General features: G+C 47.7%; 2 protein-coding genes and 1 pseudogene across 2 annotated transcripts in view; all 3 read right to left on the bottom strand.

The window, feature by feature from the left end:
* The window catches only part of PRPS1 (phosphoribosyl pyrophosphate synthetase 1), a 20127-nt gene extending 238 nt beyond the window's left edge, over nt 1-19889 (bottom strand). Inside the window, exons 1-6 of the mRNA XM_029930897.1 lie at nt 19604-19889; nt 10571-10754; nt 9419-9517; nt 7537-7661; nt 3985-4158; nt 1083-1242 (exon numbers count right to left, since the gene is read on the bottom strand). Coding sequence (XP_029786757.1) covers nt 1083-1242; nt 3985-4158; nt 7537-7661; nt 9419-9517; nt 10571-10754; nt 19604-19725 — 864 coding nt within the window. The 5' untranslated portion in view covers nt 19726-19889. The remainder of the gene's footprint in view (nt 1-1082; nt 1243-3984; nt 4159-7536; nt 7662-9418; nt 9518-10570; nt 10755-19603) is intronic.
* Nucleotides 19890-33303: 13414 nt separating this feature from the next.
* On the bottom strand, nt 33304-122861 carry FRMPD3 (FERM and PDZ domain containing 3). The gene is made up of 16 exons (XM_029929681.1): nt 122810-122861; nt 111485-111662; nt 93914-94068; nt 90735-90837; nt 87058-87103; nt 76113-76217; nt 71625-71732; nt 68190-68321; nt 66708-66827; nt 62317-62453; nt 61863-61989; nt 59729-59818; nt 57886-58065; nt 48182-48326; nt 38848-39669; nt 33304-37213 (listed from the first exon to the last, which is right to left on the bottom strand). Exons 1-16 carry the CDS (start codon nt 122859-122861, stop codon nt 34197-34199), a joined length of 5517 nt encoding a protein of 1838 aa, XP_029785541.1. The 3' UTR covers nt 33304-34196.
* LOC115284484 lies at nt 88442-88510 on the bottom strand (annotated as a pseudogene).
* Nucleotides 122862-144179: the final 21318 nt, after the last annotated feature.

Here is a 144179-nt window from a genome sequence, read left to right as displayed (position 1 = left end):
CCCCTAAAACGGCTGCATTGTGCTGTTTCCCCTCGGGAGCGGCACCCAGCCATTCTGCAGCACATTTTTCTTAATATTTATTCTGAGAGAGAGAGAGAGAGAGAGAGAGAGAGAGAGAGAGAGAGAGCGCGCGCGCGCGAGCGAGCACAAGAGAGCAAGAGGCAGGGAGGGGCAGAGAGAAAGGGAGACAGAGGATCCAAAGTGGACTCTACTGACATCAGAGAGCCCAACTCAGGGTTCGAACTCACAAACTGTGAGATCATGACTGGAGCCGAAATCAAGGGTCAGACACTTAACTGACAGTGACCTAGGTGCCCCTCTGTGTCGTATTTTAGAATCACCACTTAGGAAAGAGTCAAAGTGCTAATGGAGAAAAATCCCTGACTCAGACTCACCAAGATGGTGGTAGGTTGACATTTATAAATTCTTAGGAATAAAAACGAAAAAAACTCCACAAAACATTTAAGCTGAAAAAAAATCCTTTAGAAGGACATCGATGTTTCAATTCTATATATTAATTTCAGAAAGCTAATGGACTACTGGACACGTTTTTAATTAAGTAAGGCCTTGTTCTTTTGGTACAATAGCACATGAACTTTGGTGTCTTAATTCCTTGGGGAAGTAAAACAGTGGTCCCAGGACGTCTGGGCAGTGCAGGTGTCAGGCGGCGCAAAGGAATCCACATTTTAACGAGGATCCTAGGCCATGCCCGGAGAAACACTGCCTTCCTAAGGGGGGTAACCCCCAGTTCAAAGGTTTCACATTATGTCTGCAGGGGCCAATAGTTAAGAGGGAACACACACACACATACTGGAGAGCAAGGACTTGTAAATGTGAGCGGGTATTCCAATCACTGAGAGAGTCTTGAAATGTGGCAGCCCTGGCGCTCTGTCCTCCAGAGGTGTGTCTAGCAATTTGAACCATCTAACCATGTTGTTTTCTTACTTTTGAACCACAGACCCTGATGACAGACTGAGCCTTAAGAGCAAAGCGGGGAGTCTTCAGAACACACTCAATTCAATGTATGCAACCACCTCCTGAATACTTAGCAGAGTCTTGTTTTGCAAGAATCACATCCTTACCTGTATTTTGGAGCAATGCTTCATCTTATCCTCCTGAGGTATGGTATTGGTGACGACTACTGCTTCAAAGCATGCATTGTTAATGCGAGAAATGGCCGGGCCAGAAAAGATTCCATGAGTCAAGATAGCATAAACTCTGGTGGCTCCAGCTGAGAGAAGTCTAGAGGAAAAAGCAGACATGCTCTGGCTTAATCTCACTTGTCACCGCAGCACCTGAGCTCGGGGGGAGGCACGAATTAGTCAGCTTGGGCTGCCGTAACGAAATACCACAGACTGCGTGCCTTAAAAAGCAGAACTTTATGTCACAGTCCTGGAGGCCGGGAACCCTAAGATTAAGGTGGTGACAAGGTGACCTTCATCCTGAGGCCTCTCCCGGGGGCTTGTTGGCAGCCGCAGTCTCACTGTGCACTCACGCATGGGGGGATCCGCTCTCTGGTGTCTCTGCTCACAAGGGCACTATTCTCATCATGAGGGTCCCACCCTCGTGACCTCATCTAAACCTAGTGACCTCCTGAAGGCCCCCTCTCCAAGGGGGCCTTGCACTGGGGGATAGGGGCTAGGACCTCAACATATTGGGGGGGGGCATAACTTCGTTCATAGCAAAGAGAAATAACTGGACTAAGTATTGATCTGAATAGGTTTGGATCAATGTAGTGAGCCTGGCACAGACTTCTATGCTCAATGAAATCCATATCCTTTTTTTCCTGGGCACAAGGCTGGACTACCTTTCCCAGCCTCCTGTGCATCATTAGAAGCGGCCATGTGCCTTATTCTAGCTACCAGAATGTGGGCAGGTACAACGCATACCACTGGCTGGGCTTATACAGCCTTTCATGGGTGAGGCGTCTAGGTAGAATAGTTGGTCAGGCATCCGCTTTCAGCTGCAGTCATGATCTCATGGCTCGTGAGTTCAAGCCCCATGTTGGACTCTGTGCTGACAGCTAAGAGACTGGAGCTGCTTCAGATTCTGTGTCTCCCTCTCTCTCTTTGCCTCCCCTGTTTGCACTGTCTCTGTCTTTCTCAAAAATAAATAAATGCTAAAAAAAATTTTTTTAAGCTTCCATGGGTGATTCTCCATGCTCTCTTCTCTTTGTGGCCGGCCAAAATGGAAATGTCTTCCAATGTAATCTTGGAAGCCTTATGTTAAAGATGTGGCACCACAATACCAACAGAGGAATACTTGCACTGGAGTAAACCACAAACAAGAAACTATAGTGTTAGCCAACTGACATTTCAGGGAGTTGATCTGTTACAGCAATTGGCATTACCTTAATAATATAAGGACAGAATGAGTTTTATAAATGTATACTCCAGGATGCAAATCAGGAATCATTCAGCACACAAGTATTTTCTTAGCCCCTATTATATGCCAGGCCCTGTGCCTGGCACAGACATCCAGAGGTTAAGGAAAAACCATGAGAAACTATCCTGTCCACAGTGATGTGGATTATAAGCAATGGGGAGCCACTTAAGGTTTTAAAGGAGAGGAGCGATGTTATCTACCCTTAGTTTTAGAAAGATTAGCAAAAGGGGAGGCAGTGTGAGAGAAGACAGACTGGGGAGGTATGAGACTGGTGAGCAGCAGCCGAGAGAACAGAGTGAAGACAGTTTAGAACAGTGCAGGCAGGAGATGAGAAATAATATGAGCAAGGTGGTAGCTAAAATGGACAGTTGAGAGGTAGGACCCGGGTTTCTGGCTTAGGTAAAATATAAATAGGAAAATACAGTGTACCCTGGAACAGCATGGGGTCTAGGGGTGCCAACCACCCACCCCCGCAGCTGAAAATCTGAACACAACTTTTAACTCCTCCAAACCATAACTAATACCCTCCTGATGACCAGAAGCCTTATCAATAACATTAGTAGTCCATTAACACATATTGTGCATGTTACAGTGTATGCTGTATTTTTATTTCTTAAGTTTATTTATTTATTTTGAGAGAGAGAGCAAGCAGATGCACAAGTTGGGGAGAGGCAGAGAGAATCCCAAGCAGGCTCCATACTGTCAGCACAGAGCCCAATGCAGGGCTTGAAGTCATGAACCGTGAGATCATGACCCGAGCCAAAGTAGGGATGCTTACCCAACGGGTGCCCCAATGCTGTATTTTTACAATAAAATAAGCTGGAGAAAAGAAAAGGTTATTAAGAACATCAGGAAAATACATTTATAGTCCTCTACAGTATTTACTTTAAAATGCATATAAGTGTACTCACACAGTTCAAATCTGTGTTGTTCAAGGGCCAATTGTATAGTCCTATCTGTTCAGGCCTATAAATCTCTACCTTTATTTCTTAAAAAAGAACAAAAACAAAAAAATACCTATCAAGGGGGTGCCTGTGTGGCTCAGTTGGTTAGGCACCAGACTTGGGCTAAGGTCATGATCTTGCCTTTCACAAATCCGAGCCCCACGTTGGGCTCTGTGCTGACAGCTCAGAGCCTGGAGCCTGCTTTGGATTCTGTGTCTCCCTCTCTCTCTGCTCCTCCCTCACTCATACTCTGATTCTCTCAAAAATAAATAAAACATTAAAGAGAATTTAAATCAACTGTCAAAAGTAGAGTATTCAGAGTGCTAAGAACATTTTGGAAATACAGCAGGGATAGTTGCACAATGCTACAAATGTAACACCACCAAATTATACGCTTAATAGTCAAAGTGGAAAATTTTATGTTTTATATAGTTGAGCACAATACGAAAAAAGTAACTAAGTGAATCTGGGGGAAAAAGTAAAATATTCATCAATTGATGCATACTGCAATTCAAATCTAGGGTAATAAAAACTCCCAAAGCCAGTTCTCCTCCCTCTCGATTCACTGATGCAAAAACTTGGAGGCTTCTGTCATGCAGACGGCAAGCAGTTAGCTCCTCACTTCTAACCATCAGCCCCACCTCTCGGCACTCACTTGTCAGCCGCGTGGCAGATCGTGCCGCAGGTGTCGGCCATGTCATCCACCAGGATGGCCACCCGATCCTTCACATCTCCCACCAGCACCATGCGGTCTACTTCATTGGCCTTCTTCCGTTCTTTGTGAATCAGAGCAAAGTCCACATTCAACCGGTCTGCGATGGAGGTCACTCTGCAAAACAGGGGCGCATTCACAGTTCGACGTGTGTGTGTGTGTGTGTGTGTGTGTGTGTGTGTGTGTGTGTGTCTCCTAAAGATGCCAACATAGGAACTACACAGTGGGCTTCTTTTCCGGAGAGACCGCTCTTTGAAACCAAACTGTTCTCAGGGCTGGAAGAGAACAGCTTTACTTGACTGGCTTCTCAAAGGGAAAGTCACAAAGCAGGTTTTAGAGACTAATGCATCTGTATCCTGAGAGCAGTTCAGGAGCGAGTTAGTCAGACTTCGATTATAATTAATGCCAGTTTACGGCAGGGAATAGCCAGATGCCTTGCCGGTCCTGGGAAGCAGCAGGATGCTAAGACATGTTCATTTAATAGACTGGCAGCAGAAGGGAGAGAGAGAGAACTTCCATTAGCTAATGCCAGGGGTGCACACTGTCCCAGCTGGATGCGCGGGCGTGGTGATGAGAAGTGAACCTGAGCCTCTGGCAGGAGAGGCGTAAGTCCTCAGCCCACTCCAGTGCCTGTGCGCTCACCACGCTCCCCTCAGTGATCCACCAACTTTCAGTGTCAACTGTACCTGCGCGCCAAGCTGGGAAGTTCCTGTTAGGAGCGCTAGAAAGAAAGTTGTACCAATTAACCAGGAAAATAGGACATCTTGCTTGGACAGTGCAAAGGATCTCCAACAAATCAAAGCGTCTTATTTTTCTATTACAAAATAACATAAACCAAACTAGAAAGTGACACAGAAGACAAATCTTTGATGACAAAGTACCACGGAATTCACTCAGATAGAAATCCATCCCGTGTGGACAACAGCACGCTGCACCTGTGGTGTGTCGTTCCATGCTCCACTGTCATCGTGTGTGAAGAAGCCTGTGCTTTGGGTGTTGTTTTTTATTTATTTTGTTTTATTTTTTCATTTGAGAGAGAGAGAAGGAGGGAGGGAGGAGCGCCTAGGTAGCTCAGTTGGTGAAGTGTCTCACTTTGCTCAGGTCATGATCTCGTGGTTTGAGTTTGGGCTCCACATCAGGCTCTGTGCTGTCAGCTCAGAGCCTGGAGCCTGCTTTAAATTCTGTGTCTCCCTCTCTCTCTGCCCCATCCCCCAGTCACGCTGGGGGTCTCTCTCTCTCTCTCTCAAAAATAAATAAAAACATTTAAAAAATTAGAGAGAGAGCAAGAGCAAGCATGGGAAAGAGAATCTTAAGCAGGCACCATGCTCATCACAGAGCCCGATGCACGACTTGATCCTACAACTCTGGGATCATGACCTGAGCTGAAATCAAGAGTTGGATGCTCAAATGACTAAGCCACTCAGACGCCCTGGGTCTTGATTTTTAATGCAGCACTGATCCAACCAGAGCATTATGTCTGGTTTCCATCGTGCCTATGTTCACATAAGGGAGTTTGTGCTGGACAGGGGAGAGCCTAAGACCATATAATAGAGAACACACAAGTCTGAACCACAACCTGAGCAGCTTAGGTACCCTGATCTAAATGAACCCCAACCTGTGTTCCCCATTACTAGAACTGTGTGGGCATAGAACATCAAGAATAACCGTCTCCTCGGAATGTTTACTCATCTAAGACAAATACATACTCAGTTAGCTTAAGCATCCCAGCCCACCCATACTCCACAGCCAACAAAAGCAATGACTGACAAAGGCACCTGAATGGCTCAGTTGGTTAAGCTTCCGACTTTGACTCAGGTCATATCATGGTCCCACAGTTAGAGGTTCTAGCCCTGCGTTAGGCTCTGTGCTGTCAGTGCAGAGCCTGAAGCCTGGTTTGGATTTTGCATCTCCCTCTTTCTCTGCCCCTCCCCAGCTCACGATCTCTCAAAAATAAACATTAAAAAAAATCAATGACTGACAAAGGAGGAAGGGCTACAAAAAGTCACTCCCTAGATCCTTGAGGGGAGAACTCTGTGCAAGCCACAATCACACAGGAACCTCTATCTACTCCAAAAACCCTGCCAAGACCAAAGTGATAGCCACCGCTGTAAGAAAATTATAAACACACACACACACAAAGTGCTCAAGTGGCAATAAGTCACCTACTGAAAGCAGTTTTCCTGTATCCAACTTTGGAAAGAAAATCTTGGCTTGATTATTTATTTCAAACACAACTATTTTCTAAGTCCCATGGCAAGATGTGAAAATAATGCCCAACAAGTTAAGACAAGTTTGACAACTGCCATTAGGGAGATGCTTTTTCGGCTCTGTCGCTTTTACAGATGATAACTAGCGATTACATGAGACTCACAGAGCCACACATCTGGCTGGATAACGGAACTCAAGTGCATGGCTTATCAGTTCGGTTGGAGTTACTGAAATGAAGAGGTTGTGGAGAAACAGTCATTGAAGATTTGAATGGCCTTTAGAAAGATCAAAATTAGCTTTTCCTAATCATCTGTGTTTTTGTAGCCTCGTCATTCTATTTCCACAACAAGAAGAACATGTGCCAGACTTTAGAATGCATTACTAATGAGTGATCCACTAAGGAAATCAAGAGCTCTTAGTCGGCACCATGTGGCTGTGAAGCACTGAAACTGGCAATGCCTGGCAATGTCTGTTTAAAATATTAAGGTCTTGTTTTTAAATATAAAGCTACCGGACTTTATTTTCCCACCTGCCTAATGTCTCAATGCCAGGATTAACACGGTCAAGCCAACGGCATCATGAGGTGCGTAAAAGCCTATTTGTCCACTAATAATAGCATGTGGTTCGATAGCAGGTGCCATTCATTGGAAAACGCAATTTCCTAGCCTTCCAGGTTCACAGCATTGTTGCTAGTTCTGTGGTGCCAAGTTACTAATGGGTTTCAGTCAAGCCTACAATACTGCAACTACTTAAGGACCCCCTCTAGGCTGCCTTGTCTTTCAGGCAGTGACTCAGGCCAGTAAAAGAGGGTCAATAAAACTACGTCCAGCTACTGACTGATACACTCATTCTGAAGTATACTTGACCCTTGAAAAACATGGGTTTCGATTGTGCAGATCCATGTATAAGCAGATTTTTCCTGATGCGGTATGGTTCGGTAAATGTATTCTCTCAATAACATTTTCTTTTCTCTAGCTTGCTCAGTTGTAATACTGTCTCTAACGTTTATAAGATGCAAAGTATGCTAATCGACTGTTTATGTTATTGGTAACACTTCTGATCAACAGCTGGCTATCAATAGGTAAGTTCTAAGGCAGTCAAAAGTTGTATGTGGATTTTGGAGTGTGCAGAGGGGGGGTGAAAAGGTCGATGCCCCTAACCCCCATGCTGTTCAAGGGCCAACTGAACCTAAAAGTTGTCACTTGCTAGAAAAAAGGTCAACTTTCTGACATAGCTGTCTGAAAGATTTCCCCAGTACTTTGAGAACAATGCTCATTTCGGCCGTACCTCTTAGCTCCACCAGCATCGGGGGAGACAATAGTGCAGTTCCTCCACTCAGAGATATTTTCCCTGATCCATTTCAGGACTGCTGGCTCTGCATACAAATTGTCCACTGGGATATCAAAAAAGCCCTGTAGAAAGAAGCTGAGTTACTTTTGCTTTGTTTTTCTGCTCTTCAATTTATAAATGACTAACATAAGGAAAGTAATAACTGGCCCAAATAATACCTTCCTGTGACATTCAAACTGATTACAAGGCATGCTCAGGGTAGCAGATAAAAAATGGCTTCCTTAGGGGCACCTGGGTGGTTCAGTTGGCTAATTGTCCCAACTTCGTCTTGAGCCATGATCTCTCGCGGTTCATGAGTTCGAGTCCTGCTATCAGGCTCTGTGCTGACAGCTCAGAGTCTGGAGCCTGCTTCGGACTGTGTCTCCCTCCTTCTCTCTTCCCCCCACTCATACTCTGTGTCTCTCTCTCTATCAAAAATAAATAAACATTAAAAAGTTTTTAAAAATGGCTTCCTCAAACGTGGGCTGCCCAAGAGAGTCCCGAACAAGAGGGGCTAAGCCTGCCTTCAGCTAACCCACGACTGACCACAGGAAATGAGAGAGCCCTTGAGAAGGATGGCCAAGTTCAGTCAATACCGCAACTGCCCAGCCATGTGCAGACCCATAAGGTAATACTTATTTCCTTATGCCACCAAATGTTGGGCTGGTTTGTTAGGGAGCAAAAGCTAACTGCTAAACCAGTTAGAGGTGCTTTGATACGTAAACTTAGTGGAATGTATTTATAGTAAATGGTCACAGAGAGTAACCATTAAAAGATCCCCATTCTAATACCACAGTTGTGCTGTGTTTCTCAACAAATCTGTTCCTCTTCCATAAAATGGGTATAATCAGGGGCACCTGGGTGGCTCAGTCAGTTAAGGATCCGACTTCAGCTCAAGTCATGATCTCATGGTTCCTGAGTTCAAGCCCTGCACTGGGCCCTCTGCAGTCAGCACAGACAGAGCCTGCTTTGGGTCCTCTATTCCCTACTCACGTGCATGCATATATCGCTCTCTCTCAAAAATAAATAAAAACATGTTTGAAAAATGGGTATAATCAGCTACCCTTGTGGACCTCACTGGATTGCAATAAGCCTCCAATGTAGATTTGGAAATCCCTTTAAACAATACAAAATACAAAGAAATACTGTGTTCCCCTTATTCTGTTTATGCAAGAAAGTATATTCTTTTTAAAAAATTTTTAATGTTTATTTAATTTTGAGAGAGAGAGAGACATACAGAAAGAGAGTAAGTCAACAGGGGAGGGGCAGAGAGAGAAGGAGACACAGAATCCAAAGCAGGCTCTGAGCTCTGAGCTGTCAGCACAGAGCCTGATGCGGGGCTCGAACTCACAGACTAGGAGATCATGACCTGATCCGAAGTCGGTCGCTTAACCGACTAAGTCACCCAGGCACCCCTAGAAAGTATATTCTGATATCTGTGGCTCTAAATTTAACGATGATAATAACAGTTCCCAATTAGCAAGCACCTATCTTGGATCAGACATTTCTACCATAAATTTAACACTCATGATAACAATGCAGTGTGTTTTCACAGTAGTTAAATACTCTGTGCAACTATCAGAGCCCGTTTTCAAACCAGGTCTGAACCCAAAGCCCATGTTCTTCTTAGAGGACCAGACAGCCTCCCTTAACCAAGCACCCCCAATGACTGAGACCATAAGCAATGTTTAAGGTGAGGATGTTTAAAATGGTGCCAATTGCTAGTTTATTTTGAGCTGTCTTTGAGCAGGTTCTTACTTCTCTGCAGTCTTCAGCATAAGCGGCTCTCTCCTCCCCACACCTCCCACTCTCTAATGCTGAATATTTGGCATCCAGATACCTGAATCTGAGAGGCATGCAGGTCCATGGTGATAATATGATCCGCACCTGCTACAGAGAGCATGTTTGCAACAAGCTTCGCTGAGATTGGAGCCCGGCTCTAAATGGAGGGGATGAAAGAAGAAGGACAAAAAAACCAAGCCATTCTGAGAAACAACTCATCTGCTCAAGAAGCATTTGCTTACTGTGCACCTACTGTGTTTACGGCACCGCGCTACCAGGAAATTCACAGACAGTGCCATGGCCATTGACTTTATGAGGAAATCGCAATCTAGCACAAATATTAAGTGGAATATCACTTTTCCAAATCAGGGTACATATTTCAGAGAAGAAAAATACCTTCCGACCTTTTGTTTTCTTAACATACATATTTTCAGCCTATTCAAGGGTTCCAATGCTCAATTATTTAAACTAGGCAGACTTAAAAAAATCTTTTTCTCAAGAATTATTAAAATCTCTTTTGATACATACATACTCAAACCTGTGTAACATCTAATATGTCAAAACTTAAAAGATCACAGAAGGGAAATTCGAGTTTATTGTGTAAATGATACCACTTGCTTACTCATCTGGAGGTCAACATTCCAGCAACTTCAGCCTCTTTAAATGACAGGTAAAACACACCCGCTGCACTATAAACTAGCAAAGCCCATGCCCTTTATCCTCTGTAGAAGCACTGTAGTCCCCGAATAAAAATGTCTGGCCTCCCAGACACTGTATGTAAAACTTAGGCACTATTAGAACAGACCTGCAAAGTTTTATTATATATGTACCATAACCTCTAATATACCAGAAAAATAAGGGGAGATGTGCATGTGTATAATGAGACCAGACATTCATATAACCTACTTCAAGTTTTATGATGACAGTCCCAGAGGATCTACTAGTTTAAAAAATATTCTACTCCACGGTGGCTGGTGCTTAGTTCTACTGATACAATTAAAAAGTCACAGACAGGTAATTGTTGATTTATATAATCCAATCACATGTCAATTGTTTTGAACATTGGGTAATACCTAAGAGAATGTGATTAAAACAACCTAATACCTTCTAATATGTATCTGAGGATTAAGGAATTTTTTCTGCGACTCTGGGCAAGTGCTTCTTCTGATTAAAACAAAAAAAAATTTTTTACAGGTGATTCTGCTCCCACCTTATCCTTCTTATCCTGCCGGGCATATGGGAAGCACGGGATGACTGCAGTAACCCGGCTGGCGGAAGCGATCTTGCAGGCGTTAATCATGATCAAAAGTTCCATTAGATTGTCATTGATTTCGCCACAGCCGCTCTGCACAATGTAGACATCTTCTCCACGTACACTTTCACCAATCTCCACACTACAAGCAGAAAGCAAGGAAAACAAAAAACAATGGATTTTAAAGCACCATACTACACTATTACAGACAGTACAGCCTAAAAAGCATAGCTTCCCTACTAGTATCCTGTTAATGGGTTCTAGCTGCATGCGGGTGCTGATCCCCTCAAGATGCTGGGAGATCCCCAGGAGGAGCCCCTATTCCAGAAGCGGTTTACTGCCTCAGTTCACTCCAGTGTACTATACAAATATTACCTACTGTTACATGTGACATGGCATGAAAAAGATCGGCTAAAGAACTTACAGGCAACCGGACCATAATTTCAGTGAGCTGCCTGTGTCTCATTATGTACAGGAATAGGACATGTGCATGCGAAATGGATACAGAGCCCATGACTGTCACAATCCACATATAACAAAAGTAGAAAGATCATGAAGAATGAATCACACTACTGTTCTATAACGATGTCTTCTGTGGAAGCCAGAACCACATCTACCATACTGGCACTTTACTCAACAAACCATAAATGTTCACATGCCAGTCACTGTGCTGGGGACACATGGAGAGTAAAACAGATGTGGTCTTTGCCTCCATTTTGTGCTAACTGTATTCTTTCCAATTAGTAAGTCTTGTTTAAAAAATATTCCACGGGAAGTTAATTATGGAGTAGGGCTGTGCTTTACCATAAAATGAAAGTTTTAATATCCATGCGTGGATTCTTTCCAAGAATAACTTATGATTAAAAAATCATAACCTCCGTGACACCTCAAAGCAATGCCATTTCCCCAATTAATCATGTAGGTGAGGTGGGGGTATTTATGGATGTGTGTGTATCTGTGTATTACGCAGCATGTATCAACCAGGAGGAGGTCAGAATAGTGGATACCTCCTACTGATCAAGAGAAGAACTTCAACAGGAGAGAGTTCCATTGCCAGAAGCGGCTGACAAAGGAAGACAGTTATTTAATATTCATTCCTTTCCATTTCAAGCAACAATTTTAAAAATAATGGGGTTGGGTGTGTGGGTGGCTCGGTTGGTTAAGCATCTATCTGACTTTGGCTCAGGTCATGATCTCACGGTTCGTGGGTTCAAGCCCCACATCGGGCTCTGTGCTGATGTATTTTCCAAAGCCTGGAGCCTGCTTCAGAAAATACGTCTCCCTCTCTCTCTGCCCTGCCCCCACTCATGCTCTGTCTCTCTCTCTCAAAAATAAACATTAAAAAAATAAAAGACAATAAAAATAAAGAGAATGGGGTTAGTTTACATTGTAAAGCAAGACAAATTAAAGCAAATAGTAAAAATCAAATCAAGAAATCAATCAGAACAGGGAAGCTGAGACTCCTGGCAGCCAGACACAAAGACGAAAACCCATTAGTTTGGGATATCCAGAGACAAACCTTCTTCAGGCACTGAATTAAACAAGTATTTTGTCTTAGGAATCCTTATGTTAAAAGTGCATTATTTACTCAATAATCAATATTTAAAAAGTAGAAAATGGGCAAAATAAACCCGAAGTAAGAAGGAAGAAAATGACCATAAGAGCAGAAATCCAAAAACAATAGAGAAAAACCAATGAAACACAAAGCTGGTTCTTGGGGGAAGGGGAATGAAAAAAACTGGTAAGCCTAAGGGCACCTGGTTGGCCCAGTCAGAGGAGCATGCAGCTCTTGATCTCAGGGTCAGGAGTTCGAGCCCAACACTAGGAGCAGAGATTACTTAAATAAATAAACTTTAAAAAAATTTAAAAATGGATAAGCCTCTAAGACTCACCAAAAACGCCTTCACTGGAGAGTTCCACCACACATCTGAAGAATTAACACAAAATGTGCACCATCTTTTTTACAATGCAGATGAGGAGGATACTTTCCAATGCATTTTACAAGGCCAGTATTAGTAAGACAGGGAAACCAGACAAAGGCAACATAAGGAAACTACATAGAGGGAGAAGAGAGGTGGGTGTGGTTATGACCGGAAGGAGTCTTGTGGTGACAGGAGGGTTTTCTTATCCTGCTTCTTGTATCACACTACAGTTTTGGTTTTTTTAAATGTTTTCTAATTTTGACAGACAGAGACAGCGTGAGTAGGGGAAGGTCAGAGAGAGAGAGAGAGGGAAACACAGAATCTGAAGCAGGCTCCAGGCTCTGAGCTAGCTGTCAGCACAGAGCCCGATGTGGGGCTTGAACCCACGAACCGTGAGATCATGACCTGAGCCGAAGTCAGACGCTTAACCGACTGAGCCACCCAGGCACCCTTCACACCACAGTGTTGTGAGAAAACTCTAGTCTGGAATGACTATGGCTGGGGGCTTTCGGGAAACAGGGTAATGGGTGCACAGGACGTCTCAGCATCATTTCTTAGAATTACTTGTGGATCTACAACTATCTCAAAATCCACTTTGAACACAGAAGTGCATTATCATGCTTTGTGCATACTTGAGTAAAGTGTTAACTGCGGTCCTCCGTGAAAGCTGAGGTCACAGAAATGTAACTAAAAACAAAAGGATTTCTGCATTAAGTCAATGAACCTAGTCCAGTTGTATGATGTTCTGAGAAACTGTGCAATACTACTGTGAGAAAATTTGGAAAACTCGGGGTTTTTTTTTATTTGAGAGAGAGCTCATTTCGAAAGATTTTCTCCCTAGCTTGTTATGCATCAGTCACATGGCCTTCCTTTACATTCCTTGCTCACATCATTGCCTTGCACTTCTTCCCACTCACCTGAAATGTTCTTCCTACAACTAGTTTACTTCTCAAGGCTTCAACTGAAATATCTCCTCTGACCCTATCAAAAAAAGTGACTTAAAACTAATCAACCAATTACACTGTATATGGACCTTATCTGTAAACCAATTCAAGCAAACAGAAAAAAAAAGCACCTGCAATTATGAGGCAGGGAAACGTGAATACTGGCTATTTGATATTAAGAGATTGCTGTTAATTTTTTTAGGCAAGAAAATGGGATTGTGATTACTGAGATGTACATGGGAGATATACTATCTAGGTTCGTTTCAAAATGACTGTGGGTGTGTATGGAAGGGGGAATGATAGATGAAAACAAGATTAAGCCATGAATTCAGAACTGGACTGAGTGATGGGTACCTTGGGGGAGATCATTATACTCTTCTACTTCTGCATGTTTGAAATGTTCCATAATATAGTGACATAAAGTGACCCTCCCTCACCACCTCAGCTACTGCTTTCAAAAACACTTATCATGACTTGTTACCACGTTATTTTTGTTTACTGCCTGTCTCTTCCACTAGGATGCAAGCTCTGTGAAGGCAGGGACCAGATCTGCCATGCTCTTCTCCATCCCCAGCCAGCCAGGCCATAAATAGTGAATGAATATCCCTCAGGACTAGGCTGCCTCTTGGTATCCACTCAAGTCAGTCAGAACTGTGAAACTTCCACAGGTATACTACTGAGAAAAGCCAGACTTCTATCATTCCTTACAATGTAACTTACTTCACCCTGGAGGCAATGTAGACCCAATGTGTTTCTTTAAAAGACTGTGATACTGGGGCACCTGGGTGGCTCAGTCAGTTAAGCGTCCTGCTTCAGCTCAGGTCATGATCTCATGGTTTGTGGGTTCGAGCCCCATGTCGTACTCTGTGCTGACAGCTACCTCAAGCCTGGAGCCTGCTTCCGGTTCTGTGTCTCCTTCTCTCTCTGACCCTCCCCTGCTCGTGCTCTCAAAAGTAAAAAACACTTACAAAATTTAATAAAAGACTGATAAATCTGCTCATACCCTTTCCACAGATATGCAGCTGGAAGAGGTTTCTTTTTGGGTGAAACTACAACCCATTGGGCCCACCAAAATGTGACAGTGACAAAGAATTTTGCAGCAGGATCCTGAAATACTGATACTGAGGCAAAAAAAAGAATGATAAAGCAATTTTGTGGACCCTGGCTGAGCTGAAGTGACATCTGCTAATCACCAAGGTCAGCCTTAAAAAACAATGGATTCTGGGGGAGCCTGGGGGGCTTAATTGGTTAGGCATCCCATTTTGGCTCAGGTCACCAGCTCATCATCTCACCTTCGTTAAGATGGTAAGATAAGATAGTAAGATACAACCGGTGAGATCAAGCCCCTCACTGGGTGTGGAGCCAGCTTAAGATTCTCGGTCTCCCACTCCCTCTGCCCCTCCCCTGCTCATGCTGTTCTTTCTGAAAGGAAGGAAGGAAGGAAAGGAAGGAAGGAAGAATGGAAGAAAGGAAGGAAGAAAGGAAGAAAGGAAGAGAGAGAAATAAAAGAAAGGAAAAGAAAAAGAAAAAGAAAAACTACATAATCCACTGTAAATGCCTTTATCCTTTTGGCTACCAGGAAGCCAAGAGATATAGTTAAAGTAACACTAGACTGCAGTAACCACTTTGTGCCAAATTCTTGGCACAATTATGATAGGCCTTTGTTCTAGAAGCCTTCTGAAGCACCTATGTAACAAACCATGTGACCATCATGGTTTCAAATCCTTTCTTGAAAGCAGATAAAGTATTAATTATAAAATTAAGGGGAGCGTGGGTGGCTCAGTCAAGTGGCCGACTTTGGCACAGGTCATGATCTCACAGTTCGTGGGTTCGAGCCCTGCTTTGGACTCTGTGCTGACAGCTCAGAGCCTGGAGCCTATTTAGGATTCTGTGTCTCCCTGTCTCTCTGCCCTTCCCTCACTCGTGCTCTCTCTCACTCAAAAATAAATATTTAAAAAATTTAAAAAAGTATTAATTATAAAATTAAATTATCACTGCCAACGTAAACATCAGAGACTATTTGTTACATACATAGATTTAGCAGAGGTGATGCCTTTAGAAATTATACTCTAACATCATATAAGGTTCGAATAATAATTTTCACAAAAGCACCAGCTCAGCACCCAACACAATTGCTAGTAACACTTTTGTGTTATCATATCACCCAATGATAGTCAACCAAACGGTTCAGCCATGTCTCAAAACCAAATTTAGGACTAAATCCTTAAGCACAGAAAGGTGTTATAACCAGACATGTATCTAGTAACTTGAAAATTTTATTTAACTATATTCAAAATAAAGCAGTGTAAAGTAAACTAGGACGCAGCCTTGTTTTATTGTGCATAATTGTAATCTCACTAATCATGATCAATTTCACCCCTCCAGTAGTATTCATAAGGTACAGACTTTCAGAAAGCCTTCAAATGCCAGCAAACTACCGCTTAGTCAATAAAAAGTTCAATGAGTCCTCAAAACATCTTAATATTATTTTTATGGTTTCCTCTAAGAGATGATAAATTAGGCAGTGATCGATGGTAGAACAGCTGTGCCTAAAACCTGTTTGCTTTTAATGTAATCTATCAGGTGGAAAGAACTGGTTTAGCGATTTAGAGAGTAACACTCCATGTTCTCTCCCTCTAGCTGTGTTCTCCAAACATTCCCCCAATCTTCCAGCAACGCCAGGCTGGCTATGTCCATCCAATGAGAAAACCAGCTTCTCCTTTACCTTTCCTTTAGCATTAGTGCATCCAACCAGCACGGAATGCTAAGAAACACAAGTGGAAATAAAGTGAAATCTAGAAGGCAGATAGTATTCTTAAGAAAAATCTCAGGAATTTAGATGGAGACATCGGCATGTGCAAAACACAAGGGATTAACTAACCAAGGGATATAGTTCTTAGAAAAATCCTAGGCAACCAAAGTTAAAGTCCTCTAGCTCTGAGCCTATACAGAGTAACCAAATCAACCAAAGCTATTTACCGATATTGAAGAGAATTTTAAAAAATCAAAAATTTCAATTTATTCAAAAATTTTAAAAGCCAGATGAGATATTCTATCAACAAAAATAGTAAGCAATAGTACCCAGAGTTGGGCAAGTTACTTAACCCCTGAATCTTAGTTCCTTCATCCATTAAATGGGGATAAAGGGGATTAGAAATGTATAACTAGCACCTCTTAAGCACTCAGTATACATTAATTACTATTAATTTGGTTATTGCTGATGAGAACGGAAATTGGGTCAACTTTTCTAGAGGGAAATTTGGTAACATGGTATCAGATGCCTGAAAAATGGCGTCTTATCCCTTAACTTGGTAATTCCCCTTCTACGGATTTGTCCTAAGGAAATGGACAAAGATTTGTGTTCAAAGGTTTTATAAAATCATTAGCCAACAACGGGAAATATCTACTAGAAGAGACTCGGTTATCTAAAATTATGGTAAAAGCATTAAAAGACAAGACCAGAACAGCTACTTAAAACCATGTAGACTAACTATTAAGGGGAAAAATTATTCAAAATATATTGCTAAGTGATGAAAGCCATAGACATCTTACATTTTTGAAACAGCACATAAACACAAACGAATATCTGGAAGGTTATAAATCCAAATATGAACAGCAGATCCTGGGAGGTCCTTTTCCCCCTTTGTCCTCTTCTGTAGTTTCCACATTTTCTGCAATACCATCACCACCACCGCTTAGCAACATCTACTGTGCATTTATTGCGTTGGACCATGTTCTAATGTAGCTCATTTAATCTTCACAATGATTCTATGGGTAGCTATTACTTTACAGGTGAGGCCAAGAAAACCTAAGATTTCAAATGCTGGTTCTCTAATTCCAGAGCCTGGATGTATGTTTCCAGCATAACTGGACAGCTCTTGAGAAGTAATGCCACTCTGCTCAGGAGAGCACCAACCCTTGCAATTCTGCCAAATAGCAACTATACAAATAGCAGAACGGTCTCATTTGAGGATGGCTTCTGTGGTTCCCCAGCTGATGACCCAGAGTACCCCCTGAGCTGCTCTATCTATGCCCTTCAGAGCCCAAGAGTCACAGAGGGCAGTTGGTACCATTTCTACAGTGCAGAAGAGCCAAAGGTGGGGGCAGGGGGCAGAAGGGGAAGGCTCCATAGGCATCATATTCAATTATGTTCAGTGAAGATTTCGGAACACCTAGGGACCCAAAAAGCTAATGATTAAGCCTGAAACAAGGGAAACCACGCCAGTCAGCAATTTTCCATGTTGGGCTTAATCTTAACCAACGTTTCCAAGTGTGCCATTGTCCAGCTGTTTAAAAATGAAACCAGCCTGATTTCAGAAGTAGATGGGAATTGCTGATGAATTCAGATCGGTCAGAACACTAAATTGTTCTCGTCCTCCCCCTCTCCCAATATAGTTTCAGGTTCTAGGGTATTGCATTATGACAGAGGGTGAAGGGTTAACACAAAGAAAAATAAGGTCTTTGGATTTTTCCTATAAGTGTAGGCAGAGGATTTAATAACCATAGTTCTCTAACGAGGGGGGCAAAAAAACCCCTCTAAATGTCCCCCACCTATACTGCCGCATGCAAAGTCTGGTCCTGTATGGTTTCATCATAAGGGTGTCATAATGGTGTGGTCAAAGCTAAAGACAGCAGCTTGGCCAGTATCTTCTGACTAAGGTACTGCCTGGTAACAGATGGTGTCAGTGTTTGCACTATCATCTGCATCACAACCAGCGGCACAACAATCAAGTATCCAGAAGGAAGCTGTCCACTACAGATGATTGCTTTCATCAGCAGGTCTAGAAAGGATAGGGGAGTTACACTTCCATAGCAAGTTTAAAGAAAGAAAGAAAAAAGAAGGAAACAGAAGTATTTAGGAAAAAATGGTGAAAGTAACCTTAACTAATTTAACTGACCATTAGGTTTGGTGTAAACTTTCCCCTTAATAGAGGACCGCATCGGTAAGACTGTGGGCACTGCTCTGATTTGATCAACAGGATCACAAAACACAAAGTATACCTATCAGAACCAGAAGATTCTCTGCTTAGGTGGAAGGGTTGAAAGGATAAAATAACTAAGTTATCTCTTAAGATGGCCCCAGGTGCAGGAGGAGTTGGAAGTGGGAGGAGGGAGCAATTTAATTAGCAAGGCAATGAAAAAAAAAATTCCAGCTGCAACGTACTATGCAATTCCGGTCTTCCACCCTTATTATCTTTCTTCCATTATCTTAACACTCAGGGATGAAAACGGTTTCCTAAATTCCCCACAACAGCGCTAAGAGGAGTGGACCAGTTCAGGAGAGACTTTGCTACTGAAAAATAGGTTTCTGTATCATCTGTACCAGTATCCGCACTGGAAAAGGTCAAGGATTCCAGAACTAAGGTTCCCCCAAATTTTCTGGATAGGTCAAGCTGAGATGCTGGCAATCAGTATGCAGAGTTAATGCATCACTTTATCTGATAAACTAGATTTAACTTACATATGGCCCCGATTCTAAAGATGTGAAAAGCCAATGCTTGCCAATCCAAGGCAAGCCCTTAGTAATCATTTTGGCGCCCTCAGTCCATAATGTCAATTTCCCTCAAAACGAAACTCGATCGACACCATTTCGAATTGACTAGCTTCTTAGACTCTAAATGAAACACCAGGAGGGCTTATTACGCAGTAAGGCTCTCCCAAGCAAGCTGGTCCAAGAGTTAAAGTGAACCCAGTCCAGTCTGCATGGCTCAACAGAGAAGCGACAAAGCCACGTGTCCCCTTAGCCGAGGCTAAGCGTCTTTCCCGTCCCCTCGCTCTAGGCAGCCACTATCCCCGCCTTGGGTCCTCCAACCCTTGCCTTCAAACCCAACAGCTTCGCCTCATGCTCCATCTTGACTCCACCCCACCGCACGGTGAGAATGAACGTGACCCTCCCGCGAGAGGAAAAATAACGGAAACAGCCCTTGGGGCACGCTCTCCACAGAGCTGCCGCTGCCCCTTCCCCCCCCCCCCCCCCCCCCCCCCCCCCCCCCCCCCCCCCCCCCCCCCCCCCCCGTCCCTCAGAACTCACGCGACGGCCCCATCCCCCTACCCTCTGCAGCCCAAGCATGGTCCCCGCCAACCCCGGCAGGTGAGGCCGACTGGGGTCCCAACTTCGCCCTTACCAGGTCTCTTGGTTGCTGAATTTCTTAGTCACCACCTTGCCTAGCTCCAGGCCCAGGCGGTCAGCAATTTTCTGGGATAAGTCTTGGTGGGAACTGCCGCTGAAGATTTTAATATTCGGCATCTTGGCCAACCACCGTAGGCACTCTCCGCTCAGCGTTCACTGTTGCTGCCGATACCGAAAACCGAAGTCGGCACACAGACTCAAGGGCTTACCGCTTCACGTTGCTACTCCGCCATCTTACATTCCCGCCCGGCGTGCGGCTCTAAATTGCCCGGCGCCGGGAAGGCGGGGTCAGCACGGAAATCCACACCCCGCCCGCCCTGATTAGCTGAGCGGGAGTGAGGGGCGGGTCCTCACTGTGACCCTGCCTGCTTCCAGTTGTCTCAGGTATTGGCTGGAGGCCACGAAAGAGGCGAGGCTAAGATGTAGCCCCGCCCTCTGCACTGGGTAGTGGGCGAGAGCTGGCTCAGGAGCGCCAAGACGAACTGCGTTTGATTGGGGAGTGGAGTGATGCTGGTGACCCGCAGTGCCAGATCTTTCTCTTAAGCGGGAAATCAGACACACTTTTTTTTCCCTTCAGTACCAGAAAGTAAGTCTATCTCTGGTTTACAGTTCCTTTTAAGAAAATCTGTTTATCAGGGTGGCAGCCAGTTTGTCAGAATGAAGCGAGGTTTGTGAACAAGAATTTGCATATTTCTGAACGTGATTTTTATCTCCTTATAAGGACAGGGCTGAATTAAAGCACGTTTATATCACAGAGAGACATCTGTAGCACAGGTGCATTCAAAGGGCATATTTACCTTTTGCAACTGTACTGTGTTGCCTTTGTCTGAAGACAAGTCCCAAGGGGAAAGTGAATGAGGGCACATCACCTCAACCATCCAGAGACATGGCAAGAGAAAGTTGTGGTTTTTTTTCAGATGCTGGGACCAAATTTGTTCAAACAAGTAAAGGAGTGTGGATTTTCCAAAATATCTTGCCAAAAAAATATCTGATTTATCTAACCCTTGGAAAGGAGAGGAAATATAATATATGTATGGGACTTCAGATAAAGAACCCTGAAGGAATCAGAAAACCTAGTTTTTGCTCTTATCTGCTTCATGGGAGCCTTAGCATCATGTCTGCATGTTGCTAATGTGGCCTTTTACACCATGTTTTATTTTTATAATGATACTTGCTAAATGGACCAAAGAAGACCTTTATTCTGACACCACATTTTCAGTAAGCATATTCCAATCACAGGTTAGAAGAGAAATATCATACAATTTTAGAATCATACAATTTTAGTTATGAGCACCATAACTACAAGCCGTAAAAATAGAACGAACTTCAGAAATCATCTCGTCTCCTAGCTTCATCTTACATATGGTGAAACTAAGACCCAGAGATGGAAAGGGATTTGTCCAAGTGGCAAAGGCAGAAAATACTCAAAGCAGCATCCTAGCTTTCTGTTATTGCAATTTTCAGCAGTGTCCATGGAGGACCTCTCCTACTGACCCTTTGTCATACTTTTAACACTTTAGAAATTTAATGTAGTGTATAAAGGTACTTGGAGAAGGAAGCAAACTGCAAGGCTGAAATATTCGTTTTTACTAATACTAATTAATGAGTGCTTTACTGCAGGTAAAGCAGTATGCTAGGCTGTGAGGGGACTAAGAAGTATTAGAGCTCAAAGAATCCATTCAATACCTATTGAATACTTTAAAAATTTGTTAATGTTTATTTTTGAGAGTGCACGCACATGCATGCGAGTGGGAGAGGGGCAGAGAGAGTGGGAGACAGGACCCGATACAGGGCTGGAACTCACGAACCTCAAGATCATGTCTTGAGCCAAAGTTGGACGCTTAACTGACTGAGCCACCCAGGTGCCCCAATTGAAGACTTTTAATGTACAGGTCCTGTCCTGGGCACTGAGAATATGGCAGTAAGCAATCAAAAACCTCTGTTCTCGGGAATCCTGGGTGGCTTAGTCGGTTAGGCACCTGACTTTGGCTCAGGTCATGATCTCATGGTTTGGATTCTGTGTCTCCCTCTCTCTCTGACCCTTCCTGGCTCATGCTCTGTTTCTGTCTCAAAAATAAATAAACATTAAAAAAAAACCCTTACTCTTATAGAGCTTACATTCTCGAACAATAAATGTGTAATTAAAGACTATATAAAAGATGTCAAATGGTGATAAGTGCTGCAGAGGAAAATCAGGCAAGGAAGTGGGATAATGTGCCAGGATAGTCGTAGGGGAGAGGAGGAGTATAATTTTAAGTCGGGTAGTCAGAGAAAGCCTATCTGGGAAGGTAACATTTGAAGCAAAACCTGAAGGGGATAAAGGAATGAGCCATTTTGATATCTGGGACAAGTGGAGGCAACAGCAGGTGCAAAGACCCCAAGGCAGGAGAGTGTCTAACTTGTTTGCAGAATAGTAAAATGGTTGGTGTGTCTGATGCAGAGTGAGTGTTGGGGAGGTGGGGGTGGAGCACACCTATAAGAGAAAATATGGAAAATAAGGCCAGTGAGATAAAAGCAATTAGTGAGGAGCCGCCAATCATGGACCTTGTAGGCCATTTTAAAGATTTCTGCATTTACTGAGTAAGGTGTTTTTGTTTTTGTCTTTTGTTTTTGTAGGTTTTTTTGTGGGGTTTTTTTTTCTTTCTTTCTTTTTTTTTTTTTTTTTTAGCAAAGTATGACACGATCTGACTTCCCTTTTAAAAGGATCACCTCCGGGGCGCCTGGGTGGCTCAGTTGGTTAAGCATCCGACTCTTGGTTTCAGCTCAGGTCATGATCTCATGGTTTCATGAGTTTGAGCCCTGCGCTGGGCTCCGTGCTGGCAGCATGGAGCCTGCTTGGGATCTTTCTCTCTCCCTCTCTGTCTGTACCTCCTCTGCTCATGCTGCCTCTATCTTTTGAAAAATAAATGAATAAAAACTTAAATAAATAAATAAAAGGACCACCTCAGCTGAGAATAGAGTGTAGGGGTTAAGATAGGAAGCAAGGAGACCAACAAGGGGTTGGCTTCTTAGTACAGAAAATGAGACATTTATATAAATAACTATAAGCCATAGTATAATTTAATACACTAACCATAGAGAAGCCTCTGCTGTGGCAGAGATCCTAAAATGTAGTGGTTCAAATAAGACAGATGACTTCTCTCTTACATCACATGCTGTCCAGTCTAGGCCAGTGGGAAAGTTCTGCTCCATGCAAGGTCATAAGCCTATCCACATTCCAGCTCATGTAAAGGAAGAAAGGGGTCCAGGGAAGGGGTGTTCTTTGAAGCAAGTCAGGTGGAATTTGTCCATTTCACTTTCTGTCATATCCCTTTGACAAGAGCTTTGTCACATGGGTGCAAGTCACACCTAACTGCAAGAAAGACTAGGAAATATCTTATTAGGTGGCCTTTCACCCAGGCAGAAGAGGAAAATGGATTTTGGAGGTACAACTAGACATCATCCACAAGACCCAAACAAAGGCATCGGTGGACTCAGTGGTAAACAGTATCACCTCTGCATGGTTCACCCGGGAGGTGGAGGTACATGCATGAGGCTGAGGAGTGAGTAGGGTTTTGGGAGGAGGCTCTCCAGGTTTGAAGCACAAGTGAGGAAGTGGAGAAAGGTTTTAAGGAAAGGGAAGTAGGGGCACCTGGGTGGCTCAATCATTTAAGCACCAACTCTGGCTCAGGTCATGATCTCACTGACCCCACATTGGGCTGCGCTGACAGCTTCGGCCTGCGTGGGATTCCCTGTCACCCACCCTCTCTGCCCCTCCCCTCATGGTTCCCTCCCCACCCTAAAAATAAATAAATAAACATTTTTAAAAGTGCCAAAAAAGTAAGGAAAGGAAAGTAGTCCACTTTGGTTGGAGTATCAGGTACTATCTTGAGACTTTATTCTGCAAGTGATGGGGAGGCTATCCTTCAGGAGTAAGGGAATGACATGATCATAATTGTGCTTTAGGTAAATTTATCTGTATAGGACGAACAACAGGGAAGAGATTGGAAGCAGGCAAACCAGGTTGGGAGGGTAAGTTAGAAATGTCCTCAACTGGTTATAGGGTTTAACAAGAGGTTTGGGAGAAATGTTTGTGAATCTCAACCTTTTGGACATCACGGACCCCTTCAAGAATTTTGTGGGGGCACCTGGGTGGCTTAGTCGGTTAAACACGTGACTTCAACTCAGGTCATCATGTCATGGTTCGTGGGTTTGTGCCCCGCAGGGGGCTCTGTTCTGACAGTTTGGAACCTGGAGCCTGTTTCAGATTCTGTGTCTCCTCTCTCTCTGCCCTCTCTTGGTTACACTCTTTCTCTCTCTCTCAAAATTAAATAAACACTAGGAAATTAAAAAAAAAGAATTTTGTGAACGCTACAGATCCTCTCTCCAGATAAATGATCATAGAACTCTGGACTCATTAGATTAATGCTCAAACACCCTCCTCATCGGAAGGGCTCCCTCCCGCTCCCACCCTGTAGGGCAGGTCTGGTTTTGCCTCCCTCTGAGACCCCAGCCATTATAGGAAAGTTTAAATTCATCCATTTGTTCACTCAGTCATTTCTTCCGCAGGCATTTTTCTTGCGCAGCAACTATGGGCAAAGTACAGCACTCAGCCTTTGGAGTATAGAACTGAATAAAGCATAGCCCTTTTCCTCATAGAGTTTTCCAGAGTTACAAATGACTACCTGAGTAGCAACAGAGAAAGGATTCATTGCCTCCTCCCGAACCCCGCAGGACTACAAGAAAATAGCAGCAGCAAAACCCTCCTTTCCGGGGCCAACCACTTCAGTCTCAGCACATAGGTACTTTCCCAGCCTCAGTTTCGACAAACGTCCTCATCTTCAATCAACCTTTCCTGCTGTTGCTGGGTATTAGCAGTTCTGAGAGATTTTTCTCTTTTCTGTCTCCTGCCTATGTTCTGATTTTTCCCTCAGGAGGCCAGTGTGACCCGTCCTCATCGATCTTATCTCCGCCTTCACTTTTTCAGCCCACTCCTCATTCCCTGCCAAAGTGATGGCAGGTGGGGGGCTCGCTTATAAGCACAGCAGAGGGCTTTCAAAGGCCACCGCAAAGCGCATCACATCTGGAGACAATTCCCAGAGTGCTGTAGCCTCACTGAGCTTACCAGTTGTCAGCAGTGGCCCTTCCACTGAGTCCTGAACTCCTGGACTCATAGTCTCTGTGTCTTCAGTGAGCATGCAGCTCTTTGAGGGCAGAGTCCATGTATCTCCCAAAGCCCCTAGCATAGACCCTTGAAGTGGATGCATTTTATTTTTTATTTAATTTTTTAAGTGTTTATTTATTTTTGAGATATTTTTTAGTGTTTATTTTTGAGGCAGAGAGACACAGAGGGTAAGTGGGGGAGGGGCAGAGAGAGAAGGAGACAGAGAATCTGAAGCAGGTTCTGTCAGCACAGAGACCTATGTGGGGCTTGAACCCGCAAACCGGGAGATCATGACCGGAGCCGAGTCGGACATTTAACGGACTGAGCCACCCAGGTGCCCCGGAGTGAATGCATTTTAAACACTTAAGGACTTGAACTCTAGATTGGCACTGAAGATAAATTAGGAGGTGAGTACTCATGGCTTTTCAAAAGAATTTGATGTAGGAGTCTTTTGAAAGAAGAAAGGACATATATGTAAATCATGGTTTTATTACAAAAGTATGTCATTTTTTAAGATTTATTCATTACTTTATGTTTATTTATTTTTGAGAGAGAGAGGCAGAGCATAGGCAGGGGAGGAGCAGAGAGAGAGGGAGACACAGGATTCAAAGCAGGGTCCAGGCCCTGAGCTGTCAGCACAGAGCCCAACGCGGGGCTCGAACCCACGAACTGCAAGATCATGACCTGACTTCATGACCTGAGCTGAAGTCAGATGCTTAATCTACTGAGCCACCCCCCCTGTGCCCCTGAGATTTATTCATTTTTGAGAGAAAGAAAGTGCAAGTGGAGAAGGGGCAGAGACAGAGGGGGACAGAAGATCCAAAGTGGGCTCTGCGCTGACAGCAGCAAGCCTGATGCAGGGCTCGAACTCACGAACCATGAGATTATGACTGGAGCCAAGATCGAGTGGGCTGCTTAACCCACTGAGCCACCCAGGTGCCCCAACAAAACTCTATCTTAAAGGTTTTATCTCATAAAGCAAAGTTTGCTGTTTCACCTTAAGTAGGATTTGGCTGGACCCTTTAAATGTGTTCTCTCCTATGGTTCTTATAAATTGGTTTCCTGTGAATGCAGGCTTGATTGTTCAAAATCAGTATCCTCAGAAGCTAGAATCGTCTAGAGGTTTAAGAGATGGGAGACTTCAGTCTCCCCCTCATCCCTTGGCAGAATGACATGACAAAAAACGGCAGGGGCAAATGGTCTCTGTGGTTTGCTCTGGTGTTTAACTGCTATGAGCTTCGGCATCCTCCCGGTTTAATTACTGATTTGGGAAATGTTTGGGTGATGCTAGAAACACTTGCCTTTGTTTTAAAAAAAAAATGCTTAAATGAAAGACTAGAAAAAAATGTGCTTTTGAAAAGCTAATAGGCCCTCTAGTTCAACTCACTCATTTTACCTAGCAGGAAACTGATACTCAGAGGAAGTGAATGCCCAAGGTCATACAGCTAGTTCTTGGAAGAACTTCCAGTAGAACCAAAGTCTCCTGGCCTGGTGTACAGCTCTTGCTTGCAGCTCTGTGATAGAGCCAGATAGCATGGGCTGGGGGCTGCGGAGACCACAAGTCAAATCAAGTCTTAGTTTCTAGTGTTCGGTGGGGGGAGGGGGACATCAGTCCATTTTCTACTTGGTTCTTTGAATTTTTTTCAGGTCCCTGGGGTTATTGTATGAATATTCATTCCTGCCATGCCAGGTTCGGAAAGGGTCAAGAATGTTGGTCCTTGCTCTCACTTTCCTACTCATTCCTCTGTCCTTGGTGGCCAAGAGTCCTGCCATTGTCATAGAACATTTTTTTTTGCCTATAAATCATACTAGGAAGCAGGAATGAACAGCCACTCCCAAGAAACTGCAAACCAGCTCGCCCATATTGCAGATATATCCTTGGGGTGGGGCAGGGCAGATGGGCTCCTTTGTTTACAAGTGGGGCAGGCTAAGGGATTGAGTGATTTGGGTCCTAGAGAAGACAAAGAGAAAGGTGTTACTTCAGTGGCTTGGCCACTTCTCACTGTCATAATCCCATAATTGAGAGAAGGGATTTCCAACAGCCATGTTACCAAGGTCACACAGCATGCATACCAATTAAAAGATCAGATTCATTGCATCCCTATTGGATATGACTATATGTAGAATTGCAGGAAACCCTTAGGAATAAAACAAATTGCTTTATTTGTTAATCAGATGGCTTACAACCTAACATATGCTCATAATACTGGTTTTTGCTTGGGGAGAGGGGGTGGGGGAAGAGGTCATTTTGGAGGGAGGGCAGGCCTAGTGGGTCATCACCAAGTAGAGCATTGAGAAACCAGAGGAATGCATTAGGTCCCAGGATGTCCTGGTGAGAAAGGGGCAGAGGGGGCCACACGGGGGTGAGAAGCAAGACCAACTTTGCTCCAAAGGCATTTTTGCCATGATCTTGGTAGCTGAACGGCCCCCCTCCCCTGGAGGGGGGGGTCTTTGAAATTCATTTCTCTTGCTGCCCTCGGCATGATGCCATAGGTTGGCACACAGCTAGGGCAGCAGTGGGACACACAGGAACAAAAAACTGGGCATGGCAGCTAGAACTCCAAGATGCTCCTGGGTAGCTGGTTAAGAGTTTGGAGTCGAAAGCCCTTTCCTATGAGCTAAGCCTCAATACTGAAGAAAAATCAGAAATTCAAGTCTCCTTCAATTATAGTGACTTCTAGCAGGGAGGAGAACAAAGACAGGATAGGGGGATGTCAGAGAAATGAACCCGGGAATTGGCCAAAGGCCAAGAATAGCCTTGGGTCTGCCTGACCGTGTCCCTGTAGGATGGGGCTTCTCCACTGAGGTAGCAGGCTGGCTTCCCAATTTCAAAAGAAAGGCTGGAGGGAGATGGGGGTCCTGCATATCCCTTTTGAGGGGGACTGGCCGACAGATGGTTTTGGCCGAGAAAAACCAGGATTTGAAGGAAACAGGCAACTGGGTTTCTAGTTCCAGGCTCTTGGTGCATGCTTAATTAGTTTCCAGATCAGTTGCAAACGGGGCAGTTCCATTTGCTCTCGTTAAGCTCATACAGCTAGGATGCAGGATTTTTATAGTCGGTTTTTCAGCACCACCTCATTTGTCCTTTGAGCCGTAGAGAGAGGCTGAAGACTCAGTCATCTTCATTTTAGAGAAGAGGCACAAAGAGGTAAAATGACTTGTACCCCATCATATGGCAAGTCAGTAGCTGTGCTGAAAATAGCACCAAGCCCTTATTCTGGGGAAGCACTCCACTTAGCCCACATGGCCTCCCTGAATTGCTTGCTCATTGCAGGTGCCAAAATCTCCGGCTTGTAGGCAGTCTGGCTTCCCTGTCTATTCTTGGGGCTGACCCTCTGCTAACGGGTGTAACAGGCAACATTGGAGGCAGGGGCTGGGAGGGACGGAGGCTGACCCCACTTCATCCTGGCATCCCTTCCTGGCGCCATGTCATGCCAGGTTTCTTATTCCTGAGGAAATGCCTGATCCCTACCTGTGTGCCCAGATTCACAGAGGCCAGTCCTAGATGTCCTACCCTTGGGACCCATGCCAGCAGTTAGCGCACCTGATGGGCCTTGAGTGTGTCTAACGTTTCCACTGAAGCAAGTCTAGTGGAAGTGATAGTGAACACTGGATAGGTGGGCATGGGAATGTAGCCAGAAGTAACAGACATGAGTCTCAAGTGTCTTTGAAATATGTTTTCTTTACAAGGCATGCAACTTTTGCATTCCTGTCCATGATAATTTTTAAAGTATATTTATTTATTTTTGAAAGAGGGAGATAGAGCACTAACAGGGGAGGGGCAGAGGGAAAGAGAGAATCCCAAGCAGGATCCACGCTGTCAGAGTCTGGCATGGGACTTGATCTCTCCAACCATGACATCATGACCTGAGCCCAGATCAAGAGTTGGATGCTTTACTGACTGAGCCACCCAGGCACCTCAAATGATTATTTTCCTCTGAAATCTTTGAGAAAAATGCACATGCATATGGAATATGGGCCAAATCCCTGGGAGAATCAGATTGTAGTTTAAGGAGAATGGGGTGTGTGTGTGTGTGTGTGTTCCATAATTCTGATGGTGGTTTTTTGGACACACTGCTCGACCCACAAACTTCTATGCATAAATACCACGCCCCCCTCCAGGTTTAGAGGCCTGGGACACTAGGGCAAACTGGCAAAGAAAGGTGAGGGTAGCAGGTGGGCTTGCAGTGCCCCACACCACACACCCCAATGTCACCGATGACCTGTTTGTTACCCACATGCTGCCTGGACGCCAAGCCACATTTTTACAGGCCATCTTCTGATGAGTGTGGCTGCCTCTGTGCCTCTAGTTTCCAGGGGAACTGCCCCAAAGATGGGGCCGGGCTCAATTCTATAGGGTAGCTGTTGAAAGCCTGGGTAGGTTTGAACAGTACAGCTCACCACTTACCAGCTGTGTGACCTCGGGCTCATGATTTAACCTCTTTAGGCCTTGGTTTTCTCCTCTGAGAAATTAATATGATCATAGTCTCTGTCTTTTAAGCTTTTTAAAAATATATGTACATTTTTAAGTAAGCTCCACACTGTCCTTGGAGTGAACTCACAGCACTGAGATCGGGAATTACATGCTCCATCGGCTGAGCCAGCCAGCCACCCCTCATAGTCCCTCTCTCAAAGGATTGCTAGGAAAATGAAATGAGATTGTGCGTGTAAAGTACTTAGCACAGTGCCTGTCATCTGGCAAGTGATCACACAGTTGTTTTTGCATATTTAAGGGCAGGGGTCATCTTTTCTGTGTTGTAGAAGGCTCTCCATGTAATGAAGACTCATATTCCTTTTAGCCAAAGCCATGAAAATAGGAACGAGGAGTCAACACCCAGAGGGAAAAACAGACATCACAGATGTGAGGGCTGGGGGGCTAAAACTGAGCTCCTTCTTACATGGTGGGTCCAGAAGCTGCAGCTGGAAATGTCAGCGAGGGTGCTAGAGTGTGCCCCCATAATATTGGGAGTATGGGAAACACCCAAAGACTTGGTGACATGTGAAAGAAGGCAGGCCTCCATAATTCTCCTAACAGTGGCTTCCAGTAGGTCAGGTCGTTGGAAGAGACTTGCCTGGAATTCAGACCATTTTTCTAGGGCCCAGGACGGAACCCTCAAGGATTATTTCCTCTTCTGACTCCATGGAGGATCTCCTCCTTGCTCCAGATGCACACCCACAGTCTGGCTTCCAGTCTATAGGATGGGGATTGGGACGCAGTTCTTACTCTCATCCTAGCTGCTGTTTGGAGGAATTTGAGCCCAAGATACACATTGATGCCTTTTTCCACTGCTGGCGGTGGATCCCTCCCATGCCCCTTTGGCAGGAGGAGTTCTGGCTGAGGCAGGTCCTTCCAATTCATTTCTTTTGTTTTTAAGTTTATTTATTTTGAGAGAGACAGAGTTAGCAGGGGAGAGTCAGAGAAAGAGGGAGAGAGAGAATCCCAAGCAGGCTCTACACTGTCAGTGCAGACAGAGCCCATTGTGGGGCTCAATCTCATGAAATGTGAGATCATGACCTGAGTCAAAGTCAAGAGTCAGTTGCTCAACTTAGTGAGCCACCCAGGCATGCCCCCCATCTTTTTTTTTAAGTTTATTTATTTTGAGAGAGAGATACCTTTCAATTCATGTCTGATGAAATTGCCTATTATCCATAGTGCCTTGACAACATCTTGGGAAAAAAAATGTGTCTCTGCTAGGACCATGGGCATCCTGGGTCCATGTCAAAAGCATGAACCCATTTTCCTTTATATATATATAAAATATTTAGAGAGAGAGAGAGCACGTGCATGTGAGCATTAACTGGGGAGGGGCAGAGAAAGAGAGAGAATCCCAAGCAAGCTCCATGCTGTCGGCATGGAGCCCCATGCGGGACTTGATCCCACCAACTGTAAGATCATGCGTGACTTGAGCCAAAATCAAGAGTCAGACGCTTAACTGACTGAGCCACCCAGGCATCCCCTGTTTTCCTTTAACTGGCTGCAGTCAGAAAGCAGGAGTTGGGCTCTGGGGACTCAGGTCTGGTAGGGGGTGTCTGAAGAGCATCCACGTCAGGCTCTGACTCAGGCTGAAGATGGCAAGTAGATCCTGGTGGGAAGATGGCCTCCCCCAGTGCTTCTGGATACTGCACAGAGGTCCTGGGTCCACAGAAAAGGAGTCCACTGGTCACCTCAGGAGAGTTTCCAAAGTCTCTGGCATGTAGTTTGTGAAAGTCCACTGAGTTAATGGGACACTGGATGATTGACCTCACTTCTTCTTTGATAGGAGGAGGCCAGGCTGTCCAGCCTCGTCCAGTTGCACGGGATGTACAGAGGTCTGCGAGGGCTCTCTCGTGATGGTCATCTCATGCAACACTCATTCATTCTGCAAATCGTTATTGAAGACCTACGGGCAGGGTACTGTGTGGATGGGTGGGTACCAAGGGTATAGAACCAGAAGGAGCTACCAGTATAGTGCAGGGCAAGGGGGATCCCAAATTTCTGGACTGTCCAGTTACGTCATTTTAAGTGGTAGCAAGTCTCACTTTACATTGGCACTGCCTTCCACTGAGTCCCGGCCTTGGGGTTGTGGGATACTACCCCTGGCGGGGAACTCCCAGAAGAGTTCTGTCAGTGGGGCTAGGTCTATCCCTGCTAGGGCCTCCTGCATGCAGAGGGGGGCTCTCGCTGCATCTTTTCTGGCTCCTCCTCTGTGCTCTGCTCCCAAATCACTTGGCCCATGACCTGTGCAGACGTGAGAAGAGGGTCTGTGTCCAGTCTTTGGGAGGAAGTGATTAATCAGGACCACAGTATGCAGTTGTATCATTTGTGCACCCAGCCGACAAGGCCAGTTGGGGCTGGATGGAGCTGAGATGATGAAGCCATGTGTCCATAGGGCTAGCATCACCCAGAGGATGATTTTCTTTCTAATTCAATATGGGGGTGTGTGTGGCAGGGAGAGCACTTATCTAGTTGGCACGAATGTGCCTCATAGGCTAGTGGGGACCCATGATTACCAGCAGAAAGTAAGAGAACAGGAGAAGCAAAGTCATTTCTCTCCATCAGGTAACTCTCTCTGAAAAGCCAGAGAGGCCAGGCCTGCTTAGGGTCCTGCTGCTCCTATCCTTTTGAAACACCTCCCCCGCCCCCAGTAAATTGCCAGTGGGCATCACAAGAGATTCGCAACAATAACAATGCAGTCAAGCTACACTCTGAGGCGACTGGGAACATTTCAGAGGGAGAGGCGGCATTTCTCAGTTCCACCCTGAGAGCTGGCCGAGAACCCTTCTGTCTGTCCCCTAACTCTCAGGCCATCTGGTGTACTATGCAGAGTGCACTGTGTTTCTGTCCCCACCAACCCGGCCCGTGCCCCCTTCAGCTCTGACGTCACGCCCAGGGTCAAGAGAAAGGAGTACACAGTATTTCAACTCCAGTGACCACTGACAGGAGCCTTCTAAGCAAGGTCCTAAGCTCTCGTCTCTCACTGGGGCCCAGGTAGGTGGGAACAGAAGCTAGGGAGAGTGCTCGGCGAGTAGGGGTGCACCACCAACAAGAACTTGACGACACAAGGACACCCACAAGGAGGCACTGCAAAGACTTAGTGGGATAATAAGATGAATAGATTTAATCGTTCTTGTTTGAAAAACAAGACATAAGTTAGTATATATATATATATAATTTATATATTTTATGTAGTATATATACTATATACAGACATTAGAAAATGTGTCCTCTCCATGAGGCTGAGGGAGAGGTGAAGGATGACGGTGAGATGACACAGGCAGGGCCTGAGTGGCGAAGGTGCAGGATCAAGAAGTTGGGAGAAGAGGAAGACCACCACAGTGCTCAGGCTTGCAGTGGTCATGGGGGAAAAGGGGTTCCCCACTGGCTGCATCTCTGGCCCATTAAACAACTTGGTCCTGTGCGAGGAGAAACAAGGAAGGGGGGTGCTGGCTCCTGCAGAAGGAGCTCCCCTAATCCTTGCCAGGAGAAATCACCACTCGGCGTGGGTGGGGGGGACTTTATTGTGCTGGGCGGGGGTTAAGCACAGTGTACATCTTTATAAAACTCACGTAAGAATGAGAGATTTCACACCGACCTCTCACGAAACGATGAAAGAGAGGCAGACACAGGGCACGAGCGTGTGGCAAACAGGGAGATATGGAGAGGCGGACGAGAAGCAATCTATACAGAAGAAACATTGGCTTTCTTTGTTCCCTACAGGGGGACCTTTGGTAGGGACTCCGTGTCTTCACTCCCAGGAAGGTTGGGGAGGGGGCGGTGGGTGGCGGCAGCAGTAGATGTGTGTCAAAGAGGATGCTAAACAGTGTGAATTCCCTTCCAGAAGATTCTGGTGGGGGGGGAGGGAGAGAGAGAGAGAGAGAGAGAGGTGCAGGACTGCACCAGGTAAGGCGCTCAGCTTCTTTTCTTAGAGAGACAAATCCACAGGGTCAATACACAGCCAAAAGCATATACTCAGAATTAAGATATCACGCTAGCTTCCAGAAGTTTAAGATATAGTCAACGACGCCCCCCACCCCTCCCCCATCCCCCCTCCCCCCACCCCCCCCATCCCCAATCCGTAGCTAAGTCAAACTCCTAAGGACAGTCTGTCTGGTAGATGTTGAGAGGAACCGCATGCCTGTGGCGACAGCCCCAGCGCTGGGCTGGACTGGGCCAGGCGGGCTCCGAGGCCTGCGCTAGGTCTCCCCAGGGCAGACGTTTTCACCAGGTACCTTATCCAGAACAAGTGGGGTGACCCAGATGCTTGCTCCCTAGTGGACTGAGCCACCCTGCCCATTAGTGAGGGACAGGGCACTTTGGGGATGGCTGGTGTGGAGCTACTGGGCCTGGGGTGAGGGCTCCCAAGCCTCCCAGCCTCTTGGGCTGGCTGCAAACAGCCCCGAGTGGCTGTTTTCTGCAGACCTGTCACCTGGGTGCAGGGCCTCTAGGGTGGCGTCTGCCAAGTGAGTGTGAGCCCATGGTGGGCGGGCACATCTGGGCTGAGTGCCCTCTCCCCTCTGCTGGGCACTGTGCCCTGGTGCTACTGCCACTGCTCCCTGGAGGGGAGCATGTGCCAGGAGGAGCTCGAGGCCTGTGGGCTTGCCTGCCTCAGGCCCTGGCTCCCCGGGGCCCCAAAACGGAGCAGGAAGGTGAGCTTGATGTCACCTGTCAGCCCTAAAGAAGAGATAAATTACAGCTCTGCGGCAGGCAGGCGTAGTGACGAGGGGCCTTGGCCCTCACAGTGACGACCAGAGGCCAGGGAAGGGGTGAGGATACCCAGGGTGGCAGCTGTCCGGAGCCCTCTGGGACATCCTCAATCCGGGGAGTTTCCACTCCCTGAAGACTGAAGGCTCTCGGACCCTGACCGGCCCGGCGGACACATACACTCACCACAAGATGCAAAGACCACAAAGCTTAAACCTGGGGCTGTGGTTAGGGAAAGGGAGGGGGCAGGCCTGGGCGGATGCCTTACTTGATAAGGGTTTTTAAGGAGTGGGTGAATGTGCTCATAACAGTCGCTGACGTTGGGGAGCCTGGTGGGTGCCCTGTAGCTGCTGCTGCCTGCTGCTGCTGCTGCTGCTGCTGCTGCTGCTGCTGCTGCTGCTGGTTAAGGTTCCGGGTGGTGGACTCCTCAGCGGCACGCAGTAGGAAGGTGTAGTTCCTCACCACCTCTTCTACCTTGGCCAGCAGCTCTTGGCGCTGGGCCTCAGAGTGCACGATGAACACCAGCCGCACAAAGGTTTCAATGAGGCTGCTCAGCACCTGGAAGCTGCCCGTGATGGCTGCCAGCATGTGAGTCGGGCTCTTGTCCACGTTGGCCACGCGGCGGCAGGAGGCCCGGAGCTCCTTGAACTTGAGAGCCAGCTCGAGCTTGTACTCAGAGATCTGAGAGACGTAGGGCTTAGGGGCGCGAGCCTCGGGGCTGGCCACGCACTGCCGCAGGACTGTCAACAGCTCGTTGGTGTCCAGCCGGGCAGCCAGGAAACCGTCAGGCAGGCCGTAGGCATGGGCCCGCAGGGCATTGATCTTGGCCAGGCTCCCTTCAAAGGTGGACCCCCGTAGGTCAATCTCTTGGGTGCGGGAGACCTCGGGGCTGCTGCTGCTGCAGGTGGTGGCATCTAGCACCTGCAGGGTCCTGCTCACCACGGGCACCACCTGCTCATCCAGCTTCATGCCGGGCAGGATCTTCATGGGGATGGAGTAGGAGAGCTCGTCCTTGCCATCACTGGCATCATCTGCCATATCACACTTGCGGTAATAGAAGCAGTAGCGGATGGAGCAGCACTTGCTGCTCTCACTGTCCTCGTCCAGATCAGCAGGCTTCCGGTACACCTCTTCCGGCAGTGAGAACACGGCCATCTGTCTGGGGCCTTTGGTCTCAGGGGTGACCTGGACATATGAGGGGTCTCCCAGGGTCGGTGACTCCAGTGACTTGTTTTTGGGACACAAGCCTAGGGGGAGGCCTGCCTCTATCTCCTTGGGCTCCCTGGGCAGCATGCCCAGGGGTGGGTGTGGGTAGACGTCCGAGGTCAGAGAGGCCCTGTCACCCTGGTCCAGTTCGTTGATACTATAGCGGCGCATCAGTTTCCTATAGTTGGGGGCTCCCAGACACTCGCCCCCCGAGGCACACGTGGTCAGGCAGGACACACCGGTCTCGGGGTCCGATCGGCACTCTCGAGATTCCAGGCTGGTGGAGCGGATGCGCCCGATGGTGGTGGGGCTGCTGAGGCTCAGGCCTGGGCCAGCCTCTGGCTGCCTCTGGGTTGGGGTGACCCCCTCCCTCTCCCTTCCCCGGAGGCCAGGCACTGGCGTCTGGGGGGCCTGGGGCCGGCTACCCCGGCAGATGCGCTTGCAGTCACAGCTGCGCCTCTGCTCTCGGGACATGCCAGGCCCCTGCTGCACCGGGCTGCTGCGCAGCTGACAGCTGCAGCGGCCTGGGGCCGGGGGCTGCAGGTACTCAGTGCTTGGCAGCTCCCCCTGGCTTGGTGGCTTTAGAAGCTCCTCAAGGAACTCTAGCTCATACTGCTTCACCTTCTGCAGCTGGGCCTGCCGCTCATCGGTCTCCTTCTTCTGGCGGGTCGGGAAGGTGGCAGAGAATAAATTGCGCAGCCGGAAGGGCCCTCGGGACGATTTGGGCTTTGCAGGGCCCTTGGGGGCCGAGTGGGCTCCATCCAGGGTTGTTTCGAGCTTCCTGGAGGGCATGGTGCTCACCTGCCGGCTGGTAGCCTGGGGCCTCAGTGGGCTCTGGCCTCGAGGGTGGCAGCTGGGGCTCTGGCCTCGGGACTGGCTGTTGGGGCTGTGGCCTCGCGCCTGGCAGCTGGGGCTCTGTAGAGCCATGGCGTAGCCAGCTCGGGGCACCAGGCTTGTCTCCTCTATCTTGCTGCTTTGGGGCGTGCCCTCCAGCTGCCCCTTCTCCCCCTGGCTGGAGACGGTGCCCTGCTTGTGCAGGGCAGGCTTAGCACCCTCGGGCCCGGCCTTGCCCACCACCTCCCCTATGCATGGCTTGCTCAGTGACTCTCGACTCACTCGGGAAAGGTAGCTTTTAGGAGGGAAACTCTGAACAGGCAGTCTGTCCTCTTGTGGGGAGAGTTGCAGGCTGTCAGCCCGGCTGCCCGTGAGCACCCTGGAGCCAGAGGAGACCTCTGGGCTCAGCTGCTGCTGGGAATTCCGGGACGTCTCTGGAGCACTGGGGCTCATTTTGAACTTCAGATTATTACTGGCACTACCGCTCATCATGCTAACTTCTGGCCTTCCCATGTTGACCTCAGGCCTCCCCATGCTGGCCTCTAGCCTTCTCTCCCCACTGCTGGGAGGGTTGCCCAGGGCCCTGCCAGGGGCAGGGAGGCTCTTGGTGTGAACCACGTGCTGTAGGGCAGCTGAGATGATAGCTGGGGTCACGCTGCCCTTTGGGTCGAGGATAAGCTTGGGGCTCAACCTGACTTCTTTGGGCAGGTTCTCCCTTAGCTCAGAGACCTGCTCTTCACTGAGGGATGGCGTGGTGGCCCTCAGTGACATCTCCAGGCCTGCCCTACTGGGGCCAGGCCCTTTGTCCTCAGGAACGGGGGGCAGCAGGCTCAGATTCTTCTGCTCACTAAGCTGTGGGGACAATGCCGGGTGCACTGCCAGGGCGTATGCTCGCTCTCGCTGTGGTTGGGACTCTGCCTGGGGCAGCTTCCTCCGAGCGCCAGGGTGGCCGGGACTCTGGCCTGTGACCGCTGGCTGCAGGGATGGGTTGGGATCCGGGCGCCCAAGAGAGTAAGGGGCCGTGAGGACAGCCTGGGCTGCACAGCTCTGGATCCGGAAGGGCAGGTCCTTGCGAGCCAGGAGGGTATCCTTGTTGAGGTGCTGGGCCAGGAAGTAGGTGGTGTTCTGGTGCTGCTTCATGGCCGACATCATCTCTGACATGTCCGTGAGCTCTGAAGAGTTGGTTTCATGGCCTGAGTCCAGCGATGATTCAGGGGTGATTGTGGCCAGCACAATCAGACCTGGAGGGACAGGGAGAGGGCTTGCTGCACTTAGTCCAATCGCATCCTTTTTCCAGCCATATGTAAAATGTCTGTGGGGGCCAAGGGCAGCCAGCAGCATTTCAAACTGGGAAAGCCAATCAGACCTAGGGGAGGAGGTGGGGGTGGGTGGGTGGGAGGAGGCAGTGGGGTGGTACTGGGCTGAGGATGGGAGGCGTGGAGGGAAGGGGCAAAGGGAGGCAAGCTGGGAGAGCGCTTATGAAGGGTGGGAATCCGAAAGAGCAACAAAAAGGGCACATAGAATATCTGCTGGGCAGTCTGATGGCAAATTAACATGCACATCACATGCAGAACAACATGCTAATCACCACTATTTTTAGATTCAATAGCGAGGAAATGTTTGTTAATTGTCCTGAAGAGGGCTGGCAAAGCATCATCCCCCACTATCTGGCCCTTGTCATCTGGCCAGGCTTTGCAGTTGAGGCCCTTTGGCCTGCGCTTGTCCCCTCTCTGCGGACCACAGGGGCCTCTAGCCTGGGAGCAGCTAGGGCTTGGAGCTCCAGACTTGCAGCCAAGAGAAATGCCGGCCCCGGGGCGGGGGGAGGGGGCTAAACACATGGGGGCTGCCTAACACCAAGGATACCTTTTCATACAGAAAAAGTAGGGGTTGGTACTTTCCCTGGTCAGCCAGGCTGCCTCTGATCCCAGGCTCTTCGTCTTCTCTGTGCACACCTCCCTGCTCCTCACATGCCTTCTCGTGCACCTTACTCCTCCCTGGGCCTTTCATGTTGCAGTGGCATTTACCTGTTCTCTTGAAGGTGGGTGTGTACGGAGGTGTGTATTGTGAATATGGGTGTATGTCTGACACGTGTGCTGGTCTACAAGACGGATGTATGCGTGTCCGTAAGGAGGACTAGCATGCATGTTGTATGGCTCTCCCACCAAATAACTGCTAATAACAGCCACTACTCACAGATTGATAATAATAGTTCTACTCCTTACCGTGTGCTAGGCAGTGCTTTGCACGAATGATCTTATTCAATGCCCACAACATCCCTACGTGACATGGCTGTTGTCATCAAACCCATGTGAAATGAAAAAAGTGAGGCTCAGAGGGGATAAGTGCCTTGCCAAAGGTCACACTGAAAGTGAGTGAAGAAGCCAGGACGTGGGTGCATCTGACTGGGAGCTCATGCTCTTAGGCAAGATCAAGACCTCAGCCCTGAGCAGTGACAGCTGCTGGCTCCCCTGATCCTGGGTCACTAGGTGGTAAGTTGGTCGTTTTGTTTTTCTTCCAGTCATGTGCATGGTGGATGTTGTCTGCCTGTCTTCTAGATCTCTCACAATTTTGCTCTGATCCTCCATTTGGCCTGGCTCCATAGCTGTCACGGCCCCAATCCCTGGGGCCCATCTGCAAGACATTTCCAGAGACGGAATGGTGAGAGCCAGAGCTCTAGGTGGAGCTGAGCAGCCGGTCCCTGATGCAGCATTGTGGATCCCCTGACCCTATATCTGAGCTATACCTCTGGCCATCCACCACCCTGGCACACCACGGTGACTTCGAACACTGCTTGGGAAGAAGCAGTATCACCTGCTGGCCCTGCCTGGCCAGGAGAAAGAAGGGGAGGCAAGAGGGAGGAGGAATGGGCTGTTACCTGCGGTCTGTGGGGGTGGGGGGTGTGGTCCATCCTCTGAGGCTGCCAGGGCTTCCAGAGCCTGCAGAGTGGACACCAGGGCATCATCTAGCTCCTGGGCATGATCTCGAACTGTCCGGGTCTGCACGCTGTCAATCAATGTCACTGGAATCTCATCGTACAGGAGCCCACGCAGGTGACGTCCTTGCTCCTGGCTCTGGGCTGCCCGGCGCTTGGGGTCATCTTCATCAGAACTGTTGTCTCTGAAACCGGGAGGTGGGGCGGCAATGGCAGGCAACAGCGAAGTGCTCTCATTTTCCTCCTCCTCTTCCTCCTCGCTCCCAGGTGGTGGAAGGGACATCAAGTCTACCATATTGTCACGAGAGGAGCCAGGCCTCCCACCTTTGCGAGGGCCCAACTGCTCCTGGAGTTTGGCTTTGCAAGAGTCACAGTAGAAATTCAGGGCTTCAGCCCCAAGGGAATTATCCAAGGTGTAGGACCGGGCCCTGCTGGCACAAGGCTCATGGTCTAGGCTGGCGGCATCCAAGTCATTGGGGATCACTTCATAACCTTGGCCAGAGCTTTTGGATGTGGGATCAGACTTGGTCCGGGGCCTGGTCTCCTCAAAGAAGATTAAGTTCTCGTTGACATCTGTCCGGCTTTCCTGCTCCTTCCTTTGTTCCCGCATGTGGAGGTAGCAAAAGCTGACAAGCTCAGAGTCGGCTGGCGGGGGCGTGCAGCGGCTCGACTTCCTAGGGCTGGTGCCCACGCTGCCCACATAACTACTCTCCTTTTTCCCCAGGTGGCCCCCAGTGACAGGGCGGTGGGCGCTGTGCATGTAATCTAAACCCAGAAAGAGAATCAACGGATGAGCCGTGGTGAGGCTGAGCTCCCTTGGCATTTTTTGGTGTGCGACTGGATGGCAGGTAGTGACAGAGAGTGTCACCCAGCTGTTAGAGATTAGGGGAAGGGGCAGCCATGTCGCTGCCACCCCTGAGAGTAGAGTGAGTAGAATTGAATGGCCTGGGCTGCTAACAGCTCCATCGCCTCTGAAATGCCTCTGAAATGGAAACCGGCATGTGGTGACTGGGGAGGCGCTGGGCACCGTGGTATCTGGGTCCAGCTGGACTCTTACTTAACATGGGTATGTCTGGTCTGAAAGTCAGCCGTAAGCATACTTAAAGAAGTAAAATTTGTTTTACATTCCCTTTGCAAGTGTCCCTGCCCTTGTCCCCACCTTTCTCAGAGCCTTTCCAACCCCCCAAAAGTGCTCTATTCCTCCTATGTTATGTTGGATCTCTTCTAGCAGGAAGGAAATATTGGACAAGTTGCTCATGACAAGTTATTTGTGCCTTAGTGGGAAGATGCAGAACCAGCCACACACAATGCCCAGAAATTTGCATTTCAAAGAGGACTGTCAGGGAAGGACCCAAAAAGAATAAAGCTCTACTAGTAGTATTTGAGGCCTCTGAACCTGTGAAGTATTTGGGAAGTATGTGGGGATGTTCATCTGTGGGAGCAGGGTGGGGGGGTGCATTCTTACGATTCCTCCAATCTCGTTACTTCTCTGTATTCGCACAGGGCCAGCCTGCCTGCTACACATACGTGGGGTAAAGTGTTCTAGCCAACAGCTTTTAATGATGGTAGGTGTGCACATCTGAGAATTATCCATGGCAAATGCTTTTTCTCTAAATGGCTTCTCTCTCTCAGACTGTTTTGGGGGCCCTTCCCCATGTTATCTGTGAGAACATACTCAGACAATGCCAGTTCATTTTGCCATCAGCAGATAGAGAGGCAGATGGTGAGCAAGCACTAACTTCAGCTAAAGTCATCACACACGATTCCATTTAATCCTCACAGCAACCCAGCAAGGCAGGTGCTGTCACTCTCCCCAGTTTACAGAGCAAGATCCATTTGGTTATGCGACATACCCAAGGTCACCTGAATCCCAAATGGCGGCCTAGATTTGAGCCCAGGTCTGCAGGACTACAAAGCCCATGTTTTTAACCACTGCCCTATCCTTCATTGTGGTGTTCAAGATGCTAGAAAACAAGACTTAAAACTACCTTTCTGTTTCCAGTTTGACAGGGTCAGTGTGTCAGTATTGCTGTGAACTAGAGCTCGCAACCACCACAAAAGCACAGTGCTGGTATCTCACAACAAAGTCCCAAAACAGATGAAGCAAAACCTGACTGAATTGAAAGGAGACCGCAATAACTGGACACTTCAATAGTCCACTTTAAATAATGCATAGAACAACTAAACAGATGATCAACAGGAAGTAAAGGACCTGAACAACTATAAACTAAGTAGACATAATAAAAAAAATCTATAGAACATGCCACCTAACAACAGCAAAATATACATTCTTCCCCAGTGCACCTGGAATGTTCTCCAAGACAGACCATATGTTAGGTCACAAAATAAGCTTCAATAAATGTAAAAGAAAGGAAATCATGCAAAGTATGTGTTTGGGGGGGGAACACAATGAAGTTAGAAATCAATAACAGAAAGAAATTTGGAAGCCTCACATATATGTGGAAATTAAATAAAACATCCCTAAATAACCAAAGAAGAAATCATAAGGCAAATTGGAAAGTATTTTGAGATGAGTGAAAATGAAGATACAACATACCAAAACTTTTGGGATCTAGCTGAATTACTGTTTAGAGACACATTTATAGCTGTAAACACATACATTAAAAAGGAAGAGATTTCACATCCATAGCCTAACCTTCCACCTTAAGAGACTTGCAAAAGAGAAGCAAAGCAAACCCCAAGGCAAGCAGAAGGAAAGAAATAGTAAAGTATAGAAGACAGAAAAACAATTGTGGAAATCAATGAAACTAAAAGTTGGTTCTTTGAAAAGATCAATAAAATTGACAAACATTTAGCTGTAGAGACCAAGTAAAAAAAATAGGAGATTCAAATTACTAAAATCAGGAATAAAAGGACCATCACTACTGATTCTACAGATATGGACTTGATTATAAAAAAATTATAAGTAAGTTTATGACAAAAATGTTAGATAACCTAAATGAAATGGACAAATACCTAGAAATATACAATCAAAACTGACTCAGGAAGATAGAAAGCCCAAATAGGCCAATAACAAGAAAAGAAATTGAGTTAGTAATTAAAAGCATCCACCCTAGGGGCGCCTAGGTGGCTCAGTTGGTTAAGCATCTGACTCTTGATTTCAGCTCAGGTCACGATCTCACAGTTCTATGAGGTTGAGCTCCATATGGGCTCTGCACTGACAGTTCAGAGACTGCAGAGAAAGAGGGAGACTCTCTTTCTCTGCCCCTCCCCTACTCATACTCTCCTCAAAATAAATAAATAAACTTGAAAAAAAAAGTATCCACCCGACCCCTACTAAAAATCAAACTCAGGCCCAAATGTCTTCACTGGAAAATTTTCCCAAATGCTCAAAGAATTTCTATAAATTATTCATAACCCTTCAAAAAAAAAAGAAAAAAAAAGAAACAGAAAAGGCTGGAACACTTCACCACTCATTCTATAACATCATATTACCCTGGTATCAAAACCAGACAAAACATCACAAGAAAACTACAGAGCAATATTTCTTATAAATACAGATACAAAGTTCCTCAACAAAATACTAGCAATCTGAATCCAGCAACATATAAAAAGTATTATACACCATGACCAAATGGGATTTATTATGGGAATGCAAAGTTGGTTTAATACTCCAAAAATCACTTAATGTGATATACCATGTAAATAGAATAGAGGACAAAAACCACATGATCATCTCAATAGACTCAGAAAAATAACTTGGCAAAAGCCACCACCCTTTCATGAGAAAACTCAAAAAGTTAGCAATAAGAGGGAACTTCCTCAACATGATTGATTATCTATGAAAAACCCATGGCAAACATCATACCTGGTGGTAAAAGACTGAAAACTTTCCCCCTAATATCATAAAAAGTCCAGGATTTCTGTTTTAACCCTTCTATTCAACACTGCACTGGAAGGTCTAGCCAGGGTAATAGACAATGAAGTGAAATATGAGGCATCTAGATTAGAAAGGAAAAGTAAAACGATCTCTATGGGCAGATGACATGAACATGTGTAGAAAAAATCCCAAGGAATCCACAAATTATTAGAGCTAGTAAGCTCAGCAAGGTTGCATGGTAAAGGACAAAACAAAAATTCACTGTGTTGTTATATAGTAGCAATAAACAATCTGATAATGAAATTAGGAAACAATTATATTTACAACACCACCAAAAGGAATAAAATAGGTATACATTTAACAAAAGAAGTGCAAGACTTCTACAGTGGAAACTGCAAAAATTTGTGAAATTAATTAAAGATTTAAATAAATGGAAAGAGAGTCTATATTCATGGATTGGAAGACTCAATTTGTCAACATGGCAGTACTTCCAAAATTGATCTACAGATTCAACACAGACCCTTATCAGGATCCCAACACACTTTTTGTAATACTTGACAAGGTAATTCAAAAGTTCATATGGAATCACAAAGGATAGGGAGTAACTAAAACAATCTTACAAAAGAACAAGGTAGGCAGACCCACACTTCCTGATTTCAAAGCGATGGTAATTCCTGACTAATACAAAGCAATGGTAATCAAGACAGTGTGGTACTGACTTAAGAACAGACACATAGATCAATGGAAGAGAACTGAGACTCCAGAAATAAACCATGTTAATGGTCAAAAGCCCAATTTAAAAATGGGCAAAGGATTTGAATAGATAGCTCATGAGAGAAAATATACAAATGGTCAATAAACACATGAAAAGATGTTTAACACCATCAGCTATGATGATGCAAATCAAAACCATGAGATACCCTTTCACATCCACTATAATGGATATTAAAAAAAAGATGGACAATAACAAGTGTTGGTGAGGATATGGTGAGATTGTATCCTCCAACACTGCGGATGTAATACAAAATGGTGCAGTCCTTTTGGAAAACACTTTGGCAGTTTCTCAAAGTTAAACATAGAGTTACCATTTGACAAGCAATTCCACTCCTAGTTGTATGCCAAAGAGAAACAAGAACATATGCCTCCATAAAAACTTGTGCACGTAAGGTTTACAACATTATTATTCATAATAGCCACAACGCAGGAAACCCAAATGACCATCAACTGATGAATGGACACACAAAATGCAGTTTATCTGTACAATGGAATATTTGCCATAAAAAGAAACAAGTACTGATATATGCTACAACATGGATGAGCCTTGAAAACATTATGCTAAATGAAAAAATGCCTATCCTGGCTTGGAAATTATTTCTCAATAAAGCTGTTTATTCCTTTAAAAAAAAGCACAGTGTTGGCACAAAGTAACTCTCAATTGTTATAAAAAGAGCCAAAAATTTGCTCTGCACTTGAAAGAAACTTAGGGTGGTTATCTCACATAGTCCTGTCACATCTCTACTGAGGTAGGTACTGTTATCTTCAGGTTGCAGATGAAGAAACAGACTTTATGGAATTTGTTCATGGTCACACACTGAGGTATAGCAGAGCAGGGTCGAACGCAAGTCCCTCTACCTTCAGGTTCTAAGCCCTTCCTGTTTTCCATAGACCATGCTGCCCCTTTAAATACAGAGTCAATGTAATTACATTGAGTGGATTCAATTCAGGCTTTCATGGCTGTATCCAGGGAACTCAGCTGACTGGGGGAATAATATGTAATGACCCTCTGAGCCTTAGCAGAGAAGCGCTCTAGGGCAGTGCTAAGCCACTAGCATGAAGTGGCAGTTCAGATGGTTTCTACTGTCAGGCACTGTCCACAGGTCCTGGTCATGCACTCGGTGCTAACTTCCGATGAGCCAGCTGAACAGTCAGCATAGCCAGACTGGCAATAAGCTAAGAGGTGGCTCCCAGGGGTATGTCCAACAAGCAGGTGGTGGCTCCTCTCAGACAAAGGCTGCAGGTCTAACACATCTCCCAACACCAGGCTGACAAAGACTGTGATTTCCAGATCCAAGGAGCAGCACAGGGCCGTGAAGAGGAGAAAATATGTCTGGAAGAGCTTGGATCTCCTCCAGACATAAGGTTAGAAATGCAAGCAGAGCCAGGTGCACTTGGCTGATGGCTAGAACAGCATGCCTCTCAGATTGCAAATCTGCTGTAAATTGCTCATCAGCTTTCCCCAAGGGGGATATCCTAGTCTAGCTCTCTGCCTAGTCTCAGCCACTCAGATGATTGACTTTTTAAAAAATGCTTGTAAAGAACAGGATGGTGATCCAACTGGGGCAATGTTCAAAAATATATGCAGTGTGTATATATATATATACACACACACACACACACACACACACACACACACAAATAATATGCAGTGTGTGTATACACATGCATACATGCACAGAGTCAGTGCAACACTGAGTCAAGCAGCTTTCTATTAGTTGGCTTTGCTGTGTTCTACAGTCTGATGTTCAATACTGGTCACAGGGATGATCTCAGGGCCTTCCGAGGCCCTTATGTTCTTTCTGAGTCATTAAAAACATCTAAATATGTTCAGTTGATTTAGTTGATCTTTGGCACTCTGTGCATGTTGCTGCGTTCTAACTACATGAAAATGGGTGAGCTGTGACTTGGGATACACAGTACCATTAACTAGAGTGTTCACTATACCAGACCACACTGCTTTCTAACCGGTGGGGGGGGGGAATCTGCAACTGTGGCCCCACTTGGGGACCAGAAGCCTTATTTTCCTGGATTTCCCCATGACAGGGGTGAGCTCAAGGCTGGAGAGAGGTGGTTGCCTCTGGATCTCCCAATGGCCCAGTGTAGGTGAGAACTGGCATTTACCTGAGACTTTCTATAAGCTGTGTCCTTAAGCCCAGGCGCTGTGTGTTGTGCTGTGGAATCTTCCCTATGTAAATCCAAAGGCACTTACTGTATTGGCAATATCCGTTCAATCATCTGCCTGTAGTCCCTCAGTAGATTGTAAGCTCTGTGAGGGCCAGGACCTGCTATATAATGAGTACTTGAGAAATAGTCGTTGGGTGAATGAGTAAAATATGTACTTTGGGGAAACTACTGATGAAGCCCAAGAGTTGTAATCCCTTCCCTTCCGTGTCCTCAGTTTCCTTTTTTCTGGGCTTCCAAGCAAGAGGTGATGCTTTCTCTTTCAAGTTGCTGGTTAAACAGCATCTTTTAAGCCTAGCCAGCTCTGGGCCAAGAATATAGAGCCTGACAGAGAGATTAGGTCCTTAGTGGGCTGGGGCTTTGGCCTTGAGGAAGAAGCCCAGATGAGGATGGCTGGGTGTCTGTTCCCCATAGAACTTTGCTAAACAACGGCTGGGCACTGGGGCTTCTTTTCTGGGGTGAAAGTGGGGGTCCATGGAGGAGACGTATCTCAATGTTGTACCAAGAACTGATGGCCTGGCACTGTAACCTGGGTGGAGGGCTCCCCAGTGTGTCCCTCGCAGTCCTCCCTTTCCCTTTCTTGGGCCCATGGGGTCAGATGCACACACCAGCCCCCTACAGGCAGAGCCCTTGGTGGTTGCCATCAACCCAGCACATAACAGTTCAAAAGGCCAAGTACTGGGCCTAGGCATGGACCCATACCCCTGGGGAGGCAAAGCGGTATAAACAAGGGGGGACACCATGGTGGTCCATCTGGCTCTTGCATGGAGAGAAGCCTTGTGCTAGAGGTAGCTGAGTCGCCATCACTCTGTAGGCCAAAAGGGGCACACTCAGGAATCAGGGAGGGGCTCTAAAGCCATGCCCAGCATTTATAGAAGCCTTCTTTCCAGGTTGCAACACATTCCAGAGAATCCAATGAAACTGGCCTTTGGCGAAGCCACAGGGATGCATCCCAGGGTGTGCACAGTGAGCCTGAGGGGGAACGGGAAACCTGCACCCTCACTTGGAAAGAGAAATACTGAAGGATTGCACTGGCTGATGGGGTTACAGAACCCTCTGGAAGGCAGGTGGGACTACACAGCCATCTCTGGAACCTTCTGAAAGTGGATTCCTCCCAAAGGGCCCCTTCTTCTGCCTTCCCTTCTCCTTCTCTCTCTCCCTATCCGGTTTAGCCAAAGGTATAATTTACTTGGGAGTGATACCAGGTGACACGGACAATGCTAACACTGGCTTTGCCATCACTTGGCCATCTGCAGGCTTGGTGGTACATATGGCAGTCTGCTTCAGAGCTATTCGCCCTGGGGACATGCTGCAGTGTGGCCTCCTGGCTTCTTCCTATTCCTGGTCAATCCCTTTGCTTCTCCTTGTGGAACCTTCTTCCATGCCTTGGAGACACCTATCCTCTCCCCAGTATGTTTGGGGGATTGCCTTCTAAGTCCTGTAGACGATGTTATGAGATGTCAACATGGGGTGTCATGATGTTCATGAGGAAGAGATGATGAGGTGAGAGGGTGTGGAGGGTGGTTACACTGCTCTCTGGGAGCTGAGGCATCCATGGGGAGTGGGCTTCTAGCCCCTAAAACGCCTCCTTCTAGATCAGATATGAGAATGCTGCAGCTCTGGGGAGAGAGGAAATGGCCACCCTGCAAGGCAAGTGGATGGGGAGGCTTTGGCATGTGAGGAGGGTAATTGCCAGGTGGTCAGTCTCAACTTCCGTCTTGACATTTGGGTGCCTGGGTCGGCGGAGCGCCTACTGCGTGTACGTGAGCCTTAGGTGTTTGTGAAGCACCTGCTTCTCCTGCCACTTTGGTTCCAGGCAGCATTATTCAGACTGGGCTAATCTTTCCCAAGGCCACTGCTTGCACTATCCCCAGGACAGCTCCGAGGAGTGACTGGACCGTGTTGCCTAAGTGGGAAGCCTTGTTTGGAGGCTGCACTTGACCTTGTTCTTAGTGGTCATCCCCTCGTATCTCTAAGCCTTCTAATGAACTGTACTCTGCGCCTGCATGGAATTTCCTATCCCAGTCTTCCATGGCCTCTTAACTGCAGGCAGCTCTGTCAACCCCCGTTATGGTGAACAAAAGGAAAGATTTTATCTTAACTTTCCACCTGCATTTTCCCTAAGCCAGAACACCATGCATCTCTCGTAGATCACTGTACCTCTAAAGCTGTGCCTTAGATCCCGTGCGATTCTCTGACTGGTTCTCTTTATTCCTTATTTGCTATTTTTGTCTTACATTCATTCACTGACTCAATCGCAATGTGTCATCATGGGTATCCTTTGTGGGACAGTCCCGTCTGAAGGCCAGCTGTCTTTCCCACTGGCTTGCGCCAGGGGGGACTCAGTGGTATAGTGCTGGCTCCTGGGAAACTGGGTGCTGGTGGAGTGGGTGAGCCCTAAGGCAGCAAAGCTCCTCCCTCTAGGTCTCCAGGGTACAAAGAGCTTCTGGCATACTGAAAACTGAGGCTGAGCCCTACCTGCCTTGATCATTGGAGGTGGAAGAGGCTGGCTGGCAGGCTTGGAGAAGACCATCTTCCTGGAGTCCAGGAGGAGACGGCAGTACCCCGCAATCAGGCAGGCAAAGTTGGTGGCTTCAGGCCACTCCATCAGCAGCACCAGAGGCTGTGAGAGAGACAAGAAGTAACATGAGGACGCAGGAAGGAGGGGAGCCGGTGCAGGTCCAGGAGGAAAACAGTGAAGAAAAGGTGACTGGCAGAGGTATGGGAATCCTACCTTCAGAGCCCAAAACCAAGGCCTGTGGACTGACAGACCAGTTCTTCTGATTTGAGAATCTATTTACAGTAAATTCATATCCAGATATCAAAATTAAATCAACCTTTAATTATACATTTAATGAACTACCTTTACTGAAAGAGTAAAGTTATGTATATTGTGTGTCTGCTGCATGGCTGCATTTGTGTTTGTCGGGGCTCAGCAGATATGTGGGCTGTCTGGGAGAGGTGGGGTGAACTTGGGAGTCCTTGCTAGACTGGGGGACATCCCTGATGGAAAGTTCCTGAATGCACAAACTATCTGTAGCTCATCTCTGTAACCCTCTCCGCCCAGAATAAGTTCCCAGACATGACACTCTGTGCAGCAAAGTCCTCACTGTACCTATGGGGCCCTGGCCTTTCCGGTTTGCAGTCCTGATCAGATCTCCATTCTCTCCCCCTTTCTTTTTTTTTTTAATTTTAGAGAGAGAGCACATGCATGAGAGAGATCACACATGGGAGAGGGGCACAGAGGATCTCAGGCAGGCTCCACGCTCAGGGCAAAGCCCGATCTCATGACTATGAGATCCTAACCTGTGCCAAAATTGAGTCCGATGCTCAACCGACTAACCACCCAGGCACCCCTCTCCTCTCTGTCCTAAGGTGTCCTCAAGATGCTAGTTGGTGCCCCCTGAAACAGTTCCTTGGTTAACTATATGTGTGAAACACTGGGTCAAACAAATCTATGCAGAGAGTTGTACTTAACGGGAACATTCAGACCAGACCCTCTCAAATAGGAATGTGTGCTGCAAAACATCAAGAGGGGGTTTTTAGGATTCCAACATTTCCAAATTATTTGACCAAAAACATCTGTTTTCATAGAAGATCTCATGGTGGTAAGGTTGTAGTTTTTGTTGTTGTTTTTAACGTACTTTGGGAAATACTAGCATACTCTGTTGACTTTTGTTCTTGTGCCTAAATCAAATTATACCTGGGGTTAGCTGGTTGACGGTTTCAGAGACTGTGCTGCATATAAAACAAAAGACATAACCAAAAAACAATACCTCTTCAAGAAAGCCCAATATCTGAATTATGATTTTGAAAGTGTGGCTTGAAAATAAGTTTGGGTCAGAATGAAGTCAGTCATGGGGGCATTCCACTGGGATGGGGCAGAGACCAATGGGATTGGGCAAAAACTGGCTGGAGCGGGAGCCGTGGGGTCATGACTCACCTTGACTTTTGGGGGTCCCCAGACCAGGCATTAAGAGCTAAGAGAATTAGCATGGAGTGAAACCCTTCTCTGACCAGTAAGGTAGCTATTGCAACAGTTCAGATGAGAGGCGATTAGGTGGCAGTAAAAAGGAACATCATGGAAGACTTAGTCGAACTTGGTCACAACTGGACTAGCCTTCTTGGCCTTGATCATCATCTGGGGCACAATTCTGAATGCAAGCCAGCTCACCTTTTAAATAAAGTTGCACAAGTTTTTTTTTTCCTGTCTCCCAGGATCCTGACATAGAGCTTGAGTTGAATATTTTGTAGTTCGTACAGACCAGCAGTAGGCAATTTTTTCGGTAAAGGGATTGACAGCAAATACTTTAGGCCATGTGGGCCATATACTCTGTTGCAGTAACTCGGCCATCATAGTGGGTAAAGAGCCATAGCTCACCCATGAGCTAAACAGTGGGTGTGACGGGGTTCTAAGAAAACTTTATGTACAGAAATGAGCAGTGGGTCAGGTTTGGTTTGATGTAGGAGTAAAGCTTCTTTCCAGCTAAATACAGTTGTTCATTTTCATTCTCACACCTTCTATTTCATTTGCCAACAGTGATCCCCTTCTCCTTTGGGAATTATCTCCATTTCCAGCGTCCCCCAAGTCACCATCTCCAGTCGATTTCCCTCTCCAACTCTTTTCCTATCTCACTGCTCGTCCACTGCAGTGTCTATATCACACAGTCTTGTGCTGAGTCGAACCCTATCTTGCATTGTTTAGTTATTATACATCCAATTACACCGCATGCCACCATAAGGCATTTGGATTTTACCCCACAGGCAATGAGTTAGTGATTCTCCCCTAGAGCGCACTCAGTACCATCAGGAAGAAAGAAACCATCTGTACCCTGAGGAGCAACTGATTCCTTTCTCCAGTGAGAAAAGGACCCAGGATGAGATGTTACCTTTGGGTCATTTTTTTAAAGTTTTTATTTTAACTTCAGTCAGTTAACATACCCTTTGGGTCATTATTAATTTGTAAGGGTATTTCTTGGTCACAACAGAATGGTCAGCGTTGTGTACAATAAAGCAGGGACAGAAGAGGAATGGAGTGGGGGAGGGGGAAAGTGCCTAGTCCCCTGCCACTAATGACAGAAGGATACACAGAGGTCTGGGTGTGGACAACTGCTACCAACATCACTATGGCTTTTGCGTCAAGAGCATTCACACACATCATGCTGCTCCTGCTTTATTTCAGGCCTGCATCCTCTCCCACTAACACCAAAACTTCTGGAGGTTGTGAGAATGAGTGACTGTATCCTGGGCCACTCAGTCTCTGGGTCCTGCTGCCTCTGGCCACAAGCTGACTCATGGGTTGTTCCAGTGGGCCATACAAATGGTGGCACTTCTCATGATGTGGAAAAGGTGGGGATGCACTAACCTCAGGGCTTCCAGTAGCCCCCTAATTGGCCTTCCTGCCTCCAGTCTCTACCCACTTCGCTCCACTTCACCTCCATATTGCTGCCCAGGTTTCTAAAACATGACTCTCCTAGGGCACCTGGGTGGCTCAGTTGGTTAAGCATCTGACTCTTGGTTGCGGCTCAGGTCAAGATCTTACGGTTCCTGGGTTTGAGCCCTGCCTCGGGCTCCCTGCTGACAGCGTGCAGCCTGGTTCGGATCCTTCTTCCTTTCTCTCTGCCCCTCCCCTTCTTGTGTTTTCTTTCTCTCTCCCTCGAAATAAATAAATAAAATTAAAAAAAATTTAAATTAAAAAAAAATTCTCAAAACATGACTCTCCTTTAAAATTTTCAGTATCTCCTCACATAAAACCTACTGCCTTCTAGTGTCACACAAAACCCTTTAGGACCTGGACTCAATCTACAGCTCCAAGCACATCTCCCACTAGCTCTGCCTGTGCCTTCCTCCCATCCCTGTCCCGTTCCTTATGCTCCAGCAATGACACATCATTTACAGTTTTCAAGAGATGCCATGTTCTTTTACCACTTTCATATCTTAACCCTTGCTGTTCTCTCTGGCTGAAGCACCCCTGTGGCCCACTCTGCCCACCCAGAGAACTGCTGCCTGCTGCCTGGCATGGATGACATGACCCACAGATAGATGCTGCCATTCATGCCAGCACAGGGCCCACACAGGTCCTGCCCTCATGGAGCTTATCATCTAACAGGAAACAAGACACAAACCAAATAACCATACAGATGAATATGATTGGAAGGTGTGATGACTGCTTTGAAGAAAAAGTACAGACAGTTATCAGAACAGAGAATGTCCTGGATCGGTGGGTGGGTGGGTGGGTGTGAACGTGTGCTCGTGTGACTCATTTGGTTTCTGAAGCTAGAGAGAGCTTCTTTGAGGAGGAGATGACATTCCATTTGCCCAAAGTGCAGGCCAATCAGCTGAGTGACTGATGGACAGACAGACGGACTAGCTGACTGCAGAGCCGTCTGACTCACTGATGCCCTGGCTGACAAGCTGGCTGCAAGACAGGCAGGACGCCTGATATTCTGACTGGTTAGCTGCTTGGCTGCCTGGCTAATGGACAGATCAGAGGCAGAGTGAATAACTGGCTGATTGACTTACCTGTCTGGCTTCATTTCAGTTTCCCTCCCTATTTCTCACCCCAAATATAGCCTGATGTGGAAAATGAAACAGCACAAAGGCAAAACCCTATGCACAGGGAGGGCCAAGTGCACCCCCAGCTGGCTCAGCACTGCACATCAGGAGTCTGTCCTCTGCATGCCCACACAAGCCAACTGGACCCCAGCATGGGCCAAAGGCGGCTTGTCAAAAGGAGCACAGATGCACCTTTTGCCAGCAGGGGTAAAAATCAAATCAAAGGCAGGCAAGCAAAGAGATTGGATGTGTTTTCTTAGAAACCTTCAAAAACGTTTTATTTTAAATAGGATTTTAATGATCATGACGTCTAATGTAATGTTTGTCCCTACAGACAGAGCTAGAGCCATAAAGCTCAAACAGGAGAATGGGAGACACACTGGGCCATAAGAGATCCCTTGGGACATTCCTTTGCTGGTTCTTTTCCTCCTTATGTGCTTTTGTTGTAGTGGGGTATGGTAATGGCCCAGTGGGTGGCTCAGTCCCAGACTACTGTCTCCTAGAGAAACATACTTGCATACTGCCTCTTGTTCACCCCACTAAGAGCAAGTAAGCAGAGTGAAAGCTAACGAAATGTGCCCAGGCCATTTTCAAATGTTAGAGGAGAAAAGGGGGATGCAGTTGGAGGCACAGCCAGCAAGAAGGGAGAACAGGGATTAATTTGATACGCTCCAGCCCCATCTTCTTCCTCAGGTGCTCAGGGTACACTGGGAGTGTGAAAGCCACTTTAGGATGCCAGTGAGGGAGGGGAGTGGTTTTGGGGTGGCCTCAGCTCACTGCAGTATCTCTGAAAACAGGAAAAAGGTGGGAATCCAGGGACACAGAAGGGCAATGGGACGAGGTGATGGTCCTTGGCTCCCAGGGGACCAGTACCTTTGGGTTCTTGCCTCTGCGGCACTTGGGAAGGCTAATTGGGCATAAACAGCCAATTTGGAGGCAAGGCAGAATATCACTCTTTTTTTTAAAAGTTTATTTTTGAGAGAGAGAGAGAGAGTGAGAAAGGGACAGGCAGACAAAGAGAATCCCAAGGAGGTTCCATGTTATCAGCACAGAGCCCAATGCAGGGCTTGAACCCAGGAATCATGAGATCATGACCTGAGCTGAAACCAAGAGTCATGGACACTTAACCGACTGAGCTACCCAGGCATCCCTAGGGAGAATATCACTTAAAGGCAGTGGTCTTCAGGGCAGGCGCACACTACAATTACCTGGGAAGCTTGAAAAACCTATTTACCTCAGCCGCACCCCCAAAAATTCTGGTTTAAATGGTCTGAGAGGAAGGGCCCAGGCGCCAGCGATTTTTAAATCTCCATACATGATTCTAATGTGTAATCAGATCCGCTTTGAGTGAATAATCTTAGTTTCACCAGGCCCTTCCAGAATATTCCCAGAACAGAGTGGCATGTCTAGGAGGAAATGAGCCAAGTCTGGTTTCTAACTTCCATATTCTTCAGTATACCTTGTACAGTAGCGTGCTGGTAAATGTTAAACAACCAGTTCTGTGAAGTCCTGATTTGTGGTGTTGGCCTATTTCCCTAGTGTATATACTTGAGCCATGGCCACTTTCAAGTTATCAATGTGATGTTACTGAATGCAGAGTTGGGAGAGCTACACCTGTTTAAGCTGGCTCCATCATGACACTGACCCTAAGGGTAGACCCCTACTGAGCCCAGGGAAGCCATACTCCAGCAGAAAGCTTCCCAGACTGTCCCCCAAATCCTTCCCTTTGTTCACATACATGGAGAGAGGCATCACTCAGTAACCACAGGTATTGCCAACATAGAGTGCCTCCAGGAAGCTTCCTTATTCCCGGAGCCAGAATCTTGCCCTCCTCTGTACTCTGATATGCTCTTGGTACTTCTTCTAATGGCACCTTCTTTGGTATATCATGTATTAGCACATTTCTTTCTCTCCCACAGCACAGAACCTTCTTAAGGGCAAGGAGCCATGTTTTTCTCTTCATTTCATGTTTGTATCTCCTATTGGGATTTAGCATGCTTCCTAACAAAGGTAAGTTCATACTAAATGACCATCAGATGGAAGCCTGGATGTTTTTTCTCCCTCAGTCTTCCTCTTTTTCTCCCATCACCATATTGTGGATCCTGCCTTGGCTGATTTATCTGTGAAAAGTATAAATACCATCCTATTTCATAGGGCACTGAACTGTAGTGATACACATATCAGATATATCTGATGTCTGATGATGCATCTGACCTTATGTCACAAAACTTGGGTGTGGGCAGAACATTTATCAAATTGTATCTTTAACGTAGGTTATGAGGGTTCCCTACTTGAAGGAATCTCAGTTATGTTAGTTTCCTGTTGCTTCTGTAACAAATCAACCCAAACTCAGTGGCTTAAACAACACACATGTGTTCTCTTATAGTTCTGGAGGTCAGAAATTGAACTTGAGGGTCACTGGGTTAAAATCAAGAGTAGACAGGGCTGCATCTCTTCTGGAGGCTCTAGGAGGAAAGGATTTCCTTGTATTTTCTAGCTTCTGGAGGCCACCCACATTCCTTGGCTCCTGGCCCCCTCCTCCATCTTCAAGGCCAACAAGGTTGGGCTGAGCCCTTGTCACATCACATCATCACATCACATCACATCACATCACATCACGTCACGTCACATCACTCTGACCTTCTCTTCTACCTCCCTCTTCTACTTATAAGGACCCTTGTGATTATACTGGGCCCACCTGGATAATCCAGACTAATCTCTCTCCCTTGAGGTCAGCTGATTAATTCCATCTGCAGCCATAAAACACCCCCCCTCACCCCGCCCCCAGCCATAGAACATGTCATATTTACAGGTTCTGGGGATTAAAGCATTGGCATCTTTGGGAGGGGGCCATTATTCTGCCTAGCAGAAACATGGCAATGCAAAATGGATAATTTTCCTGTGGTTTTTCATATGCATTGTATTTTCCTGCTTAAAGGAGAGCATACCTGAACTATTCAACACCTGGTGGTTCCATCATCTACCTATCTATTTACTGTTTCCCAGTCAGCAAACTGTAGCCTTCTCCTAGCTCCCTTGCATTCACCAACATGATGCCCCATTTATCCCATAATGTGGTCTCTTCACCTCTCCACCCACCCATGATTTGGACCCTCTGTGTTGCGTGCCATACATAATAAGACAGGTGTGTTGCATGTGCAAGAGAGGAACATGTGTGGGCATACACATGCACATGCTTAGTGATTCTGTATGTTTCACATTCATTTTCGTTGCTGTCCCTCCAGCCCAGGCCCTGACCTTATCACTTCGCCCCAGCACTAGTGACACGATCCCCTCCTCACCTCACTGGCTTCACACTAGCCTTGCCTTCGAAGCTTTTAACCAGCTTGGTCTGCCCACCCCCCAATCTTGACCATCTTTTTTTTTCTCCTTATTCTGCTCTCCAGCCAAGCAACTATGCTTATCGACCTGCACATATGGCTTGCTTATTTCCATGCTTGCTCTCTGCCTGTGAACACATCCCACTTCTCTCTGCTAATCCATGCCTATCAGTTCAAGATCCAGTTTAAAACACTCTCTTGTGGGAAGCCAGTTCTCATTAACCCCTTCTTATTCTCTTGTTCCATGTTCCACACCATACTTACCTGCAAAATTGACTTCGTAGTAAGTTTTGTTCATTGCTGTTTTGCTTTTGAAAAAAATAACAGGTTGAGTACAGGGTTTTGAGTACTTACTATGTATCAGGCAGTGTGCTAAGACTTTTTATCTCGTTTACTCCTGAACGGCAGCTTTTTGAGATAGGCATTCCATTTTACAGTTGAGGAAATTAGTGTTCAGAGACGTTAAGACACTTTTTTCAGGCCACACAGCTAGGTACCAGTAGAGCTGGGATTTGAACCTGGCCCCATTCCAAAGCTGCATACATGTTCTGATATTGTGTTGTTAAGGCAGGTCATGTGTCTTTGTGAGTCTAGTGTCCCCAATAAGACTGTGGTCCCTCCTGGGCAGCATTCAGGCCCAGACCTGTGGCTGGATCACTCCTGGAAATGAGAATAGTGCTCCTCACTCAGGCAAGACCCACTGGGCCTGCTCGGCCTGGTGCCTCCCAGAGCTCTAGACCGAGAGGTCAGTGGTTCTCAAACCCAGCTATCCTACAGAAGCACTGGGGAACTGGAAAGTAAATAAACCCTGATGCCCAGGCTGCACCCTGATTAATTCAATCACAGTCTCTGGAAATAGGACTTGGGCATCTGCATTTTTAAAAAGCTCTCAAGGAAATTCTATTGAGCAGCCAATGTTGAGAACCACTTTTACAACATCAAAGACAACTCATTTGGAAAGCTGTTTCTCTTTTAGAGTCCTTTCATTTCTCAGGAAGCCACATCTACCCCGCATGTCTTCTGGTCCTTCCTGTCCCTTCCCTACTTGTCCATTTGGCTTTTTACCCAACAACATCTGAGGAGGGCAGAGATCATTGGTTGAGGAAGTGGCCACAAGCCAATTAGATATCAGCTCCAGGCAGGTTCCTAAACCAATGGGAATACTAGGAATCACAGGTGGAAAAATTAACATATTAAAGCTTTCTGGGTTTCACAAAGCCAAAAATAAATAATTTGCTCTTTTAGAAACAGCCAACACTCCATCTCTTAATCTGCTAACATCTCCCTCTGAGAAATCCTTTAAGAAAGGAAAATTGCACCTCCTCTAATAGCTTCCACCAGCTGGTAGGCAGGCCTGCCCCCCACCCACACTGGGTACTGGGTGTTCAACACGAGAGCCATGGAGGGGGTGGCTGACCACGGCTGCCAGACTCCGCACAGGTAACAGCTCCTTGCCAGTCTGAAGGAGCTGATCTATGGGAAAGGGTCTAAGAGCTGGACTTTGGGAGATAAGATGTGGGCTAGGCTCTGCCTGCTCCCCATCTCCCCAGGCTTCCTTGGGTCTGTCCACATATCCAGACACCTCCTCCTCCACGACTGCCTATGGCAGGGTGCCCCAGCTGGTATACGCATATCCCTTCAGCCTCTGGGGTGACCAGTCAGGGCCCGGGGAGGCCAGAGTCTCTGGGCTGGACTATGTATCCCGCTGTTCCACATGAATGTCATTTTCTTTTTCTTTTTTTTTTCTTTTTTTTTAAATGTTTTTTTATTTATTTTTAATACAGAGAGAGACAGAGCATGAAAGGGGGAGGGGCAGAGAGAGAAGGAGACACAGAACTGGAAGCAGGCTCCAGGCTCTGAGCTAGCTGTCAGCACAGAGCCTGACGCGGGGCTCGAACCCACAAACGTGAGATCTGACCTGAGCCGAAGTCGGAGGCTTAACCGACTGAGCCACCCAGGCGCCCCATGAATGTCATTTTCTATGTGTGCTGTGACACAAGAAAGATTGGGAAGCTACAGCCTGGGGGTAGCTCCGAGTTCAAGTCCCCTGCCCTCTGCTGAAGACATCTTGTGGGTGGATCTGACATTTCCCAGCCTTCTCCAGCACTGGCTGACCCTAATTTGTGGTTAAGACAGCATGTCCCACAGGGTTGAGAAAGAAAGATGAGCCCAAAGGGACCCTGGATGTGAACCACTCTTACTGAAAAGGCTCAAATGCTCTTCACTTCTTCCTGTGTTCCAAAGGCCTGTCCCTGGAGAGAAGTAGCTCCCCAAAGCTGGGCTTACCTTGGCATCCATGATGCTGGTCTCCACCCGGGCCACGCCCTGGTTCTCCCGGAACAGCTGGATCTTACTGATCTTGCTGAACTCGGACAGCACAGTGGTGAGGTTGGTTTTGAGGTCAATAACATGGCTGATGCCATGACGGGGTCCCACCAGGAGAGTGGTGGCTGACTGCTTCTCGTCCTAGTAGTACCCAATGTGGCGGGCAGCATTCACAGAAAGGAGGGCAGAGGAGGAGGCCGACGAGGCAGGAGGAAATAGAAAACAGGCATTGAACTGGTTCTGCTGGGAGGTCTAGAAACCTCTGAGGCTTAGTGCCAGGACAGGAGGACAACCTCGAGGGGAAAATGGTCTGGGATGCTCCTGTCCCCAGGGCAGGGCCCCATATCACTGGTCTAAATGGACACCTTAGTCTCAACAACAGACTGAGTGACGTGGGCAGTGGCAGGGCTGGCTCTAGCAAAACTGTGAGCTTTGTTTTTAAAGCTCTACAGCATCTTCTTCCTACCAAGCCCCAGGGACTTTCCATTTGGGCCACTCGGGGGCCCCTACCCAGTGCTCTGCCTGAACAGGTGGCATCCTGTCTTTGGTCTTTACCTCCCCACCCAAGAGCCATTTAAACTCGCACTTCCCACCCAGTGCCAAAAGCAAAACTGCCAGTCACTCTGCCTAAGGTGTTAAGGAGATGATTGGGTGCTTAATAGCAAGGGTGGGGTGGGGGAGGGGGACTTCTCCCTCCCTAAGAAGCTATCTGCCCTTGAACTGGCACTCCAGTGGTCTTAACTCAAAGGAATGGCAGAATGGCCTGCAGGGGCAGGGGCAGTGTACGGGGTGGTGTCCAGGGAGGGGGCAGCAGGCTTTCAGGGATCTGCAAATCCAACTATGTAAATGTCTTCCTCTGTACCTTGTGGGCTGGATTCCCTTAAGTGGTCCTGATAGGCTGCTCAGCGCCATCAAGCCTCGGCCCTCTGCTGGCCCATTCCCTGGAATTAGCATCAGCCCCGGAACCTCTGTATGTCTGCTCTAGACACTTTGATAAGCAGCTTTCCATCAGAGTGCCCCATGAGCATGACAGCGTGTTCCCTAGAGCACGACAAGCACCTGGATCCAGTCCACAAGATGATCTGAATTTCCTTTCACCACAGCTCACCAGGGTGAATTAGCCTGGGGCACAGGTTTGGGGGGAACCAGCTGTGCCCCATTAGACAGGGGTGTTACTGCAGTGAGTGCCCTGGGCAGGTAGGGGGAAGTACAAAGACTCAGAAAGCCTGGGGTGGGGGGCCACATCCGGTCCACCACCAGTGTTTGTATGGTCCACAAACTAAGAGTGTGTTTTACATTTGTAAATAGTTGGAAAAAATAAAAAAAAACATATTTTGTGCCATGTGAAAATCACATGAAAATCAAATTTCAGTACCCATATAAAGAGATATTGGAATATAGCCATGCTCATTTGTTTATGCATTATCTACAGCTCTATTCGCGCTACAGTGGTGGCTAAACAGTTGCAACCGAGACCTGGGTGGCCTATAAAGCCTAAAATAGGTACTATTTAGCTTTTTATGCAGGAAGTTTGCTGACCCCTGAAATCGAGGAAAGGGGACACAGAAGGCTCACGGGAGGATATTGAAAACAAATATGACCTCCTACTTTATCATTTTACCAGAGGCAGGACCAGAGCACCATGGGAAAGGAGAGGGAGAAAGAGGAGGAAGCAGAAGGAAGGTCTTTAGAAATATCTGCTGACAGAGAATGCCACCCTAAGGCTGTAGTAGAGTCTCTCCTGCCCCCCACCCAAGCACAAGTGCACACGAGGGGCTCCCTCCCGGCCACTACCCTCACTGACCAGGCCCACAGTGTTGAACAAAACGCCTGTGAAGGTTGGAAGTTCATTCAGAATTCGAAGATACTGGAGCTTTGCCTGAATTGCAGAGCCCTGTGGAAACAACCCATCCAGAAATGTAAGAAGCCTGAACTGCACAGGAAAAGTGAACCTGCGTTCTCAGGAAGGAGAGTCAACATCTTAGGACAGACACTAGTCAGACTAGTCAGCAAGTCACACTGGGAGTGTGAGGACACCGTTGGGAAAACTGCTGGAAGGTTCCAGTTTGGACAACTCTAGCACCCTGTCTCCCTTTCTAAACCTTTCTCCTACCTCCTGATCCTCGGTCCTTCAAAACCCAGGTGATTCCTTTTGGTCTTGGGATAATCCGAACACCTCTCCCTAACTCTTGACACCCTGCCTCATCTACATCTCTGTTCTGAGATCCCCTATTGCCACCTTGGTACTGGCCATCTCTAGCCAGGGGTCCCACTCACTGCCTTTAATCCTCAGCACCTGCAGCCCCGAGTGCTTCTGCTGCCATTCCCTCATAGCAAAGTCTATCTATCAGTGGTACCAGCTTCCTCCGGGCATCAGAACCAGAAACCTGTGTCACACTAGGCTCCCTCCCTCGTCCTCTCACCTGAGGGCCACCAGCCACCAAATCACCTTGATTGTACCTGCTAAGTTCCTTTCTAGCCTATCCATGCTCCTATCACTTGACCCCTCCACACTGTTGTTAAGGGCAGAAGCCTAAAACGTAAGTATAATCAGATCAGCTAACTGCTTAAATCCTTCAATGGCTCCCTGATGACCCCAGGATGAAGCATAACCCTTCTACATGGCACACAAGGTGCTCCAGCACACAACTGGCTCCTGCCAGCTTCTCCGGCCTTCTCTCTTGTCCCCCTCCCCAGGCATGTTTCTTACACTCTCTGTACTTGCTTATGCTGAACTATTTGCATTTCTCTCCATGCACAATGTTCTCTTATATCCCCAGGGCTTTGTACAGATGGATCAGCCTGCCTGGGAAAGTCTTCCTCCCGCCTACCTTCCCCTCATCTAGACGACTCCTATCTGTTAAGACCCAGCTCTGGCATCCGATGCACCCATTTCTGGCCTTTTCTACCTCCCTAAGGCTGGGCTGGGTGTTCCTCCTCCTCCGTGTTTCCAGGGCCCCCACGCCTGTTGCGTCGTGTTGTGACTGACTGTCGCACTGTGCTGTGACTATCACGTTTCCCCACTAGCCTGTGCCTGACTTGAGGGCGGAGAGCAGGCAGGCCTTCTTCATCTTTGTGTCTCCAGCCCATGTAGTGGGGGTCCTCAAAAAAAAATGTTTGCTGAGGAGATGGCTGGGAGCATTGATGTTCTCCCTCTGGGAAGAAAAAATGATTTGATTAAATATGCACAGTAAGGTAGGAATGGCTTAACTCTCTGGGGAAATCTGCATCTTAAAAGAGAAGTTAGTTGGTGATATAAGGAATCTGGAATGGGTTGAATATATGGGGGTGACTGTGTCCTGTGTCTACATCTATGTGCTGATTCTAGTGCCTTCCACCACCCTCTAGCCTCCCGGACAGGAAGCACCAGCAGACTGGGAAGGGCCTGGGACCTTCGGGCCTGGAAGGGCAGGGGGGTGGGAGTCCCTCAGAGGGCATCTGAGCATGTAGAGAAGAGTAGGGCAGTGACATGAGCCTTCCACAGGCTGCCCAGTGACCCATTCTCCAGGTCAGGCCTTGTCGCACCAGGCTGCGCTTCTATCTCCCAGAATTCCCTATGGCAGGACTGATGAATTAGAAAGCTAACAAGGAACGGAGCAGTCATTTCCGTGGAAAACGTGCGTCCCCAGTGTCCAGTGCTGTCCACACAGCAGGTGCTCAATCAGCACCAACTAAATGTGTGGAATGATCTAAGAATTGCCTCCTCCTGCATCCTGCCCCCTTTGCTTTGAGGATCCTGGGCTTTCTCAGTGACTTGCCCCTTAGCTGTCTCTGGAGGTGGCTCAGGTTCGGGGAAAATCCCTCTCCAAAATCCTCCCCCATATCCAGCCAAGCTGTGGGTATACCCAAGTCAAAAACAGTGGGGAGGGTCCCCAGAAGAGCAGATCTGCTGGGAAACTACACAGGAGAATCCCACAGCCACGAGGGCCCGAGGGTACCTTGGTGCCGCTGGAAGGATGCATTTGGTGGGCCTTCAGTTGCTGAGAGAGAGATTTCCGGAGGTTCTTCTCTTTGATTCCCTGTAGGAGGGATGGGGGAAGAAAGGGTTCCAGGCCCCATTCCTTCCTAAAAGCAGAAGAAAAGCAAGAAATGAGTGAGAGAGAAAAAGTGGAACAGAGAAAGCAAGATGGCAAGGCAGGAAGTGGATCTGAGAGCCAGAGGGAGGGAAGGAGCCTGCAAGAAAAAGAGAGATGGGGCCAGGAGAATCACATTGGCCACAGTTCTCTAGCAGAAGCTCTAGCTCAAAGGCATCACAGTCTAGGTGTGAGGAACTCCAACTCTCACTCCCACCCCAGGCCCTCCATTCCAGAAAAGCATAGCACAGCTCAACCATTGCACCTTCTCCCTCTACAGCTATTTGCCCCTTTCCTGAAGGACCCTGACAGAACTCACTCCACATTCTTGAGCGAGATCTTCTGACTAGGTCGAGTGGCTGAGACGGTGATGTAGATGTGGAGAGCAGCAAGACCCAAAAGCATCTCCGGCTTGGGCTCCATTCCAAAGCGTTCTCGAATAACATCATTCCGACTCTGCAGGAGAGGGTGGTCCAAACCTGTCAGTTTAAAAAGATGTTCCCTTCCCTCCCGCTACACCCCGCATCTACTCCCTTGTATCCCAGTAAAGAATCATGGTGTCAAGTAAAGGGAAGGAGGAAGTTTCTGCCCTTGGGGAAGAAGCAACAGAGAGACCTTGAGTCCCAGGGACAGTATTTGCCTCATCCAGCAGATAGTGGACAGGCTTCTCAGTGGTAGATACACAGAATGGCGAGGCACAAATGGGCAGAACATCTAGGTCACTGCAAAAGCAACACATGGCACCACTCTCTTTCTCTCCTCCTGTTACAAAAGGACTTCCTGCCTTTTCTTGGAGGCCTAAACTCACTCCACAACCATACAGGGGTCCTCTACTAGCTCAGATGGGAATAGAGAGAGGCCCTGGGAAGAGTCTCCATAGGGCTCTAACTCAAAGCTCAGGATGAGACATGGATTGCAGGGATGGGACAGATATTCCGTTCCTTGGGGTCTGAATGTCAAAAGCAGCAACGAGTTGCTCTTCCCTATGTTATCCTAAACGGGGGCCCCTGGAGCTACTAGCCAAGGGTACGGCAGCCCCCAAACCCTGAGGGTCAGAGTCCCAGCTATTGATGATTCAGCCATGGTTAGAGCAGTTGCCCATTTTGTTGAGGTTGAACCAGGATGAGCTAAGGCAATAGGAAGCCACAGTGGTATCACTACAGCATAGGAGAGAGTAGAAAAGGAATGCTTCATCCATGATCGTTTATGTAGAAAATCCAATGGAATCTATAAAATACCTATGAAAGCTAATGAGTTGGCAAGGTTGCAGGATATAAGAGCAACATACAAAAACCAATTGGGTTTCTATATGCTTACGACAAACAACTGGAAATTCAAAAGTCAAAACCATTTGCAGTAGCATCAAAAATATGACATAATTAGCAATAAATCTGTGAAAATAAGTGAAAGACCTGTACACTGAAAACCAGAAATACTGATGAGAAAAATTAAAGAAGACCTGAATAAATATAGAAATATAATGTGTTCATAGGTCAGAAAACTCAGTATTAGTATGATGTCAGTTCTCCCCAAATGGATCTATCGATTCAACACAATCTCAGTTAAAATCACAGCAGATTTTTGGTAGAAATTGGTGAGCTAATTCTAAAATTCAATGCAAAGAACCTGGAATGACCAACAAATGGTGCAGGCACAGCTGGATATATCCATAATACAAAAAAAAAAAAAAAAGAAATGTGATCGTTACCTTGTACTGCATAAAAAAGTCATGTCAACATGGATCACAGACCAAAATGTAAAAACTAAAATGATAACACTTTTAGAAAAAAAATAGGAGAAAATCTCTGTGACCTTGACTTAGGCAAGAATTTCATAGATATGACATCATGCACATGATCCATAAAAGCATTATCTGTCAAAGAACAGATTGGGGAATTGGACTTCATCAAAATACAAATGCTTGCTCCGTGAAAGACACTGTTTAGAGACTGAAAAGAGAAGTCACAGACTGGGAGAAATAACATACCCAACAAGCAACTTGTATTCAGGATATATAAGGAAGTCTCATAACTCATTAATAAGAACTTAAACAACCCCACTAAAAAAGAAGGCAAAAGATTTGAAAAGACAGTTCACGGAGAAAGATGCATGTTGGCAAACAAGCACACAAAAAAATATTTAACATTAGTAGTCACTGGGAAATGCAAGTGAGATGTCACTGCATCTATTAAAATGACTAAAAAGAGTACTAACAACACCAAGTGTTGGTTAGGATGTGGAGAAACTAGAACTCTCATACATGGCTGGTGGGAATGTAGAAAATGGTACTACCACTTTGTAAAACAGTATTGGAGTTTCTTTAAAAAAAATTAAAGAGAGATAGATCTGCTGTATGATCAAACCATTCCATTCTTAGGTATTTGCCCAAGAGAAAAGGGAGCATGTGTCACACAAAGAGTTGTGTGTGAATGTTTGTGGAAGCTTTGTGGTAGCCAAAACCTGGAAACAACCCTAATGTCCATCAGCAGGTGAACTGATAAAAACATTTTGGTACATGCATACCGTGGAATACTACTCAACAACAAACAGGAATGGGGTAATGGTACATACAACAACAAGGATAGGTTTCAAAATCATGCTGGTGAAAGAAGCTAGACCAAAATAAGTGTAATAGACTGTATGATCTCATTTTTATAAAACTCTAGAAAATGCGAGCCAATCTATAGTGACAGAAAGCAGGTCAGTGGTTGTCTGGGAAGGGAGGGGTGGCGAATTACACAAAAGGCTGAGCAAACTTTTGGGGGCAATGGATATGTTCAATATCTTGATTGTGGTCATGGCTTCACTGGTATAAACATATGTCAAAACCTATCAAGTTGTTGTTTTAAATATGTGCAGTTTGTGTGTCAATGAGACCTCCATAAAGTTGTTCAATATAAAAAAGCAGGAATTACAGGTGAAGTCCATATCATCACGAAGGGAAGAGAAAGGGTGGACATGGTCTTGACACCAGATTCCAAAATCATTGGAATTAAAAATGATGCCCAGGAGAAGAAATTTAGGACCAATAAAATGAGAACTGACCTTATAAAATTCACAGAGGAACCACAACTCATTGCCCTCTAGAGCACTGGTATGGGAGCCCAAGGCTGTTTGAGAAATGTTCTTAATATTTTAGATTGTTAGAAGGGCAACTATGATGTTTCACAGCACAACTGCAGGGGGCGCTATCATAGACATCATCAGTGATGAGGTTTGAGGTTATTTTCTCCTCTCATCAAGCACTGTATGTTCCATGGGCACCTAAAACTCAACACATCCCCCAAATGATCTCATGTTTTTCCCAAACCCACTCCACTACCTGTATTCCTCAACATGGAGAATGATACCACCTCCACCAAACACTCACTGCATCTAAACCCATTGATTCTTCCTTTTAATTATCTCCTGAATCCCACCCCACTGCACCCATCACTGTTCTGGTTCTGGTCCCCATCACCTCTCCTCTGGAGATAATAGCTCCCTAGCTGGTGTACTTCATCAGCACTATGTAACCTTTCAAAGTTGCTCATCTGACCAGGCCACTCTCCCTTCAACATTTCTGTACCCCCAGCCTACAGCAGAATTTCCTTACCCTGGCTACACATTTGAATCACTGGGAGGATTGATTTAGAAAATATTAATGTTTGAAACTCATTCCCACAGATTTTGCTTTGGTCTTGGGTGGAGCAGAACTTTTTTTTTTCCCAAACCTTTCCAGATAATTCTAATGTGCAGCTAGGGTGAAGAACCACTGCCCTAAAACAGTGGTTCCCAAACTCCATTGGGCATCAGAATCCCTTGGAGGGCCTGTTGAAACACAGGTCTAAATTATTTTGAAGCCTGTGCCTGTCATGACATGTCAAGCCTTTCACCACCTGCTTCCCATCTCTCCCGTTTCATTTCTTATTGCACCTTACCTCACATTTTGAACTCCAGGTAAATAAGTTACTCACAGTTGTCTCATCAGAGCATGCTTATTCATGCCACCAAGGCTTTGTAGCTGCAAGTCCCTTTGCCTAGAATGTGCCCCCTCCACTCCATGTCTGTGCACAGAAAACTTTTACTTGTCCTTGAAGGCTAAGAGCATGCATGTTTCCCTTCCTCTGTGAAGCCTCCACTATCCTTCATGTAAGATGAGTTGACAGACTGCCTCCTCCTGGCTGCTCTGACTGACACTGCACCCTGCTATCATCACAGGACTGTCCCACTGTTTTAGATTTACTTGTGCGGATGTCTGTCTATGAGATCTAGTGAGCTAGGGCAATTCATTGTTTACCTTGATGGGCAGCATCTAGCACAGGGCCTGCTCCAGAGTCTGTGCTCAGCAAATATTTCTCGATGAACTGAATTGGGAATCATCTCCTTAAGGGAGCTAGGCATTGGGGGTTGTGCCTCCACCCCCACCATTACCCACATGGGCTCGGTAAATCTTGGGATCCGTGATGGAGACAGAACTCCTTGGGTTGCTCATTCCTGAAAAACTGATGAGATCTGTCTAGACAAAGAGATGGGACTTGAGCCACAGTCGGCTTTGGTCACCAGGCTAAACAATTTGGCCATGGCCTTCGATGGCAGCAGAAAAGGAAAGGGCCTTTAGAGCTACCTGGAGGTTGGAATAACTTACATCACAACTTTACAGTGATGGCAGAACAGCCTGACTGCTTGTTTGTCCGCTGGTCTGTCTGTTTATCCCCAATCAGACTCTACCTGGATGTACAGGTACTCGAAAGCGGCAGGATCCCGACGCAACAGCTCCACGGGGTCTTTGGGAAAGAAGCTTATTCGGAAGAGGCATTTCATTCCTTGATAGTGTGTCCGTTGTACCACCTGAATGCCAGGGATGAGAGGTAGGAGGAAAAGAGATCTGAGAATCAGTGGCTGTAGTGAAGAGAGCCAGTGTGGTGACCCCTCAAGGTGGGACTTGGAGTGGAGGTAGAGTGCTGCTTACCACCATCTCCTACGAGGCCCTTTCCAATTATCCTCAGAGGAAAAGTCTTCCCCACCCCTCTGGTCCAAGGAGACTAGAAATTTTGAATCACTTAACCAGGACATGACCTTCGTCAACCATTGGGTCTAAGGCCCAAGACAGGAGGTGGGAAGAGAGGGCTCCTGGGAACTTCTCTGACTCTTTTCTTGCTGTGGGGCCAATGCCTTTACCTCACAGAGCAGCTTAGCTGCAAGTTGGTGATTAAAAGCCAAACCAAAGATTTAAAAGCCCATTTGGAGGTACAGGTGAAACAAGTTGACAATATATTGGTAATTGCTGAAGCTGCCTTGGGTAATGAGGATTCATTATACAATTCCTTCTACTTCGTGTATGTTTGAGATTTTTTTTGTAATAAAAAAAAGTTTAAAATCCCATTTGGCAAAAGAGACCATTTGGATTCAAAAGGCCTCTTGAGGGGCTGGAGATGCTTAGGCCCCCCTTCCAAGCTACCAATCTTCCCTTTACAGGTGGGAACGCAGGAGTGTTTGGACTGCATTTGGCTGAGAGCTAAACTTGAAGAATTTCTCTTTATAAAATCCCACCATTTTTTGAGTGTGTGATTTTGGTTTTTGCTTTGCTTCCATGTAAGCATTTCCTCCCAAGCCGTCCCTCTCCAATTCTTTCCCTTCCTCTCTGGGAACACTGGTTGGTCTCTCTGACTCTTCTTGGTGATTCACCGTTGATGAAATACTAGTCAGCATTCCTGGGCTTCTCTGGCCTCTCTCTCTCCTACTCTGCCTTGGAAGTTGATGTGGGTGACATGCTGCCCATTCTGGGTCCCACTCAGCCCATTCTCAATCCACACTTGTCCTAGCCTCAGTGGTCTCAGTGCGCTCCACTTGTTGACCTTTTCATATTAAAGCCATCGTCTGAAGGCCAAGTTTCCTTTAAGAGGTAGGGAGACACAGGAGGGTTGACACCACTGTTCATGTTAGCATTCCAGGAGCCATGCAGTGATTCACCACCCCACACCTTCCCCACTAGAGACCAGGACTAACAATCTTCATGCCCTTCTTAGGTCATGAGGAACACCATCAAGAGCCCGCTGAATGTGGTTAGTATAGACCTCACTGAGAACTGTAATTTCTGGGATCCGACTAAGCAAATTGTTATCAATTTTCTAAGAAGAGAATGCCTGGAGTCCTCTTCTCTAGTAGAGGCCACATGCAAAGTTCTCAAGCCAGGCCAAAGGAGTTACTTACGTAAGCCAGGGGTTGCTTGTCCTGGAGAAGCAGGAACTTGTGGTTCTGTTCCGGCCCGGCATACTCAAGGACAAGAGCAAAGTGCTCAATGTACCTCAGTGAAAGACGGTCCTGTAATGTCACAATCACATCCTGTGGAAGAGAAAAGAAGACCCTTGAGAGGAAGATACATTCCAGTTCTAAGCCACTCTCAGCACCAAACATGGGAGAGGGAGACGGAGCACCAAGAAAGATGGTCCTGGGGAGGAGGCTGAGGCTGGGGAAGTGGTCAGAGACACAGGCCTTTATGGTGGCTCAGGCATTCTCCAGGATGAGGAGAATGACCCATGAGTACTTGGGTCCTGGGGAACACCAAAGGGTGCAGGGGGTGGAGGGAGGTGTTTCTGAACTTGGTCCGGCCAGGCATATGACCAAAGAAGGTCATGGCCCTCCTTCCCTCCCTCCTTCTCTCCTTCCATTCAACAACACATTTTCTGAGTACTTACTAAGTGAGCCATTGAATGAGAAAGGCACGTCGCTGGTTCCTCCCTCACCTTACATAAGTCAGAATGTTCACTGTAGTTTGTTTATCAACTCTACTTAGGAATTAACGGGAGCGAGAGCCACAATTACATGATTAAAAAGTAGACTATTTCTGGATTCATAATCTAAATTGAATGACTTGAGTTACTGGCAGGATGTTCATTTTTGATCATCGCTGGCTTTTAGAGACGATCAATTTAGCAACTTGAAAAATGTGTCCACGGTGAGGAACTATGTCACGTGTCTTGTATACAGTCATAAATCTGACTCCTTCTGGGCTCTGTCTGCTCTGCTGCCCTACTTTTAATATTAGGATGTCTGGAAACATATCCTTGGGGGCTGCCCAAATGTCAGTTTTGAGACTTCTGCCATCTATTTGCTGGGACTTGGGCACACACGGGGCTCCAGTGTGCATGCTCGTGAAGTCAGCTAGGCTTAGACCCCCCACCCCCGCAAAGGCCAAAAAGAAGCAGGCTTGGGAACACGAAGCTCCCTTACAGCTGGAGTTGCCAAACAAGCCCCTCGGTGAATAGGAAACGATGCTTAGCCATTCACTGTTAGGCTGGAGACTGGTGGGTACTTGAGAGTATCTCTTTGTATTATCCAAGCAATCACAGAAGCGCCAGTGTTGCTGGAGCTCTGGCAGGGACAAATGGGGTTTTCTTTGCAGTTCGGCTGCATTTGGGATTGTGGATGGCCAAGCTGGCGACTGCCAACTGGTGTTACAAGTGTAACAGTCCCCGTGCCAGACTGTCAATTCACCCAGGTACCTCTCAGGGACAAGTGGCTTGGCAGCCTGTCCAAGTTCCAATAAATAGCCAGTGCACCTTCCCTGAGGTCAGGGTGAGATCATAAGCCAGGGGACACTGCTGGTCTGGAAGTCTGGGGCTACCTGGAAGCAACAACAGCGGTGTCATTGTGAGGTAGGAGAATGCTCAGAGAAACCTCCAAGGGGTGAAGAGAGGAATAAATGTCCTGGTGCGGAGGCATACCTCCAAAGGGCAGACCAACTCACGAATGACCAGCAAGAAGGATTCGGACACAGAGCGACTTCGACATCTAGAGGAGGGGCATCTGGACACCCCGTGTGGCCTAGTTGTATTTCAATGTCCCTCCCATAGACTGAGACCTTCAACCGGCAAAAGACCATCCCAGCAGACCCTAAGGAGTATGTTTCGGTGCTATGCCCCCGGGGAACTCCCCAGGAAGACTTCCACAGAGACTGCAGTTGAATCAACATGGGTTAGGTCCAGTGCTGCTGGCACTTTGGGCAGGACCATTTTTCATCATTTAGGGACTGTCTCACTCCTTGCAGGGCACTTAGCATCCTGACCCGGAGACACTCAATGCCAGTAGCACTCCAAACCGTGGGATGACCCCACATCTTCTCAGATATTCCCAAAAGCTGTCTAGGAGGGGAGTGCCAATTCTGACCACCTGATAATTCCTCTTAGGGAAGTTTCCTGGCCCTGGGATTTCTTTGTTTATAGAACTGTCTTGACATCAGCTTGGGGACCTCAGGATGCCTGTGAGCCAAGGTGGGTTTTCTGGGCAGATGGTATCCCATTGGTTGTATGGAAATTCATTCTGGGGATGGCATTCTCCTTCTGGAAGGAGTCCAGACAAAGCAGGAGGCTGGTATTTTTGTCCCAGATCAGAGTTGGACCTGGGGGTTAATCATTTCATTGCCTTCCATCCTCAGGACTAAGGGAATCACTACAACTTTCAGATGGCTGGCTGAGCTCTTAAGAATCACAGCTCAGTAGATCTCCGACAGTGCTATTGCTGGGTCATAGGGGAGTTCTATCTACCCAAGGGATACAGAAGTGCTGATGCATAGGAGCACATGTACTCCAATGTTCATAGCGGCACTTTCTACAATAGCCAAATCATGCAAAGAGCCTAAATGTCCATCATCTGATAAATGGATCAAGAAGATGTGGTATATGTATACAATGGAGTATTACATGGCAATGAGAAAGAATGAAATCTGGCCATTTGTAGCAAAGTGGATGGTCCTCGAGGGTGTCATGCTAAGTGAAATAAGTCAGGCAGAGAAGGACAGATACCATATGTTTATACTCATAGGTCTAACAGGAGAAATGTAACAGGAGACCATGGGGAAGGGAAGAGGGGAAAAGAGTTACAGAGAGGGAGAGAGGCAAATCATGAGAGACTCTTGAATACTGAAAATAAACTGAGGGCTGAAGGGGAGGGGGAAAGGGAAGGGGGGTGATGGCCATGGAGAGGGGCACTTGTGGGGAAGAGCACTGGGTGTTATATGGAAACAAACTTGACAGTAAACAATAAAAAAAAGAATCACAGCTCAGTAATTGCTCTTCCTATGAAAGCAATAGCCAACGAAACTGTGCCTGGATGTTTCAAATCTTGGTTCAGTGCTTATGATCTGGTTCTTATTTAAAAAGCAAAGCATGGCTAAGCTAATCTCCCAAGAGATTGTGTTTGTTGATTTCTATGTGTAAACGTGTATAGATGTTATTGTAGCAATATAAATCATTTTTGCTTTATAAACAGTTTAATGATCTTCATACCTCTTAGCTCTAAGAGTATTGAAGGACCCTGTGTAACATGGACACAAAGCAATCCATGAGTAGGGGTGTACACACGTGCATTCACGTTTGTGTGCACAGGTGCATGCATGCGCGTGTACACACACAGACACACACAGACACACACACATACAAACACAGAGCTGGGCACTCAAATTCTCCCCACCCCCAAACATACTCATCTGACGGCTGTGTGTTCCTGTAGCCTGGTGCTCCCAGAGGCTGAAGCTCAGAGGCCACCTCGCTCCAGCTGCAACAATGTGCAGACTCCGAGAAACCCAGGAGCCAGCGGCACCCTGTGCTCCAGAGAGGGCAAATGCTCACCCAAGAAAGGACACTGTACCTTAACAGTGGTCCGGCCGTCAAACGTGAATGATTTGATCTGTCCATTTTCTAAGAAAACCTTCAGGACGTTGGGGATGAGGAGAAGAGCTTCTTTCTTCATCATTTTCTGTGAACAGGCAGGAAAAGGCCAAGGAGAGGGGCTCATTTAGAAGGCAGAGGGAAGCCAGATCAGGGGTTAAGGGAGGACGAGAAGGGAGTGAGTGAAGGAGACGGGGAGCCAAAGATATGGAAGGACAGAGGGACAGAGGAGAGAACACATTGATGATCATGTCACATGCAGAACCAAATGCTCCAAGAAGACACTGGGCCATATCAAAAGTTTACCCTTCGTTTGTCACCGCACACCCCATTCTACTGTGGCTCCCCGTTCCACAGCTTAGAGTGGTGCTTGGCCCATAGAGACTACCACTAATGAGCAGACGGAAGGCCTCCTTAGGAGCCCCCCTCACTGGCCTGGTCTTATATCCTGACACCTCCCTTTCCGCCAGGCTCTTCACACACTGAGGTCACTTCAACACCTGTGCCTTTGCTCTGTCCTTCCCCCTCTCCCATGGTCTCCTACATCCTTTCTGACCTGGCCTTGCCTGTTTCTCCAGTCATTTCTTGACTGCTCTTTCATGCCTCCATACCTCTGACAATTAATCATTCAGGGACTGTGTCACTCCTTGCAGGGCACTTAGCATCTCTGACCCCGAGACGCTAAATGCCCATACCACGCAAATTGTCAGGATAACCCAGAACATCCTTAGATGTTTCTAAAAGGTCTCTGAGTCTGAGCAGTATTGACCTTGATTGAGAACCACTGGCAAAAATGTTTTTTTTTAATATTTATTTATTTTGGGGAGAGTGCAAGTGGAGATGGGCAGAGAGAAGGGGACACAGGATCTGAAGCAGGCTCTGTGCTGAAAGACTGACAGCAGCCAGCCAGCTCTGGGGCTCAAACTCATGAACCACAAGATCATGACCTGAGCCAAAGTCAGACACTCAAGCAACTAAGCCACCTGGGTGCCCCAAAGCACATTTTTGAACACCTGATATCTTCTTAGCAAAAGTTTTCTTGGCCCAGGTGTTTACTTACAGAGTGCTAAAAGGTAAATAAATATTTGTGGTGGGGTTGCTTATTTTTAAAGTTTATTAAAAACGTTATTTAAAACTTGAGATGAGGGGAGTGGAAGGGCAGAGAGAGAAAGAATCCCAAGCAGGCTCTAAGCTGCCAGCTAAGAGGCTGATGCAGGGCTTGAACTCTTGAACTGTGAGATCATGACCTGAGCCTAAGTCAGAAGTTTAACCGACTGAGCCACCCAGGTGCCCCTCAATAAATATTTGTTAAATAAAGACTGTTCTCTCTGCCTTCCTCTTTCCCTCCTTGGTAAACTCCTACTCAGCCTTCAAAACCCAGCTTAAATACAAATTCTATAAAGGCATGTCCAAACTCTTCAGGTGCTTGGACCTGGTATTCCCATGTGCTCCTACAGCAATGTATACATACCTCTCTCAGTGTTCTTAGTAATTTTTTGAAAAATGTTGGTCTCTCACAAATGGTGAAATTAGAGCGCATCCATGTCCTATTCAATCTTTATAGTTCAGCCATTGAGCAGAGTTCCTGGCATACAGCTGGTGCTCAACGAATGGCTGCTGAATATATAAGTAATAGGTGCTTAATATGTGCTTCCTTGAATGATTAGAATCATCAGGAGAACCAACCATTTCCCAGGGCCATCACCAGTTCTACAGAACTGAAAAGTTGCATAAGATGCCCAGATTCCTTAATTGCGCCTCTAGTATATGCCCAGCACTATGCTAAGGCCCATGAGGCCCAAGCAGAAATAGAGGGCTGGGTCTGGTCTTACACTCTTGTTACAGTGACCTGGTACACCCACACAAATCCGCTAGAGAACAACTGTAAAACCGAAAGCAAACCAACAGGAATAAGACAGTTAAGGTTTCCTAGGTGAGGCGACTTAAAATTTTGATTTTGAAGGAAATGGTAGGTGTAGACTATTAAGAGAGGTGAGAAGAGGGACTGTCTAGACCTAGGGACCATCAAGGACAACATGGGAAAATGAACAAGCATGTCCTCCTGGGTCGGGGTATGATGGGCAGTGGTGGGGAGCCGGGAGTCAAATGGTGGCAGGAAGTGATGGGGTATAAAGTTGGAAAAGTGTGCTTCCCAGTTCTCTTCCTGATGCAGAGATGCTTTGCTCCCACCAAGTCCCGAGGCCCTGGATCCCCCCGCTGATGACACTCGGCAGTGGCAGGTTTTATTTAGCACACTGGGGTTGGACTCAGATAATTACTTAATTGATTTTGCTTAAAAATAGAGTTGGCAAGGAACGCCCACGGGATTTATTTTTGCTCAGGCTGCTTACTAAAGCCTTGGAGCACCAAGGCAAAGGGATGATAGGACAGCCCAGAGTAACCTGGGCCTGGACGTCCCCAGGTCCCAACCAATGGTGAGGCTGCTAGGATCCATACTGGTGGCATGGGAGGTGGGGGTTGTTGTGACATCGGTAATTTCCCAAGCACAGTAGAGTGGAAAGATTTATGTCTGTCTGTCTCTCTCTCAGATAAGAGCCTCACACTGTGCCTGGTGGCTGGTCCAGGAGTGACAGAAATAACCCTGCTACTCTGGGGTCTTTGCTTTCAGGTTGGTCTGGAGTGGGGGCTTGATCCTACCTGGAGTTGGTATGGAGAGGGGGGTCATGGTGGACCAAAGGGAGAATGGGGAGCAAAGAGTGGAAGGGAGAGGAAGAGATGGGAGGAAAAGGGAAGGGGAGGTGGTGGGGAGGTTTTCATTTGGTGGCCTGGTCTTGATTGATTATTCTGTAATGCTGACATGGGATAGTCTGTGGTTTCCAAATCCAGTTTGCATTTCCTCTGGGTTTTCAAGGGTCCAGGGCACAAATGTCCCCTTTGTGGCTCAGACCTAAGGGTGGATTTCATTGTGATCTGTAGGGACTCGATACTGTTCCCTCGTCTCTCTGCTCACCAACCCCCACTTCTCTCTCTTCAACCTCTTCTGCTAGGACTGATATGGAGCCAGGCCTCCAATTACTTGATGGCTTACCCAGTGGGACCCTGTAGTCCTTCAGGCTTCTCAGCCTTCCTCAGACAGGGATGGAAGAGGGCCTGGGCTGAGTTTAGGGATGAGTGTCAGGGAAATGGAGATGGAAGACACCTGTGTCCTCTATCCCATCTTCTGAGTGGCTCTGCTTCAAAGAACTACAGAAGTGCCTGGCACCCCACTGATTTCCCCGCCCAGGCTGGGCCTGCAGGCTTTTCTCAAGTGCAGCTGTGCCTCTGTACATGAATGCCACAGGCCTCCCGAGAGCCCAGCCCGTGAAAGCCTGCAAAGGCACACAGATGCCTCTTAGCTTCGGCTCTCTTCACCCGCACCTGGATATCACTGACTTCTGCAGACTCCTAGGTGGCTCTGGCCATAATCCATGACTGCTTAACACATATCTCTCTGCTCTCCATCCACCTCTTCTCATTTGCTTATCTGGAACAGACAGCTTGGCTCATGTAAACCCCATACAGCAGTGAGAAAGACTGCAGGCTGGCCATGACGCCCCTCCCTGCCCTCCCCCCGCCAGCCTAGCAGCTACATAGCATGGGCTGTCAAGCGTTACCTGTTCTTGAAACCACACCACCCAGTGGGGGATTCTATGTTGTCTCATTCTGAACTAGTTGCCTTCCTGCCCCGTCCCAACATCACCCAGTGGTATCCAATGGCAGGAGACAGGTGTTCATTTTGCATCCCATGTGGTTCTGGCAACGAAGCAGGTGCCTAATAAAAGTTTTGTGACCAGGTGCACGTGGGTGGCTCAGTCAGTTGAGCATCTGACTTCGGCTCAGGGCATGGTCTTGAGGTTGGGGAGTTCAAGCTCCCCATCGGCCAGCTGCTGTCAACGCAGAGCCTGCATCAGTTCTTCGGTCCCCTCAACTCTGCCCTTCCCCACTTGTGTGCTCTCTCTCTCTCTCTCAAAAATAAATAAATCTTTAAAAAGAAGAAAAAAAGCTTTGTGACGATGAGAGTCTGTATCATTTCCCCTAGGCTGCTTCACTAGTCAAGATGTGCCATTGTGGGATTACTTTAACGTGAAGACAGCTCAATTCCACCAGCCACTCTTGCTCTGGATCTTCAGAAAACCACCACCTCTTTCCTGCTTCTATCAAATAGCCCGAAGATGTTTGTGGAGCACTTGTTCTAAGTGGAAGCTATACTGCCCGGGACGGCATTTCTCTAAGCACCATGAGGATCTTGAGTGAAGTGATACAGATTCCTCCGCCCCACAGAGCCCAAGGCTCTTCTGGAAGCCACGTTCTCCTATCTCACGACCAGCTCGAGCCCCGTGGTCCTCCCTCTTCCCTCCAGCCATTGGTAATGCCACCCACCCTCCAGTGCTTGCTCCAGAGTGAGATCCCTGCAGCCCGGCTGATTCTAGCCAAGGCCAAGGACAAAGAGCTGAAAAGCTGCACTTACTGCGTCTGTTTCTCCAACTGCCACCTGCTCCGAAAATCGGACCTTCACAGGATTCAATCTCAGCCTGGCCTTCTTCGCAGCACTGATGAAGGCAGATTTGGGGGACTGGAAAAAGAACAGAGGGCTGGTGAGTTCTCTATCCCTGGGAAAAACCTGACCTTTGCCATGGTGGAGTTAAGATGTCTCAGTATGGGTGCACTTTGCCTTACTGATCAATAAGCCAATAAATAAGTATTGATTCCCTACTAGTGCAAGGCAATGTGCTAAGTGCTTCCTTCTATGATTGGTGTTTTCTGGAAAAGCCAGGCATGAATTGAATTTGGGTTGACTGAATCCCATTATTAACACTCTGGGCCCAGAATTTGCCAAAATCCTTTAGCAATAACATACACTGAATCATTATATGTTTGGTTTGCTTAACGTGAGATATACCTAAATGGTGGTTTTTATTACATCTGAATATGAGCATCTTGAAAGATTTATAGAAATGATCTTATTCATCTCCCAGATATGCCCTGCCCTTAGGAAAGAGATTATAGAAAATGATTCAAGGAAATGCAAGAGTCTAGGTGAGGGGCACCTTCATGTCCTCGGGGGCATTTATTCATTCATGTGACAAATTTAGGAAGGACCGACCAAGTGTCAAGCACTATTCCAGGTGACAATGGGTTCAGCAGTGAACAACACAAAGCTTCTTGGCCTCAAAGAACATCCTTCTAGCAGGAACAGATGGACAATAAACAAATAAATATCTTTTAGGTAGCAAATAAGGACTCTGAGGACAAATCAAGCAGGGTGAAGGACTATAAAAGAGACTGACTGAGTGAGTGTTATTTTAGTCAGGATATTTAGGGAAGACCTCACAGAGGAGGTGATGTTGAAGCAGAGACCAGAAGCAAGTGAAGGAGAGCCAGCCATGAGGATATATGGAGAAAAAGCCTCCTGGGCATAAAAAGAATATTACAGGCTCAAAGGTGGAAGTAGGATTGGGGTGCATGAAAAACAGCAAGGGAGTTCAGTGTGGCCAGAGCAGAATGAGGGAGGGGGAGGCAGAGGGTTTGTGCTCAGAGAGGCAGCTGAGCGCTGGGTCATGTAGGACCTGGTCAGCCATGGTGAGAACTTTGGATTTCACTCCACTGGAGGATTACACCCAAAGTAGGGAGACTAGTTCAGAGTCTCCTGTAATAATACAGCTAAAATGGGATGGGGGCTGGGGCTAGGATAGTAATAATGGAGCTTATGAAAACGGAGTGAATTTTGGATATATTCTGAAGATAGAACCAAGACAATGTGTTGGCAGATTGGATGTGGGAGATGAGAAAAAGCAAGGAGTCAACTGGAAGAACGGAGTTGCCACTTACTAAGATGAGGAAGACCATGGCAGGAATCAGGTTTGGGGCTCCTTCAAACCACCTCCCCTACCAGTGCTATCATGGACCCTTCGCATCCCACAGTCAAGAATCCTTTGATTTAAGGCCCTGAAAGCCCCTGCCAGCTGGGAAGGCAGCACATGAAGCTATTTTCTGCCACTAATGCTGCATTTGAAATTCATTTACCAGAGCAGCCATGGGAGGGTGGGACCCTAAGATAAAGACACAACAGAACCAAACATCCTCATCAGGTCTTGGGCCCTGGTCCCAGTTGTGTTCTTATCTGGAGCCAGCAATCTCATCCCCCACCAAGGGCAGATTGCAGAAAGCCACCTGTTCAACCCAAGTCCACTATGACCTCAGGCAGTGGGGCTCGGTCCTGGCTGCATGGCAGAAACAGTGGAATGGGTTTAAAAACCCCTGATGCCTGGGCCCCACCCCAGACCAATGACATCAAATTCCTGGGCATAAGGTCCAGGTATTGCTAATTTTTTTTTTTTTTTACTTTCCAATGATTTCAAAACGCAGCTAAGGTTGCAGGAACCACTGAGCTAAAAGAACCTTAGGCTTCCCATCCTGAGCCATAGAGACAGTTTGTTGGCAGCAGACAATATAGTACAACAAAATCTAGGGCTAGAGATCGTTGCAGAAAGTGATTACAGTATTTATTGTTCGTGGGAGTCAAGAAATGCCTTTGTGTGTTCCACAGCTTGGTGCTTAAATCCTGGGCCAGGGCTGCAGGCTGCATCAGGAGCAAAAGAGAAGGGGCAAGACAGAAAGGTCTGTGGCTTTGTTCAGGCAGACTCCACAGCAGTCCAAATTTCCACCTGAGGTGCCACAGATGCGAGGCAGGTGGAATCTTTGTTTCTACCCCATAGTCACATCTTCCCTCCTCTATAATCACCTGTGATAGGATGCTTTTGTGCATAGTGTAGAACAAGGCATCTCTAGAGGCCTGAATGGGCCATGTGGCCCACCCTTCATTTTCACATGAGAAATGAAGGCCTGGGAAAAAGATATAGTTAACTCCAAGTACCAAAGTAATTTGGGAGTGGAGCTGAAACTAGAACCCAGATTTCCTGAGTCTTGGGTTGGCAATTATCCCCCATAGCTAGCGGAAGCTGGGGGTCCATTCCTTTTTTATTTTTCATTTATCATTTATTGTCAAGTTTGTTTCCATATAACACCCAGTGCTCTTCCCCACAAGTGCCCTCCTCCAAGACCACCACCCCTCTTCCCCTTTCCCTCTCCCCCTTCAGCCCTCAGTTTGTTTTCAGTATTCAAGAGTCTCTCATGATTTGCCTCCCTCTCCCTCCCAAACTCTCTTCCCCCCTTCCCCTCCCCCTGGTCCTCCATTAGGTTTCTCCTGTTCTCCTGTTAGACCTATGAGTGCAAACATATGGTATCTGTCCTTCTCCACCTGACTTATTTCGCTTAGCATGACACCCTCGAGGTCCATCCACTTTCCTACAAATGGCCAGATTTCATTCTTTCTCATTGCCATGTAGTACTCCATTGTGTATATATACCACATGTTCTTGATCCACTCATCAGGTGATGGACATTTAGGTTCTTTGCATGATTTGGCTATTGTTGAAAGCGCTGCCATAAACATTGGGGTGCATGTGCCTCTATGCATCAGCACTTCTGTATCCCTTGGGTAAATTCCTAGTAGTGCTATTGCTGGATCATAAGGGAGTTCTATTTTTAATTTTTTGAGGAACATCCATACTGTTTTCCAGAGCTGCTGCAGGATCTTTCATCCAGGGACTCTGGTTTGACCTTGGTCCGACTGAATGGACCTTTGAGCATATGAAGAGCTGCAACTGGTACCCCTCCATGTCTTCACCTACGGTGAGGGAACGACTCCTTGGGGTCCCTACCAAAAGTCCCAGATTGGCTCCTGTCCTACAGATACCACTATAAACAAAAGACTCATATATTTATAGGGGCAAAATCATGAAGGAGAAAGAGGAATGGCTCATTATTTCTGGTGTCTGTGGTAGAGCTATTTTCAGCTTGTTCGTGCCTCATTCCTCATTGACCCTTGACTCTAAGACTCCATCCTATTCTCAGTCTTCAGCCTTGATCATTGATGGTGACTCACTCATTGCCAGCTGGGCTCTGCTACATGTCACGGAGTCACATCTAGCCTTATGCTTTGTCACAGGTGACGTCTGCCTTGCAGTGTGATACGAGGTGCTCTCAAAGGTTGCCCTATTCCAAAGCATCTTTGAAGCTCAGCTATGGGGGCTGAAGCTCTTAATGCTAGGGTCACTCCTTTGAATTAAAATATTAAGAATTAGGGGGCACATGGGTGGCTCAGTTCATTGGGCATCCAACTCTTGGTTTCAGCTCAGGTTATGATCTCATGGTTTGTGAGTTCAAGCCCTGCACTGGGCTCTGCACTGATAGTGTGAAGCCTGCTTGGGATTTCTCTCTCTCCCTCTCTCTCTCTGTCCCTCTTCTGCTGGCGCTCTCTCTCTCTCTCTCTCTCTCTCTCTCTCTCTCTCTCTCTCTCTCTCTCTCTCAAAACCAATACATAAAAACTTAAAAAAAATACTGAGAATTGGAAGGCCCTAATCAAAATGAGAATGTGGTACCAGGGAGGAGTAATGAACATAATTCAGAAGTCAGCAGACTATGGGCCTACATGGGCCAAATCCTGCCCACCACTTGTTTTTGTACATAAAACTTTATTGGAATACAGCTGTGATCTTCGCTTATATATTATTGCCTGTGGTTGCTTTTGCAACTATCATGTATAGTCTACAAAGCTTACAATATTTACTATACAGCTCTTTACAGGAAAAGTTTGCTGATTCCTGCTCTAACTCATTAGCATGCACTTACCCACTGTTTCAAAAACTTTCCTGATGATAAGAATCACTGGGTAATGCTTGCTAAACCACAGATTTCTAGGTCCACACCAGACTTAAAAAGTCAGAATCTCGGGGCACCTGGGTGGCTCAGTCAGTTAAGCATCCGACTTTGGCTCAGGTCATTATCTCACAGTTTGTGAGTTCAAGCCCTGCATTGGACTCTGTGCTTACAGCTCAGAGCCTGAAGCCTGCTTCGGATTCTTTGTCCCCCTCTCTCTCTCTGGCCCTCCCCTACTTGTGCTCTGTCTCTCTCTGTAAAAAAAAAAAAAAAAGTCAGAATCTCTAGGAACATAAGGCACAGAATTTATATTGTTGAAAATGTCCTAACCCATTAAGCATAGATTAATCAAGTACCTTAAAGCTGGGACATCTGAGCTCTTCACTGACCCCATTTTTTCCTTCAAGCAGTTGGGAGTCTCATTTTGCAACAGGCACCCTTGCTGGCTAAAATGAATTTTGGGTTGAAACACAGGACTGAATTACTAAGCACCTCCGGGGCCACCGCAAAGCCCCTCGAAGCAAATATGAAGCCAGCAGTTTGGTGGAATAAGCAATAGAGGAGAGCGTCTGCCTCTCCCTTAGGACTACATTCAGCAGCTGGTGATGCTTTAGCCACTTTTTTTTTTTTTAATTTGGTGGTTCTATTAGTAGAGCTTTCAGGGTTGTGTCAAAGTCAGGTATATGGCCCAACATCTTGGTGCACGATAGGGCCCTACTTTGATTTTGAGAGGTTCCTGAAGGTCTGTCAGGCTCCCCATTCTCCTTTCTGCTGGCTCATTGGCTCCTTTCACCTGAAACTACTTAGAAGCAATTCGCATACCAACCACTGTGGGAGTCTGGGACAATGGAGGGCCATCCAGGTTTCACCCAACTAGTGATAAAGGACCCAGGGTCTTCCTTCCCGCACTTGGTGCGTGGAGGTGAACATAGCCTCTCTCCAGCTTCCAAAGCCCCCTGCAAGCCACACATGACCCTCATTCCCCATCTATGACCTTGTCAGGTGGTTCTGCACCCAGTTCCCTGGGCACACTGGGCTGTATCCCACTTCTGCCTACCCTTTAGCATCCCCTCTACTTAGCTAAATGCCATCTCTAAAGCCCAGCTCAAATTCTGCCTTGGTCCTGAATCCCTACCCAATTCCTTTAGTCTCCTCCCTGGATTTCCTATAGTACTCTTTGGTAATCTGCACTGCCACCGTTCAGCTCCCCAACCAGGTTGTAAAAGAAGAGATGGCATTTTATATTACTATGTCTACGCCTAGCACCAAGCACAGAGTAGGCACAGAATAAGAGACAGTAGTTGACTACTAAGGTTTATAATGAATTAGTTCATCAATTATGGCAAATATAGTTTGGGGACCTACCATCTGCTAAGCATTATACTCAAGAAGCTCTGTGGAAAACCAGTTCTTGTGTAGCAGGTTCCCATTATTTTGGCCTTTTTTTCTGAGCAGATGGCTCCAAGCAAATGGGATCCTGGCTCACTGGGTACAGGAAAGTCTTCAGTACCAGAAAACTAGAGTTTCACTTGAAGGGACTGTCTACTTTCTTTATCTAGGTCACAACAAAGTACTTTTAAAATATTTATTGAAGACACACCATGTGCCAAGGTCTAAGAGTACCAAAATTAATACATATTTAGTCAATCATGGGGGATAGATGGTCACCTGAAGATTAAGGAGCACCTTAAATACAAATAGGCTTAATAAGTGGCTATCTAATGCAGTATGGTTTGAGGGACCCTGGGAATGGACCGCTGTGACTACCCTCCTAAAATACCCCCCATGGTCTGCCATTATAAAAGTCACTTCATCACAAGAAAAATGTCATCTGAAAGACAGTTCATATTACATCGGGTGGTTCTTGATATGTACCTTGGCTACATAAGAGTCATTTAGGAAGCCTTTTCAAAAGACCAAAAGCTGGGTTCCATCCCCAAAGCTTCTCATTCAATTGGTCAGAGCTAAAGGCTGAGCATCAATAGTTTTAAGAGCTTCTCAGATGGTTCTCATGTATAGCCAGGGTCAAGAGCCACCCTCATCAGCCAAGGAATGTAGATGGAAAGAGCCTTAGAGGTATAAAGATTCCTGGGCCACATGCTGGACCTGCTGGGAAACTGTCTTCTGAAAGAAGTGGTAATCAAGCTTAAACACAATGAGAGTTTGGTAAGAGGCGGCAGTCTCCACCCAACCATAAGATGTCCAGTGCTTGCTGTGGACTCAGTTCTATGTTCTGATGCAGGGGCTATTACGCTGAACATACGCTGGGGGTTGTCAATAAGCTTCCATTATAACTTAAGAGAGAAGATTCTCTTTCTCAGTCCATTTTTGTGACTCACAGTAGTTACGTGTTATAAACTCACCTCAAACACTGAACTAATGAATACTGAACAGTTGCTCCTAGGGGAAATAGACATCTGTGTGTGTGTGTGTGTGTGTGTGTGTGTGTGTGTGTGTGACATAGATTATGATTTTAAATTCTAAAAACAACTGATCCTGGTAGCTCCTATTTCCCTTATTTCACTAGGAGAAAATGAGGTTCTGAATTGTTAAGTGAGTTGCCTGAGGCAGGCCCATTAACAGGTGCTAGAGATGGGATTCAAATCCCATCCAACTGTTCTACAGCCTAAGCTTCTTGCACTACACCGCACTGCCTCCTGCCGTCTCTATCTTCTGGACACCTCTGTGTGACAGCTGAAACAAGATGACAGTGCGCTGCCTTATTTGACCTCAGTTGGAAACGTGTGCATTAAGAGACTCAAATTTTTTCATGCCCTGCCCATGTCCACAAATGACCAGGAAAGCATCGTGGGTATTGATTCTGGGGTTACAAACACATTAGAAGGAGTAAGTGAATTTGCAAGTACCGAGTATGCAAATAATGAGGGTTGATTGTACACATATGTACAGCTGACCCTCAGTTGGAATGCACTGGTATGGCCATACCTGTTGTAAAATAGTTAGGGTTTCTTTCATGCTGATTGGTAAGTAACCACTGCCCTAAGATTCCTGGGTACCACCTAAATCTCCCCTGGGACCACTTTACAAATGGTCAACTGAAGGGTTAATGCCTGGTGTGGTTAGGAGGCCTCCAAGACTGCTCCAGGACCCATGGCTGGCTTACATTCTGATCGAATGGCTCCTACCATGACGGTTAATTGTTCTGAGTATCAGCCTTGTGTGTATGTGCTCATGTCTCTCCTCTGGGGTTTAGAAAGTATGAGGTCAAGTACTAGAGTATAAGCTCTGTGAAGGTAGGAACCATGTCTGTCCCATGTACTGCTCTGTTCCCAGCTTAGAAGAGCACCTGGAATAGTAGGTATTCAATAAACGCTTGCTGAATGGATGAACAAATGAGAAACTCTCTTTGAGTTTCATCACGCAAAGGTGTTTGGAAAAGTCTCAAGCCAGATTTTAAAGGAAACAGGCATGTATTAAAAGAGGTGTGGACTAGTATGAGGTCAGAAGCCTGAAGGGCAGTAAGAACTAAGATATGTACCAGGAGGGGAAAGAAAGCAGCCTGGTGGTAGGAAAGAGGCCATGGGGTGGGACCATGGGGACATAGAACCATAGGGAAAAGGGGTATACAGAGCACTGGGATGAGAGATGGAACAGAGGTGGAGGGAGTGTTAGTCTCTTCATTCTGCACCGAAGTTTGGACACTTGAGCTTAGTTTAGGCTGCTGTGATGGCTGGAAGCTGGGTTTCCTTTATTCCTTCTGTGGCAGGTGCTGTTCAGGTGCTGGGGGATATGGCAGTGAACAAAACACAGTCCCTATCCTGTGGAGCTGACATTCTAACAAGATAGATAGAAAAAAATATACATGATATATATCATATAACATATGATATTTAATGGGAATGTAAAATGGTACAGCCACTCCAAAAAATAGTCTGGCAGCTTACTAGTAAACATACTCTTAATGTATCAACCTAGTGGTCACACTTTTGGGCATCTGTCCCAGAGAAATAAAACCTTATGCTCACAAAAACACCTGTACACAATTGTTTATAGCAGTTTTATTAGTATTAGCTGCAAACTGGAAACAGCCCAGGTGTCCTTCGTTGAGTGGATGGACTCAGTGATAAAAAGAAACGCACTACTGATAGTGGCAACAACTTGGATGAATCTCAAAGGCATTGTGCTGAGTAAAAAAAGCCAATCCCTAAGATTACATATAATATTATTCCACTTGTATAATATTTTTTAATTTTAATTTTATTTTAGAGAATAGAGTTTGAGTGGGAGAGAGGGGCACAGGGGGAGAGAGAGGAAAAAAAATTAAGCAGAGTTAAGAGTTAAGTTAAGAGATCTCACAGTTGTGAGATCATGGTCTGAGCCAAAATCAAGAGCCATACACTAAACCAACCGAGGCACCCAGGCACCCCTGTATAGTATTTCTGAAATGATAAAATTACAGACATGGAGAACAGATTAGTGGTTGACAGGGATTGGGGCTGGGTGGGGAGTGGGTTTGGTCATAAAAGGGCAAAGTGAGGGGTCCTTTTAGAGATAGGACTGTCCAGTATTTTGACTGTGCTAGTGGATACATGAACCAACACATGTGACAGGCTGACACTGAACCATACACACACACACATTGTATTGCTGTCAATGTCCTGGTTTTGATATGGTACTTTAGTTTTATGTAAGATGCAACCCTTGGGAGAAACAGGGTCAAAGATACGCAGGGATGTCTGTACTACTTTGTAACTTCCTGTGAATCTATAATTATTCCCAAATAAAAAGTTAAAAATATAATATTGTAGTACTGATGAAAAAAATATGCAGTATCAGCAGATAGTCACAGGTGGATGCTACCTTAGAAAGGGTAGTCAAGGATGGCATTTGAGGAGATTGGACTAACAACGTAACCCACAATGGGTCTCTGACCAGAGACATAAAACACAACAAGCATGGTTTTTGGGGAGAACTGGTAGCCATTTCACAACAGGAGCCTGGAGAGTGAGGAATGACTGCCCACTGCCCACAAGGCAACTGTACTTGTGCAGTAAGGGAGGAAGGATGGGGTCTATGGGTACCATCCACTGAGGGGTGGAAGTTGCCTGCCCAGAGAAACAGGAGAACTGCAACTGAGAAAGGCCTATTTGCCAGGGAGCATGTATGGCAGGGAGAGAGATATATATCATATATACATAATTTTTTGGGGGGGCAGTGCGAGGATTTTACTAAACTGCACGACACACAACTTCCCCAGGCCCCGGAGAGCATCAGCATCCATGTCAGCCATCGGGCCCCAGCAGCGCCCCTCGCTCCTACACCCACTCAGGACTCTTGCCAGGAAGGAGGGCTGGGCTGACGGTGTCATGGGTGGGAGAGCAGGGATCGGGCTGGGACTCGGGGTTGGACTCGGGGCTGGGCACGGGATCTGTGTCAGGGCTGGGACCAGATCCGTGGTCAGGGCTGGCCACAAGGTCGGGATCAGCGTCATGACCAGCCTTAGGGTCAGAAGCTTTGATAAGCTTTTGATAAGAGAGAGAGAATATGAACACGTGCATAAGTAAATGTGAGTGTGTGTGTGAGGTTCACACTGACACAGAAGATGGCTGGGGGCCATGGGGAGAGGCAGTTAGAGCCAGAGCCTAACTTTGAACCCTGCCCTCAACTCATGAGCCCAAGCTCTGCGCCTGTGCACCATCCCTGGCTTTGCACACAAATGTTGTCTCTCTGGAAACTCTTTCCCTTTGTCTCTGCCTAGGGAATCCTGCCCCATCTCTAGAGGTCCAGATCAGATGCAGCCTCCTCTGTGAAGGATCTCCTGACTTCATGCCCCTCACCTCCAACAGGTGTAGCCATGGGGGTGGGACATCAGTGCAGGAGGGCAGGCGAGTGTTGGGGGACTGAGAAGGGACAACTAGAGCTGGAGGTGGAAGGAGGGCTCTGAGTTTTGCACCTGGGTCTGTGCGTTTAAGATTACTATAAGACTGTAACCTAGAAATGGACACTGTGTCTTCTACATCTAACTCTTGAGGAGAGGGGCCTGGAGACTTACTTTTAATAAGCATTCCTGTGACTATTATGATCAGTCGAGTTTGGAAAACATTGTTATAGTCTAAATCCCTCAATGTGTAGATGGGGAAACAGGTTCTGAAAAGGGAAATGACCCACCCAAGGTCACACAGCCAGTTCGTGACTGTGCCAGGACAAAGATGAACCTTTTTGTCCAACTGTACTTTCCCATCAACTTCATATTAAATTCCCCACATACAGTGCTGGGCCTCATACATTGTAGGCCATTTAGTAAATACTGGTGTGATGAATGTAAATACTTGATGGATGAATGGATAAATGGATGAAACTAGATAGCACCTACCATCGGCAAAGACTTCATGAGGGATGGACACCAGACAGGTAAATTTTGATGGGACACAGCCAAAAAAGCAGGAGAAAAATCTGTCTGGGATTGGGGGGCTAGTGAGCAGCCTAACTGAGGTAAAGCACAAGGCACAGGGCAGAACATAGCACCATGTAGCCTTTCAGAATTCAAGCCTTGAATGTGAAAGTAGATAAGATGTTTTAGAAGGTATGCTTTCAGGTAATTCCTAAATCTCCAGCTCACAACATACTGATTCTGGGATCTCCCTCCACCCACCCTCCCATCACTGTCACTTTCTAATACGGGATTCTGTCATCTCGGCCGGGAAGAAGGGCAGATGGCAAAGAGGCTCACTCACCTGATGAGTGTGCAGAACTGTAAGAACGATGAATTCCTTAGCGCTCCTACAGAGAGAAGAAGGAACAGGAGAGGAGTGTATCATGTACCAGGTATTCATCTGGCACAAGAAGCAACACCAGAATTTCCACCTGGGCTGCATTCAGAGATATGGATTAGGCCAGAGGGTGCTCTGAGTGTCTGCCTGGCTGCCTCGCCTCCCATCATTTGTGGCAGCTGACGTAAACCATCCATATAGGTTCACACAGGCATCTGAAGATGGCATTACCATTATCTCTGGGGCTGTCATTTTTCAGGTCTTCTTTTTCCATTCCTTATCACATTCTCTCTGTAGAAATCCCCAAACCTTAGGAGTAATTTTAGCTGTAGAAGAGAAAATTCTCAAGGAAAACTAAAGGCCTGAATTATGGAACTCAAAGGGCACACAGTCAGAGTCCCAGGAACCATGTACCATGATTATTGGCAATTTGGTATTTAAGCAAGAGGAGAAATTCAAAGGAAAAACCCAAAGGGGGTCATTTGGTTATCATGACTCATACTCAGCAGATTTGTTTTAATGGAAGAACCAAAAAATGAGAGCCAGGGACCAACAGATGGAACCAAGACTCTCCAGATAGCAAATATTCAAAAGGATGAAAAATTTGAAACTCTTCCAACAAGAATTATGCCAATGATCAGACAGGCCATGAGTTATGAAAATTCTCTCCTGGGAATACATAGTCCTTCAAAATAACTGAAAGAAATGGAAAGAGTTTGCCTTGAAGGAGCTTCCCTTCTCCTTGCTGGGCTTTTTCTTATGTTTCTGGGAACAAAGGTATTCAAGAAAAAGTCAAGACCACTTGGTTCTAGGTATTCAAGAAAAGCCAAGGCCCCCTTCGCAAGAACTTGGAACATGGAGAGGCAGAATCCAGGGATGAATCAACTCCCAGGTCTGAGGAGCTCCTGGAGAAAGAAGGAGTTGTGTTCCAGAAAATATCCCAGAAATATTGGTTTCTTGCACAGAGTAGGGCAGAGTGTAAGTCGGATTATGTGACGGGTCTACCCCAACCCCTGTCACATTTCCCCACTTCATGGGGGAACAAAGCCAAAGGCCTTACAGTGGCTACAACTCTACCCTCTTTACCTCATTCCCCATGCTGGCTTCTCCCCTGTTCCCCAAACATGCCAGACACACTCCTGCCTTAGGGCCTTTGCACTGGCTCTTCTCTCTCTGACACCCTAACTTTTTCACATCTTTCTTCAATTGTTACCTTCTCAATGAGGCTAACACTGGCTGGGCTATTTGTTTTTTTAAATTCTTTTAAATGTTTATTTATTTTTGAGAAAGGGAGAAATAGAGTGCAAGTGGGGGAGGGGCAGAGAGACAGAGAGGAAGACACAGAATCTGCGCAGGGGCCACGCTAATCTTCTCTGTATCGTTCCAATTTTAGTATATGTGCTGCCGAAGCGAGCACTGGAAGACACAGAATCTGAATCAGGCCCCAGGCTCTGAGCTGACAGCAGAGAGCCCATTGTGGGGCTCAAACCCATGAACTGTGAGATCATGACCTGAACCGAGGTTGGATGCTTAACTGACTGGGGCACCCAGGAGCCCGCCTCGCCAGGCTATTTAAAACTGCATACGCATCCCTGTGACCAGCACTCCCAGATCCTGTTTGCCCTGATCCACTTTCTATTTGTCAATAACCTTCATCAACTTCCAGCATACTGTACAATGATATATTTATCATGTTTATCTCCTGGGATTTTTGTCTTATTCATTGCTGTATATTCAGTACCTAGAACAGTGCCTGGTGCAGAACAGACACGCATTAACAAATATTCACTGAAGGAATAAAATAATAAAAATCTGCTAGCCCCCAAGATCACCAAATGAGTGAGCTCTGTCTTGATCCTGAGGGAGCTCTGGACTCCCTCACAAAATGGGTCTACCTGTTCTAAGGTGCAATGACATGCACTAGAAGCAAAGCAAAGACTTCTGGAGGGCCAGGCTGAATGAACTTCAACATACCCTCATGGGGTTGAAAGGACTTATCCCATTTTGGTGTGGTGGTGGTGGAGGTTGAAGGGTGGAATGAGGGAGATGCAATGGACAACTGAACTTGGAGAAAAGACAGACTAAATGTCATTAGAGACTAGATGTATTCCAAGATATGAGCTGGAGGGGAGCATGTCAAGAAAGGGCTGCTCTGGACGTTAGGAGGGGGCATTCCAAATGCCTCCAGAGCTAGCGAGAGGGTGCTGTCCGGTATACAAAGTGTTAAGTTTGCCTTTGAAGTGGAGGGAGGGGATCTGGTGAACAAAAAAGAGGAGTGGGATGAAAAACATTCTAAACCAAGAAGGCTTGAAGGAGATGGAGGCAGAGATAGAGCAGACTATACAAGGCACAGAGAGAGAGAAAGAGAGAGAGAGAGGGAACATGGCTCCATTTGGGAGGAGACAGTCAAGGTCACCAAAGCTGAAGATAACCCAGTGGAATTTGGAGCCTTCATTTCTATCCTTTTATTCCTTATTAACAGATCTCTGCAAGGGGGCATGTGGGTGGTATGTGTGTGTGCATGTGGTGGGAGTGTGAGGTAGGGGAGTGTGTATAGTATGTGTGTGTGTGTGTGTGTGTGTGTGTGTGTGTGTGTGTTTGGGATGTGGTATATGGTGTGTGTGTGGTATATAGAGTCCATGGTTTGTATAGGGTCTGTGTGTGATATGTGGTGTGCATGGCTTGTGTAGGCTGTGTATGTATGGTATGTGTTATGCGTGGTGTGTGTGCATGGTATGTGGCGTGCATGGTTTGTGTGTGGGGGGTATGTGTGGTATGTGGTGTGCATGGTATGTGAGGCACATATGGTATACATGCTATGTATGTGTGTGGTAGGTGGTATGTAAGGTGTGTGTGGTATGGAGTGTCCATGGTTTGTGTGGGGTGTGTGTGGCATGTGGTATGTATGGTTTGTGTAGGGTATGTGTATATGGTATGTAGTATGCATGGTGTGTGTGTGTGTGTGTCTGTGTGGTGTGGTGTGATGTGCACGGTATGCATGTACAGTATGTGTAGGAGTGAGAAACGGGAAAAGTCAACATGCTTAATCTCACGTACAGATGCTGGTAGCCTCCCTGGCACTCCTTTCTCTCTCTCACTTGCCCCCCTCTGGGGCAGGCACTAACAGGTCACACACACAGTGAGCAAAACACACAATGGCAGATTCCCTTCCCCAGCCCATTGGCCAGAGATTCAGATTTTCTTCTCCTTCGGTGGGGAGGGGGGGTGGTATGGAGAGGTGAGAAACAATGTCCTGCTCACACTGTGCTTATCTCAGAACGTTCTTTTAATGGCTTGTTGGTTCTCATTGCCCAACTGGTCTGTCCCACTGCACAGTAAATCAAACACCAAGGGGCTTGGGTGAGGGGAGCGGTAAAGTAGGAGGAGGTGAGCTCTTACAGGAGACTGTTCTTTGTTCACTTCGCTGGAGAAGGCCACGCCAGAGGGCGTGAAGGACCCTGGGGCCCTGGAAGGGCTGGCCCTTGAAGTCCTGGGTAGCCAGGAGCCCTGGCTAGGGCTTCTCTGCCTGAAGGGCTTCCCTCTCGGGGCCAGGGAGGACTGCGGGAGCCCTGATTCCACTGGTAGGACAGGGGAGAGGTCAGTGGTTGGCTACCTGCCAAGGCCCAAGAGGCCCCTGTTACCTGATGAGTTCTATGAACCTCTCCCTGGGGGCTTCACTCACGTCCTCCTCATTAATAGCCACAATCTGGTCACCAACCAGGAGCTTGTCCTCAGAGGGGCCTCCTGCAGAGGAGAGGAGAGAGGTGTGAGGGCTTGGGGCCACTGCTGGGAAAGCGCAGGTCTGGGTGGGAGTCGCCAGTGCCTGAGGGAGCTGAAGCGGGTTCTTAAGCGTGTAGAAAACAGCGCTCGCTGCGTGGACTGGTGGTAGGGGTACTGTCTGTGCCACTGCTGCCTGTGCCAGACAGAGGGCAGAAGACTGAAGAACGAATACAGCATGGACCTGCTATGGCTGGGAGTGGTGTGCTAGCAGAAGGTCCCAAGCCCAGGTCTGGCCCTCAAAGAAGGTTAATAAATGTGCTTTCCTGACTTGGTTCTGAAGAGGGACACAGATTTCCCTTTCATCAGGAGGGATGAGCTGAGGCCCACGGAATGACCTCCAGGCGACCAACAGCAGTACAGGTGAAGGGAGGTGGGAGGAGGAATCTTCTCACCTGAGCAACATTCATACTCACTGGTCTGGAACGATTGAGCCATTCACCTGCCTGAAGACAGAGGGATGGACTAAAAGGCCCCGAAGGGTTTATTTTTTTTCAAATCTGAGAGATGCTGCCTTTCAGTAAATGAGGGGAACGAGCATAGACCCTAAATCAAGAGTAGTCAAAAATTTTCTTTCTCTCCTTCCCATCTCTACCATCGAGGTTAAGAAGGCAGACCTGTCTGAGGGCCATACCTCCTTGGTTGGAGTAAAGGGTGGGCGTAGAGGGGTGCTGCAGGATCCACTGCCTCTGGTGTTTAGCCAATATCAAGGAGAAAAGCTTCTCAGAGATTCAGGTGGAATGAGAAGTCAGGCCCAGCCTCACTCAAACCCAAAAGAAATATTTACTGACATGTCCCACTCTCAAAACTGCCTTGACTCTTGTTTGTGTCTGCTGCAAAGGGCAGGACCCCAACTGTTCCCTCTCTCTACAAAGTATGCTGTGCAAATTCCAGAAGCATGAACATACACAACAACCCTGTCGCTTGAGCATGGCCCAAAGGCTCAGGAGCATGGGGCCTGTGTGCTGAGGGTGTTGATGCGGCTCAACTGGCAAATGCACGACTCCAGCTGCACTGGCCCTCAACCCACCAGGCCAAGTCTCCTGATGGCATAGTGGCTTCAGGAGCGGAGAGTGGGGTGGTGCAGCCAGCTCAACCTGAACTCCAGTTCCAAATCTGCAACTCACTGGCTGTGTGACCTTGCACGGGACGTTTAATTTCTGTGAGTCCCTCTTTCCTCATTTGTAAAATGGGAAAATAACAGTGCCTACACATCACAAGAACGTTGGGAAGATGAAGGAGATGATGAATGTACAGCGCTTAAAAAAACAGTTGGTTTGGCTGATGTTGGTAAGAATTTGATAAATGGGAGTTATTATCCTCCAAAGGGGTGATTCCTTCAACTCATTTCATTCCTTCTACCTATTTATGCCAAAATGCCAGTCCTCCCTCCTTCCCTACCTTCCTTTTAATGGAAGAGGTCCTCATGGAACTCAATTCTACTGCTCTCATGAAATGGTTTGTTGGCTTGCTCAGTCATGATTGTTTCTCTATAGGATGCTCCTTGTTTTCTATCCTATCATCTCAAATACAGAACTGAAAAGTCATCTGTGTGTGAGAGCCACCGGGGCCAGAAGCAGCTCTCTAAATCAGCCCATGTCTTTAAAGAACTGTACCTGCCAACCCCATGACTCTCCGTGGCTCCTGCCTTTGGCTTTCCTTCCCTCCACTCCTCCAACTCTGCCTTTTCATTTTCATACAGCTTGAAGCCAACTGCCTTTTCTAGGCTTAGGGGCTTCCTTCCTCCCTGTAAATCCTGTCTCCTTAGAAGTTAAAAGCAGGGGCTCCTGTTGGTACGTTATACAGTTTGTTTGTTTGTTTGTTTCTCATTCCTCCTACCCAGGATGGATTTGATTTCTTATCAGAGACTCAAAAGCCTTTTCACCACACTGCATGACTGACTTGGGAGCTTTAGGTCAGCCACAGACTCCTGTACTGAATTGTTTATTTTTTTTCTCTATGCCCTCTAGTTGAAAAGAGAGCTTACAAAAATCTTTTTCTTTTCCTCTGAGGATTGGAAAATTCATCAAATTTCTGCTGGACCAGTTTGTACTCTGGCTGCTCCTCTTGACTGAGCGAGAAACTGTTGTAAACATTTAAAGCCTCAGGCCCAGCAAGCCAGGAATAAAGCTTCTTTCTGTCTGTCTTTGCTGTCAATGCCTAGCAGATGTGAAACAAAACAGTGCTTGGGCCATTTCCCATTTCATTCAGGATGGCAGGACTCCACAGTTCAGGTGCGGCTTTCCCTTGTTCTGCCCCACATGGTCCCATTCAAGACCCACTTCTCCTGTGTGGCATCAGACAGGCCCAGGTTCAAGTCTTGATTCAACTGTTTCCTCTGCGGGTACTCCTGGACAGGTCATTTCCCTTCCTCTATGCCTCAGTTTCCTTGTTTGCAAAATGGGAATGGCTACTTTCCTTGTGTGCCTGGCTGTGAGGATTAAGCAAGAGGATGAAGGCACAAAATAGGTGCTTGCTTAATCAATGGTGGGTATTGTTACTGCCACTGTGGCATTTGGAGATTTCACTCTACTCTCCCCTTCTCTCCCACCTATGGTCTCTATCCTGATTCCAGTCTTCAAAGGCTGACCTTTTTCATGACTGTGTACTAGTCTCCACAGCCTGATGTCTAGGTTCCTGGGCACACAAACTGTGTCCTGTACTTACCTGTAGTCTTGCTGTGCTTAGAGTAGGCAATCTATAAATACTTGTTGAATTCACTTGAATAGGTATTTTTCATCCAAGGCAGTCTGGCTCTTTTACGAAGGTTCTATGCACAGGGAGGCTTTATTAAGACTGAGATTGTACCCTACTAAACCGTCAACAGTGGCCTCTGTATAGGCCCAGGCAGCCTCGATGGCCTGCACCCATCACTCTTAAAGCCCAGCTCCCTCACATGGTTATTAATTGGCAAGTCTTTGCCCACTCTTTTTGAATTCCTGGGGAACACAGCAGTGAGCTGGGGAGCTCTGCCTTTTGAGAAGATGAGTGGGTGCTGGGGGCTAGGATCCAGGGCCAGGGGGAGACTCTGAAGAACACCTACCTGGCCTCACAGACCGCACCACCACAGGCCGCTCACTGCCAGCCACGAAGCCAAAGCCATATATAGGGTCTCGGTGAACGATCACTTGTCGCAGCGTCTCTGCTGGCACCTGCTCACATTCCATATCATTTGTGCTCTCTTCCTGCATCACATGACTGAGGGAAGGGGAAGATAGGAGCAAAACAAGACGCAAAGGCGACTAAGCCTCAGAGCCAGCTGAGAGGGACATTGGTTAGGGCACTGGCCACACACCCGAGAGTTCCCATGCCTAGCTTCCTCTGTCCTCTGGAACCAGCAGGGGCAATGACAGCCGCATACCTCAGACCGGAGGAAGATGAGTCTAGAAAGGAAAAGCCACTATCTATCTACAGGGCCAGAGCAACAAAAAAGCTGTTGCCACAGAACTTGACATTACAGTCAGTGTTTTCCTCCAAGGTATGGGGACTCTCTAGAAGAAGCATAAATGCAACTATGTTATTATGAAAGTTAACTGGTATCACCCACTAAATTGGCTAGTAACTCCTTAAGGGAAACCAAAACCTTGAGAAAGGGACCACCCAACAGACAAGTTAGCGGGTAAGGGAGGCGAAGTAATTTCAGAACATACCTTCATGAAGTCCTTTAATATCCCTTAGATCATATATAAGAATTAACTATTTAGATGGCACATATAAACAAATGCACTAATGCTGAGGACCATTACTGTACACAACTGTACATAATGCCAACTTATTTCAGTTAATGGACAACTGGAAAATGGTTCCTCTGGGCAAGCAGGGGAGCTGTGTATTGTGGCTACCAAAGGACTGGAACCCCAATGAGCTGGGAGAAGAAAAATCATCGCCCCAATACCTGCGAGAGACTGCAGATGGCTCTCCCGATGCCCATAAATGAGGATGCTGACGCTTAGGAAAATTTCACAAGGACTTCAGGAAGGTTCTACAGCAAGGGCCAGGGTAAGGCAGACTGCAGGCAAGGATGGGCCTGAGACAGTCTTTGAGCGAAGAACCCTGAGGAGTGAGGGCATGGGGGCCATGGGCTTGTAAGAGGGCACTAGGTGCCAGGGACAGGGAAGGAGGTAAAGAGGGGAGTGAATGGCCAATGGGCAGGGCAGGTGGGGGTAGAAGAGAGGACAAGAGAGCCAAGAGCCTCAAAACCTTACCTCCCTGCCTCAGCACCACTCAGCCCCCAGCTTTCTGGTCTAACAAATGGGGTTAAGTTCCCTAGTCCCAGTGTGTGTATGCTTGAAATTTCAGATTCCAGGCAGGGCCCTTCTGACCAAGATACAGAGGAGCAAAAGATACTTAATCAAACTAGTATAAGGTTTGTAAAAGGAGTGGGAGGTTCTGACACCATGAGGGGGGATTGTTAGCAGGCTAACGATACCAAATTCCTCAGTTGCAAATGGTTTCAAGTGAGTTGGTTTTTTATCAGGACACAAAGTCGATAATTAGACTTGAGGACTATTTATCAGGGGGTAGGAGATGTAGAGTAATTGCACAAAAGGAGAATTCATAGTCTTGGGCTTGTTTCTCTCAGAGAAGAGCCCAGGAAGGAACACAGATCATGGCTGACTTAAATCCAGTCACATCAATGCTGGCTGCATCCAAGCTGGCTCGGGGTGTGTCTGTCGACCCTTACAGAGGCAGAAGGGGCTGGTCAGGAGGAGGTCAGGACTCCTGAAGGCAAATTCAGAAACTGGGTCCTTCTCTCTTGTGCTGGTAAGACAGTGGTCATTTTTCAATGGAAAGTCACTCAGAAGCTGGAACATGGCTGGCTGGTGTCCTAGAAAGACACCTCCAAAGGACAGGGCCTGGATGAGTGTGGCCTCAGGCTGGCACTTCTCTCATTTCTGCTCCTGGTGGCAGGCAAGAGCTCGGCCTTGAAGGGAGCCAGAGAACATCTTCCTGTGGCTGCCATCTTGCCTCACCCCTGGGGCTGCTTCTGAAATGAGTCTTTTGCTTCCTGTCTCTGATCTCATTGGCACTGAAAGAGCCTCTCCTTGGGGGTGACACCAACTCGTTTCTGACATGGGCAATAGCCAGGGCAGGCCAGAGGATGAGAGCCTGTTGGGCTGTGCAGCCTGTGGCGTGGGGGGCAGGGACACTTGCCTGAAAGATCCAGGCACATGTGGAAGTGCTCAGGACACTGTCCTCAGCTCAGGGCTCCCTAGACACTGCAGCCTCAGTTTTGCTGCCTTTTTCTTTTTTCTGAAGCTGGGCACACTTTAGTCTCCACTGGGCCTAAGGCACGGCCGATAATGACGCAGATAAACACTCCTGGAGCCAGAGGAACCGATAAGCTAAGAGCCTTTTGTGATACTAGTGTTTTTGTTTACTGTTTTGATTCATGTGAATCCATCAACAAGTATTTATTGAGTGCCTACTCAGAGCTTCGAGGGACATAGGAGTTACAGATCTCTGTCCTCAAAGAGCTTCCAATTTAGCCTGAGGAGAGAGATACTCTAAACAGTTAGAGTGGTAACTAAGAATAGCATATAAATTCCGTAATTAAGGTCTAACTTATGTGTTCAGAGAAGGGGGTGAAGCCACAGAGGCCCCATGGAGGAGGCAGGAAGTGTGCTGGATGGCCAGAAAAGGGCAATGATGGGAAGAGAGACAGGAAGCTGAGCTCTGTCCATGGGCGCCTCCATGTTTCCCCAGGGATCCCAACGGCTTCTCCTGACAGCCGCAGCCGTGTCTCTGGGTATGCCTGAAGCACATTCATCTCCGGGTTGTCCCTAACTGAGCTGGGCTAATTGTCCCTAACTAGATCCTCCTGGGAATCTGGAAGCAGCCCTTTCCTCATACTGGCTGAACCTTCCCAAGGGTCTCTGGTCAGGGAAGACACACCTCCCTTAGCAGCCCAGAAAGCCATTTTACAATGCAAATGGCAGTTGTCCCTTCCCTCCTGGGGTTCGCATCTTTCAGTGACTGCAGCTTATTCTCTCTGAAATTTGCTAAGTGCCTGGAGACTTAGGAGTGACAATGAAGGCAAGCAGTGACAGATGACAGGAGCACAGCTGTCCACGGGGTACGTGACTTCCCTCCTGGGGGGAAAAAGGCAATTTAACTTTGAAAGATGTTTGGTTTCTGGTCCCTTCGAACAGGGCAACCCTGAGCAAAATGATGAAGCAGCCACAGCTTGTGGCCCTCCCCTGCCCCAGCTTTGTTTCTGGGACCTGCTATGTTCTGCAAGTTTGCCCCTGCACCCGCAATGCCTTCATTCTGATCCCTTCCCGACCAAGGCCTCCAAAGGTGCCCCCACACCCTACTCCAATGACCTGGGTAAAAGCCTCGCCTTTCACTTCTGCCTAACAATAATGACACTTTATAGCCAAGTGGTTCTTTTCATTTTTACACCCATTACCTCATCTGAGAGAAGGTGCTTTCACATCCATTATCTCCTCACAGTCTCTAACTATCCTGCCAAATAGGCCCAGTGACTGCTTCTCCTCCATCTCAGTTTCCAAGATAAGAGATGAAGAAGTGACCCATGGAGGCTAAGCATATTAGCAGCCCAGCTGGAGCCAAATCTCTCGGAGGGGTCCCACAATCCTGGCACCTCCCCTATAGCCACTCAGGGTCCTGAGCCCTCTGGCTGTTTAGTCTTCACCACAAGGCTGGCCCAAGCCATGGCCAGCAGCACCCCATGTCCTGGCTGAGTCTGGAAGGCCGGCCCATGTCCTAATTAACCTGTCTCTGATCCTGCTCACTCAGTGTTGCTGGGAGAATGAAATGAGATCATGGCTACAGAAGCACTTTGGAAGGTTAAACACATCACACAGATGGAGAGGTGGTGATATTACTGGTAGCCTCTTTTGGGGTGGCTGGAGGAGCAGGGGAAGGGAGGTGAAGATGAACTTCACCTGCTTCACACAAACCCAGGCCCTTTCTCCATTAACTTCTTGCTGGCAAGAGGCCGCCCCAGGATGGACTCTGTCCCTTCATTTCCCAGGCAGCTCTCTTCCTGATCCAACTATCAGATTACCCTGCTTTCTGTGGAGGTCCTGACACCAGTTCCTCCGTGGGCAAAACTAATTCCCTCCTGCTGTCCAGAGAGTCTGCTAGCTGGAGCTCCTACTGACAACTGTTGCTAGGCAGGACGTGGCCAAAGGACAAGCGAACTGAGAAGAAGATGGATTGATTCTAAGCTAATGATCTCTCCCTGACACTTCCGGGCAGGAAGATAGAAATGTAACAGCTAGATTCCCAGGCATCAGCTTTTAGTTCTCCATCCCTCCTTGCGTTTGGCTCCCTTTTTTTTTTTTTTTTTTTTTTTTTTACGTTTGGCTGGTGCCTTGGGGAGTCTTGTCTCTCCCCTCACAACTGGCAGGATTTGGAGCCTTGTGGGGCCAATTAGCTGTCTGATTCCAATCACAGGAGCCTGACTCTTCCAGAAGCTCCAGAGATCCGGCATGGCAGCTGGGCCCCCAGGAGAGCCATCTATTCCTGGTGTCAGGGATGGGAGCCCCATCTCTGGGGCTCTGAAGCAGCTGCTCTGGGGTCCTCTTGTAAGGACCCTGGACACAAACTCTTCTTGTAAAGGAGCCCTTGCTTTGGCTAGCTGCTTCTTACTCTACCCGTGCTGCTCAAACTCGAATGTGCATATGAATCACCCAGGGGCATTGCTAGAATGATTCTGATGCAGTAGGTGTGGAGTGGGGTCCGAGATTCTAGCAAATTCCAGGGTGGTGCCCACACTGCCAGTCTGCAGACCACACGTGGAGAAAGAAGGAGGGAAGACTGAGGGGCTTTTATTATTACACTGGGTTATGGCATTGAAGGCCCCAGTTAGAACACAAATGCTTTCTTGGAAAAAAAAAACACATAAACTCATGCCAACAAAGGACTCACCGGCTGAATCCGATTTATCCCAGGAGAGAATAGGGAAGGCTCTAAATGGATATGAAGTAAGACAAGTAAGGCTGCATTAGGGAAAAGGAGAAAAAGATCTGGATATATTTGGCACTACTTAGCCCTATTGAAGAGTCTGGTCAGCAGAAGGACAGCCTGAGGACACGAAACATCTGGGACTAAGGCAAGGAATATGAAGAAAGGGAGGACAGTGCAGAAAACAACACCTGCCATTTACTGAGGACTCACTATGCACCTGCCACTGTCCAACAACCTCTAAGTAGGCAGTATTACTGCCATTTTTTACAGACGAGGAAACTGAGATTTGGGAGGAGACACTAAGCAACTTGTTCCAAGATCTGTACACACCTGTACACACTGTGGTGGGACCACAATGTTAACCCAGGTCTGTGGGACTCCAGAGCTAATTCTCCTACATCATTTCTTCTCTTGTCTTTTTTTTAAAGTTTATATATTTATTTTGAGAGAGAGATCCTGCATGTGCATCCGGGTAAGGGTCAGACAGACAGGGAGAGAGAGAATCCCAAATAGGAATGTGGGATTTAACGTGGGGGCTTAAACCTATGAACTGTGCGATCATGACCTAAGCTGAAATAGAGTCTGATGCTCAACCGACTGACCCACCCAGGGGCCCCTCCTACACCATTTCTGCCAAGAATCTGCACACTGAGAAGATGCACAGCAGGCGATGAAACTGGGTGAGGGGCTAGCAGACTGCTTCTATGCAAGTGAACGGAGACATGTTCCCATGTTGTCTTGTCAAAGTACCCTCCCTTGAGCCACCTCACCAGAGGGGACATGTCAGAGACCCAAACCTCAGAACGGACTTCCCACACGCCTCTGAGTCTACCCTCCCAACAGGAGACTCAGCTCATAAGGCCCCATTTGCCTGTTAATTTCAGTCATCACTGGAAAGAAGTCCACTCATCTCCAGTAACCCCTCAGAATCCACACTCTCCTCCCCACAGTGGTCTGTTTGTACCCTAATGTCACTCTTCTCCCTTCCAACCCTTCCACTGTACCCTCTGGAGCTCTGAGTTCACAGCAAATTCTCCTAGGCTGTCAATTTCTTCCCTGAAAGTGCCCTTTACCTCCTCTCCCAATGAAGGTCTGATTTGTTCCTCGGGGACATCACTTGCCCACCAGTGCTCTCAAATGGAAGCTTGTTTTTTTTGTTTTTTATTTTTCTCAAATATCAAGACCTTCAAGACCTGCATGTGGGGTAGGTGTCCTCCGTGCTTGCCAATGCCACCTCCGGGCCACTATTCCTCTTTCCTTTTGCAAAAAAAAATCTTGCTCCTTTGAGGAACACATCTGCCACCCACCCCCACCACGCTTTCTCCATCGCCATTGATATCTACAACCTCCTGGGTAGTCCCCCCACATTCACTGAGGACTTCGGACCCTGGTCACGTGTGATCTTCACATCTACTCCAATACTTCTTATTTTATTATGGTAAGATATATATATGTAACATGAAATTGACCATTTTAATCATTTCTAAGCATACATTTCAGTGGCACCAGGTTTATCACATTGTTGTGCAACCATCCATACCATCCGTCTCCAGAACTTTCTCATCATGCCAGAGTGAAACTCTGGACCCAGTAAACACCAACTCCCCATTTCCTTCTCCCCGCCAGCCCCTAACAACTACCATTTCACTTTCTGTATCTATGGATTTGCCTGTTCTAGGAACCTCATGTAAGTGGACTTTTACAACATTTGGCCCTTTTTAATTGGCTTATCTCACCTAGCATAATATCTTCAAGGTTCATCTGTGTGGAAGCATGGGTTGGAATTCTCTTCCTTTTAAAGTTTAAATAGTACTCCATTTGTATGTGTGTGGTACATCTTACTTATGTATCAATGGACATGGGTTGTTTCCACCTTCTTGCTATTGTGAATAAAGCTGCCAGTGAGCATGAGTGCAGTTATCTGTTTGAGTCTCTGCCTTCTTGTCTTTTGGGTATGTACCCACAGGTGGAATTGCTGGATCATATGGTAATTCTATGTTGAATTTTTTAAAGGAATTGTTCTATCATTTTTGACAGTGGCTGCACTATTTTATGTTATTTTTAAAAGATTTTTGATGTTTGTTTTTGAGAGAGAATGCAAGCGGGGGAGGAGAGAGAGAATCCTAAGCAGGCTCTGAGCTGCGGGTGTAGAGCACAACGTGGGGCTCGAACTCACAAACCATGAAATCATGACCTGAGCCAAGATTAAGAGTCAGACACCTAACGGACTGAGCCACCCAGGTGGCTCCACACCATTTTACCTTCTTAACTACAGTGCAAAACCTGATATCCCCACATCCTTCTCAACACTTGATAGTATTTTCTTTTTTCTTTTCTTTCTTTCTTTTTTTTTATTGATAACCACCATCCCAATGGCTGTGCCCACTGCAAACTCTTGATGTTATTGTTGGTGAATTCAACATGCATATGGTGATGGGGAAGCTTCCAGCAACTGCTTCCCCCACTTCACTAGGTTACTCACTGTATCATCACACCTAGAGTTTGGGTGGTCATCAGATACTGCGCCACCTCCAAGTCGCCTTTGCCAACCTGCCATTTGTTCCTATCCTATTTATCCTGGCAGTTTACCTCCCATGGGCCTCCCACTGCAGGAATAACCAGAAGCGTCATGATCACTTCCCATTTGGGATTCCCTTTTCCTGGAAATCTCTTTCTTCCATTCTTTGTGTTCCATTCAGGTCTCAGCTTAAATGTCACCTCCTCAGAGACACCTTCCCCAAATCTTTCTCTTATTTACTTTCTTTTTTTTAAAGTTTATTTATTTTGAGAGAGACAGAGACAGCGTGAGAGGGAGAGAGGCAGAGAGAGAGGGAGACAGACAATCCAAAGCAGGCTCCGTACTGTCAGCACAGAGCCCAACACATGGCCTGAACCCACAGAACCGTGAGGTCATGACCTGAGCTTAACTGACTGACCACCTAGGGGCTCTTCCCCTATTTACTTTCTTAGTGTCCCTGAAGCTCCTTCTTATCTTTGTTTCCCTTCATGTCCAAATTAGAGCTCCTGGTCTACCATTATGACCATTCTCTTGCACCTGCATTTAACCCCCTTACTTCCTCACCCTTTGCTATTCTTGCCTTGCAAAACCTCAGTCCTCGATGACCTCAACCATATTCATTCTCCGTGCCTGCATCCAAGTAGCTGAAGGCATGTGGAGAAAAACCACATGATGGAGTCCAAGGCTTTCACTTTATATTCACGTTCTCAAACCTGGTGTGGGCTCACAATGCTGTCTGGCCACCACTTTCTCACTCTCTAAGATGATTATGTCATAGCCCCTCCTTTTTGGTTGATCTTCTGCACGTCCCCATTGGCCCCAATGAGCCTTATCAGATGACCTTGTCCCGTACGTGATTGAGAAAACACAAACCATCAAGTGAGAGCACCCTCCCTCATCTTACCGTCACCAAATCTATACTCCACCCTGCCTACACCTGCACCCCAATTCCTTTTCCCCTCCAATTAAAATGGAGGATGTTTCTTTTCTTCTACCAATGGCAGATGTCTTCATTTGTGCTCTGGTACTATTCCCTTTCTTCTTCTCAAGGATTTTGCTCCTTTGGGCATTCACTCTCTTCCCTAAGTCATCAATCTCTCCACCTCTCTAGAATCATGCTAGCATGCTGATGGAAATAGCCCATCCTTAAGAAAAGAAGCCGAAACCACTTACCTCTGTGCCACAGTCCTCTTACACTGTCCCTTTATCCTCCCCCACTTCACAGAAAAACTGCTCGAGAGTTTTCCAAGTGTACTGTCTCCACTTTGTCATCTCCCCCTTGTGCCTCAATCCATTATAATCTGGCTTCTACATCCATTGCTCCACAGAGCTGCTCTGTTAAGGTTATCGATGGCCTTGAAGGTCAACTCTCAGTTTTCATCTTACTCACCCTCTCCTTGGCTTTGGACAGAGTTGGCCATTCCCTTGATGTGTTCTCTCTTGACTTCTGTGATGGTCTTCTGAGTCTCCAATGAGCTCTCTGCCCCTTTTTTCTTCATCTCTTTGGTGGGCTTCTCCTCTGCTACTGAATCACCAGATATTGTCATTCTTCCCGACTCAGGCCTAGGCCTTCTCTTCTCTGCTCTCTTTCTAGGTGGTTTCCTCAGTCCCGTAGCTTTTTTTTTTTTTTAATTTTTATTTATTTATTTATTTATTTATTTTGAGAGAGAGAAAGAGAGTGGTAGAGGGTGGAGAGAGAGGGAAACACAGAATCCAAAGCAGGGTCCAGGCTCTGAGTTGTTAGCACGGAGCCTGACGCGGGGCTTGAACTCACTAATTGCAAGCTCATGACCTGAGCTGAAGTCGGTGCCACCCAGGTGCCCCTCCTCAGTCCATTGGCTTTAAATACAACCTGTATGTACACAATCCCAAACTGGTATTCTACCCACACCATTTCGGTGAGCTCCCAAACTCTTATATTCCAAAACTCTGTTCTGACATCTCTGCTTTTATGCCTAATAGGGATCTCAAACTAAATATGTCCAAAACTGAGCTCTTGATTCTCCTCCCCCCGCAGTCTAGGCCTCTCTCAATTTTCTTCATCTCAGTACATGATACCATCATCACTTTAATAACTCAAGCCAGAAAAGCCAGAAACCTTAGAGTCATTCTTGAGTCCTATCTCTCGCTTTCCAACACGGCTCCCCACTGCCACCCCTGCCAACAGTGAATCCCTTGGTAAGTCTTGGCCACTGTTCCTTCCCAATCTAATCAACCATTTCCATCTCCGCAGCTATCACCCTGTTCGAGTGACTATCATCTGTCCCCTGGATTGTTGCAGAAGCTTCTGTCCTGGTGTCCCTGAGGCTGCGGCTGCCCCCTCCTCAGTCTGGTCTCTATAGATAAGGCAAAGTCCAAATCAGATCCTGCTGTTGTTTCGCTGCTTCAAACCCTGCACACGTCTCCCACTACAAGTCAGTGACATCCAAACTCTTCTTTCATGGCCTATGAGAGGCCCTGTGTGAGCTCCTGTCTTCCTTGCCAAACCCCTCTTATGCTATTCTTGCTGGTTCCTGGTGCAATCTGGCCCCGCTGGCGTTTTTTCCATTTCTGAACACATCAAGTTCTTTGCTACCTCAAGGCCTTCCCACTTGGCATTCCTTTTTTGTCTGGAAAATTCTTTCCCCACTCTCCACATGGCTGATCTTTCACCCTTCAGGCCCCCACTTAAGTATCACCTCCTCACAGAGGCCAGAGGCCTTCCCTGAGAACTCTGCCCTGGTTATCCCCATCACTACAGCCTGTTCATTTCCCTCGGGAGAGTCATCACAATATATATTCATTTCTGTGATTATTTGTCTATAAACTCCATAAGAGTACTGACTGTGTCTCTTTTGTTCAACATGGCATCTCCACCACCTAGTATGGTACCTGGCACACTGCAGGTGACTTAATGGTTTTCTTAATGAATTGATGGATGCCTGGGTAGGAGTGATTCTGAGGCATACAGATCATGATCCCTATGCCACTCCATGCAATTCACTATCAAATGCCTTCTGGTTCTGTCTCAGCCTGTGAAAGACGGGCTTCTGGATGTGGAGTCTGGCCCCTTCAACATCTCTGGCCAAATACAAAGGTGGGGAGTGAAAGGAGTGAAAGGAAAAGTATAGGAGGGCTATGATATAAGAAGAAATGGAAGCTGGCATGACTCCAGTTGTTTTAGGGGTATGAGAGTGAGGAATCTAAGTTATTCCTTCTCAGGGGAGGAATATTTCTTTAAAGGACAAATAATTCTTCTTTCAGAATTGCTGGAGGTCTGGAGGGTGGGCAGGATGCCTTTGGATAGCCCTTCCCACTCCTGGCAGTCTCTGGGTAGAAGATTTGCTTATTTTTTTAAGTTTATTTATTTTGAGAGAAAGCAGAAGTGGGGGAGGTGCAGAGAGAGAGAATCCCAACCAGGCTCTGTGCTGCCAGTAAGGAGCCCAACCTGGGCCCCGAACTCACTAGCTGTGAGATCATGACCTAAGCAGAAGTCAGATGTTTAACCAACTGAGCCACCCAGGTGCTCCCGATCTGGTTATCTTCTGAGGGCTGCCTCCCTCTTTCCATCCAGTTCCTCATGGCCCTGCAACTTCCTCCTTACCTGAGCCTGGAGAGGCATCTTCTGGAAAGCCTGCTGGTGTCTGGATTCATTTTCTGGTTGTCCAAACAGCTGCTGTTCCCCAGTGGGCTGGGATGGAGAACACCTGTCACCTGTTCTAGCAGGTCACGAGGGGGCAGGTAGAGAGCCAGAGGCTGTCTGTCCTTCCACAAACACCTGGAAGCCTGGAGTCACCTCACAAAAGACCGATGTCATGAAGCTCCTGAGTGGACGCTGCAGAAGACCCTCTGGGAAGCTGCACCCCTGCTCCTCCTCACTTCTCCCCTCAGGGACTACACATCCAATAGACTCAGGCATGTTGCCTAATAGGCCCAGACATGCTCCTAAACCCTCCCTGCTGGAGCTGCCAGCCCAGTGACAGATATGAGGACTGTGCCAGATGTGAGGCTGATGCCATATGGCACTGTGGGTCACAAGGTCTGAAGCTGCTGTGACTGAGCTGTGGCAGAGTTGGCAGAGAGAGCCTCATGTTTCACCCATTCCTGGCAGAGGCAGGGAGGGTGAACAGGGGCAAGGAAATATTCATGGGAGCTTAAAGGAGGTGTCATGTCACTCCAGAGAGCCCTGGGCAACCTAGCATCCACCTTCCATGTACCACACCAAGCACTTCTTGAAGGAGGCGGAGATAGACGCAGAGATGGAGCCAGAGGGGAAGAGAGAGAGGGATGGAGGGGAATCCAGCTGTGTGGGAAAGGGGGCCAGACAGAGCTGGAGTGGGAGGTGACAAGAGGCAGAGAAAAACATAGAAGTGGAGACGTGAGACACGAGGAGGGCCTCAGAGACAGTGAAGGACAAAGGACAGGCTTGAGGAAGGCAAGGCCGACACAGAACCCTTGGCCACCAACTCCACCAACTTGTATTGGCTCTTTGAGGGCCGCTACAGTGCCTCACTCGCTCTCTAAATGCCCGTGGGCTACCCCCAGCTCCACGCCCAGTCTCTTGCACCTGTGAAAGGGCCACATGGCAATGGGAACTTTCTGGTATGGGACTTGGGGTGCTCAAGCTCTCTGGGGGGTCACTGTGGTTATGCCTTACTGGCACCACAACAGCCCTCCCCATTTCACAGATGGGGACATGGTGAGCAAGGGGTGCATCTGAAACAGCCTGGGGAAGACACCTGGGGCGCCATCCTGACCTGGGCTGATCCCCCAGCCACCAGAGGCTATATTTTTTTTTGAGAAAGAGAATAAGATCAAGAGGAGAAAATAGGGAAGAGAGAATTCCAAAAGCTGGGAGGCAACGGCCATGATGGGAAAAGTGGAGCTGGCACAGAGGGAGCAGCAGACCTGAATTCTTCCCCTCAGTGAACACATCTCTCTGAGGCCAGGCTGGGTTGCAGTGCTCTGGCACAGAATGCCAGGCCAGGAGAGGGTCGCTGGCCACCCAGATCTGTCCTCTTGGATACTAGCCTCTAGTCTGCCACGGGCTGAACTGTAAACAAGGCTTGGAGGCCGGATGGGGGAGCAGGTGTGGGCAGGAGCTGCTGGGAACATCCCAACAAGTAGCTGCCTCCAGCAGCCAAAGATCCAGGGCTCAAATAGCACCCCTCTGGGGGCTGCCTGGCAGGCTCTGGCTATACAGGGCTCCCAGAGAAGCCTCCTGATGCCGAACAAGGGCCTACTCGGCTGGCAGGCTGTGCAGCCTCCCTCCTTTCGGTGAGGCTGTCACGCAGTGACAGCCTGGGCCACCAGCCTAGGATGCCCCCAGCTCCTAACTCTGGTCAAACAGCCAAACCTCAGAGTTGGCAGGGACCTTGGAAGTTATTTACCTCACCCTACCCACCCTCTGCTGACTTCCGGAAGCAGCAGGGTAAGGTTTCCTAGAGGAGGGGCCATATTTGGGCCAGTCCAGACAGAAGGCACTGCGAGGAGGCCTGGAGACAGAACGGAGCAGGGGGTCTATGGCAGGGACGTGAAGATGACAGCCTGAGTAGGGAAGGGGGTGCTGGAAGAGGTTAGCTGGGAAGTGGGAAGCTGAGAGTTTTATTCTCCCTCTCCTTCATGTCTGGTTCTGCTGGGGCAGAAGGTCTTCTCCCCAGTGTCCCCTTGTGGGATCTTATGAGGACATGGGTAGGCCAGTCTAGTCATACCTGGGCAGAGAGAGGCATATCTATCCCACGACTTTGCCTAGATGCCCATCTGCCCCCTCCCTGCCTGACATGATGCAGGTGGAATCTGAGGCCCAGGCACCATGCCCAGCAGGCACCAGGCTGACCTCCTGTGAGGGAAAAGACAGGAGCAACCCCTGGCTTCCTCCCTGTGCTCCATCTTCAAGCTGTCCATCCAGGAGTACCCAGGTGGGGCAGTGCCAAAATCAGGCCAAGAGCAACTCCACAGAAGAGGTTCTGTGAGCAGAAGCTTGGTAAACTCTTATCACCCCGTCTGGAGGTGTCCAGAGATGCCAAATACAGCTTCAGGATGAGACCCTTTCTCTCCTGCCTGATTGCATCTTTCTGCCGAGAAGAGAAAACGAATTATAAGGGCCTTCCTAAAGAAAAGGAAGATCCTGGGGCACCTAGGCGGCTCCGTCAGTTAGCATCTGACTTTGGCCCAGGTCATGATTTCACTGTTCATGAATTCGAACCCTGAACCAGGCTCACTGCTGTCACTATAGAGCCTGCTTCGGATCCTCTGTCCCCCTACCTCTCTCTGTCCCTCCCCCACTCATGTGCGCGCTCTCTCTCTCTCTCTCTCTCTCTCTCTCTCTCTCTCTCTCAAAAATAAAAAAGCATTAAAAAAAAAAAGAAAAGAAATCTCCTATGGAATCAGAAAAGAAGGGGAGGGGGGAGGTGGTGAACTCTCTACCTAAGAAAAAAAGCCAAGGCAGGTGCTGAGTTACTGTATCAGAGAGCATGAGTTAGCACCCAGACACCCTGCACCTCCCCTGTGTTTTTAGTCTGGTGGTGCGGGTGGGGTTCTATCTGTTTCCTGGAGGTGAGGGGCAGTAAATTTGCAAACTTCAAAGGGCCTGTGGGCTTGTCTCTGGGTGGAGGGTGGGGGTGGGGGTGATAAGGAGATTGCACCTTACTCTCTGACCAGGCTTGGGGGAAAGAGAATCCTAGGGGATCCTGAGAACTTGCAGGCTCCCTCCTCAGCAACACAGATTCAACGATGGACACCAGACCTGACTCACTACAGTAGAAAACCAGACCCAGGCATTTTAGAAATAACCAAGAAGGGTAAGGAAAAAAAAGCCTGTGTGTGTGTGTGTGTGTGTGTGTGTGTGTGTGTCTTTCTTGCCTAACCCTCAGTTACCCAGAACATTCTATTAATCAGAAAAGCCCTTCCCCAAGCATTCAACTTTTGGCATTACAGCGTATTTGTATTTTTTCAGTGATTAAAATCCGCAGAGCTGGGACCTGACTGTCGAATAACACTAGGTGTGCTCCTATCTCCCTCCTTGTAAGGGGAACAATAGCAGAGACCCTTGCTTGAGTCACGGGCTCCCTCCACCAGAGTTTAGATGCATTCATTCATGCATTTATTCATATATGCAACAAAAATTTACCAAGTGCCTCCTATGTGCCGGCATGGTGCTGGGTACTGCAGATATGAAGATAAAATAGGGCCAGTCTCTCCCTTCAAGGAGGCTGTGGTCTGAGGTGGGGGCAGGTGTGTGAATAAATATAAAACCGTGTGTCACCTGGAGCCACAAGGGGCAGCAGAGGATGTTATGAGAGCACAGAGGAGGGCCCATTCCCCACCATCCCCGTGATTTCCAGCAGACGCCCTGCCCCCCTAAGCTAAGCAGAGTGGTGAAGGTGAATAGGAGTCCTGCAGATGGTCAAGGAGGAGAAGGACCTTCCAGGAAAAGAATGTCAAATGTGACAGTGAACAAACAATAAGGAAGATTCAGGAATGGGGGAAATCTCCAGGTATTTAAGCCTCTGCAATGAAAATAAGAAATGATAGAACAAATTCAGGCGAAACTGAAGGGAATCTTCCATTTCTGGTTGTGGGAATGAGGGCAGAGGACTTGTGCTACCTATTGGCTCTTTTCATGTGTCCTTGTGAGATGTGGCGCTGTGCTCAGAGGAGGCCACACTGACAGACTGGGGACACAGCCCAGCACTGGGGTCACCAGCCACACATCCTATGCACCACCCAAAAGCTACACATGGAAGACCGCCCCCCCCCACATCAGAGAAGGAAGAGGGAAGGGCAGATTGCCAGCAGATGCACTGAGATTCACCCACGGTAATGGAGACCAAAGTCACAAAGCTCACATGCCCTAGTATGGCCGCACTGAAGAAGGCCCACTGAAGCCAGCTCTAATGGGCCAGGGCCAATGGTGGGGTGACCCTGCAGGGCCACATGTGATGTAGAAGAGCCCCTCCCCTTGGGACCTGGCCACATTCTGTTGGGCCCACGGGACCATCCTGGGGGAAGAAGGGCTGACTATCAATAGGCCCAGCAACAGGATTACTCGAGCGTCAGCAGTATTTCCTACTACTGAAATCCTGGCCAAGACACAAGCCCCGTCCACCTCCCCAGGACGTGGGAAGATGGCTTTGCTCAGCATTGCAAGTGAGGCTCTAAAAACTTTTCAAAAAATAATTCCTCACAGAGGTACTCAGATAGAGCCATAATGCTGGATTAACAACTCCAAGCCAGCAGACCAGACACTTGTCTAATTAATAAAACTTATAAAGCAGAACAACTTCTTGATGTTGCAGGCGTGGCACTTAGTATAACAACAAAACCCAAATCCACGCAGAATGCTGCGTGTTCTCTGGGAAGCCCTCTCTTCTACAACCTATACGATGATGTCTTTGTTTATGCAAACAGGGGCTGAGGAAGGGAGGGAACAGTGCAGAGCTCTGGGCAACTGGCTGCGGAGCTCTGGGGCCCAGCTCAGCTAGGCGATGGTGGACCGTCTGCCTCTTGCACAAATCTGCCAAAGGGGAGCTCCAGCCTGGGCTCTGGAGGCAGTGGATGTGGGCTGGAATCCCAACCCGGTGGCAGGTTACTCAGTTCCCTCATCTGTAAAATGGGGCTCATGATAGTACCTACTTCAAAGTACCTCCCTGAAGATTAAATATACAAAGTGAGTGGCTAATCAATAATGGCTATTAGCAATGATTGTGATCATTGTTCTGCTTAGGCACCTACTAACAGGACCTGCTGTCCCGTTACAGCCCACTGGGTTTGCCTTTCTCCACAGAATGTAATGAGAGTGGTTCAAATCAGTTTGGACCTTGGGCTCTGCCTTCTGATCTACAGAATAAGTAAGCTTTTTCTGTGGGGAAAACAAACCATTTTACAACTTCATTAAAGACAATTTCTCACAACATTTCTTGTGGTTAAGAATGAGGGTACTGAAGTAAGACTGGGTGGAAATCCCAGCTCTGCTTCTCCCCAGCTGTGGAACCTTGGGCTTGTCGGCCTCTCAGTTTCCATCACTTCCACTTCCTCATCTGTAAAATGGGGCTAATGTGAGGATCTACCTCGCAGCATTGTTGTGAAAATTAAATATGCTACGCTACGCGTAAAGCACTTAAAACTGTGCCGGGCACACAGAAAGCCCTGAGTGAGTGCCAGCTCCTGTTCTTCTTGTACACGGATTCTTACTGCTACCTAAAGAGCTCCTTAGCACAATGCTTGGCTCAACAGCAATGTGCCTACTGTGATCATCAATGCTCTCAGCAAAGAAGAGTGACTGGGGGCAGAGGAGCGGAAGGGAGATGGGGCACTGTCCTGAGCAGGGGACTAAGTGACTTAGGATGAACTCACCTTTGTGATCTCAGCCACAGCCCCCACCCCCCTCGATTTTAAGCGGCTCAAGAAAAGAAAGTGACAGATATGGCCAGGCATTTCCGGATTTGCAAACGTTTAAACAAGTAAAGCACCACCTGATCAGGTGGTCTTGTTACTCAGCCCCGCGACGCTTCGTGAACACAGTGAGCATTCCAGGGCAGCAGGGCAGGCCAGCCAGGGAGGCTGGGCCCTGGGGAAGCTGGGGCGCCCGGTGGGGGTGGGGTGGGGAGGTGCAGGGCTTCTGGAAGCCCGGGCGCTGCAGACACTGGGGCTCCTCGCCCAGGGGTTGGGGGATGGGGGTAGCCCGGGGTAGGGGGCGGCGGGGAGGGAGGGGCCCGAGCCCCTGAGGGATTACTTCTGCCCCCCTCACCAAGGACTGCCGCTGGCTTCCCGCTCTCCCCGCTCCTGCTCTTCCTCCGCGCTCCCCGCCCCCCCGCCCCAGCGGAAAACTTCCCGCTCACGCCGCCACTTTTCCACGGGAGTCCAAAACCTCAGCCCCGCGCATCTCGTCTTCCAGTTTCCTCGCGGGCGGCCAGACTCCAGGAACGGCTCCTTGGGGGCTCGGTGCTCCAGGCAGGGTGGACGGAGGTCGGCTCACGACGAGCCAATTCCGTCCACCGACTGCGGGCGCCCAGGCCCAGGGGCCCGTGCCTGCGCCACCCAGAGGGACCGGCGGGGGCCTGGGCGCTCGGCTGCCGACCCCTCAACCCCCCCAGACGCCAGCCTAGGCGGCCGGGTGCCCCGCTTTCTGGCTCCCTCCCAGGCGAGCCCGACCCCGGCCACTCGGAGCGCCGTACTTACTGTCGGGGCCCTCTCCGGGCCGGGGCTGAGCGGCTGCCCGGCCCCAGGAACCCCGTCGCCGTCTCCCCCTCGCGCTGCCCCCGGCTGTGCCCCCGCGCCGACTGGAGCGGCAGCGGCGTCTGTAGGAAGAGAAAGATCACGACTGCCTTAGAAACCCAGCCCCTGCTGTGACCAGAATCTTAAAGAAAGAGGCGACTGGCTCGGCCCCAGAGCCGGGGCTGAGGTGGCGAACTAGCGAGTCCGCGGGTAAACACGGCGGCGTCTGCTGCCTCGCGCCCGCCCCGCAGTCCACCGCGGAGGAGCCCCCGCCTCCCGTCCCCCCTGGCCCGGCCCCCGCGGGGGAGCCGGGGAGGGGCCGTGCGGATAATCCAGCGAGCGCTCTGTGCTGGCCCCCGGGCTTCACATCTATTTCCTCACCCCGGCATCCTCCCCAGCTGACAGAAATTAAAACCGACGTCCAGGGGACCAAAGCAAATCACCCCAGATACGCGGGCTAGCAGTAAGTGGTGGGGCCCAGCTTCGACACCAGTGGGATCTCAAATTCCGCTGCTGCCGGCCTCCGGAGCCACTTCGTGCTGCTGCAAAGCAACATTTGAATACCCGCGTCTCCACCTCCCATGTCCCCATTTTTCTGACAGCACTGGGGTCGATGGCAACTCCAGGCCAGTTTGCTGATGAAGGTGGAGGTGGGGACCTGGGGAGGCCGGATACTGACTTCGGTGCCCAGTGCCAGGGAGTGGCTATCACTCTTTACCCCAGACCATTCACCTACTATGTGCCAGGCCTTGTGGAACACAGAAGAAGGTACAAGAGATTAATACATGGTATATTAATTAGTACATGGTATATATGGTCCAGGTGCCATATAGGAGACAGGCACTGAGCCCGTGAGGTCTGCATTATGCTAGAAGGATCCAAGGTGGGGGGAGGTGCAGAGGCCCTAAAGGAGCTCAGACACCCCTCCCATGGCAGAACCTCAGGGAGCCTCTGGCAGGGGCTTGGGGAGAGAAGAGGCTCACAGGGACAGGATGGGAAGGGTGATCTTCCTACAGGGCTGATCTGACTCCTTCCTGGTCCTGGAGTGATGGGTCCACACCACTCATTCCTCTTTCAAGTGTGAGTAGAGGGACACCTGCGTGGCTCAGTCAGTTAAGTGTCTGACTTCAGCTCAGGTCATGATCTTACAGTTAGTGGGTTCAAGCCTCGTGTTGGGCTCTGTACTGACAGTTTAGAGCCTAGAGCCTGCTTCAGATTCTGGGGCTCCCTCTCTCTCCCCCACTCCCTCACTCATGCTCTGTTTCTGTCTCTCTCAAAAATAAATAAACATCAAAAAATAATAATAAAGTGTGAGTTTAGAAGGCAGCCTGTGGGGCGATTAAGCCTTGTGGCTTCTCTATAGGAGCTACCCTCCCTCATCTTCCTGCCTTGATAATGATATCTGTGAAATGGGAAAGATCTCTTATTCCTTCCTTTCGGGTCAAAATGATGGAACAACACAGTATTCCTGACCTTCCATTCTTTACCAACTTTTTTTTTTCATTTTTTTAAAATTTATTTTTGAGAGACAGAGAGAGACTGCGCAAGCAGGGGAGGGTCAGAGAGAGAGAGGGAGACATAGAATCCGAAGCAGGCTCCAGGCTCTGAGCTATCTGTCAGCACAGAGCTCGACGTGGGCTCGAACCCCTGAACTGCGAGATCATGACCTGAGCCGAAGTCGGACGCTTAACCGACTGAGCCACCCAGGTGCCCCATGACCTTCCATTCTGATCATAAAAAAGAACAGTTTGTATTCCTCCATGTCTTGTTCCTACTTAGCCATTTGGTCATTCGTTTAGCAGATATTTCTTAGCATCTATCATGTGCCAGGCACCATGCTGGGTGCTGGGCACCTCCACGATTCTGTGAGGGCGTCCACACACATGGGAGGTGGAAAACACACAGGACTGGAAGTTTGGAAACATTTTAAGTCCCAGCCCTTTAGCTAAATAGATGTGTGACCTTGGATGAGCCATGTATTCTTTTGAGGCCTCAGTTTTCTTGTTGGTCAAACAGGAATAATAACTCCTTCCTGCCCTAATTCAAGGGGGTGTTTATGAGGCTCAGTGGACAGAATGGATGTGAAGGAGCTTTGAAAAGTATAAAGCCACCAGACAAATGTCAGGGATTAGTCCGTCTCCGAGGTGGGAGGGGGGCTGCTGGGAAGTAAAGCTTAGAAGAATTCCTGGCTGACTCTCCCGAATTGATTGCACTGAATTCCATCTTCCCTGAATCACCGATCCTGCACCTGGGCAGGAGTCTCTGCTCTGTGAAATATCATCTTCCCCCAGCAGCTCCCATCACACTCGGGTTAGTGATGGCCTGGCCTTAAGCCAGGGAGATTGTTTGGGGGGACTTGAGTGGACCCAGGGGACAGTCTTGGCTCTGGGTCTCTAATTCCTGGCAACCGGAGCATCTCCCCTTCCACATCCCCCAACCCCCTCACCAGAGCCCACCAGGCCCAGCACTGTACATGTCTGGGTGGAAACAGCTTGAGGCCTCCAGCGAAACCGCTTTAGGAAGCAGGGGACTTACGTCAGACAGCTAAAGGTGGCCTTGAGGGTGGTGGATGCTCTCTTTGGGGGGATGCTAGGGGTTCTGGCTTTGCCTGGCTGGCTGAGGTCTACAACAGAACTAGTGAAGCCTCTGGAAGGGTGTTCAGCTCACCCCAACAAGCCCTGCCCCCCAAACAGACTTACAATCTAAATTACAATACTATGCTAATCATGCTAATCACCAAAGTTCCAGAAACACTCTTCCCTACCTCCTGCTACCCCAAGTAAACACAAACTCAAAGGATACATGGCAAACCCTTTGCAGACAAATTCGCTAGGCTCTTTCCTTCCTCTCCCCACTTCCCAACAGATTGTCACCCTGAAACCCCTTTGATAATTAAGTGCTATAACTGATGGGGAACATGGGCACCATGGCTGGCCAAGCCTAGAGCTGCAGGGCACAGCTCTGGAGCCAAACTTGAATGGAAGTCAGAAGCAGCAACAGAAAGGAGACTAGCCTTGGGCCAGGGCACCTTCAGCAATTCCCCAGAGGTAGGCGCCAAACAGGCAGACTCCAGACCCAGCCTCCCTGGGCAGTCTTGGAGCCCATCCCTCTTACAGCTGAGGCTCCTCTCAATGTCTTCATAGATTCCCTTGTCAAATCCATCTTGCCCAGGCTGCTCCTCTTAATAAAGTGCCCCCACGGCCACTCCAGACAGCCTGATGTTATCCTTTATTCTCCTGCCCTTCTCCCCAGCGTGGGCCACACAGCAGTGATTCAGGCCTCCTGGGTCATGGGGGAAATGCATTCTGGGCACCCAAGCCAGGGTGTGATGGATGCTTTGGGTGTAGGTGTATCAAATACTCCTTTGCCATGCTCAGGGTGGCCTGGGCCCTGCGTCTCCTCTCCTCCCCCCAGGCCCGCTGCTCTCCCCCACCTATATAACCTGAGTCCAATTTACAAAGTCATTCTCTCAAGGACTTTCAATAAATCCCACACCTATATCGCCCGGAAAGACTGGAAAGCTTCAAGATCCAAAAGAAAGAATCACCGATGGTGAAGTTTCAGGCACAGTGACAGGCAATTGAGGAGACCTATTTGATCACATCATGTTTACCTATGAGTAAGGTTGGCCCTAAGGATATTCTGGCATTTTCCCTTGACTATAATGAAGACTTGGAATAACAGCAAAGAAAGCAATAGAAAATTTACCAGGCTGGGAGGAGGGACATCTTGCTGCTCATCCCAGCTGTAGAACTAGATGTATGGCCCTACACTTTCCCTCTCTAGATCTCAGTTTCTCCATAAGTCGAAAGAGAGTGTACTTGTAGGGTCCTTTCGTATTCTATCAGGCTCAGATTCTAGGCCACAGAGCACTGAAATAGACTGATGCTTCCTCCAGAATGGGCCCTCATTCCAGAACATCGGGCATGGAATTGCATACGCATGGAGGCTAGACAGGTATGAAGGGTTGCCGCTGTGGGCCTGAGCCCAGCACTGCTATTCAACAATAAAGCCAGTGTCTGATCCACCTTGGCCAGGGAACACAGGGAGAATTTGCTTACTGTCCCCACCCCATCTTGCAGACAGGATCCCTCAAATTCCCACCAGTAGTCCTGTGCATGTTAATCCCCTATGGCCTCCAGGACTGATTCCAGCTGCCCCAGGATCAAGGCAGACATAACCAGTGAACACCTGTGCCACCGTCACACTCAGAATTTATATTCGTGAGTTAGTGATCTTTAAACGGCTGCTGCCTCAACCCCTCTCCAACCCCTCCACCCCCACCCCCACCCCGCAGTGCCTTCCACCTGTCCCAACCTCCTTCTGATCCAGCAACTGGAGGGTTAATCTCTGACTAGTAAGGGCCCTTCAGAATGCTGCTGTAGTTCTAGGGGCTGTTCATCCTTCCTGGTCAGTGCGTGGGCCATACAGGCAATACAGTATTTTTATTACTAGTTATTGAGAGAGAGAGAGAGAGAGCGAACGAGAGAGAGAGAGAGACAGAGAGAGAGAGAGAGAGAGAGAGAGAGAGAGAGAGAGAGAGAGCGCGAGCGCGCGCAAGAAAGCAGGCACACATGCGCAAGCGGGGGAGGGGCAGAGAGAGAGAGACAGACTATCCAAAGCAGGCTCTGTGCTGACAGATACTTGATGTGGGGCTTGAACCCACAAGCCGCAAGATCACGACCTGAGCTGAAGTCAGACGCTCAAACGATTGAGCCACCCAGGTGGCCCCAGGCAATATGGCGTTTTAAATATCACCCTACTCTAGGATTTTGGTCTAGTCCAATGCCCCTCCCCCTTTCCAGGCCATTTCTCTGTGAAGATTTGTCAAGGGCTTCCTGAATTGACGTATGCCCCACTCCTTGCTTCTGAGTCAGGTGGGTCCCAGTTGTTTCAGAGAATAAAGAAAAAGAGAGCAGCAGGAAGTGGGGGGTCTGCCTCCGTAGTTAGTAGCAGCTTCCCCAGTGACCCTCTCTGCCTTGCAGTCTTGCATCCAGTTACCACAAGATGAAGCCAAATGTATTGAGGTTGGAGGTGCCCTTCCTCCTACTATTACCTAAAGGGGGGGACTGATTCTGTACCCCCGACTGCTTCCCCTTCACTAACGACTCTCTGATGCTCCTGCCTGCTCCCCAGGCCTACTTGGCATATTCACCACATTTTCTTCCCCTCGGAGGCTGACCCCTTCCATTCTCTTAGCCAGAGCAAGCCTCCCTAGCACTGAAAACCCCCTCACTTGGCCCCTGCCCTCCCTCCCTCCGCCATTCTTCTTCTTTCCCCCTGCCAAGGCCTTAGCTGCTCCAATGGGTGCTCCGCCCCTGCGGTGAGAATGTTCTGTTCTCGATGGGCCCTGTATTAATTTGCTTGCATTTGGGAGCTGCTTTGTTAACCTGCGGGGCCTTTTCTTGATATGTACTGCCGCTTCCTGCTGCCTCTGTTACCTCCCCACCCACACCCTCCTTAAGCTTGTAATAATGGGCCCTCTCCTGTAGAGAGTTGGTTAGGCTTTTTCAAAGGCCTTTCTTGTATATGCTTTGGTGATTCGGTACAACCTCTGAGGAAACACAAAAGGTGTTGATTGCTGAGCCCCGTGGGACCAGAGATGAGAAGACCAGTCTACGTGGACTGGACAGATACTGTGTGATGGCTGAGAAGGCCATGGCTGTTCCCCATAGTACCCCATATACTTATGCCAATCATTGTAGACACTGCCCTCTGAGGTGCCAACCAAGTCCCCAGAAAAGTGCACATGTGCACACACACCCCCATATCCAGTTTTACTTAGGATTGTGTGAGGGGTCACAAAGTCTCTGAAGGTCAGGCCTCGGTATCAGTATTTTTTAAAAGCTGCCCAAGTGTTTCTAATTTGCAGCCAACGGGGAGAGCCACAGCTTGAAAGGAAGATGAGGGTGTAAAAGATTTAGCAGCCAAGAGCATTCTTTAAAACCCTGGGTGTCCGCAGGAAGAACTGAAGATACACTGGCGTGTGAACAATGGCCTAGCTTCCCTGCCTCAGTTTCCTCCTTTCTGCCTGAAGGAAATCATTCTGCACAACTTCTAGGCCCCTCCCCAGGCCTGGAATGGCTTGGTAAGTCAGCTGGCACCTCACCGAGGATGTTATGTTAAAGGGTAGAAAGAAAGAAACGCTTCCCCCTCCCCATATACACTTGCCAGCCAGTTGCTGTGTTTTCAGTGTAGCCTTAGAATCTTCTGCCAGCAAAGGTGGAGCTAAATTCCCTGAGTAAGGCAGGGGGCCTCTCTGGAGGTGAAGGACAGAGATTTTCATGTCAATCACCTGGAAAGAGATATTCCTCAAGTAAAAGACTGGAACTCCCAAGGAATAATAATCATCCCAACAGGCATTTCACTTACATTACCTCACTTAATCCTCATAGGCACCCCATGGTGTAGGTAGTGGTCTTACCCCTATTTTGCACACATTTACATACATTTACATTAGGGGAACAAGTCTCCAGAGGTTAAGTTACTTGCCCGAAGGTCACCCAGCTGCAAGTGTGTTTTGTTTGGCCTGTGTGGTGTTTTAAAAAAAAATATTTTGATTCACTGCTAACCTTTAAAAATCCTCAGATTCGATGTAAGAATCTGGATTTCTGGCTACCTGGCAACTCTGGGCCTTTAAAGTCCCACCTGGCCATGATCAGCTGGAGCTAAGTAGCAGTGCCTCTTTTGGATGAGGGATGGAATCTCTTCAGGTCACCCCACTCCCCACCACTGCCTCTGTACCCTAGCCAGGGGGACAGGTGTCAGTTGCCATTCAGTATCATTCTTGTCCTGTTGTGTTGCTGTTTTTATGAACAGAATAATAAAGAGGAGAATGAAACATCTCTTGGGCACACGTCTGATCTTGCCCTAGTGAGTATGTTCACGCCTTTCAGTCTGGCCTCATAAGCATCTGAGCTTACGATTCCTCCACCCCATTCCTCTCCACTGCCTCTTTAACATGAGAGGAGCGAAGGCCAGGCACTTATTTGGGAGGGCACTTGTAGGTGGCTGGGACTATAGGTGTCCTATGGCCCATGGAGGCCAGCTGGGAGTTAGGAAGGTCCAGGGGACCCAGCAATCAAAGATGACTAAGTGATACTTTCTAGGGCAAACTGGCTTTCTGGCCCTTATCTGTGAAATGGGCATACTGGTAATAATAGTACCATGCCTAGTTCGTGTGGTGATTTTCAGGATTAAATGAATATATGTGTACATATACATTTAGAATAACACCTGGCTCAGAGAGAGTGTTCAACAAATGTTGGCTTCCCTTTTGGCATCCCCTAGCCTTTAATATATGGTTTTAGGGGCGCCTGGGTGGCTCAGTCAGTTGAGCATCTGACTTCATCTCAGGTCATGATCTCACTGCTTGTGAGTTTGAACCCTGCATTGGACTCTGTGCTGACAGCTCAGAGCCTGGAGCCTGCTTTGAATTCTGTGCCTCCATCTCCATCTCTCTCTCTCTCTCTCTCTCTCTCTCTCTCTCTCTCTCTCACCCCCTCAAAAATAAACATTAGGGGCACCTGGGTGGCTCAGTTAGTTAAGCATCAGGCTTCAGCTCAGGTCATGATCTCACGGTTTGTGGGTTCAAGTTCCGCATCAGGTTCTGTGCTGACAGCTAGCTCAGAGCCTGGAGACTGCTTCAGATTCTGTATCTCCCTCTCTCTCTGACCCTCCTCTGCTCAAGCTGTATTTCTCTGTCTCTCAAAAATAAATTTAAAAAAACATTAAAAAATTAATATATGGTTTTGTCTGAAAAGTTTAAGCCTGGTCTAAACAATACCATGGAGTATTAAAAGACCCCTGTGATGAGTCAATGTCACAGGGGAAGGTGAATCTTACGGATGCTTCTTCCCCACTGAAAAGGTCTCCTTCTAAGGCCAATCATGGAAGTTACAGGTAACACTTTATTATGGATGATGGCATTTCCTTCTCTAGGGAAAAGGTCTACCCTGCTTGTGGAGACCACACAAAGTTGTTTCACACTTCCACACTTGTTCTTTCTTTACCCAGAATGCCTTCCACCACCTTGTCTACCTGCAACCTCTTACACATCTTTCTGGCCTCAGCTCCAGTCACCTTTTCTGGGACATCCTCTCTGAGCCTCATCTGCCTCCCAGGCAGGGCTGACTTAATACTCTACCCTAGAACGTGAGCTTGTAATGGGCAGGGCAAGGTGTATATCTTGCCCACTGTATACCCAGTGTCCAGCACAAGTATAAGGTACTCAGGAAATAGAGATTGACGGCGATGTCGGGAAGAGAAAGTTTCAAGAAGACATCCTCACAGCCACATTTTCTGGGGCTCTCTGGCTCCCTGTAGACCTAAATCTGTTTGTGTGTGCACCCCACCCCCCAACCCCACCCACATTACAATTTCTCTATGTCCCTCCCAGAATTATTCTAAGGCTCATCAGTGGGGTGGCTGAATGTGCTGTTTTTGGAGCCTTCCCCAACTTTTAGCATGTCCTTATTCCTTTCAGCAGCCCCTCCCTGTGGGCTTCCATCACCCAGGCTGTTCAGGGTGTCAAGGCATTGGGCACTTCCTGGGAGGATCCATCCTGAGCATCAAAACTAAGGTATTTCATGTCCTTATTCCCTTCAAGACCTGCTCTCCCACTAGGTCTTTCTTCCCAGAGAGCATATTTGAATCTGCCTCCGTCCAAAGGGGATTTCCAGCCCCAGGAGGCTAGCTGGAAGCTATTTCCAGGTGAGAGGGATTCCAATGCCCCTTCAGTCACACCCCACAGCCTGTCGCCTATGTCAGGAGGGGCCTGTTCTCACTTTGTTGTATGTACGGGTCTTTCATGGGCGAGCAGGCCAGAACAGCTGTGGTGAGGTTTGTATGATCCACTCTACTTCCCTACATTCACAATAATTCACAATAATTTGGCAGCGCAGCCATGGAAACCTCCTGGTTCTGCTCAGCAGTCTTCTCCTTCCCCCTCCGCCCAATGTCACCATCTCCTACACCAGTGCAACGTCCCTGCCCTGGTACCTCTACATGATCTGAGTTCCTTTGCCAGGAGTAACTTGCCTGCACACAAAAACAACTTGAGAGCCATTAAGGGGGAAAGAGCATCTTTCAGAAAAGCCAGAAGATTGTAAAGCATTAACAGATACCTTTGCGATCCTGTCTCAAGAGGAGATAATGTCTCGTAAGCTGGCACTGGGCCAAAGACTGCTCAGCACAACAGCCCTCCAACCCTGAGAACACGTGCCCTAGGACCCAAGATGTGGCAGAAGAGCCCATTGAGACCTAGCACGTAGTGAGGAAACCTAGGATGTGCGTTCCATAGAGTGCCGGTCTCAATGCCACATGTGCACACGCAGGCACATGCGCACACACCCAGAAACACAGGCGGGGCCACACATTGGCACAAAAACAGCACCCACGCTCTTGCTATAAGATCCACATGTGATTTGCCAACAAATTGCAAATTAACCTCCTAGTGAACAGATTAATGGTATTCATGGTAATTTACACTCCAAGTTTCATAGCAACAGACTTTGAGCATTCTGGTTGCATAAGAATTCAAGGATTTTCAAGTTCCTGGAGACATTGTAGTAATTAACCTGATAAGCCTATGTAAAGTAGCCCCAATTTGACACTGTCATTTTTGAATCCAATATCCAGGGTTTTTGCCCAGAGGGTTGCCCATCACCACTCCGGCTCGTTGGCTTGAGGTGCTAAGCTGACAGATGCCAGTTTGCATTTGTCTATGCAAATGACACCCCAGAGCAGAACTCCCCATCAGGCCCAGGAAGGGACTGGACAGGTACAAACTGTCCACTTGCATGATGACAAGAATGAGGTCAAGGCTTCCAGGAGAAATGGGAGAGGGGCCCCAGCCAATACGTACAAGACTGACAGCTATCTTTTTAAGATCCTTGGTTTGAGGACAAAAATTCCTGACTTGCACAAGAGTTGGAGTTTTCCACCTGAAGGTCAAGAAGAAGAGGCCTCTTTGTGGCGTGTTGCCAAGTGCCACTGGAGTTTTTTGTCTTTCCAGAAAGATCAGCTTCCTAAAATAAAACCCAAAGCTGAGGTTCCCTATTCTTTTCTGGGAAGGTTTAATTGGCTCAATTGCCCATTTCAAGCGAAAAATCACAGACCGTACTCAACTCTCATCAAATCAATCAGCCTATGGGCACAGCTTACATGCTTTCTCCATGGGTGGACTGGTTCCTGTCTAATCATGTTTAGCTTCAGGGGGTGACCACTCTTCCTCACCCCCATCCCCCACCTTAAGATCCATCCTTGACCTCCTTTTTTTTTTAATTTTTTAAATGTTTTATTTATTTTTGATACAGAGAGAGACAGAACATGAGAGGGGGAGGGACAGAGAGAGAAGGAGACACAGAACCAGAAGCAGGCTCCAGGCTCTGAGCTCGCTGTCAGCACAGAGCCTGACGCGTGGCTCGAACCCACGAACGTGAGATCTGACCTGAGCCAAAGTCGGAGGCTTAACCAACTGAGTCACCCAGGCGCCTCTGACCTCCTTCTTTTTGATCTCTTGAACCACCAGACCTCACTGAACCCCCTGATTAATCTGCCCTGTGCTTCCAGCTCTGCAGGGCATAGCAATCAAGTGCCATGGTGGGCAGTACCCATACCCACTGGCTACCAACCGCCACTCCCAACTCAGCTACCTACAGATGGTCACTGTTGGTGCTGCAGCCCCACAGATAGTCTCAGAAACAGCTTTCTGGAGTCCCCATTTGGGGGTGGCGGACGACGGGGGAAATATCACAGAGAATATCCTCGGTCACCCAGACCCAACCAGCCACTAATCGGCTACCATCTGGAACTCAGAATTCTCTGGAATGCAAGGCCAGACAGGGTGATGATCAGAGCAGCCTCACCACTCTCTAAGAGCTAACACTCAGAGATGACAAAACACTTTAAACTTACAGGGCTATTCGGTAATAACTATCTTTGTCTGTCTTCCTGAGCAACCTTTAGCTGAGCTGGGATTTCAGAAATGTTGGAAGACTTCCTGTGCAGCTACTGGCTTCCTCTCTAAATGGGGACATCGAGCCACCATCCCAAGACGGTGCCTGTGGACACTTGCCCTCTGTTCTACCTTCCCAGTCTCACCATGACCATGCCCTTTTTAACCCAGTGGCCAACCCTTTTTCTTTGACTGCCAACACCACTTAGTGTCTACCATACTGGCTCCCAGAACTGTGGGCCGAGGACCCTGGGGACTGCAGAGCACTGCAAGAGGGATGCATATCCATATACTATGAAGCATCGCCTGTGGCTATATCAATCAATAGCTGCTGCTGATGACGATGACGATGATGATGATGACGATGATGATGACAGTTCCCATTTGAGGAGCATTTACTACATGGCATACTGTTTACATGAGCTAGACATGCAGTATCTCGTTGAATCTTTGTAATAACCCTATGAGCTTGGTATATCATTAGCCCTGCTTTGCAGACAAGGACACTAAGACAAAGCCTTGAGCAACTTGCTCAGTATCACACAGGTAAGAAGTGGCAACATCAGAAATCAAGCCCTGGCTGACAGGTGCCAGAGACTAGGCATTTAAGCACTATCCTAAAACATATCACACATGTATGTATCATTGTATTCCAAATATTAAGTGGGTGTCACAATGCTTAACAAAATCAGTTTTAAAATATCATACATTTATATTAGTTTGTGGTCATTCTGTGTTTCTCAATCAATGGATATTAAGAGTAAAACTGTTGTCAAGAGAGGTCCACCATATGGTTCCTTGGCTTTAGCCTGATTGAGAACCATGGACATTTTGTGCATGGAATACTCCCTGTGTTCTCTCACCTACAAAGGTACTCATTCTCTTATATGCTCACCTTTGGTTTTATTTTATTTTATTACTTTAAAATTTTTTTAACTTTAATTTTATTTTTGAGAGAGATGGGGGAGCAGCAGAGAGAGAGGGAGGGAGAGTACCCCAAGCAGGCTCTATGCTCAGCACAGAGCCCAACATGGGACTCGATCTCATGACCCCGAGATCATGACCTGAGCTTAAATCAAGAGTCCGACGCTTAACTAACTGACTGAGCCACCCAGGTGCCCCACCTTTGGTTTTATATCAAACAACCTGTGGGTCTCTGTAGATATGACAGAGGTGGGGGGCCATGTTTAAAGCTATCTGCATATTTCGTTGCTCATTCAACAGATATTTATTGAGCTCCTACTATGTACTAGGCACTGTTTCTAGACACCAGGGATACTGCAGTGAACAAAATAAATAAAAATTCCCATCCTCATGGAGCCTGCATTCCAGTGACAATAAGTAAATAGGTGAAATTATTGATATTTTAGGGAATGATAAATGCTTTGGAGAAAAATGAAGTAAGGGGATACAATTTTTGCATGAGCGATTGCAATGTTAAATAAGGTGGGCAGGGAACTCCTCAGCGCTCTTCAACTGAGCAAAGACTTCAAGGAAAGGAGGGAGTGAGCTCTATAGCTATCTGGGGGAAGAGTCTGTTAAGCACAAGGGAAAGTATGTGCAAGGCTCCAGAATGGAGTGCGTCTGCAGTGACCAAGGACTGTGAAGGAGGCCCATGCTGCTGGAAGTTTGTCTGTGAGAATACAAATGAACGGCTGGGTGTGTGGATGTGGATCCAGAAGTGGGCTCTGTCATTAGATCTCTGGGTGGTTTGTGAGGGCCACCTTAACCTTGGCCAGCTTGCAGGGCTTGTCCAAGCACAATGATGAGGCAAATGCACATGTCTGCCACTCCTCAATTCCCTGGTCCTTTTGCTTCCGCAGAAGCCCATTTGCCCCCTCAGAATTCAGAGCTATTCCAATGCTCTATGCCATCAAACCAGTCCCCTAGCCTGAAGAATAAAGAGTACAACTTGGGAGAACCCCAGATCTGGGCTGGCCTCATTGTTCCACCTCTTACTAGCTGTGACTTTCTTTGGGTAAGTCACCTAAGTCCATGCTGAGCTCGGAGCCTGCTTAAGATTCCATCTCTCAGGGCACCTGGGTGGCTCAATCGGTTAAGCACTGACTTTGGCTCAAGTCATAATCTCGAGGTTTGTGAGTTTGAGGCCTGGGTCGGGTTCTGAGAGCCTGGAGCCTACTCTGGATTCTGTGTCTCCCTCTCTCTCTGCCCCTCCCCTGCTCAAACTCTGTCTCTCTCTCAAAAACAAACATTAAAAACCACTTTTAATAAATAAAAATTAAAAAAGATACTTTCTCTTTCCCTCTGTCCCTCTCCTTCACTCATGCTCTCTCTATTGCTCTCTCTCTAAGATAAAACACAATCTTTACTTTTTTAAGATTTTAATGTTTATTTATTTTTGAGAAAGAAAGAGCATGAGCAGAGGTGGGGCAGAGAGAGAGGGAGACACAGAATCCGAAGCAGGCTCCAGGCCCTGAATTATCAGCACAGTAGAGCCTGACACAGAGCTTGAACTCACGAACCTCGCAATCATGACCTGAGCCGAAGTTGGATGCTTAATCCACTGAGCCACCCAGGTGCCTCCCCAAAAACGATGTTTTTAATGGGGATAGTAAGGTTTTGTGCGGAATAAATGAGATACTGCATGTAAAATGCTGAGCTGAGTGCTTGGCACATAGTAAACACTCAGAAAACAGTAGCTGCAATTATTCATTCATACCCAGGCATAAAGTATAGAGAACAATCTGTGTGCCTTCCCCTTAAAAGGCCTATGGATTTCTTGCAAAGAAAATTCTTGAATATATCAATTGTAGATCATCAGTAGAGAGAAAAAAATTCAAGTTGAATCACTATTGTGGGGAGTATCCTACACTTTTAACACCACAAATGGGCATTTGTAACTTGAGGGAGGTTGGGATGATCACTGGAATCAATGGGTATGTTTTCCAAGTGGGTCTTCATTTAGCTTTAAACCGATGGGGACTCTGAACAGTAGCATTTCCAGCATCGCTGGGCAAGTGGGAAATTCAGAGGAAGCCTTGGGATCTCCTGAACCAGCATGGAGAGATGTTTCCAGGGTCCATTCCCTCTTTACTCTGTTGCTTTTGCCCTGGTCGGGAGGGCAGGGCAGATAAGAGTGATGGTTCCAAACCTCTGGGATCAGCAGGCCCTCCAGCCCGAGGGGTCTAATGGTGTATGTGTTCTCCACTTCCACACTTCCCTATGTGCCATCCTGCTGCTCACGTCACCTCCTCTTCCTGCGCTCTGGACAAACAGTCCGGGCAGGCCATGGAAAGTGGCCACTGACAAGGTGCTGACTGCCAGCCGCCGGGAGCTTTGTCCCTGGGCCCCCAACCAGAGCTTGGGCATGGCAGCACCTTACTCTACAGAATGGTTGCCTCCCGGACAAATTTCTTGCAAAGCAAATTTTCACATATCGAAGCCTATTTTCCATTTAACTTTTAACATAAAATTGGAGATGTGTTTCTCCAAGGAGAAAAAAATGGAGCTCCAAGACTTAATAAATATCACGTTTATGAATGCCATGCAGGAACACACTTGAAAATCACACATGTGAATGGAAAAAAAATGAAAGTTTTCTTATAAAATATTAACAATGCCCCCAAATGAGTCGCCAGATCGGAATACAAAATAGCTAGCATTGTTGTAATGTTCGGCACAACAGCTTAAACACGTAAAAGAAAAAGGATGACAGCTTAAGTGAACAGAACACACTGGACCAAAAAGTTGCCCAGCTTTTATACAATTGCCTTTCTAATGTTCTACAGCAGGGGACCGACCATGCAGCATTCTTTAGAGGTTCAGATCCTGAGCTGCTGGATTTCAGAAACGCATAAGTTGATCTGGGCCAGAGAACAGAACAAACCAGCGGAACTGTGGTACTGCTTTAAAATGCCCCCAGGAAATGAGTTAATTGGGGGCATGGGGAGACTTTCTGGAAACACAAGGCTCGGAAGACCTGAAAACTCCAGTAAAGTCAGTCTTTGGGTACCATATAATGAATCAGCTCCCCAATTTCTAAATGCCATTTTGGCTAATGACTTTCTGTGGAGTCTCTAGACAGCAAGAAATTCCTGTGAAGGCCTTTCTAGCCTCAGCCTCTCCTTCAAAGTATGTTGTGGGGAACACGAATCACAGAAGAGGTCCCCAAAATGCATTCTACTGACAAAGAAAAGTTTGAGAAATGGAAGCTACTCGACATCAGCGCTTCTCAAAATGTAACGTGCGTACAGGTGACTGGAGGATGCCGATTCGAGCTTGGAAAGTGTGGGAGGGACGGAGCTCTGAGAGTCTCCATTTCTAGCAACTACCAGGTGATGCTGATGCTGCAATCCTTGGACCATACTTTGGATGGCAAGGTTCTAAATGTCCTCTTGGGGATTCGTGATTGCCATTAGTATGTTAAGGGCTCTGAGAAACCCTGTAGTAAAGTTTAGCTTATCTAGCCCGGCATTTGTCAAACTCATTTGTACTCGGAAACCCTTTTTCTCCCCATGGTACCTATTAATCCCTCACACACAGGGTACTGTGGCAGCCAATTTGGGAAGTGCTGCTCAAGCTAATACTGCTCTACCTGGAGTGACTCTGCATCATCTGAGAAGTAACATTGTGGGTCATGGCCACAGACCTCATCTAGGGCTAGTTAATAAGCTCTGCATAGACAAAGGTAGCAAGGGATGTGAATTGCCACTGGGTTTCAGGCTCCAAGCTCAATGACAGCAAAATGCCATAAAGCTCTATTTGCCATCCTGCCATACCCACTCTTTTCCAAAATGCTTTACAAGCTTAATGTGGCTTGAGCTGAAATGAAAGCAGGGAAAAGCAGGGAGATTTGGAGCAGAGACGAACAGGTATTTTTGAAAGGGGAATGAAATGGCGTGATAAGAAAATAACACTGAGACTAGACAGGAGGTAAGGGACTCAGGGGACTCAGGGGTTAGCTGAGGCAAGGAGGAAGGAAACATCAGTGAGAGATGCTAGTGGGCAGATTGCCCCGGAGGTGCGACAAGGAGAAAATAAACACTCTGCAAAATCAGACCCTGTAGAATGCTACATATTTTCCCCCAAAGTTCTGCTGTGCAAAGTGTTCGGCTGGGAGGCCCTCTCTGGGCAGATTTCTCATGCTCATGGCATTGTCTACCTGATGGAAAGAGGCTGGGTTGTCGACTCATGTAGGAGGGGGTCTGCTCACGCTTATGGTGATCTGCTACTCCGAGAGTTCCTGTCCCAGTTCGAAGATGGGCCCGAGAGAGCTCTCCAATTATCAGAAGCCAGTGCAGTGCTCCCAAACTGGAAAACACTGGAAAGACAAGCACCCCCTGACATGCGTGGCTGAGTCACCCAGGTGCCCCAAGAACTCAACAACTGTGAACTGCTGTTAATATTGTTTCTTTTTATTGTTAAAAGCAGTGCTTGGCACAAAGAAAGTGTTTGACAAATGATCACTGATATGAAGACAGGATGACAATGACCATGATTATGAGGCTGTTATTGATGATAAGGGAACTTGCTTTCCCTGTTTTGGTGGTTAGCACCAGGAGGCGGTGAGTTTTGAAAGGGTTTGGGGTCAAACACTCCTGGGTTTGAATCCTGGCTCTGCTACCGAGTCGGAGGTGAGCAATCTTCCCAGTTGTAAAATGGGGATGAGGACTCTAGTCACCTCACCGTTGTGAGGACACAATGAGATGATGTATGTGAAGTGACAAGCCCAGTGCCTGGGGTATCCTAAGCACTGACAGGTGTTAGCCAGCTGCTAGTGATCCAGTGTCTGAGAATTTGACCAAGCTCTGGGAAGCAAAGTTTCGGAAGTCAAAGTCACCATGCCATCTGGGAATCACAGACAGGCCTATAAAAGGCTTACATACACACTAACTGTCTTTTAAACATTACCATGTCACAAAGATAAAAAGGAAATTATGTGTTCAGGCCCACATACAGAAAGCCACCTGTTTGCTGAGGAGAATTTCTGGTGCATAGAAACTCCTGACTCAGAGCTTAGTGTTTGGTTGGTTTATTGGTTTGTTTTTAAAATAGTGTCTTTTAGGGGTGCCTGGGTGGCTCAGTCGGTTGAGTGCCTGACTTTGGCTCAGGTCATGATCTCATAGTCCATGAGTTCGATGCCCGCATCAGGCTTTGTGCTGACAGCTCAGAGCCTAAAGCCTGCTTCTGATTCTGTGTCTCCTTTCTGTCCCTCCCCGGCATGCTCTTGCTCTCGCTCTCTCTCTCTCTCTCTCTCTCTCTCTCAAAGATAGATAAACATAAAAAATTTAAATACTGCCTTTTAGTTCAAAAAAAGGAGCTCAAAAAAGAAATTACTAGAACTCACTAGACTATAAGTACCAGACACATGGGTTTGGGTCACCACCAAATCCAAAGCACTTAAGCCTAGTGGCTGGCAGGAAATGATGTCCAGTAAGTGACCACTAAATAAAATGTCACATGTTTGTCTCAAAGTGATTTTGTAGCAACAGTATATATTCTTTTAGGTCATGCATCAGGGACACTTTTATCTGCACTTGGGAAAGTCCTGTGAGTCTGCAAATGGGCCAAATTTGAATATTAGCCATAAGGGCTGGCCGCCCACAAGTACACAAAGACTCCCTCAAGTGGATACACAGACAGTCACTCTTCAAATGCTTTGCCAACTTCAGGCCTCCCCTGCAGGATGTGGGCCCTGCTTCCTTGGATGGAAATAGCAGAGCTTGCTTCTGTGATGGTTCTCTGGGCCCATGGGGTTAGAACGATGAGGCCATCCGGGGTCCTTGTCAAAACCGTGCGGATCTCGGGGGAAATTTCAACCATTTCTCCAGCTGGCACCAGAATCCTTTTTAAGGGGAGAACTGTGACTGTCTTTAGGGAAAGATTTTGATAAGCTGTTTGCCTTGACAGCCTGGGTAGGCAGGCGCCAAGGCAACAGAGGAGAAAACTGGGTGGTGAAAATGAACAGAACTTTGGGTTGTGAGGGAACAGACAGGAGGGGAGTAAACAGAGGGAAGAGAGGGAACAGGAACAGGATAAGAAGGTAGAGCCTGGCTGGGAAAATGACCAAGAATCCCTTAGATCTGGGATCCCTGATCTCACATTTTACATTGTCTGCTCTGCCATGAGTAAACTCCTTGTCTCCCCAGAGCCCTTCTACCCACAATTCCTTAGGAGAATGGTTATTTGGGGTAGGGGTGGGGGGCTAAGGAAGAGGGCCAAGCTCCACATTTTGGTTGGCATGACAAGATGCAACAAGTGGCAGGTTTAAGCCAGTGCTCCTAATGCCGGCTGCCTGTTAGAATCACTAGAGATTCTCTGAGATGCCCCGGGCGCTTCCCCTCACTAGTTTGTGGAAGGGTCCGGCATTGAAGCTTACAAAAGCTCCCCAAGTGATTGTGAATGAGCAACCAAGGTGTAGGCTGTTCCACTGGTATAGATGGAATTCGTTCAGGAGAATTGGCTGCTTGCAGCCTAGGGTTGGGGGAACCAGAAAAGAGGCCTTCCCCAGGAATGCAGAGATCTGGAAGGGCATGAATCTTGAAGGAATCTTATTTCCTTCTTCAGGGCATGGGACACCCGGATTACAGGGATAAGGGGTGCCAGTTGTCTCGTTTCTTCCCGGGCCGTCCGGTCCTTTCTCCCTGGCTGATCAATTATAACTCCCGACCCAGCTCATTATGCTCCACCTTGTTGCAAACATATCCTCACTCCCCTTCCCATCAGGCGTCATTTGTCCCAGATCCCATTTATTTGTGAACCTGCTTTTGACAGGTAGAAGACAATGAAACCGATATATGAAAACCAGACCAGACCGGAAAAAAATGTACATTTTAACAAGGGTCTTCGGAGGACAGTGACTTGACACACAGTTAATAATTTTCAGGGATGATGTCAAAGCATGGAGAATGTCGTGTGCGGTTGGAAGGGAGCTGTGGAGGCTTTCAAAGCACACCATGTGGGCCGACGGTTACCCATGCAGCTGATTGCCGGAGAGCCACAGCCGAGAAATAGCTGGAACGGCCAGGCCTATTCTTTGGGCATGGCTGGAGATGGCACCTTGGGAAGGGCCAGGCATATGCCAGTCTCATGGGGCTCTTCTCACATCCAGCCACCAGTATCTTCCTGCTTCCTCCTCCGCTGGCCCTTCCAGCTCTTTACCCCTCCAACATTTTATGCAGCTCTGAATAAAAGAAGCTTTACAGGCCATGCTGCCCTGTTAAAAGCTCACTCCATCATGAACAAGGCAGGAGTCAGCATTTCAGGGGCAGTTTAGCTGCAGCCAGAGAAGACAAAGGTAGAGAATGGCAGACTGCAGGTGCCAATTCCTAATTTTTATAGGCCCCGGCCTGAGGGATGGATCCTCCTCTCATACCTCCTGAAGCTAAATGTGACAAATAAGTGCTTTTTGGTGGGAAAACCATTAAGCAAGACAGAATTAAGGAGGAACTGTTCTCTTTCCTCTGTACCCCTCTCTCCAACTCTGCCCTCCACACTGGAACAACGGCTTGAGATAAGGCAAGGCTTTCAAAGACCCTGAGGTGCCAGGGACTACCTGTTGGCAGTGGCCGCAGCTCCGGCAGGGGTAGGAGCTTGAATTGAGCAGGCTGCAAACTCTAAATCAGGATGAGACTTGTTAATCTGCTGAGCCTCTTCCTTCACAGAACTCGGATTCTTTTCTTGTTGAACACGGAAGTCAGGTACTTTTTAAAAAACCTAGTAAACCAATTAAATTTAGAAGGAACCTGTAGATTTTCTAAGCTATTGAACAAAATTTTAGCGGCCACTACATCTGAGCAGGACTAAACGTTGAATCTGGTTCAGGAACTTTCTCCAGGGCTGGTAGATGGTTGTTTGGGAACTCTCTTCTCTGTCTCAATCTTCTCTTCTGTGTTCCCCATATTCCCACACCTCCCCCTCAAAAATCCCAACGGATAAATTCCTACAGTGAGGTCTCTGCAGAGACCCACCCAGTCCTAAGCCAGATTCCTGAGAAAGAACTGCCTCACCAGCAGAGGACCCCAAGCTCCATGGCATGAGAGGCTCTTCCAATTGCAGGGTGCCTTCCCATTGCCTTCCCCCCGCCACCAAATTACTTGGTTGGCTTAGCCCACTGGCGTGACTGAATTGGAACATTCTCCCAGGCTGTGTGGTTCTTTCCAAGCGAGTTCAAAGAACCGGGAAGCAGGTATTTCTGACTGCAAGCTAACTGATCTGGGGTTCCCTCCTTTTTATAACCCTCCCATCTTGGCATGACCAGAACTTTGGCCTTTGAAATTAGCTAACAATATCCCTTGGGATTTGCACCCACATCTGGGGAGAGAACTGAGCTGTGAGGAGTCCCAGCACTGGAAGGGGTTTGGAGAAGCAGGCACCAGGAAGCCAGAGAAGCAGCAGAGGAACCATAGAGAGGACTCTACAAAGCCTGGCTCCTGGCTGGTATCTATTTGGAGGTGGACTTGCCTTGGCTTGTCAGGCCTCTCAGTACCCCTGGATGGGCATCCCAGCCTTCTGACCTGGCCCTGGTCCTGACTCTAAGAGGCAGAACCTGACTGCCACTGCCTTGTGTCTCCATTCCCCTAGATCTTCCTGGCCAGGACCCACACCCGGCTCCCCTTACCCCTCCTCACACCCAAGGGAGATGGCTGGAGCCAATGATGTTCATGACCACGCAACTTGTGGGACAGGAGATTGATGGCAGGTCCTCTGCTTTCTTTCCCCGCCCCTTCTTCCACTGTCTGACTCCTTTCAGCTCTGGGATTTGGAGAGGAGAGGGGAGGCAGAGAGTGAAACCACATTCTTCTTGATTCAAGGACTTTTGCTAGTCCTCACTTGAAGGAGCTCAGCCAAGAAGATGCTGGCCTCCCTCTGAGAGTGGAGAGGCTTCAGGGAACCTCCCTCCCTCCCTGTCATCTCCCCTCTAGCTGGCCCAGTGCTGGTCCTGACCCGAGGCCCCTTTGTTCCCCAGCAGCACTCCATTGGGCGGTTTGTTTCAGGCCTATCTGGCACTGTAATCCACTGGTGTCTGGGAAAGTCCAGTGAGCTCATTTGGAAGGCTTGGGCCTGTGTGGTCCGGAAGTAGGGGAGGGGACACTTTAACCCTAGCCAGAGGGAGGTACTTTGATCCCAAGGACCAACCTGCCCCTCTCCCCCTCACGCCTCAGAGGTTTCTACAGTGTGTTCCTGGCCCTGCCACAGCCCCGCCCCTGCAGCCCAAGGACCACATGCTGAGTTGCTAGTGAGGTCTTGACATGGTACTAGGTGGACATGATAGAACTCTTCGGCCGAGAACCCCTCCCTGCCTACCCCGCATGCATGTTCCTTTGCAGTGAAAAGCACCAACAGCAGGCCTCCATCCAGACCAGCAGGCGGGGAGCTAGAACAAGCTGCCATGCTCCAGGCAAGTACTCCATACCCTGCCCCCTTCAGCCTCCACATCACAGCCCCTAGCTGGCCTAGGGGATGTGTTCTGGCTTTGACAGCTGACTACAGAGGGGCAGCTGGGAGGGCAGGGCACAGAAAGCAAGGGACACAGCAGTCAGAGTCACGATTCAGACAAACAGTTGGCATCAGGCTACCAGGAAAGGAGCAGGCATCGAAGATGTGGCAGAGCACAGGGGCAGAAAATACAGGGATCAGAGAGCTCTGAAACCTGCTTCGTGGGGTGGGCCTCAGGCTCCAAGAGACCTGCCTTGCTGGAGTTCCTGCCCTCATGCTCAGAAGGTGGCTAGCAAGAACAAAAAGCCTGAGACGAGGAGGTACTCAGGGAGGGAGAGATCCTCAGTGGGGAAGCCTACGAGCCTAGGAATGGGTCACTATCGAGCACAGGAGCCCACGGCTGATGGCAGCCTGAACCACAAGTAGTCTATTCTGTGCCTTTGTGTAACAAGAATAGAAAAAGCTACTCCTTCTGGGTGAACGCAGCTCCATGAACAGTATGGCTTTGTTAGATGAAAAAACCTACCCCTTTATCCAAGTGGACTCAGCCCTGTACCACGGCACATGGTTTGGGGAGCAGAGCTGGGCTGGATTTCTGGCCCTACTTACCTCTTTGGCTAAGCACCTTTATGTAGTTCGCAACCTGAACAACTGTACTTGGTAGTTCTTACTGCAGCAAATATCTCTCCTCCTTCTTCATCCTGAAGTGCAGGGAAGCTGAGCTGCTGAAAGCCTTGCCTGCATCCCATCCTTATTGGCTTTGAAGCAAGGGAAGGGCTGGGTCTCTGGACAGGGACCATGGTAGGTGAACCCAGCTGGGGACACCAGACCAGCAGGAAGCCATACTGTGAGGTTGAGGTGGAGATGTCTTTTCCTTTCTGAGGAATTTATTTTCCAGATCCTTCTGCCCATCAAGGATTTTGCAACTTTTTGGTTTTACTGTGTTTTATTCTGGCATAAACATAATACTCATGTTTTTTGTATCCTCCCGACCTGTCCCTTGGACCTCCCTCCCCAAAAGCCTCCCTAACTGCCCTGCCCACTGGCGGCTCTATGTCTATGTGAAAAAACTCTTTGCGGACCCTGTTCCCTCCTGTTCTGCTTTCAACTGGAAACTGGGCTATATTAGCATGGCAATGATCCTCAGTTTCCCTATCTATACCTTGGGGACAGAGCAAGGTCCCTTCCCGTCTGAGGTTCTAGGACTCTGAAAAGCTTGTATTACTTCTGCCCCAAGGTTTGCTCCCTGGCTCTGCCTCTCCACCAACCCAACGAAGGACCATGCTGTCCTGAAATTGAGTTGGGAAAAATACAGGTCCCAGGGCATTCGCTGGTGACTCCTATGCTCAGCGTCATAGGTCAGAGGAGCTGGGCCAGGTACAGCACAGATCAAGAGCCTCAGATGGAGACCAAGGGGGATGGCCCAGCCTGTAGTCTGCCAGCAGCTACTTACTAACAAGCACTTCACTGACACTGTCTTCATTTCAGAGCAGACTTTCCAGTAAGCCTCTGCTGACAAAGGAGAAGGAGGGGGAGCAGGCTGGAGACAGAGTGAGGACCTACTGGAGCTTGGCCTGACTCCAGAGCAGGGCCACCTTGCCAGGTAAGACAGGGAGGGAGGCGGGGCAAGCCTCTTCCAAGACTGGGTTTCTGTTGGCACCATCTCACAAAGATATTTGCATTCGAGAAAAAGAACTCTTAGCTCCTGGGGTTTTTGCTTGCCAGCACAATGTGTTATGATCCATAAAAAAAGGACCGTCTTAGGACCCAGGGGGCTCTACCTGGACTAATGAACTGGGTGGCCTTGGGTAAGTCCCTTCCCCTTGCCAAGTCTCTGTTTCCTTAGGTGTAAACTTAGGAAGGAAATTGAACTAGTAAATAATCTCTAACATTCTGCCCTATCGTCATCTGTCCAATCTCCCACCTGTGCTACATTCATTTGTTCTCACGACGCCGCATCGGCCTTGCTCACAGCCTGATTCCTTTTACTCCCAGGCTCCATTAGTTTGGAATATGGCTATCACACATGACATGTAAGGAGACCCAATTTTCCAAAGGCTGAAGTCCCAGAGACTCAGGAGAGGGAGTGAGAGCTCACCAAGGATTCATTCCGGCCTGTTCTTTTCCAAGCCAGTTTGTTCCCCCACCCCCACCCCCACTGTAGGCCCCACTACTTGCTCAGGCACTCATGTGTGCTCGCTCTCTTGCTCATTCTCTCTCTTTCTCTCTCTCTCCCTCTCTCACTTGCTTGCTCTTGCTCTCCCTGGCTTGCTCCATTCTCTTGGTGGCATTTATCCTTTATGGTGATTAATGTAGACACCAGGCAAATGCTGGCCAAAGGAAAATGCAAATTAAGTCCCTGTTCTTTTCCCTTGTGCACTGCGAGGGTCAGTCAAAGCTCTTCTGTCGGTTGAAGAGGGATGAGGCCCTGGTGGGGCTGAATCTGGGCAGGTCCAGTAAGGCAACAGCAAGGACAAAACTGATCCCCATAAATTACGACTCATCATGTTGGTTTCGGGGGCAATCCTCACCCTAATGGCTCTGTTGAGTTCAGAAATGATCCTTAGACCCTGCCAGCAGTGAGATGGATGGCACCTTCATGCTTCAGATGCAAACATCTGGAGGGTCCCAGACCGAGGGCAGAGCCCCCTCTTCCCTCTCATCAGCAAAAGCTCAAATGAGGAACAGAACACACATAGGCAGGGCTGGGTGACTGAATCACGGGGTCCTTCCTTTGGGTTGCTCCTCTCACCAAACCCTGAACCACCAGGCCCTTCTGGGCCATCTTTCAGAGAGCCCTTCTGACCCTCACCTAGAGGATGTGCAGTTTGATGAAATTTCGAGAATGCAGCTGGGTGGCACAAAGCCAACCAAAATGAAGTGATGACAACTTCAGCAACTTCTGTTTCTCTGCTTCATTCCATCATGGAGAACTCATGACCATCGCCAGGGGCCAGAGGAAGTGTGAGGCACAAACTGGGCAGTCAGCCCCTGAATAACGTGGGGCTCTTGAGATACCCCTAACTGTAAGCTGCTTCATGTTGCAACCTACGGGCCCTCCATGTAACAACTTTCCTGTAACCCACCCCAGGTAACATCCAGAGTGGACAACTGGCTCAGGTCTGCCATCTTACCTGTCAACTGACCATTAGTGGCCAACCACACTACACTCTATCTATTGCCTCCTCTCCTTCATGTGTTCCAATCTCTCACATGCCCTTTGGGCCTGTGACCCAATCTTTGGCTAATATAGACAGCCATATGTCCATTTCTCCACAAGCCTGCTTACATGAAGAGTTTCTTTTATTCCCTATGCTCTATCATGAATATTTTCAAAGATACAAAGCTTCTAAAATAGCCTTTAAAACAATGCAAGAATCACCTTCACATTCATCACCTAGAATCAACATTTGTTAATATTTTTGCTTTATTTCTGTATGTAGGTCTATATACATTTTTTTAATTGTGGCAAACTACAGCATAAAAATGACCATTTTAGCCATTTCTTAATGTTTATTTTTGAGTGCACGCAAGAGAGACAGAGCTCACGTGGGGGACAGCCAGAGAGGGAGGGAGACACAGAATCTGAAGCAGGCTCCAGGCTCTGAGCTGTCAGCACAGAGCCCGACATGGGACTTGAAGTCACAAACCGTGAGATCATGACCTGAGCCAAAGTTGGATGCTTAACCAACTGAGCCACCCAGGCGCCCCACCATTTTCACCATTTTTACAATCCAGTGGCATGAAGTACATTCACCAATGTCCATCACCAATATCCATCTTTATCATCCCAAACAGAAGCTTGGTACCCATTAAAATACTAACTTCCCATCCTCCCCAGCCCCTATTCATATCTTTTTAAATGCTGTATCATTTTAAAGCTTCAAACATCATGACACTTCACCGCTGAATACTTCCATCCCATCATTCACCTCCTAAAAATTAGAACATTCCAAAATGGCATTTCAATGCCATTCTCACAATGAAGACAATTAATCTACTACTCAGTTGTCAGGGTCTTCTTAAATAAGCAAAGGTTTCTACATGTAAAATGAGGGGCATGAGTCACAGCTAGTCATTTCATGAACTGTGAAGTGCTGTATAAGTGTGATCCTGTAAATTTGTTTCAGCTCTGAAATTCAATTAGTATTTATCATTTTCCAAAGGGTTCTGCCCCCAGGTCAGTTGATGTACCAGAGGCCACTCTCAATCCCTCCTAAGCTTCCCAGGGTGGGGAGACACACACCTATGGGCAGGGGCCCCAATTCCAGCCTGGCCTTTTCTACCCTCACACCTGATCGGCAACAAACAAACAACTTTACCAAATTAATCCATGCAAATCCCATCAATGACTCCACAGACTGAAAAGGCCATAACAGGAGAGGAGGTTTAAGTGCAGGCGCCCAAGAAAGTGGGGTGTTGAGGGGCCTTATTCCGCACCTGCAGCACTGCCACCACCCCCCTCCAAACCAGGTTCTCGGCTCTGTTAGCTCAGCTCGGAGCACAATGCCCTCAAACATTTGAGCTCCTTCGTCTCCATATTTGTCTCTGTCTCCAGATACCTGCACGCAGTCACCAATCACTTGAGGTTTCGGCTGCTTTTTTCCCAGCCGTCTTAACAATCCATTTCTGTGTGATTGCATGACTTGGCTTTGCAGTCTAGCGCAACCAGGCACTGAGTCAAACATTTTCTTTTTCTTTATTTATACTGTGTCTTGTTTCAGAAAGGATTTAAAACGAGGAGACAAACATTTAGTAAACACCCTGGACCAGATGCTCGAAACTGTGTGAGGTGTTGTGGGAAACGCGAGAGAACACATTTTTTTTTTCTTATCCTCAATTGAGTTTACAATTCATGAGGAGACATGACTCTCTTAGGAGGCAGCCAAACCACAACATCACTGGCCTGGGGACTGGGATCCCAGACCCCTGGGTTCTCACTCTCCAGCTTGGCCACTCGCTAGCTGTGGCTGGCAAAAAAATGACTTGTTTCCTTACAGGTAAAATGAAGGAGCTTGAACGGATGTTTGTATGAGCAAAGAGATGGTGCAGAGACACTGGTAATACTGGTTTTCTGAGTGAATGGGATCATAGGGGCTGAGAGGGAGATACATTTTTTTCCTTTAAGCTTCCCTGTGTTTTTGACTTGTTATAATGAGCATGTATGACCTTTGTGGTTAAATAAATCTAGCATTTACAAGTGGGGATGGATGGGACTAGCTAAATTCTGGTTTAGCTCTAACCATGGTCTGTGATTACATGTGGTTCACACAATACTGAGTCTTTGGAAGAAGAGAAAGCTCACTGAGGGTGTTGATAGTCAGGGAAGGCTTCCCAGAGAAGGTGGACTGGTAGGGATCAGGAGAGGTATCCTTGGCAGGAGGCGGAGGCAATAATAGGGGGTGGAGGGCAACGAGGAACTAATTCTTTCCCAAGGCCCAGATGCATTCTGGGTTGGTGGGGGGCCAGGAGAACCTCGAAGGCCAGGGAGAGAGTCCGAGAGCAGGAACAGCTCAGCTCAGTCTCTTCCCCAGGGGGCAGGTCTAGGCCCACCTGCAATGAAAGCAGCTGCAGAATCTGAGCAGCAGAAAGTCTAGAGGCCCCAGCCTGGTGCTCTTGGATCACAGAGTAAGCGTAACACTTGGGTATTAGCTAATCAATCTCATAAATTCATCTCCCTTTTACTGGGATCTGTCAGGAAGCTGATTAAATGCTGTGCGAGTGGGATTCGGCTCAGATGCTAGCCCGGGAGCTTGAGGCTGAAGTTTTTCAATGTTCAGCTCATGCATAAAATTCATAGTTTATCATTACCCAGACTTGCTTCTCTAGAACTATCCAGATGGGAATATTTCTACATGACAATCCTATCCTGGGTGAGCCAGTTGCCTGGCCTCTCTCTCCACAGCTCTCTCCGCAGTAGGTACTGCCCCCCCCCCCCCGCCCCGAAAACCAGAAGCTCAGCTCTGTCTGCAGAATCACCAGCCAGGATGTCAACCCTGGGGCACTCAGCTGGCTTTTTCTCTTTCCTGGGGCTCCAAAGGGATTCCCTGGGGCAAGGCCAACATCCTCTATCTCAGATACCATAGGGCAAAGTTGGGGAGTAGGCTATGTATGCCACTGCTCTCACCCCTGCTCCAGTCTCTGACTAGATGCCCTCTGGCTGTCCTTCTAGCACAGGAGCCCCCACTCATCCAAGCTCTCCTCTCTCAAGGGCCCAAGTTCCCCCAAGTCACCTAGGCCTGGACTCTGGCCCTTGAGGCCAGTCCCTCCTCTGCCCCAAACCCTTAGTCTAACCAGGTGAAGTAATCCCAGCTACCAAGCAGATGGGAAAGAGGTGGGGGGGGGGCGGGGAAGGGGACTGAGTCCAGCCCACGAACTTCAACTTTTACCTCTCTGCTTCCCTTTCTCCTACCTGCTCCAAAGTCTAAACTTGCCCCTGGCCTACTGCTTCATTTAGGAGGCTCTGACCTTCATTTCCTCATCTGGAAGGACTCTTTCAGCTCTGAGATTTCCCTTGCTATGATTATGCATACAACTCCAGCAGCCACAATGGAACTGGAAATCCCATGTTCGTTCCTCCTGTCTTCCTCTGAAGAATAATGATCCCTGATCAGCAGGTACCACACAATAAGCACTCACTGAACACCAGGCCCTGTACTGGTTCAGAGGCCTCAAGGCAGGGGCCTTATCTGAACCTGCGGCCTGGCCCCGTGGTGGAATGGTGAAGGCATCGACACTGGCACCTTGTTGGACATGACTAAGCATCAGGGAAGTGCTTGCAGTGAAACTGGGAGCTAAGGGGTTTTAATGGCTTGGGGTAGAACAGTGTGTCCTCAGGGGTCAACATTCTGGTGAACAAATGGGACAAGTGATAAAATTTCAGCCAACAAAGGTCCAATCTTCTGATCCATCAATTGATCATACACATTTTTTTTCTTCACTCAGCTGCTTCGAGAAACAGGCAAAGGATAATGAACTCAGACTGCATGAGGGAATAATTCAAGTACGTCATTTCTTGGGGGATGGTGTACGTTCAGTACACATTTTCACCTGCATCGTGGAACCCATTCCCTCTGACTTCTAGAATCCAGTGTTCTGACCACTCTACCATACTATCTTCCTGTGATCCTAAACATTGGAGCTGATATTTAGAAAGCAAGGTCCTTAGGCATCAAACACAGAATCCCTTTCACTGGGCCTTACATCCTAAAGCAAGAAAGAGGTCTCAGATGTGAAAGAGGATTTCCACAGCACATCAAAATGAAAGCCCTTGACCCACTAGAAAACTGTGTTGTTATCTGCGCATCCCCCAATATTCTGGTCAGCTGAGGTTTTTGCTCCATCTCTGGATAATTCTCTTTTAGGCATCTGGAAACAATGGCTGAGCCGACATTTCATTGGCTCGAGATTCTTCTCGAACCAATCAATGATTGCTTCCCCCTTTGGATGTTGTTGAGGGAACAGGCTAAGGTTGGGGCAGAGGAAAACAGGAACCACAGAAAACAAAAACACATTCCCAGCCAGAGCCCCTCTTCCAAGGAGCAGGGCAGATACTTGAAGGGAGCTCAGGGAAGGGAAGGAAGCTGGGATTAAGTGGCCTTCACAGGCCCAGGGAAGACCCACTGCCCCCTCCAGACAGAGCATAATCGTTCTTGCACACCCTCTGTGTGTTATTCATGGCTGTGCACTGTGTCTGGGAATGCACCCGCAGATATGTATACATACGTACATACACACACATATATATACACATACATACATATATATATTCAGACGCATTTAGTGTTCTTACTCTAAATTCACAGCTAGTCCTGCTGCCGGTGGAGGTGGGCCTGATAGTCCTCTAAAATAAGATTCTGGAATATACACCCATTCTCTTTTGGGAATCTCCCATACTGGGCCTTCATTTAGTCAACCTGTCCTCCTTAGGCTGCTGAGCAGAAAGCCCCCCAACAGCCCTGCCCTCCTGCCCACTTCAGGGCAGTTCAATCTCTTGCAGCCTTCGAGGACTCTTTAGCTTTTTTCCCCTTTACTTCCTGCTGTTTGATTTTCTCCCATCTCTTCTTCTCTGGCACACAGTAGGCACTTAAAAATAATTTTTTAATGTTTATTTTTGAGAGAGAAGGAGACAGAGCGTGAGTAGGGGAGGGACACAGAGAGAGAGACACAGAATCTGAAGCAGCTCCAGGCTCTGAGCTGTCAGCACAGAGCCCAATGCAGGGCTCGAACCCAAAAAGATCATGACCTGAGCCGAAGTCGGTTGCTTAACCAATTGAGCCACCCAGGTGCCCCTATGGTAGGCACTTTATAAATGTGGCTTGTTGGTGGCAGCAGTGTCAAGGGGTGGCTGGGGGGAAGAACCACCCTTCCCCATGAATCTCTAACAACACTGTCACCCCTGCGAGTACCCTCACGAAATATGCAAAGGCAGTTTCAAGACAAGTCTCCTAAACCCACTACCAGGGAGACTGTGGCCCCTACATTCTTCCTGTGTCACAACTCTTTTTTTTAAGTTTATTTATTTATTTGAGGTGGGGAGCAGAGAGAGGAGAGACAAGGAATCCCAAGAGGCCCCGAATTGTCAGTGCTGTCAGCGAGAAGCCCTGAACGCAGGGCTTGAACCCATGAACCTTGAGATCACGAGCCAGATGATTAACCGACTGAGCCACCCAGGCCCCTGACATGTGACAATTCTGGAGGTGATTTGTTCAGAATATCTCTGCATTTTGCAATCTGAGTATGCCGTCCTCTTTCCTCCATTCCTTCATGCCTCCTACATGCCTCTCTTCCTGGATTTTCTTTTCCCTTTCCCTTAGCCTTTCTCTCAATCCTTGTGCCTTTTCTTCTTTATCGTCTTTCAACCTCTCAGATATACAGATCCTCACCTGGCCTCCCCATCTCCAGACCAAGCTTCACTTCTCAAGTGTCTCCACTGCTAATTCCTTACCCTCAAGCTCCACGGGTTTCGAGCTCTTCCCTCTCTGCAGGTAAAGGAGAGGGTGAGTCTGCCTTAAGCTGTGAGGCCAGGGCAAGCTGTGTCCAGCCCAGACCCCCATCTCCCACTGCAGGGGAACAAGTTTCCCTTGGTAAAGAGGAGAGGGTATCTGCATCTCCAGGAGGATGGCTGTGCTCTTAGAGCTTTGCATTTCGAACAGATCCTTAAACACTCGCACCCACCCCTGCTTCTGAGATTCGTGATTTTGGAAATGTGATCAGGAGGAAATTAGCCATTTGGTAGAAAAGCATGTGCACACCTGTGTGTGTGGGTGCACGTGCGAGTGTGTGTGTTGGGATGAGGGTGGGAGTTTCATTAAAGAAATCAGAATCTCTGCTCCTGGCTCAGTCATGTGGAGATGGAGTACAGAATCAAGTTTGTGGGACTCCAGAAAGTTGGAGTCTTGGGACCCAAAAAGCCTTCAACCTTTGTAGCCAGCCTCTGGCCCCACTGTCTACCCCCATCTCATACTAAAATAGTGCTTAGGGCCAACCAATTGTATGTAGGTAGGATAGAAAAATGGCAGGTCTGGGACTAGGACAGATTTGGGTTATGATCCCAGCTCTGCCACTTCTTATTAGCTGTGTGCCCCTGAGCAAGTCACTTCACCTCTCTGAGCCCCCTTTTTATGTAAACTTGAGATCATTTGCGTGTCTAATGCTTGTAAATCCATGTAAAGCCCTCAGCAAAAGAAGACGCTTACACTCAGAGAGGTTTACTGATTGGCTTGGGTCCTGCGCTGGAAGAGACCTGCCTCATTTGGCCTGGATGTCCTGAGGCAGAGCCGGGTATCTAAGTCATAGCAATCACTATTTATTGGTGCTTTACCTGCATGAGCCCACAATTCCTCATGACAACCCTGTAAGCTGGGGACTATTTATCTCCATTTTGCAGAGAAGAAAATGGAGGCACTGAGAAATAAAGCGACTTGCCCTGGGTCACAAAATCAGTAAGCGGTAGAGCACGGATAGGAAGTCAGGGGTGATAAAAGGGATGATGACGAGGTGCAGGCAGGCATCAACCAGCCCACAGCACTGTTCTGCCCAGGGCTGGCTGGGTCCCCCTACCCAAGGCCTCTGACTCATCAGGCCCCAGGGCACCCCCAGCCCACGTAGCCCTTCTTTACTACTAGCCACGCACACCAGCACCACCCTGCAAACAGAGGCTTGGAGCTGACATGGCAGCAGTGGCCTGTGGGAGGCAGCCAAGGGCCAGCTCAGCAGAAATGACAAACCCTCCAGCTTCTGCCCCTTGTGTGAAGCTAAAATTAACAACTTTCCCAACTGCAAACAAATGCAGTTGCTGAACCTGCCTTCCCTTCTCTTGTTTCTGCTGCCACTGGGCTTCCTGGACATCATCCCCGTTCTGTCTTCTCTCCCTTGCCACGCCCACGGGGCTGGCCTTGTGGGCAAGGGCAGGGTGGTGTGGGGTGGTGGTGATACCTCTACACAAACTGGGGCCTGGATCACAGGAAGATCCCAGGACATGTGGCAACTCCAGGTGTGGGTCAAACATCTCCCAGCTACCATCCATTCTACCTTCTGGTTCTTCTCTTTCAACTTTTTGGTACCCAGTATCTTCGGCTACCAGTAAGTCTAGTAACTGTTTATGCTGACCCCCAAATAACCAGGGTATTCCAAGTTTCCATTTCACTAGAGTCTTTTTTTTTTTTTCTGCCAGGTATCATCAACTGTTATCCATCTGTGGTGGGTGGCCTCTAAAATGGCCCCAATAATCTCCACCTCCTGATATTCACACCCTTCTGGATCCCTTCCCCCATGAGCTTGAGCTGGACCTCGAGGCTCACTTCTAATGCAAAGCCTATGGCAGAAGTCATGGGATTTCACTTCCAAGATAAGGTTATAAAAAGACTGCAGCTCCTGCCTTAGGCTGGCCTGCTCTTGGTCACATGTTCTCTCTCTCCGCTCAGTCAAACTGGAGGAAGCAAGTTGCCATGCTGTGAGCAGCCTACCAGAGAGGACCCGGCAAGGAACTGAAACCTGTGAAGCAAGCCAACAACCACACGAGTGAGGTCCGGAGACAGATCCTGCAACTCCAGTTGAGTCTTTAGTTACCACTGCCCTGACCCACAGCTTTCCCACAATCTCATGAGTGGCCAGAACCACACAGCTAAGATGCACCCAGACTCCTGACCCACAGGAACCATAAGATGTTAAAATGTTTGCTGTTTTATTTATTTATTTATTTATTTATTTATTTATTTATTTTTAATGTTTACTTACTTTTGAGAGACAGAGAGTGAGCGGGGAAGGGACACAGAGAGAGGGAGACACAGAATCTAAAGCAGG

The sequence above is a fragment of the Suricata suricatta genome, chromosome X (assembly GCF_006229205.1).
Source record: "Suricata suricatta isolate VVHF042 chromosome X, meerkat_22Aug2017_6uvM2_HiC, whole genome shotgun sequence".
Taxonomy (NCBI): domain Eukaryota; kingdom Metazoa; phylum Chordata; class Mammalia; order Carnivora; family Herpestidae; genus Suricata; species Suricata suricatta.
The sequence above is the reverse complement of the archived record's forward strand: the minus strand, read 5'-3'. Positions and strand labels throughout refer to the sequence as shown.

Excerpts from the sequence above, each read along its gene's own strand:
- FRMPD3 (XM_029929681.1), bottom strand. The coding sequence starts at position 122,861 with ATGGGAACTGTCATCATCATCGTCATCATCATCATCGTCATCGTCATC. Across the intron at positions 62,454-66,707 it reads TCGAGTACCTGTACATCCAG|AGTCGGAATGATGTTATTCG; the intron begins GTAGAGTCTGAT and ends CCTCTCCTGCAG. Across the intron at positions 58,066-59,728 it reads TGTTCAACACTGTGGGCCTG|GACGAGAAGCAGTCAGCCAC; the intron begins GTCAGTGAGGGT and ends GGGTACTACTAG.